This window comes from Notolepis coatsorum (assembly GCF_963971535.1).
Source record: "Notolepis coatsorum genome assembly, contig: SCAFFOLD_93, whole genome shotgun sequence".
NCBI classification, from domain to species: domain Eukaryota; kingdom Metazoa; phylum Chordata; class Actinopteri; order Aulopiformes; family Paralepididae; genus Notolepis; species Notolepis coatsorum.
In genome coordinates, this window is record NW_028173116.1 from 67,533 (window position 1) to 211,711 (window position 144,179).

The following is a 144,179-nucleotide window of genomic DNA, read 5'->3' on the forward strand; positions in this document are numbered from 1 at the left end:
ATATAGGATTTGACGAATTTCTCAAACGGGTTATTATTAAAAATGTGGTCAGACTCATACTTGGACATGTACAGATTGGCTAGGTTCACAGCGGCTGGGGAGCCCATGCTGAGGCCTCTGTTTTGCAAGTAGTATTTATCTTGGAATCTAAAATAATTCCGAGTTAGTACTAGGTCGGCTAGATTAACTAGCGCTTCTGTGGAGGGGAGTAATTCCTCTCTCGAGTTTAGATAAAAACTCAGTGCGTCCAGCGCGTCAGCATGTGGAATGCTGGGGTATAAACTGACTACGTCTATGGTAACTAATAAGTCCAAGGGACTAATATTACAGGTCGAAAGTTTGTTCAAAAATGTAGTAGTGTCTTTCAAATAACCACGCTGAGAAGAGGCCAAATCCTTAATATGCGAGTCAACAAATTGCGAGATTTTTTCTGTAGCGGAACCTATACCAGAGACGATCGGTCGACCAGGAGGGTTAACCAGATCCTTATGGATCTTCGGTAAAGTGTAAATAATAGGCGTAACTGGGTACTCTACGAACATAAACTTAAATTCATTTTCTGTAATCACCTCTGCCAATCTAAGGCTTTTAAGGGTAGTCTTAATTTCCGCGGAAAATTTAAATACTGGGTCTGTATTTAAAAGGGTATAAACCTCAATATCGTTCAATTGTCTATTGATCTCGGATACATACAAACTCTTATTTTGGAGCACGATTCCGGAACCTTTATCGGCTTTCCTAAAAATTAAATCATCGTTCTTAATAAGATCCTTGAGAGCTGCTGACTCTGATTCTAATAAATTAGGGTAAAGGTGGGCTTTGTGACTGGTTTCACATAATTTAAGGACATCAAGTTGTACCAATCTGCAGAATGTCTCCACTGAGGGTGGGTTGAGATGAGGGGTAAACACGCTGCGTGGTTTAAATACCTTTCTTTTGGAGCAAATGGTATCCGGCTCTGTTTCTGGCCTTTCATCAACATCATCACATATAGGCACATTTTCATTAGTAACATATTGAGTTCTCTTATCCAAACCTCTGGCATAAAATGCTCTTAACTTAATGTTTCTAAAAAACTTAAATAACTCAACTTTGGTGGTAAAGGAGTCCGCTTTCCGAGCCGGGACAAACGATAAACCTTTAGAGAGGATATTGTGATGTGGGTCGCTCAAATGTGCGTCAGAAATGTTTACTATATTAGAATCAATGTTAGAATCAATGTTTATCACCGGAACCGTGGATTCCTTTCTTTGGCTCCTCCTCGTCTTCCTACGGGATCCCTCGCCGGTCTGGGAGGGAGAGGAGCGTCCTGCTCTCCGCGAAAATTCGACTGGCTTCGAAGAGGGTATCTGCCTTGAGAGGGCGTCTCGTCTGAGCTCGCCGCTGTGGAGGAAGAATCAGAATGCCGTTGTTGGTCTCTAGGCTGCCAATTCTGCCTACGGTTCCTGGAGTGGGGATGATGGAGCCATGGATACACCATTTGCGTTGCGTAATCTTGCTCATCTCTTCTCCTCTTAGCTCTCTTGTGCAGTTCGATGTCCAATTTGTACTTGTCGAGCTTCTGGTGTACTGACTCGAGCATTTCGGTCAGCTGGTCAGGCGTTAAAACCGTTTTGATTTCAGCCTCTAACGAGGAAAGTTCAGCTCTGACCTTGGCTAATTTGGAGCCTTCGTTATCAATAATCAAGAGCATTAGATCCATGGAGCACTTGTCAAGGATCGAACACCACTTGTCACAAAATTCAGGAGATTCTCTTCCTAGTGTGGGTTCCTTGGAGATACGCAGGCCCCTCGGAATGATGTCATCCTGCCAGTATTTGGTAAGGGTCGTACCATGGAGCAGGGTACGAGTCTCTCTCTGCCGTAGTCTGGAAAGAGACAAGGCCAGTGCCTCTCTTCCTTTGGGTGGGGGTGCCGAACTCTCTGGCACTGGAAATAAGCGACATATTCTGTCACTATCCACTTTGGAATAAGCGTAGCCTTTGTTCTCCATTTTTCAGCGTAAGCTGCTAAATATGTAAAAAAAGAGAAAAAACTAAGGATTGGAGCCGCTGGTCTCAAAAGCTACCAGGGTAGCTATGAATCAAATGTCAAGTTAGACCGCGCTCTCAAGATACGACACTGGGTGCTGAAATCCCATTAAGTATTATAAAAGAAGCAGTGAAGCCAGACCAGCACTCTCAGGTTAAAAATTTAATGGCAGCCTGAAACAAACATGTTTCGGAAATATGTATTCCTTCTTCAGTGTTATAGCTTGCAATGGACTTGCAGTCAAGATAATGGTTATATACACACAGGTGGTTAATTGGCAGGAAATGACATCACAGCGCAGGTGTGCCTGAGTCTATTGGTCCTCAATGACAAAAGAAAAGACCTATCAAAATAGAGTCTGTTAGTAAATACAAATTATACAAATATACCATGTATAAAAGACATATAAAAAGGCATAAAAAACACAAAAGCAAAAGCAAAAATTGCATTACATTACCATACCAGAAACTTGCTATGTAACATGCCCGTAGTTTATAGGGCTAATTTAGCCCCTATACTTTTTTCTTTTTTCTTTTAAGCATCAAAGGATAAACATACCTCTTGCAGGAAACAACCACTTGGATTAAACCATATAGATAAAAGGTACTTAAAGGAAACAGGTTAAAACGTTCTCTTCATTCATTCCTCTAGGTTCTATGCAATCAAACAGGTGGATATAATAACATTCCCGTTGTAACAGTAACTTATGTCTGTCTCCCCCTCTCGTGGGCCTGTTGACTAACTCAAGTCCCATGTATCTGAGATCGTTAACGGTATGTTTACACCTGGAAAAGTGTCTAGCTACTGACGACTTTATATCTGAATTTCTCACTGAACACTTATGTTCACTGATTCTTGTTTTAAAGGCTCTGGTTGTCTTCCCCACATAAGAAAAATCACACGGGCATTTTAGTAGATACACAAGATTGGCTGAATTACACGTGATACGCCCTTTAACAGGTATTTTTTTGTTCGTTTTCGGGTGCGTGTAAAATTTCTCTTTGATCATGCCTTGACACTGTACACAGGCTTGACATGGAAAATTTCCATCAGGGATATTAGACAAAAAATGTGTAGGTTTCCTTACGGGCAAGTCGGTTTTAACTAATAGGTTGGATAAATTCGCTTGTCTTTTATAAAAGTAATTAGGCGAATGTTGAAACGCTGTCCCTATTATTGGATCCGACTGTAGAATATGCCAATATTTATTGACAATGCTCCGTATGCCTTTCGTAATGGGGCTAAAAGTGGACACGAAAGATACTTTGTCTGTGTTTTCTTTTTTCTTTTTGGGGATAAACAACGAGGCCCTATCAATCAGCTTGGTTTTATTCAGGGCTTTACGTGTCAAATCGACACTATAGCCTCTGTCATGAAAACTGCTTCTTAGAACTTCTGCTTGTGCAGTAAATCTATCTTCAGTGTCGCAAATTCTCCTATAACGGAGTATTTGGCTGAAAGGTAGACTATTTTTCAAGGCAGGAGTGTGGTAACTGGAATAATGTAAGAACGAGTTACGGTCTGTCTCCTTTTTGAAGACCTCTGTATGTAAAGAAATACCATCCGGGGCTTTCTTGATCAAAACATCTAGGAAAGGTAAAGTATGTATATCAGACTTTAATGTAAACTTTATAGTTTCTCTGCAGGTGTTCAAGTACTCAAGGAAGGCTTCAAGATCAGACGATGTACCAGACCAAATAAAGAACATATCATCGATATATCTCATATAGGATTTGACGAATTTCTCAAACGGGTTATTATTAAAAATGTGGTCAGACTCATACTTGGACATGTACAGATTGGCTAGGTTCACAGCGGCTGGGGAGCCCATGCTGAGGCCTCTGTTTTGCAAGTAGTATTTATCTTGGAATCTAAAATAATTCCGAGTTAGTACTAGGTCGGCTAGATTAACTAGCGCTTCTGTGGAGGGGAGTAATTCCTCTCTCGAGTTTAGATAAAAACTCAGTGCGTCCAGCGCGTCAGCATGTGGAATGCTGGGGTATAAACTGACTACGTCTATGGTAACTAATAAGTCCAAGGGACTAATATTACAGGTCGAAAGTTTGTTCAAAAATGTAGTAGTGTCTTTCAAATAACCACGCTGAGAAGAGGCCAAAATCCTTAATATGCGAGTCAACAAATTGCGAGATTTTTTCTGTAGCGGAACCTATACCAGAGACGATCGGTCGACCAGGAGGGTTAACCAGATCCTTATGGATCTTCGGTAAAGTGTAAATAATAGGCGTAACTGGGTACTCTACGAACATAAACTTAAATTAATTTTCTGTAATCACCTCTGCCAATCTAAGGCTTTTAAGGGTAGTCTTAATTTCCGCGGAAAATTTAAATACTGGGTCTGTATTTAAAAGGGTATAAACCTCAATATCGTTCAATTGTCTATTGATCTCGGATACATACAAACTCTTATTTTGGAGCACGATTCCGGAACCTTTATCGGCTTTCCTAAAAATTAAATCATCGTTCTTAATAAGATCCTTGAGAGCTGCTGACTCTGATTCTAATAAATTAGGGTAAAGGTGGGCTTTGTGACTGGTTTCACATAATTTAAGGACATCAAGTTGTACCAATCTGCAGAATGTCTCCACTGAGGGTGGGTTGAGATGAGGGGTAAACACGCTGCATGGTTTAAATACCTTTCTTTTGGAGCAAATGGTATCCGGCTCTGTTTCTGGCCTTTCATCAACATCATCACATATAGGCACATTTTCATTAGTAACATATTGAGTTCTCTTATCCAAACCTCTGGCATAAAATGCTCTTAACTTAATGTTTCTAAAAAACTTAAATAACTCAACTTTGGTGGTAAAGGAGTCCGCTTTCCGAGCCGGGACAAACGATAAACCTTTAGAGAGGATATTGTGATGTGGGTCGCTCAAATGTGCGTCAGAAATGTTTACTATATTAGAATCAATGTTAGAATCAATGTTTATCACCGGAACCGTGGATTTCTTTCTTTGGCTCCTCCTCGTCTTCCTACGGGATCCCTCGCCGGTCTGGGAGGGAGAGGAGCGTCCTGCTCTCCGCGAAAATTCGACTGGCTTCGAAGAGGGTATCTGCCTTGAGAGGGCGTCTCGTCTGAGCTCGCCGCTGTGGAGGAAGAATCAGAATGCCGTTGTTGGTCTCTAGGCTGCCAATTCTGCCTACGGTTCCTGGAGTGGGGATGATGGAGCCATGGATACACCATTTGCGTTGCGTAATCTTGCTCATCTCTTCTCCTCTTAGCTCTCTTGTGCAGTTCGATGTCCAATTTGTACTTGTCGAGCTTCTGGTGTACTGACTCGAGCATTTCGGTCAGCTGGTCAGGCGTTAAAACCGTTTTGATTTCAGCCTCTAACGAGGAAAGTTCAGCTCTGACCTTGGCTAATTTGGAGCCTTCGTTATCAATAATCAAGAGCATTAGATCCATGGAGCACTTGTCAAGGATCGAACACCACTTGTCACAAAATTCAGGAGATTCTCTTCCTAGTGTGGGTTCCTTGGAGATACGCAGGCCCCTCGGAATGATGTCATCCTGCCAGTATTTGGTAAGGGTCGTACCATGGAGCAGGGTACGAGTCTCTCTCTGCCGTAGTCTGGAAAGAGACAAGGCCAGTGCCTCTCTTCCTTTGGGTGGGGGTGCCGAACTCTCTGGCACTGGAAATAAGCGACATATTCTGTCACTATCCACTTTGGAATAAGCGTAGCCTTTGTTCTCCATTTTTCAGCGTAAGCTGCTAAATATGTAAAAAAAGAGAAAAAACTAAGGATTGGAGCCGCTGGTCTCAAAAGCTACCAGGGTAGCTATGAATCAAATGTCAAGTTAGACCGCGCTCTCAAGATACGACACTGGGTGCTGAAATCCCATTAAGTATTATAAAAGAAGCAGTGAAGCCAGACCAGCACTCTCAGGTTCAAAATTTAATGGCAGCCTGAAACAAACATGTTTCGGAAATATGTATTCCTTCTTCAGTGTTATAGCTTGCAATGGACTTGCAGTCAAGATAATGGTTATATACACACAGGTGGTTAATTGGCAGGAAATGACATCACAGCGCAGGTGTGCCTGAGTCTATTGGTCCTCAATGACAAAAGAAAAGACCTATCAAAATAGAGTCTGTTAGTAAATACAAATTATACAAATATACCATGTATAAAAGACATATAAAAAGGCATAAAAAACACAAAAGCAAAAGCAAAAATTGCATTACATTACCATACCAGAAACTTGCTATGTAACATGCCCGTAGTTTATAGGGCTAATTTAGCCCCTATACTTTTAGGAAAGCCGATAAAGGTTCCGGAATCGTGCTCCAAAATAAGAGTTTGTATGTATCCGAGATCAATAGACAATTGAACGATATTGAGGTTTATACCCTTTTAAATACAGACCCAGTATTTAAATTTTCCGCGGAAATTAAGACTACCCTTAAAAGCCTTAGATTGGCAGAGGTGATTACAGAAAATGAATTTAAGTTTATGTTCGTAGAGTACCCAGTTACGCCTATTATTTACACTTTACCGAAGATCCATAAGGATCTGGTTAACCCTCCTGGTCGACCGATCGTCTCTGGTATAGGTTCCGCTACAGAAAAAATCTCGCAATTTGTTGACTCGCATATTAAGGATTTGGCCTCTTCTCAGCGTGGTTATTTGAAAGACACTACTACATTTTTGAACAAACTTTCGACCTGTAATATTAGTCCCTTGGACTTATTAGTTACCATAGACGTAGTCAGTTTATACCCCAGCATTCCACATGCTGACGCGCTGGACGCACTGAGTTTTTATCTAAACTCGAGAGAGGAATTACTCCCCTCCACAGAAGCGCTAGTTAATCTAGCCGACCTAGTACTAACTCGGAATTATTTTAGATTCCAAGATAAATACTACTTGCAAAACAGAGGCCTCAGCATGGGCTCCCCAGCCGCTGTGAACCTAGCCAATCTGTACATGTCCAAGTATGAGTCTGACCACATTTTTAATAATAACCCGTTTGAGAAATTCGTCAAATCCTATATGAGATATATCGATGATATGTTCTTTATTTGGTCTGGTACATCGTCTGATCTTGAAGCCTTCCTTGAGTACTTGAACACCTGCAGAGAAACTATAAAGTTTACATTAAAGTCTGATATACATACTTTACCTTTCCTAGATGTTTTGATCAAGAAAGCCCCGGATGGTATTTCTTTACATACAGAGGTCTTCAAAAAGGAGACAGACCGTAACTCATTCTTACATTATTCCAGTTACCACACTCCTGCCTTGAAAAATAGTCTACCTTTCAGCCAAATACTCCGTTATAGGAGAATTTGCGACACTGAAGATAGATTTACTGCACAAGCAGAAGTTCTAAGAAGCAGTTTTCATGACAGAGGCTATAGTGTCGATTTGACACGTAAAGCCCTGAATAAAACCAAGCTGATTGATAGGGCCTCGTTGTTTATCCCCAAAAAGAAAAAAGAAAACACAGACAAAGTATCTTTCGTGTCCACTTTTAGCCCCATTACGAAAGGCATACAGAGCATTGTCAATAAATATTGGCATATTCTACAGTCGGATCCAATAATAGGGACAGCGTTTCAACATTCGCCTAATTACTTTTATAAAAGACAAGCGAATTTATCCAACCTATTAGTTAAAACCGACTTGCCCGTAAGGAAACCTACACATTTTTTGTCTAATATCCCTGATGGAAATTTTCCATGTCAAGCCTGTGTACAGTGTCAAGGCATGATCAAAGAGAAATTTTACACGCACCCGAAAACGAACAAAAAAATACCTGTTAAAGGGCGTATCACGTGTAATTCAGCCAATCTTGTGTATCTACTAAAATGCCCGTGTGATTTTTCTTATGTGGGGAAGACAACCAGAGCCTTTAAAACAAGAATCAGTGAACATAAGTGTTCAGTGAGAAATTCAGATATAAAGTCGTCAGTAGCTAGACACTTTTCCAGGTGTAAACATACCGTTAACGATCTCAGATACATGGGACTTGAGTTAGTCAACAGGCCCACGAGAGGGGGAGACAGACATAAGTTACTGTTACAACGGGAATGTTATTATATCCACCTGTTTGATTGCATAGAACCTAGAGGAATGAATGAAGAGAACGTTTTAACCTGTTTCCTTTAAGTACCTTTTATCTATATGGTTTAATCCAAGTGGTTGTTTCCTGCAAGAGGTATGTTTATCCTTTGATGCTTAAAAGAAAAAAGAAAAAAGTATAGGGGCTAAATTAGCCATATAAACTACGGGCATGTTACATAGCAAGTTTCTGGTATGGTAATGTAATGCAATTTTTGCTTTTGCTTTTGTGTTTTTTATGCCTTTTTATATGTCTTTTATACATGGTATATTTGTATAATTTGTATTTACTAACAGACTCTATTTTGATAGGTCTTTTCTTTTGTCATTGAGGACCAATAGACTCAGGCACACCTGCGCTGTGATGTCATTTCCTGCCAATTAACCACCTGTGTGTATATAACCATTATCTTGACTGCAAGTCCATTGCAAGCTATAACACTGAAGAAGGAATACATATTTCCGAAACATGTTTGTTTCAGGCTGCCATTAAATTTTGAACCTGAGAGTGCTGGTCTGGCTTCACTGCTTCTTTTATAATACTTAATGGGATTTCAGCACCCAGTGTCGTATCTTGAGAGCGCGGTCTAACTTGACATTTGATTCATAGCTACCCTGGTAGCTTTTGAGACCAGCGGCTCCAATCCTTAGTTTTTTCTCTTTTTTTACATATTTAGCAGCTTACGCTGAAAAATGGAGAACAAAGGCTACGCTTATTCCAAAGTGGATAGTGACAGAATATGTCGCTTATTTCCAGTGCCAGAGAGTTCGGCACCCCCACCCAAAGGAAGAGAGGCACTGGCCTTGTCTCTTTCCAGACTACGGCAGAGAGAGACTCGTACCCTGCTCCATGGTACGACCCTTACCAAATACTGGCAGGATGACATCATTCCGAGGGGCCTGCGTATCTCCAAGGAACCCACACTAGGAAGAGAATCTCCTGAATTTTGTGACAAGTGGTGTTCGATCCTTGACAAGTGCTCCATGGATCTAATGCTCTTGATTATTGATAACGAAGGCTCCAAATTAGCCAAGGTCAGAGCTGAACTTTCCTCGTTAGAGGCTGAAATCAAAACGGTTTTAACGCCTGACCAGCTGACCGAAATGCTCGAGTCAGTACACCAGAAGCTCGACAAGTACAAATTGGACATCGAACTGCACAAGAGAGCTAAGAGGAGAAGAGATGAGCAAGATTACGCAACGCAAATGGTGTATCCATGGCTCCATCATCCCCACTCCAGGAACCGTAGGCAGAATTGGCAGCCTAGAGACCAACAACGGCATTCTGATTCTTCCTCCACAGCGGCGAGCTCAGACGAGACGCCCTCTCAAGGCAGATACCCTCTTCGAAGCCAGTCGAATTTTCGCGGAGAGCAGGACGCTCCTCTCCCTCCCAGACCGGCGAGGGATCCCGTAGGAAGACGAGGAGGAGCCAAAGAAAGAAATCCACGGTTCCGGTGATAAACATTGATTCTAACATTGATTCTAATATAGTAAACATTTCTGACGCACATTTGAGCGACCCACATCACAATATCCTCTCTAAAGGTTTATCGTTTGTCCCGGCTCGGAAAGCGGACTCCTTTACCACCAAAGTTGAGTTATTTAAGTTTTTTAGAAACATTAAGTTAAGAGCATTTTATGCCAGAGGTTTGGATAAGAGAACTCAATATGTTACTAATGAAAATGTGCCTATATGTGATGATGTTGATGAAAGGCCAGAAACAGAGCCGGATACCATTTGCTCCAAAAGAAAGGTATTTAAACCACGCAGCGTGTTTACCCCTCATCTCAACCCACCCTCAGTGGAGACATTCTGCAGATTGGTACAACTTGATGTCCTTAAATTATGTGAAACCAGTCACAAAGCCCACCTTTACCCTAATTTATTAGAATCAGAGTCAGCAGCTCTCAAGGATCTTATTAAGAACGATGATTTAATTTTTAGGAAAGCCGATAAAGGTTCCGGAATCGTGCTCCAAAATAAGAGTTTGTATGTATCCGAGATCAATAGACAATTGAACGATATTGAGGTTTATACCCTTTTAAATACAGACCCAGTATTTACATTTTTCGCGGAAATTAAGACTACCCTTAAAAGCCTTAGATTGGCAGAGGTGATTACAGAAAATGAATTTAAGTTTATGTTCGTAGAGTACCCAGTTACGCCTATTATTTACACTTTACCGAAGATCCATAAGGATCTGGTTAACCCTCCTGGTCGACCGATCGTCTCTGGTATAGGTTCCGCTACAGAAAAAATCTCGCAATTTGTTGACTCGCATATTAAGGATTTGGCCTCTTCTCAGCGTGGTTATTTGAAAGACACTACTACATTTTTGAACAAACTTTCGACCTGTAATATTAGTCCCTTGGACTTATTAGTTACCATAGACGTAGTCAGTTTATACCCCAGCATTCCACATGCTGACGCGCTGGACGCACTGAGTTTTTATCTAAACTCGAGAGAGGAATTACTCCCCTCCACAGAAGCGCTAGTTAATCTAGCCGACCTAGTACTAACTCGGAATTATTTTAGATTCCAAGATAAATACTACTTGCAAAACAGAGGCCTCAGCATGGGCTCCCCAGCCGCTGTGAACCTAGCCAATCTGTACATGTCCAAGTATGAGTCTGACCACATTTTTAATAATAACCCGTTTGAGAAATTCGTCAAATCCTATATGAGATATATCGATGATATGTTCTTTATTTGGTCTGGTACATCGTCTGATCTTGAAGCCTTCCTTGAGTACTTGAACACCTGCAGAGAAACTATAAAGTTTACATTAAAGTCTGATATACATACTTTACCTTTCCTAGATGTTTTGATCAAGAAAGCCCCGGATGGTATTTCTTTACATACAGAGGTCTTCAAAAAGGAGACAGACCGTAACTCATTCTTACATTATTCCAGTTACCACACTCCTGCCTTGAAAAATAGTCTACCTTTCAGCCAAATACTCCGTTATAGGAGAATTTGCGACACTGAAGATAGATTTACTGCACAAGCAGAAGTTCTAAGAAGCAGTTTTCATGACAGAGGCTATAGTGTCGATTTGACACGTAAAGCCCTGAATAAAACCAAGCTGATTGATAGGGCCTCGTTGTTTATCCCCAAAAAGAAAAAAGAAAACACAGACAAAGTATCTTTCGTGGCCACTTTTAGCCCCATTACGAAAGGCATACGGAGCATTGTCAATAAATATTGGCATATTCTACAGTCGGATCCAATAATAGGGACAGCGTTTCAACATTCGCCTAATTACTTTTATAAAAGACAAGCGAATTTATCCAACCTATTAGTTAAAACCGACTTGCCCGTAAGGAAACCTACACATTTTTTGTCTAATATCCCTGATGGAAATTTTCCATGTCAAGCCTGTGTACAGTGTCAAGGCATGATCAAAGAGAAATTTTACACGCACCCAAAAACGAACAAAAAAATACCTGTTAAAGGGCGTATCACGTGTAATTCAGCCAATCTTGTGTATCTACTAAAATGCCCGTGTGATTTTTCTTATGTGGGGAAGACAACCAGAGCCTTTAAAACAAGAATCAGTGAACATAAGTGTTCAGTGAGAAATTCAGATATAAAGTCGTCAGTAGCTAGACACTTTTCCAGGTGTAAACATACCGTTAACGATCTCAGATACATGGGACTTGAGTTAGTCAACAGGCCCACGAGAGGGGGAGACAGACATAAGTTACTGTTACAACGGGAATGTTATTATATCCACCTGTTTGATTGCATAGAACCTAGAGGAATGAATGAAGAGAACGTTTTAACCTGTTTCCTTTAAGTACCCTTTATCTATATGGTTTAATCCAAGTGGTTGTTTCCTGTATCCTTTGATGCTTAAAAGAAAAAAGAAAAAAGTATAGGGGCTAAATTAGCCCTATAAACTACGGGCATGTTACATAGCAAGTTTCTGGTATGGTAATGTAATGCAATTTTTGCTTTTGCTTTTGTGTTTTTTATGCCTTTTTATATGTCTTTTATACATGGTATATTTGTATAATTTGTATTTACTAACAGACTCTATTTTGATAGGTCTTTTCTTTTGTCATTGAGGACCAATAGACTCAGGCACACCTGCGCTGTGATGTCATTTCCTGCCAATTAACCACCTGTGTGTATATAACCATTATCTTGACTGCAAGTCCATTGCAAGCTATAACACTGAAGAAGGAATACATATTTCCGAAACATGTTTGTTTCAGGCTGCCATTAAATTTTGAACCTGAGAGTGCTGGTCTGGCTTCACTGCTTCTTTTATAATATATATCAATCAATAAATACATATATTCGGTTTAATCTGACCCTTTGTAACAGCCGCCTCCTAATTAGTCCCACCTAATTAGCTAAGCAGAGACAGATTAACCGCACTGTCCACTACTCAATGTCTGTTGTGAGGGGGTCGGGCAGTTCACAAAGTCATGGGGTCATGGTCGTCATTAAGCGAGTCGGGGAGCCTTGGCGACTCTATCAGCCTCGCCACGGGTCGGTTGTAGGTCCGCCCTTGGACGAGCAATTCTGCCACTCTGACCTTTCCGTCGGCACCAGTGGTCACTTTGCTTACGCGGCCGGCCGGCCACGCAGCTCGGGGTAGTGACTGGTCTATGGTCATGACGACTGGACGGGATGAAGGGGGGCTTAGGAGGAAGCGGGCCTGAGACTGCTTTGATCTGTGCTTGGCTGTGCCTCCTCCTCCTCCGTCTGTTTCTCTTGTTTGCTCTGTACTCCGTCTGAGGAGGGGCCGGTCCCGGCCGCCCCGTCAAGGAGTCGCTTGGGGTGCTGGGTTCGAGGTCAGCTACGTCTGAAGCGCAGCTGAGGGGGGTGGAGTTCCGAACTCCCTCTGGTGCCCACGGTTCTCTCACTGGCCTCTCGCTTAATGTCAATAGCCTCTGCTGTACGAGGGAGTGGCCGGTGTCGCTCGCCTTTGTGTGTAGGCAGCTTGTAGATGTGGGTTGACTGTCAAGTCCATAGAGGGGGCCCTGGAGCGTCCATCCCAGTCGGGTCTGAACCGCGACTGGGCATCCTTTGGGTCCGATGTGGGCCGCCTCAATTGGGAGAATGAGGTCCGCGTGGTCGGAGCCGATGAGCAGGGTCGGTGTGGCGCCGTCGATAAGCGGTATAGGTAGTTGACGTAGGTGCACATACTTAGCCATCAGCTGTGGGATGGGGTAGGTGTACTGAGACAAGCCTATGTCGTGGCTGGTGAAGACGTTGGTTATACTATACTGCTTCTCGGTCTGGTCCACTGCTGCTATCTTGAAGGAGACCTTTTCACCTTTTATGGTCTTCTGGTCCCTTCTGATGGTGCGTATGGTCATGGTATCTTTGACACCCCGCAGGCCCAACTGGGCTGCTGCGGAAGCGAGGAGGAGAGTCTTTTCAGACCCATCGTCCAGGACGGCGTAAGTGTCCAGGACCTTGTCCTCGTAGCTCAGGAGCACTCTGACCACTTTGAGGAGCACTCGGGGGGTCCCGCTATGCTGGTCAATGTGGAGCACTCCTGTTGGTCGGTTGCCTTGGATCTTCTGGTGGGCTCCGCACCGTGCTGCGCGGTAAGCGGTGCCCGCCTGGGCCGCCCCTGCGCGGTAAGCGGCGCCCGCCTGGGCCGCCTCACGCCACTGGTTAACTTGGACGGGGTTCAGTGTCTTATATTCGGCGCACTGTGCCAGCCAGTGTCCGCCGTCGCAGTAGGTACAGTAGGGAGCGGTCTGGTGGCTCTTCGGTACTGGTGCCACCGCCTCGGCATGGTACATTACCGCGACGGGCCCACTCTGTTGTCCTGGCTGACGCCTGTTGATGTCATGCAGGACCTCCAAGTGGGTGCCACCGCACCTGCTGCACTTCTTCTTCAAGCGGCACTCAGCTGCTAGGTGGCTGCGCGTGCAGCGGAAGCAGCGGCGGTGGTCCTTGATCCACTGACTCACCTCATCCGTGGTCAGCTTCCCGAAAGTGTCGCATTGGTACAGCCGATGTTCTCCCTCACAGTACTGGCACTCAATCTTCCACTGGTCCTCTTTCGTCGAGGGGGTGTGGTGGTTCTTGTGCTGCGGTACTGATTCGGCTTGGTGCATAACGGTCACCAACCGGCGGTTATCCGTTGATCCCCGTGGTCCGAGTCTTGGGCTTGGTCCACTCCATACGAACGTGTCGAGTCGTAGGCTACTGACCTCCCTGGCGAGGAACTCAGATAGGTCTAGGAGGGATGTCTCTGGACCGTTGGGGTCGCGGTAGTCTCTCTGCCGCCGAAAACGCTCTTGTCGGGCGGGAGGGAGCTTCTCTAGTATCCTCTCTACATTAGAGTTAGCGTACAGTTCATAGATCCCTTTTTCCTTTTGGGACCCCAGCATCCCTACCAGGGACTGTACCTTGATAGAGAGGTCATCTAATGCTCTGTTGTCTCTGGCTGGGGGGAGACGGTCAATGTCTCTTATCTCCTGTATCACATAGTCCCATATGCGTCCATAACGTTGGTCGAGGGCTACTAGAGCCGCGGTGTATGGGGTAGTAGAGCTGGAATATGCCAGCGCTATATTGTGCGCTCTGGGCACCTTCAGGTGCTTGAGTAGGATAGCATACTTGTACGGTTCATCTGGTACGTCGGACAGCATAGTCTCTAAGCACATTCGTAGCTCTGTGTACTGTGCTCTGTTCTCGTGTGTGAAGTCCGGGAACGTCGGTGTGCCAAGGTACGATGCCATGGATGACTGGCACATCGGTGAGCGTTGGGGGAGAGGCCTCCTAGGCGAGTCTCCTCTTGCGTGTCGTCTAGGGCTGGTGCTTGGTGGGTACCGAAGGTCGGGTACCCAGGTGCTGTTCCTCGGGGCTGGCGGTGCGTCAAACTCACCCGTGAGTTGAGTCGGGGGTTTGTAGCGCAGGGCCTCTGGGCTGACTTCTGGGCTGTACTGGACCTCCTGGTCCAGAGTACGTTGCTGCTGGTCGGGGCTGTACTGGGCCTCCTGGTCCAGAGTACGTTGCTGCTGGTCGGCTTGACATTCCTCCTCCTCCTCCTCCTCTTCCTCTGCTAGGTCCTGGAGTCTTCGGTTCAGTCTCTCGGCGTGGTCCGGTTCTTCCCGGTTGCTGGGTCTCGTATGGACCGGCCGGGGAGGGGGTTCGGAGACGTGGACAGGAGCCTCCTGTTGGCGGGGTCCCGGGTCGCTTGGTCGGGTAGGGGAATGCGTCCTTGACCCTTGTCGTGACGATCTCCGGGAGCTCCGTGCGGAGAGAGGGGGTGTCGCCATGGCAACCAGTTTGTCCATCAGCTCCGCCTGCAGCCGGTCGCGCTCTGCCTCGCGCTGGGCATGGGCTGCGTCGCGTGCTGCTTCGCGCTGGGCATTGGCGGCGTCGCGCTGCGCATTGGCGCTGGCCTGGGCAGCGTCGCGCTGTGCGTTGGCGGCGTCGCGCTGGGCATTGGCGCTGGCATGGGCGGCGTGGAGCTGTGCATTTGCGACGTCGCGCTGTGCATTGGCGGAGGCGCACTGTGCATCGGCGCGGCTTCTCTCAATGTTCTCTTCCGTCTGAAGGCGTCTGGTCTCCAGTCTTATGCGGTCGTCTTCACTCCTTTGTTGCGCCTGGAAGCGCTCTCGCTCGGTTGCAGAATGTTCGCGTTCACGGAGGGCTTGCGCTTGGAGTTGCGCGTGAAGGCGCTCTCGTTCGTCTGCAGCTTGTTCGCGCTCGCTCGTCTGTTGCGCTTGGAGTCGATCGCGTTCACCCTGAAGTCGATCGCGTTCGGTAGAGGCTGCCAGGGTGGCGATGCGTGCCTGTGCCAGCATCTTGTCCGCCTCGCTGGGGGAAGACGCCGGTCGAGGCGATTGGCTCCCGGCAGTACTCGTTGGAGATCCGTTCTCCTGTCGCGTACCGAGGAGATCCATCTCCTGGGTGCGCGTCTCTTCTTGTGGTGGGTCGGGTTCCGTCCCGGGAGGGCTTTCTTTATCCTGGAGCTCTCCGGGGACTGTCCCGTTGGCGTTGTCTGGGGGTAAAGTCATGTCATGTCCCTCCTGGTCCCCCCCGTGAGCTTGGTCAGTTACGTTAGAACCCACTAGGGTCTCTACTGGCGGGGTAGCCTGGTCGGTAGGGTTGGACATAATTTTACTATCCGCTTTAGTTACTTTATCCGTATTTAACTTCCTTTTAAAGCTAGGTATTGGACTGACAACGTAGTCCTCTAGGTGAAGAGGTGGCTGCCGTCTGCGCTCTGGGCGATCTAGCTTAGGAGAACCGTTTGTGGAGTGTTCATCATCGGCCATGTCAATATTAATATTATATTAATATTACGCTAATTCTCTCCGGCTCGAAGGACCAATTGTAACTGAGGGGTACAATTCCCTGACTGTATTAATCAAGTATGGTATCATTAAACCACTACCGTCTTATGTACATTATACTGGCCATACCGCACACTAGTATATGATGAGAACACTTCCCCACAATGAATCGGTTCTACACAAAGTTGTCTTTAAGTATTTATTAGCAGCAAGAATACATAATATACTTTAATTGAATGCACTTGTAAGGCAAAGGAATGTGCGTAGGCGAATCAATAATGAATGTCCATTCTCATATTACGCATGAGATAATAATACAACTTGAATATTAGGAATTATATCTAGGGGATACTGGTAGGGGGGTTCCACCGGTTGTAAGCCAGCAGGGGGAGGCAATGCTCTAATGCAAAGTCTGGGTCAGCGGGGACTCAATAGGCTCCCGGAGGCGGTATATTACTCCCTGCTCAGCAGACGAAAGGCAGCGACTGTAATCCCAGTATGCGTGCAGCACAGGTGGAAGCCGGTCAGCCTCTCCAATAGAGACGGGCTCGAGTGATGGTCCTCACGGGCAGGTCCCACAGCAGTGGGTGTAGACGATTCTTCTCCGCTCCAACAGCATGGTTAAAAGCAATAAGAATAATAATCCAGCCGGAGAGGGGGTCTGCATTCCCCGGTGTAGATCCTCCGGTGCGCGGTACTCCACACCAACCAAGTTGAACTTGACGTTACTCAACCAAGCTCTGATACTCCACTATCCTATTCGCACGCGGCTATAAGTGCTCTATTTAGACACACAATTGCTCACTTCACTTGGTCTTTGACTCGTGATGAAGGCTTTTACTAGTAAGGAGCGAACGATACGTTGAACAAACGTATTAGGATAAACAAGACTCTATCTTGGGGCAATACGAGCCCTACTTCACCGCACGTTGCATAGTGGGTGAGGCTTCACTTGTTACTAAGACTGAACTGAACGGACTGCGGACTGAACTACTTCTGTATTCACCTGCGCCATATTTATATGTTGGGCGAACAAACTAGTACCAGCCCCACCTCTGTCTCGTAGTCCTGGGCAGAACCGGGCATGTTGAGACAAGCCTTGACGGTAGCTTTGAACTCGACTCTGGGGGTAAGACACTGGCGCTGGTGGCACGCCATTCAATAAGAGAACGAAATATTATGGTCTGTAGTAGGTTAAAGGGATATTCCGTGTATATGTACAAAGAATACACAAGGGATATCAAACGATATACAAATATTATGCAATATATATCAATCAATAAATACATATATTCGGTTTAATCTGACCCTTTGTAACACCATCGATTGTACCTTGCGCCAGTGGTCTATTGGAGGGGGGAGGGGGAGCATTGAGCTAACAAAATGTATCCTAGGCAGGACGTTCATTTTGATTATGGAAGCCCGGGCTTGTAAGGAGTTAGGAAGGGACGACCATCTGTCTAGATCCTGGAGTATTTTATCATAAGTACCCGTGAAGTTGTACTTAGTAGTTTGACTCAGCGTGGGGAATATCTCTATGCCTAAGTATTTAAAATGTTCCACTATGGGGATATCAGCTGGTAGTCGCACCGCCTTGGCCAGCTCATTAAGAGGTAGGCAGGCTGATTTGTTCCAGTTAATCTTAAAGCCTGACAATTTACCAAAGTCGTCGATTATTCCCAATAATTTTGTGGCCGACCGGGAAGGGTCATACATAAAAATCAGTAGGCCATCCGCATAGAGAGCAATTTTGTGTGGTGTATTATTGATCATTATGGGGACGATGTCCTCCGATTGCCTAATAAATTGGGCCAATGGTTCGAGGGAAAGCGTGAATAGTCCTGGGCTCAGAGGACAACCCTGTCTAGAAGATCTGGAGACTAGGAAAAGTGTGGAACAGTTTTTGCCTGTCAGTATCATTGCCGACGGCGAGGCATACAGGACTTTAATCATATGAATAAAATTCTTTCCAAGACCCATAACCTCAAGTACCTTCCACAGGTATGACCATTCTAGTCTGTCAAACGCCTTCATGGCATCCAAACACAGAACTATGGACGGAGCTGTATTGTCTTTACTGTTATCGACTACATGCAACAGCCTCCTAAGATTATCTGCAGCCAGGCGCCCCGGGATAAAACCAGTTTGATCGCAGTGTACCAATACCGTCATAAATCTCTGCAGGCGGCGGGCCAGCACCTTGGCAAACACTTTTAAATCGGCCCCGAGAAGACTCAAGGGCCTATAGCTACCACAATCATTGGGATCTTTGTCCTTCTTGAGAAGTAAAGAAATCAACGCCATGTTGACATCTCTTGAGAACTCCCCTTGTTCGATAGCGTAATTGATCATATCAAGCATCAATGGACCCAGTTGGTCCCAGAAAGCTAAATATACCTCGGGTGGAATACCATCCCAGCCTGGTGCCTTACCCCTCTGCATTTCAGCAATCGTCTCCCTTAGTTCCATAAGAGTGATCGGTTTCCCCAGTTCCTTAGCCTCTTCCTCAGAAATGTGGGGTATCTCAAGCCCGCCAATGAACTATTCAAATTTAGAGTTGTCGAGATTAACCTCTGAGCTATATAACTGTGAGTAAAACTCTTTAAAAGTGTCGTTGATCTTTTTCGAATCAGTAGTGACTGTACCCTGTCGCGTCTTGATCGAGGGGATATCCGAGAAATGATCATTCGAGCGTATTTTCATTGCCAATAGATGGCTAGGCCTGGAGCCGTGAAAGTAGTAATTTTGCCTTGTCCTATGTATCAAGAACTCAGACTGTTGTTTAAGTATGGAGTTTATTTCTTTCTTGACTATCTTACGTTGTGTGTTTAGTCGTTCACTATAGTTAGTTTGCAAAGATGCGTATAGGTCCGCATATAATGTTTCCAGTCCTTCTAGTTTTTTTGACCGGGATTTACGCAAATTGGAGGCGAAAAGTGTGACATGATCCCTGATAAATCCTTTCAATGCGTTCCACAGGACCCTGGGGTCATCGACCGTGCCAACATTGATCTGCAAGAATTCAGCTAGTTTACTCCTGAACTCAGAACAGAAATCATCGTTCTTTAATAAGGTGGAGTTAAAACGCCACCTGGGAGCTCTCGTGGAGAGCCTGCCAAAGGTTGCCATAAGGAAGATCCCCTTGTGGTCCGAGAGAGCCAGGGGAACCAATGAGACGTCGAAACTATCAAACATATTAGGGGACGCGAATGCATAGTCTATTCGAGAGAAGGTTTTGTGTTTGGCTGACAGGTGAGAGTAATCCTTGAGGGTGGGATTGGATATGCGCCATAGGTCTGCGAGCCCCGTGTCCTGGGCCCACATCCTGAGGGCCTTAGAGGACCGTTTTTGGTCGCTTGTTTCAGAGGACCCGGACCTATCCATCTCCGCATCCCAGCACGCATTAAAATTGCCACCCACAATGAGAGCGTATCCAGTAAGTTCCAACATATTCTTCGTGATTGTATTATAGAACGCTGAATCAAATGTGTTAGGGGCATACAATGCTATTATTGCCATCTTCCTATGAGAGAACTCAACTTTTGCTATAGTAATCCTTCCCTCCGTGTCCGACCACACATCCAGGACTTTGATATCAAGGTTACGTCTTGTAACTATGACGACTCCTTTCATCTTATCATCGGCCGAGGATGAGGAGATAACGTGATATTGTCGATTTGCTAGCCTTGACACATCACCCACCAATAAATGCGTCTCACTAAGGAGAGCAATGTCAATATTTCTTCTCTTCAATAACCAAAGGACACTGGCCCGCTTGTGTGGGGCGTTAAGACCCCCTGCGTTCCAAATTAAAATATTCAATTTAGCCATGGTCGAATTTGTCTAAATGCGTAGAGAACATACCAGTGCAGCCAGGCTGAGGACAGAGGCGCTGATCCAGGCGGGCCCAGACGGTCAATCCCAGGAGTTCAGAGGAGGAACAATTACACACATATAAGACAACAGTACATAAAACACAGAAAAATACCACCCCAGTTACAACCCCCCCTCCTTCTACTCTAAACCCTAACCCACCCGTCCTATTATTAACCCTCCTATACCCACTCTCCAATCCCCTCCCTATGCCCCATCCACTAAGGATGGTCATCTTCCTATCATTTCCCACTGGAATCATGGATCCAATAAGACGCTCTCCACTCCGACCCCCTCTCTAGATAAACCCCTGATTAAACCCCCACTAGTCCAATAAACACAAATAAAAATATAAATTAAATTCAATAAAGATATCGGTCGAAAACCACCGTGAGCCTTGGCCCTAACATGAGACAACTATAAGGGAAAAAATAGCCATTATTATATAATAACTCAACATCATCCCTGTAACCATCTACCTCCGAATCTGCGTATTAATGTTGCAATGTTATAGCATAAATGGATAAAGGAAAATATAAAACAAAATTAAATTAAAGCATACCAGCAGATAGTCTAAGGCAGGACCGGATCACAGTTAAATTGCGCAAACAGACGTCATTTAAACAGCAACAATAAGAAGAAAAGGAAAAAAGGGTTTATGGTCAAGGTGCACGCATGTAACAGCCCCTCTGGTCAGGCACAAAGGCTGGAATGACATAACCTATATAAGAATAGAATTAAACACCTTCATTAACCCGGGGATAGTAATAAGCTATACCTGACACAACCTGTTATCATATATTGTATATATATATTCAACCGACCTTCTACTACTGGAGCCCAAAGCTCAAATCAGCCTGGATATAAAAATAAAAGCATACAAGAAGTTAGTTAAGGAACCGATCACTGTTGAATTGTGCAAACCGATGTCACTTAAACAGCAACAACAACCAAAATACGTAAACATTAACGGGTCTCGAATGTCTCGGCGCGGGCGATAGACACAGCCTGCTAGCTAGCCCGAGGCTAGCGCGTAAGCTAGTGGTGAATCCGGCTAGCACGCTAGAATCTGTTATGTACATTGTCCAGCTAGCTCGCTAGCTTTCATAGAGGCGACACACACGTACGACCATGAGGTCAGCATTAGCGAGTAACAGAAGTCATTGGGATGCCCCGCTAGCTTGGGTGGGCAGTGGACAGTTAGCCTGTCTGGGCATGACAACAAGCATTTGTGAGTAGTCCGCCCTATCAATGTATTCAGGCCCACATCGCCAAGTCACTCACCCGACATAGTTAACAAGCTACAGTCTCGGCTATCCTCCCGAGATATTCCTCCGCTTTAGCCAATGACCAAAATGAACGACGATCATCGCCCTTACCCAGCACAGATAATTTCGCGGGAGCGAATAGCGTAGGCCTCGGGCCTAGTTTCCATAGCCTGGTCATGACCGCTTTGTATTCGCCTCTCTGTGCTTGAACCTCCGGCGTAAAGTCTCCGAAAATGGCCACTTTGCGATCGTCGAGACTTAGTTTACCCCTTCTGGCACGGGCCGACCGCATGATGAGCTCTCTTTGTTGGAGCCTGTTTAGCTTGACAATGATGGGCCTCGGCTCTTTGTTCACTCCAGGACTGGTCTTGCCCGCTCTGTAGGCCGACTCACATACGGGAGGGCTGGGGAGGACATCTTTCCCCGGTATTTTCTGCAGCAATTCCGGCATGTTCTCCGAGAGACGGCCTCCCTCACTGCCCTCCGGTACACCAACAATCCTGATGTTGTAGCGTCTCTCCCGGGACTGCATTTCCACAATTACCGACTGTAGTTTGGCAACTTAAGCCTGCCTAGCCAGCAGGGAGGTCTCCAGACCCGCCAGCCTCTCGCCTTGTAGTGAGGCCTCTGTCGTTAGCGTGGCTAGTTCGTTAGCATTAGCCGAGGAGACAGCATGCAGCGACTCCATCTTTTCTCTCAACGGGTCGACCGCCAACCTAATTTCTTCTGACATCTCTTGATGAAGGGTATCAAAAAATTCCACCTGCACTTTTCTTTGTGTTTCAGCGAAGCGTATCTCAAAGTCTGCATGGAGTTTGGTCATGACTGAGAGAACAGCTTCACTTATCTCACTGATACCGGGTGACGGTGAGGGTAGATCCGGTGGCAGTTTGCCTGCTGGAGTGCTCATGGATCTGGTCTCCACCGACATCGCAGAAAGTTGAAAAAAGTCGACGAAAGTAGTTGAAACTCGACGACTCAACAAGCAGACAATTAACAAATAAAAATAAAATAAAGACTAATGGGGAGAAAAGTATATTTTGCACGATAGAAGGGAGCTCACGTGAAACACGTCTCACTCCATGAACGCCTAGCTCCGCCCCCGCTAGAAAACAATGCTAAACACTGGAAAAGGCCATTTATAAGATAGTTCCCCTTTAACCTTTAATTTGAGGGTACTGTATTTACATCCAAATCAGGTGAACAGTGTAGGAATTACAACAATTTATACACATGCACCCCCCTTTTTAAGGGACCAAAAGTAATTGGACAAACTAACAATCCATAAATAAAATGGTCACTTTTAATACTTGGTTGCAACTCCTTTGCAGTCGATAACAGCCTGAAGTCTGGAACCCATAAACTACATCACCAGACACTGGGTTTTGTCCCTGGTGATGCCCTGGTGACTGTCTTCAGTTTCTGCTGGTTCTTGGGGCATTTCCCCTTACATTTAGTCTTCAGCAAGTGAAATGCATGCTCAATTGGATTCAGGTCAGGTGATTGACTTGGCCATTGCATAACATTCCACTTCTTTGCCTAAAAAAACTTGTTGGTTGCTTTCACAGTATGCTTTGGGTCATTGTCCATCTGCACTATGAAGCACCATCCAATGAGTTCTGAAGCATTTGGCTGAATATGAGCAGATAATATTACCCGAAACACTTCAGAATTCATCCTGCTGCAATTGTCAGCAGTCACATCATCAATAAATACAAGGGAACCAGCTCCATTGGCAGCCATACATGCCCACGCCATAACACTACCACCACCATGCTTCACTGATGAGGTGGTATGCTTTCAATCATGAGCAGTTCCTTTCCTTCTCCATACTCTTCTCTTCCCATCATGCTGGTACAAGTTGATCCTTGTCTCAGCTGTCCCTAAAGTGTTGTTCCAGAACTGTACATGCTTTTTTTCTTTAGATACTTTATTATTATAATTTTCTTTTACTAACTCTACTTTGACACAGATACGTCTTTTGGTGTTGCTGAGCTCATCATTGGGTTCTTTCTTTTTGAGAATGTACCAAACAGTTGATTTGACCACACGTAATGTTTTTCTTATCTCTCTCGTGGGTTTTATTTAGTTTTTGGCTTGCTTCACTGATAGTACCGGATCTCCTCTCTGGTAAACAAGAATACCCTGAAGACTCTGGCAGGAGCACTCATTCAAGGGTACTATGACTATGCTTGCACCTCATGGTACCAAAGCACCTCAAAGGCCCTAAAAACAAGATTACAAACATCACAAAACAAACTGGTCAGACTACTGCTTGACCTTACTCCTAGAACCCACCTCACCCCTGCCCACTTTGACAACCTAGGATGGCTTAGAGTAGACGACAGAGTACAGCAACTTGAAATGGGCCTGATCTACAAGATACACTACACCACTAAGGTACCCATATACATGTCAAAATACTTCCCAAAGGTCAGTGAATACCATGAACACAACACCAGAGGGAGCTCCACAAATCATGTTAAACCCAGATTCGGCTCAAACAAGGGACTAAACACGTTTAGCAATTATGCAACAACAATGTAGAATGCCCTACCCACAGCTGTAAAGGAATGTGAATCACTACCCACCTTCAGAACCTCTCTAAAAGAGCACCTACGGGAGACTGCAATTCAAAACTGGCCAAACCCCACCCCCTTCAATGTACAGTTTCTTCCCCCTCAAATGTATATACTCTCAAATGTATATAATGTATATACTCTCTTTTTAGAAACTCTTGTCTATTAATCAGAGTTTCCAACTCCAGGGTATATATGACAGGCGTTGTACTCTTAAACAGTACTGTATATTTGTAGATCTGGTATGTCATAAATGTCTGGATGTAGCAGTACTGTCTATCTGTATGTCATATTATGTTATGATGAATTGAAAATGGGGGACCCTGATGTAAACAAGACGAAAGTCTTTCTCTGGTCTGCATCCCCTTTGTGTGTATTGAGCCGTACTGTATTGTACCCATTCTGCAATCTGTTTGATTGATTGAAAATCTACAATTTTCAATCAATCAATCAATCAATTGTCCAATTACTTTTGGTCCCTTAAAAAGGAGGAGGCATATATAGGCAAAACGTGATTTGGATGTAAATACTCTCAAATTAAAGCACTTAAAGCACATCTTGATTGTTTAATTTCAAATCCAGTTTTGTGGTGTAGCCTACCGAGCCAAAATTGAGAACAATTTCCAAATATTTATGGACTGTAATTAATGTGTCCAAAACCTTTTAGAATTTTTCATGCAAAATAAATCAGCAGTTTTTTTGGTGAAGTGCCCCTTTTAATGTTACCTTGCTGTGAAAGGACTACTACTTTGTGTTGTAATGTAATGATTAATGGTCTAGTTTTTCAACGTCTGTGGCATGATACTAGGCTGAGAGTTTTCATACGGAAGATGTCAGAACAGTGTCATAAGTTAAAGTTCAATGGGTTATCCAGATCTTTTTTTACATTTTTTACATTGAAATGTCCTGACCTCTCTGTGGTCTAATGCATGTCAGCAGGTAACAAACATGAGCCGTTATCAGCCTAGTATCGTGCCACAGAAGTTAATATTGTGGGGAAACTAGACCATTAATCATGAAATTACAACTGCCACAACGCTACAAAAAGTAGTAGTAATTTCACAGCAAGGTCATTGACCACTGAGTGATCAATCTATGGCCGCCATAACAAACCACAGTAGCTTGGGTACTGCGTCCGTCCAAATTCCAAAGCCACGATAGGGACTAGGTGCAGCTAGAACTAGTCTGTGGCGCGCTACCCCTTTGCTTTGGCACCACAATATTGCCCGTGTCCCATAGACCACTGCAACACTTCCGGTATTCTGAAATCATGGGAGAGAGCGAGCGGGGGGAGAAAATGAATGAATGTGGATGAGAGCCTTGCCATTAAGTGGTTGTAGCTACGGCTGTGGGGGTGCTGGAGACATGATCCAATAGACGTTTATACGCCTGAGTGTCCTGAACATGGAGAGACCAATCCCAAGTTGATCTGCACTTTCTCGGCTGAGCTATAGTCACTTTTCCACACCTATTCCCATACTCTGCATGCACAGATTGATAAACCTAGATCTCTGGACAATCCAGAGAGACTCCGTGGGCAATCTGTGCATGCAGAGTTCGGGAGTAGGTGCGGAAAAGTGACTATAGAATATACTATAGTGACTATTAGTCTTTGTTTAGGGAAGGAAATCGAGATCACTGAAAAGCCAATCAAGTTTATGCCATTTTGGAGCTAGAAAGTAACCACCGATGTACTATACATACTGTAGGAGCATCTCCTAGGTTCAACGTGGGCTCACTTTGCCTCACACAATTTGTAACGCAAGAAGCCAATTTAATGGTGGATTCTTGTACCGGATTTGAAAATGGGGGACCCTGATGTAAACAAGACGAAAGTCTTTCTCTGGTCTGCATCTGCATCTGGTCTGCACCCGCATTTCATTGTATACCTGTATGCCGTGACAATTAAAACTCTTGACTTGACTTGACTTAACAATTGTATGTATTGAGCTGTACTGTACTGTACCCATTCTGCAATCTGTTAATAAAGTTTTCAATCAATCAATCAATCTCTCTTCTCCTCAGTGTTAAAGGCAGCCGGTTCAGTATTGGCCATCGTCTGTGGTTTGACTACTGTGAACTATCATCGATATACTGAGGAGGAGGAGAAGAAGAAGAAGAAGAAGCAGGCGGTCTGTGAGTCGTTGGTCTACTTCCTCTGGAACCTGCTGCAGCTCACCCCCCGCATTGTCGCCCTCAGTCTTTTCGCCTCCGTCCTGCCCCGTGTCATCTTTGCCCACTTCCTGTGTTCCTGGATGATCCTGGTCTTCGTCGCCTGGAAGTCGCAGTTGCAGACAGAGTTAATAGGCGGGTGGAGAGCGTGGCTCTGGCGGGCCACCCTAGGCCTCATCTTGTATTTCAGATGTCACAACGCGGGGCAGACGAGGCTCTGGATTATACTGTACCACGCCTGGATGATGCTGGATCTGGTGCTGCTGTGTGGTCTGTGGTGTTGGCAGATCTACTGTGAACTGCCGCAGCCCCACTACACCTTTATAGTTAGTTCTGTAATCATTGCAGTCTATGGTATCGGTGTTGCATGTCAAGAAATGTATTACAGGATGATGATGAAAGATCCAAAGTGTGAATCGGTTAAGAGTTTGGACTCCTCCTCATGATCATGTCAGAGTATACTGAGATCATGTCAGAGTATACTGAGATCATGTCAGAGTATACTGAGATCATGTCAGAGTATACTGAGATCATGTCAATATATACTAGTATCAAGCGGTGGATGGATACTGATCTCGGGTCATTGGATACTGAGCATATGTCAATGGATACTGAGATGATGTCAATGGATACTCCCCCTCCTCCTCCTCCTCCCCCCCCTCCTCCTCCCCCTCCTCCTCCTCCTCCTCCTCCTCCTCCTCCTCCTCCTCCTGACCCGCATCACTTGCCAGTCGAACCGGATACTGAGATCATGTCAATGTATACTGAGATCATGTCAATGTATACTGAGATCATGTCAATGTATACTGAGATGATGTCAATGTATACTGAGATCATGTCAATGGATACTGAGATGATGTCAATGGATACTCCCCCAAGGATGGAGCCTTGTGGGACCCTGCAGGAGAGGCAGAGGGAGAGGAGCCATTTCCGATGTTGTTGGTGAACCGCACAGTTCCTACATTTGGTTTATTATTTGAAAATACAAAGTGGGGGAGTGCCACTCCCCCCCCCCCCCTTCACTATACACCCGCTGACAGAATTTTACAGGAGACTAATGCTAAGGAATGTATCGCAAAGAATTTTCTGACAAAACTGGTCAGATTGATGCAGTCAATTTCCATCGTCAAGAAATTGAGTCAGGGGAGCAGTTTATTATTTAGTCTGGTTTCAGTGTGGTTTCCCACCACCAGTTGACCAGTCAGTCCATCTTATTTTACTTATATTTTTACAAACCCTTCCGTTCATGAACTGGTTCTGTTCCGTTTACAGTAATGTATGAACATCTAAATGCATACTGTAGAGTCAGTAACTGTCATTTTCAAACGTTTTATTTATTTACATTGTCATGAGTGTTCTCAGCACAGGAAAACCTTTTACAGAACCATTGCTCAGGTCCCAGACAGCGAGTGTGGAGAAATAATACTAATTTAATTACATGATCACTGAATGTTCAGATAATGTGGACAGGATCACACTCAAGCCAGATACATATCTACCATGATGCTATGTGCCTTCAAAGGTCCTTGACAATGAGATGAAACATGAAAAAAAAAGCAAACAGCATTTTGAAAAACAACTCAGTTTTTGGCATTAAAAAAAGTTTAAATGAAAGCATACACTAAAATATTGCAAGATCATATTTTTTTGATAGCCATGGCGTACTTCAAAACAAACTGGCATGCAGACAAAAAACAATATAACAAAATCCAACACTAAACAGACAAGTACGTACAGAGAGAAAAATCTAGATAATATTGTATATGGTCTGACATTGACTATGCAAAGGAAATGGGAGTCGGTTCAGAATCCCATTTCGCTCTATTTAGGTAGCACAGCATGAAATGATTAACTAAAAGTATAATGTTACCTAGAGTAGGATTGCTTGCTATGTACATTTCAGTATAAGTAGATCTAAACAGCAGTCAGCGTACCATATGTTCCTGATTTGATTGTCTCTAAGCGATAGAAGCGTTTCACAGCAACAAAGGGGTGCCATGCGATAGAAGCATTTCACAGCAACAAAAGGATGCCATTTAATTTCCCAAAGGAGATTCGATTACTGGATACAGCTATGATTGTTGAGAGATGAGAGATTTCACTGGTAAATGTTAGAAAAAGTATTACAGTATAGACAGGACAGATGATGAATATGCCTGTCATTTAAGTTACTGAAGCGTTACACCAAGTCTCTGCAACAGACAAAGTAGTTAAAAAAAATAAGAAAAAGTAAAATAACACTTCAGATGAAGCATGTAACAATAATATGATAATGCATTAAACACATCTTAAGTATTTCCCTTAGAGATTATGTATACATATGACGGTTAAAAGGCACAATATAAATATGTACAGATACTCAAGAAAGACAAAACATAAACAAAGAAAACACATTCTTAATGGTCAAGCTGCATGTGTGTAAAATGCGATATCTTCAGGCTCAGTATTGTTCATCATCGTCGTAATCTCACACAGACCAGGGGAAGTCGACCCTCAAGCTTTGTTGGCCAGCTACATCAGGAAAAAAACTAAACAAATCCCTTTGAAATACAGTTAAAAAGAGCAAACCACTAACTCAATGTATTGCACAGTCATCCCTCATGTCCCCCCAGTATTACATAATGACAAGGGTGTGGATTGCAATGTGACAGACGGATGATGCTGGGTTTTAAGGAAAACCACAGGTGTGTATGTGTGTGTGCACGTGTGTGTCAGCTGCAGCTGACTTTGGGGCGGTAGTTGTCTCGCACAATAAAGAGGATCCCAAAGTGCCCCCCCCCCCCAGCTTTTAAACCAAAACGTATCATGCGATTCAAAAGCGGCCAATGTATCTCCATACATGATCTTCCTGATAATGAAGGCAATCATGCAAAATCATCCCTTTAAATGTTTTGAGTGTGTGCTTATTTGTCCAGGGATTAAAGCAAAAAAAATCTCCTGACTGAATTTTTTTTCAGGCCAAGTCATATTCTTATTTTAACATCCAGTTTATTTATTTTTTTAATAGCGTCAGCGTTTTAAGCCACCCACCCACCCCCTCCTAATGTACAGTCTCCTCCTCATCATATATATATATTTACTGTTAGGATCTCTGGGTAACAGTACTGTATATTACTGTAACTTTTCAGTGCACGTTTTAATTTACATTTTGACAACTGAACAAGCTTATGACTTGAATAAACAATAAACAAATCTACATACTGTAACTTTTCAGTGCACGTTTTTATTTACATTTTGACAACTGAACAAGCTTATGACGTGAACTATCTAAACTAAACAAGGGAAACAGTGCTTTAATAATACATAATGCGATTTTACAACAAAAAAAGTGCAGCTTACATACAGAGAACTCCCAATTCTGGGTTTTATGCACGCATAACATAAAATATAGATGTGAAATGTATGTGTCTTGTATTGTACAAATCTACATACTGTAACTTTTCAGTGCACGTTTTTATTTACATTTTGACAACTGAACAAGCTTATGGCTTGAACAACTATCTAAACTAAACAAGGGAAAGTGCTTTAATAATACATAATGCGATTTACAACAAAAAAAAGTGCAGCTTACATACAGAGAACTCCCAATTCTGGGTTTTATGCACGCATAACATAAAATATATAGTTGTGCAATGTATGTGTCTTGTACTTAATCGACAAGTCTTCTGCAGTCTTTCCTCTTAGTCTTTGGTGTCTGCAATCAGCCCGTTTCTGTGAAGTGCAGGTAAACGAAACAAATGTACAGTTAAGACTATGCAATGCTACTGTATGCATACTGACACCTTTGTCAGGTTAATAGTTAATAGTAAGACCCACCTTGAGATGGCAGCTGTCTGGTATAACACCAAACAAACAGTTTTTGTTTTGAAGTGAGCGATCACTGAAAAAGACCAAACCAGCATTAAATAACAATAAGTGTAATACTTACTTTAGTGCTTTTCACTTTTTCTGCTTTTTGCCTGAAGCTTGGCTACACCTGCTGTCCGCTTCAGGGTTTCTTCTGTGGGACCAGCTGCAGGTGCAGTGGCTCTGACTCCCCTCATGCATCAACGTGGACGTAGAACTTGACCTACTTCCACACGTAAGCACGGAATGTAGAACTAGCGCACGCACAGGGAAGTCGGCATTCATCACACTTGCGTACGCAGGCTCTACGCACACCTGTCATGATGAATACCACTTTGTTCTACCGTCAATGCTCGTGCATGATTATCCATATATGGTCATGAAAATGAGGAAACACCCCCCATGGGATGTGAAATAATGGACCGACCCGTTAGAAACTCCACGGAGAATTCACTGCTGTCGAACCAAGAAGACACTATCGCGTATTATGGGATAAATAATAAAAGGCGGACTTGTAAACGGTGATGTCAGATATCAACGGCTCCCTAAGACCATTGCTGCAATTCTGCCTGGACAGCTCAAAATACTAATAAAGACCGTTCGTTGACCACTGTTTGGCGTTGGTTGTGTGTTATTATAACCGTGCTGTAATATGAATGCCTTTATTAGTTGTGTTCGATTGGCTATATGATTTTTAGATGCATCTATTTCGTTGTCGGCTAATAAAGACCGCGCTGGAATATGACTGCCTTTTCCCGTGTTGTTTGATTAATACCCCAGGGATTAAAGTTCTCCTCAATTTTATTCCAAATCGCGATGGATCTCCCGTCAATTTTCTACCTGCTGCATATGATTTCTAGAGGCATACTACAATCTATTTTGATGTCAGTATTGGGTAGCCTATATAAACAATATAATACGAGAGCATATACAAGAACAATGAATCTCACTGCATGTATGATAGCCTGCCTTTCAATACATGAACTTGAATTCCATCATGTTTGTGTGCGGGACTCACAAGGCTGTAGTCACAATGGGTGGTACCGGTGTACAGTAATAATAACAGTCCACACAATATCACGATCCATGCCATAGCCTATGTTCTATTAGGACATGATCTGTGACGACAAATGTTCTAGAATGTTTGATTAAGATATCATACTCTGACAGCATGCCTATGAGCAACAAAAACGCGAACTTGAATCCCATCATATACATAGTCTGTCCACTATAGTGTCATTGCAATGCGTTTTCTATTCTTTCTTATACAGTAAAAATGGGGAAGAACACTATATTCATATGACTTGTATTCTGCTTACAGCTTCGAAGTTCCACTTGTTTCGTTTAACGTAAAGCCTTTTAAATATAATCAAAACGTTCCCGTGTTTCTGCGGTCTGCGGTTTCTGCGGTCTGCGCAGAATAATAACGAGTTGAGCTTTATGATTTATGATGAATTGAAAATGGGGGACCCTGATGTAAACAAGACGAAAGTTGGTCTGCATCCCCAATCAACAATTGTATGTACTGAGCTGTACTGTACTGTACCCATTCTGCAATCTGTTAATAAACTTTTCAATCAATCAATCAATCAAGCTACGCGGAGCGCAGTCAGTCAGTAGCCTACACCCCGTATATTCCGATAACGCTATATAAACCATGCTGCATTCATTCTGAGAGAAAGATCTATTATTCCAACTGCTATTTATAGGGTTTTGACCATAATTACACTACTGTTGCTATTTTACAATGAACTATAATGAACTACGGTTCGTACAGAACGTGCCAGTGTTATTATGCACAGAAGCTCATTTCCTTGTTGTAATAATATATTCTACCACTGGGCGCTAGGTACGCCAGGTCTGAACTGTGCGTAGATGTAAGCACGAAGTCAAGTTCAAGTTCAAATTGATGAATCCCACTCTTTGCTTAGAAATGATCGTACGCACAGGGTAAGCACAGATCTGTGCATAGAACACGTTGATGCATGAGGGCCCTGTGGAGGAGGAGGGAGAGGAGGAGGAGGAGGAGGAGGAGGAGGAGGAGGAGGAGGTGTAGTGGCTCTGACTCCAGGAGTGGAGGAGGAGGAGGAGGAGGAGGAGGAGGCTGTAGCAGGTGCAGTGGCTCTGACTCCAGGAGTGGAGGAGGAGGAGGAGGAGGAGGAGGAGGAGGAGGAGGAGGAGGAGGAGGAGGAGGAGGAGGAGGAGGAGGAGGAGGAGGAGGAGGAGGAGGAGGAGGAGGAGGAGAAGGAGGAGGAGGCTGTAGCAGGTGCAGTGGCTCTGACTCCAGGAGTGGAGGAGGAGGAGGAGGTGCAGTGGCTCTGACTCTAGGAGTGGAGGAGGAGGAGGAGGAGGAGGTGCAGTGGCTCTGACTCCAGGAGTGGAGGAGGAGGAGGAGGAGGAGGAGGAGGAGGAGGAGGAGGTGCAGTGGCTCTGACTCCAGGAGTGGAGGAGGAGGAGGAGGAGGAGGTGCAGTGGCTCTGACTCCAGGAGTGGAGGAGGAGGAGGAGGAGGAGGAGGAGGAGGAGGAGGAGGTGCAGTGGCTCTGATTCCAGGAGTGGAGGAGGAGGAGGCTCTTGCAGGAGCAGAAGAGGTGGAACCTTTCTTTAACCTTTCTGTTACTTTTCTTACCCTAACTGCTGAGAGGACTTTCACAGCTTCCATCAGTCTCCTTTCCTTTTGCTTTTCAATGTTCTCCTTCTTCTTCTTCAGATGCTGTTGGTATCTCTCATAAGAAGACAGGCACATGCGCCTCAGTGCAGGGCTGATTTCCATTTTGGAGGAGTTTTTCTCTGTTGCCTTCATGTGGGACTTCATAATGGCTAAGCCTTCATAAGTCTCAATGTTCAGCCTGGTCCTGTCCATTTCAATGATGTCATCCATGATATTAAATGATCCTTCAACAAGAGGGCCAGTGAACAATGACAGAAGGGCCTTTACCAACTTCCCTAAGATGGGGAATATCATCCCTCCTTTTGGCGTCTTCATGGCCAAGATTTTACTCCACCAGTCAACATCGATTCGCTGAGTATTCTCCTCAAAGTGTTTGGCCTGTGCTCCTAAATCTGTGTCAATCTGGTAGGCTCGCACCTCTTCATTTAGTTGACCAAGCTCCTCAGATTTCACGGCATTTGGCAAGGACATGGCTAAGGTGTTGAATGCACCTTGGACCGATTCGTGGAGAATCAATGATGGTGTCAGCGCAGACAAAGAGGTGATGATGCGGTTGTTGAGGGGAAGGTTTTTCAGGAGGAATGTTGCTGCATTAATGTAGCCTTCTCTGAGAGAGCTGTAGACGTTGTGCACCCAGGGCTTTTTCTCCACTCTACATTTACATTTACATTTACATTTAGTCATTTAGCTGACGCTTTTATCCAAAGCGACTTACAAGTTCTGTGCGACAAGACAGCAAGAAGGGTATAACTCTATCAGCTGAGTAACAATGTTCATCAAAGTGTTGCGTGTTACAGTGTAGGTTAGTTTATTAGGACAAGTGCATGACATTAAGGTTAGTCGGGGTTAGATTTTTTTTTTTTTTTTTTTTTTTTATCATTTCAGATAATGGTTGAAGAAGTGAGTCTTTAGTCGACGGCGAAAGATTGGACGGGATTCGGCTGTCCTAACTGGGATGGGTAGTTCATTCCACCATTGTGGGGCAAGGACTGAGAATAGGCGGCTTCTCTTTGATGACCCTCCGGGAGCTTGGATAGGAGTAGATCTGAGGCGGCCAGAAGACGCAGAGCGTAGGGGTCTTGAGGGTGTGTAGTTAGAGACCATTGACCGGAGGTAGGCGGGAGCGGTTCCCTTTGCCGCACGGTATGCTAGGTCGAGGGCCTTGAAGCGGATACGTGCAGCAATGGGGAGCCAGTGCAGGTCCCTAAGAAGTGGAGTGACATGGGCTGACTTCGGTAGGTTTGAGATCAGGCGGGCCGCTGCATTTTGAATGAGTTGAAGAGGCTTGGTGGCAGTGGCCGGGAGGCCAGCTAGCAGTGCGTTGCAGTAGTCGAGGCGGGAGATGACTGTTGATTGGACGAGGAGTTGGGTGGCTTCTTTTGTCAGGAAGGGGCGTATCCTTCTGACGTTGCTCAGGAGGAATCTGCAGGTTCTGGTTGTCGCTGCGATGTGAGCAGAGAAGTTCAACTGGTCGTCGAGGACAACACCAAGGTTCTTGGCGGTCGGCGACGCGGTCACAGCTGCATTCTCGACTGTGATGGAGAGGTCGGTCAGGGGGGAGGATTTGGCCGGCAGGTGGAGCAATTCTGTTTTGCTTAGGTTCAGTTTGAGGTGGTTGGTCGTCATCCAGGCGGAGATGTCGGACAGACAGGCCGAGATCCGCTCAGAGACGTGGATATCTGAGGGAGGGAAGGAGAGGAAGAGTTGAGTATCATCGGCATAACAATGATATGAGAAGCCATGAGATGTGATAATGTTACCCAGTGATTTAGTGTAGAGGGAGAAGAGAAGGGGTCCTAGGACCGAGCCCTGGGGGACACCCGTCCGGAGGGGGCGGGTGGCCGACAGAGTCCCTCTCCATGACACTTGGTAGGAGCGGTCATTGAGGTATGATGTCAGCCATGTCAGCGCAGATCCAGCCACTCCTTGTTCATGGTAGAGAAGCTGAATCTCCCCACAGACAACCTTTGGTCAGAGTACTGCAGGTCTCTATTCTGAACATCAAGCGTCAACAAGCCCTTCACACTCAGGGGGATGGAAACAGGCTTCATGAACTTGGAGAGAAGTTCCCTGACCAGTAGCATCATTTCCGCATGCAGTGAGTGGAGCATGGGCTTCTCATGCTGCAACTTCTTCAGGAACACCTGGAAAGTTGGAAGTACACCTGAAAATCACAATAAAGCCTGATTAGAATAGTGGCTGAATATCTTTTATTAACTATTCTTTCCTGATCACAAACATGTAACATACTCAGATTCCATTACAGAGGAAATATAATATATATAATAAATATAGTAGTTATTATTATTATTATAACAGGCCTATATATTGCAGAGAAAAAAATATTGCAATGTCAGCTTTTCCCAATATCACCCAGCCCGAGAACATACCTCTGTATAAATCAATCAAGGCTGTGAGCTTGTCGAACTCTGAGAAAAGCATACAGATGTGTGACTTCCGGTTATGGTTGACATCAGTTTCGGGTGCTGATTTTTCCATTTGCATTTGTAGAACCGTGATCCTTGCCTTCTCATCAGATGTAACTGCATGCTGATCAAGAACGTGGTTCAGGAGCCATCTGCATCACAAAGCAGGGTTCGAAATTAACGGGGGCTTCACATAAAAATGAATATTACAATTTATTTAAAAAACGCTCCATCTTGTCTTCCATCAAAGGCTGCTCGCACCATGCACGTTAATTTTTGCGTGAATGTAATGTTAGCTAATGTTAATGTTAGCGAGTTTTCTAGGTTTGATTGATTGAACACTTTAATTAACAGATTGCAGATAATAAAAAAAAAACTTTAATGCAAAATCTAATTAAATAAGTCAGAGCAAATATAGCATTCCTGTTCCCTATTATATATTATATGCTTTGTATCAAACTAACAAAGCATATAATTATACAGTTATGGAACAGGAATGCTATATTTGCTCTGACTTATTTAATTAGATTGAGCAAATTAGCCTGCTAGTACAGAGAAAACAGATGACATAAAAAGATAATGCTATTGTACCTGTATTTGTGTTGATCTTGAGGAGGCAGGAAGCTGTAGAAGTGCACAATCAATGGATCCATAAGCTCCCGTACTCTGTTGCACACATCCAACATTTGGAGGAATCTGCTGCTGATGGGACGGGTCAAGCTCTTCTTCTCCAAATGAAGCAAGGACTGAAACTCGCAAAAAAGCTCCTTCTGTTTGGGGAATTTTTCTATATCATAGTAGAGCAAAATTCTTCCACAAATCCCTGGAAAGGCTTCAAAAGGACCTTGGCTGCATTTGAGACCATGTGAACCGTGTCTCCACTGATGTCCAGGAGTGATGGATTTTCTTTTCTGATTCGTGTCTCCACTCCGGACCTTTTCCCTCTCATCACATTGCAGTTATCCAGCAGTATAGAAACAACCTGATTCCAGTTCAGGTTGTATGACTGGAGGATATCTGTTAGTGTGTGTGTGATGGTTGAGGCATCTGCAATGTTAACTTTCACTGAGGCCAGATGCTGGGTCAACACTTTACTCATATCCTCATCGAAGTACCTAACAAGAACATTAAGGATCCTGTCCATGTTACAATCTGTTGCCTCATCTCTGCATTTAAAGACAACATTTTTGTTTGCAGTCGAGTTGACAATTCATTTTTCTGATGAGCTGCAATTCCGTGTGTGCACAGGTAGGAGGCGTGAGAATTGGACATTGTCAATCTTGAAAGTGCACTCTGGTCTTTGGCAACCGTACTGATGAGGTCCACTAGTGGTTGCGAGATCGTGAAAGACAGATCATGCTCTGCTATGAATGAACATATGCGCACTTTATGATCCCATACACGGTCGGTCATAGATATATTTACCGCCGTTGTTGTCGCGCCAGGCAGGGAAGCTGTATGTTGGAGAGCGCCAACGCGAGTCTTGTGGCTAGCTTCAGATTGATGGCGAGCGAGCACCTTTTTCTATTACTGCCATATTGTATTTTTCTGTTGCATACTGTGCAAAAACACACACCTGGCTCTTTTAGTTTCTTGCACCATGAACTAAAAGGCTTGTTATCGTACCCCCTTTCGGAGAGCCAAGCCCATCTCCATTTATTTTTGACGGTTTTATCTATCTCCGACACATTGGAGCCTTCTTTTAGGAAGCCGTCCATGTTTATTCACAATTTACCTGCTAAACGGAAATAAAGTTTTCGCGCTATATATATATAGGACGCGCTCATCCGGTGACGCCTGACGTGAGAAATACGTTTTGTTTTTTAAGTAGGCATAATGGCTATGCGTTTTCTGACATGCGTCACGTCTATAGTTCAAATTCAGTATTGTGTAGTTCAAATTATGTATTGTGTATAGTTGAAATTATGTATTGTGTAGGGCAAATACAGTAAAACTGTCCTGTAACATTTACGACAATAGGAGCACTCGTTATTATTATTATTGACATTATTATTTTGCACACTATATTTTATGTTTGTATGCCAGTGGTGATGTTCCTAACTAAATTTCGTTGTACCAACAATGACAAATAAAGATCTATTCTATATTATGGAAATAATGTGTTTTCTGTTCATGGTCTATATTATTACGCTCAAGTCAAGTCAAGTCAAGAGTTTTATTTGTCAGGCATACAAGCATACAGTGAAAGTAGTACAAGTATTAAGAATAAGACATAACAGGTATAATGTACGTCATAAAGTTTACAAAAAGCATGGTAGAGACAGGCTAAGGTCCTGCGATAGCCTATAATATGATTTATGGTAAAATATATTCCCGCGGGGTGCGTCATTCCATCAAAACATCTCCTGACTGAACTTTTTTTTCAGGCAAAGTCCTTATTATTTTAACCCTCCACCGTATCTTTTTTATTTAATAGCGTTAGCTAAAAGGAAACAATTTAACATTGGATCAGTCCGTGACGGCACTAATTGAAGAATGCATGGACCCGGTGTAGCATCTCCTCCCACAGCCCACAGGTCTTCCTCCAGGTCCCCCAGGTCCTCCTCCCATCTCCTCTTGATGTTTTCTAATGAGGTAGGACGCAGTGAGGAAATTAAACCGTACAGAATAATACCCTTTGTGACAGGTCACATAGGCTTTAATAAATAAAAGTGTCAATAGGAGCACTCGTGTTTTCTCACATGCGTTTCTGCTACTGGATCTACTGCCTGTGGTATGCTGAAGGTCGGTCAGACCAAGTTTAAAAGAATAAAAGTGATTCAATCTATAACTTTTGTCCTGTAACATGTATATGTTTAAAGAGAATATATATCGTATATTAGCCCCTTTCGTGACTGTGATGCAAGCCCTGTATTCAAGCAGGGCTTGCATCACAGTCTGAGTCACGAAAGGCCCTTCGTGATCTAATCAGCCCCATCAAAACATGAATGAATGAATGAATGAAAACTTTATTTAACAGATTGCAGAATGGGTACAATACAGTACGGCTCAATACATACAATTGTTAAGGGGATGCAGACCTGAGAAAGACGTTTGTCTTGTTTCCATCAGGGTCCCCCATTTTCAATTCATATAGACATATATGACATACATGACATACAGATAGTCAGTACTGCTACATCTATACATTTATGACATACCAGATTTGCAAATACAGTACTGTTTGTGATACAGAAGGAGTCAAGAAAAGGGAGTATATACATTTGACGTAGTAACTGTACATTGGAGGTTGGGTGGGGGGGGTTGGGTACATTGGGATATTGACAACCATACTGGGTAATTTACATTGGAGGTGGTTGGGGGGGGGGGGGGGGGGGGCGGGGGGCATACTGTATAAACAAGTAACACTGTACATTGAGGGGGGGGGGGAGGAGACACTGTACAAACAAACACAATTGTACATTGAACTATTGACAAAACCATACTAGGTAAATGACTGTACATTGGAGGGGGTTGGAATGATTGGGTTAGGATATTTACAGGGGCCAGTGTTGAATTGCAGTCTCCCGTAGGTGTCCCTTGAGAGAGGTTTTGAAAGTGGGTAGTGATCCACATTCCTTTACAGCTTTGGGTAGGGCGTTCCACATTGATGTGGCATAATTGCGAAACGTGTTTAGTCCCTTATTTGAGCCGAATCTGGGTTTGACATGATTTGTGGAGCTCCCTCTGGTGTTGTGATCGTGGTATTCACTGACCTTTGGGAAGTATTTTGACATGTACATGGGTACCTTGGTCGTGTAGTGTATCTTGTAGACCAGGCCCATTGCAAGTTGTTGTACTCTGTCGTCTACTCTAAGCCATCCTAGGTTGTCGAAGTGGGCAGGGGTGAGGTGGGTTCTAGGAGTAAGGTCAAGCAGTAGTCTGACCAGTTTGTTTTGAGATGTTTGTAATTTTGTTTTTAGCGCCTTTGAGGTGCTTTGGTACCATGAGGTGCAAGCATAGTCGTAGTACCCCTGAATGAGTGCTCCTGCCAGAGTCTTCAGGGTGTTCTTGTTTACCAGAGAGGAGATCCGGTACAAGAATCGAGTTCGTTGGTTGACTTTTTTTATTACATTGGATGCCATTTTGTCACAGGAGAGATTAGCCTCTAGGATGGACCCCAGGTAGGTAATTTCATCTTTCCTTGTGACAATATTGTCACCCACTGTAACTGAGAAGCCGTCGGTCTTGCTGAGTTTGTTATTTGAACCGAAGAGAATGGACTCTGTTTTGCCCATGTGTAATGATAGTTTGTTATCAGCGAGCCATATGCAGATTCTGCCTAGTTCCGAGCTGAGGGTTTTTTCAACCTGTAACTTGTTCTTGTCAGAGACCAGCAGGGCTGAGTCGTCCGCAAACAGGAACAAGTTGCAGTCACAAGCTGACGACATGTCATTTGCATAAATTAGGAACAGTAGCGGTCCTAGTATGCTTCCTTGTGGAACACCACAGCTCACTGTGAGGGGGGGGGATAGGGTACCGTTTACCTCCACCATCTGTTCCCTCCCCTCAAGGTAGGATTGCATCCAGCTCACTGATAGACTATCAAAACCAATTGCTTTTAGCTTGTCAATCAGAATGGAGTGATTGACCGTGTCAAAGGCCTTTTGTAGGTCCAGCATGACCATGCCGCAGTATTTGCCTGCGTCCACCTCTTGTTTGATGTGGTCATTCAAATAGAGAAGGCATGTGTCAGTGGAGTGGGATGTTCTGAAGCCAGATTGGAATTCGTAGATTAGATTTTTTTCCGCTAGGTACTTTTCGACCTGTTCGTAGACTATTTTTTCCATGACTTTCGAGATGGAGGTGAGAATAGAAACAGGGCGGTAGTTGCCTGGGTCTAATTTGCTGCCCTTTTTGTGCAGAGGGGTCACCCTCGCAATTTTGAAGTCCTTGGGGACGTGTCCCTGTTTTATGGAGAGGTTTATTATGTGTGTGATGATTGGTGTGATGGCGGCTGCTGAGTCTCTGAGGAATTTGGAGGGGATGTTGTCATGGCCAGTGGCCTTGTTAGGTTGGAGGGCGCTCAGTTTATTGAGTACCTCATCTGTTGTTACCGTTTCCAGCTTGAAGTCGTCCTTGCGGACCCCTAGGTTTTTGTAGAAAGCTACTATGTGTTCTACCCCATAAAGCCCTGAGTGGGAGGGTAGTTTGTTTACCAGTGTTGTGGCTATGTTTGTGAAGAAAATGTTTAAGTAATTGGCTACATCCAGCTTGTCTGTGATGAGCGTGTTGTCAGTTTTTATGTTTATGTTTGAGAATCTGGTTTTAAGTTTTTTACTGCATCCTAGTTGATTATTGAGTAATTTCCAAAGTTCACGTGGTTTGTTTTTGTTTTCCTCAGTTTTGTCATTGATGAAATTCTTTTTTGCAGTTTTGATCATGGAGTTTACGTCGTTTCTTAGTCTGTTTCTTTCTAGTTTGAGTTCAGTCACGTGGGCTTGGAGTTCACTGCTCGTGCTTTTAGTAAGCTTTGACTGACTTTTACGAAACTCAGAGCATTTTTTGTCTCTGGTTTTCATAGCGGCCAGTATTTCGGAGTGCATCCACGGCTCAGCGCGAACATCTCCTACTAAACTATTATTTTTCAAGCAAAGTCACTTATTTTAACCTACACTGTATATTTATGGAGCGTTAGCTAAAAAGGAAAAGACAACCCGTATCGCGGTCTGACAGTCAGTGACAGGCAGCACAATTAAATTACATTTTCATATAACAGGTTGACGGCAACGCTCCGGTAGAGCCGGCCACTAACATTCAATACGCTTTGTGGCCCGGGCATAAATGTGTCCATAAATCCATGTATTTAGATCCAACACTGTCTGCGATTATTATACATTTCCGACGACGAACTATTAGCGTAATCCTGTCTCTCGGGTCGCTGTGTCCTGCCATTATATTGCTCGCTCCGCATCTCGCAAATGACTGGGGGCGGTGCCGCCGCGGATTTTTTCTTCTTCATTTCATGATATTTGACGCCTCTGATTGGCTACATTTTGTTTTCAATCTGTATGATCTACCAATTATATTATTATACCAGGTAGCCAATTCCGTCATTCACCAAATCAAATTGACGGAAAAAAAATAAAAAAGACGGAAATCCGTCTGGAGACGGAACGCTTTAATGGATGCTCTAAATATTACATGTATCACTGGGCCCATCTTATTACCCTCTAAATATTACATGTATCACTGGGCCCATCTTATTACCCTCTAAATATTACATGTATCACTGGGCCCATCTTATTACCCTCTAAATATTACATGTATCACTGGGCCCATCTTATTACCCTCTAAATATTACATGTATCACTGGGCCATCTTATTACCCTCTAAATATTACATGCATCACTGGGCCCATCTTATTACCCTCTAAATATTACATGTATCACTGGGCCCATCTTATTACCCTCTAAATATTACATGTATCACTGGGCCCATCTTATTACCCTCTAAATATTACATGCATCACTGGGCCCATCTTATTACCCTCTAAATATTACATGTATCACTGGGCCCATCTTATTACCCTCTAAATATTACATGTATCACTGGGCCCATCTTATTACCCTCTAAATATTACATGTATCACTGGGCCCATCTTATTACCCTCTAAATATTTTCCACAATAAAAAAGGACAGACAAATGTACATTGGGCATTTTTTTTTTTTGAAAAATAAATGATAAAAGGATCTCATAAAGGCGAAGAGATGCCACGGAAAACAAATTCCACTCAGCACATTGACACAACAGTCTGCTTTTATGCGTGATAAAAAGGCTAAGACACATACTATAGCATATTTGAACATATCAACTTTTATAAAACTGAGATCTCACCATGGTATTTTACAACAACCTCCATAAGAGACACTTACTACTGAGACAAAAAAAAATAAAAAAATTGAATAGGAATATTTAAAAATAAAATGGGGAAGCAGGTGTATGAAAGACACGAGTGCCTGGTATTCTACAGCTATTTATCAAAAAACAAAGAGACAGACGCAGGGTTAGGGATGTGGGGAATGTGAATGGAGGACAGGGGATACTTGGGGATAAGGGCTCATAACAGACGGTCGGTCCAAACTCAGGACTGGGATCGAGAACGGGAGCGGGACGGGGAGCGGGACGGGGAGCGGGACGGAGAGCGGGATTTGGAGCGGGATTTGGAGCGGGAGCGGGACGCGTCTTTCCTGCCGCTCCCCCTCTTCACCTCCTTCTTGCCCTTTTTGCTCTTGGGGCTCCGGCTCTTGGGGCTCCTGCTCTTGGGGCTCCTGCTGCGGCCCTCGTCACGACCGCGGGCCTCCTTGCCCTTGTGAGCGCCGTTGCTGCGCTCCTCGTCCTCCTTCTTGCCCTTTCCCTTGTTGTTCTTCTTGCTACGGGAGCGGGAACCCGCCCTAGGGAGAGGAGCAGATGGAAATAAATAAGGGGAAAATACAGTTTTTGAAAATAACTACCACCGCCCCCAAGCTAATGTCATACTATCTGTGAGGGATGGATACGGACAGGGCAGAAACAATGTTTGAGTAATGCTTTAATTATACAGTATATCACGTAGAAAGTTGAAATGTTGAGTTGTGCAATGATCTCGCCGAGTGCAACCCATTCTATGCATTCCATGAATTATACACACTGCATTTCCTCTTAAAAGGGCGTGGAAAAAGCTATTCTCAAGTGTTCATCTTCCGTTGAATGGGTACGTCATCCAACGAGTACGTGTAGAACAGAGCTGACAAGCCATCACCGGGCTTGGGGGGCTGCTTGCAGTCATTTCAAGTTTGGACGTGCATGACTGGCACACATTCCAAGGCTCACAATATGAAATGTAATCAGGGAATATTTATGATTTCCCTAACTGTCTGGATTAATATGAATAGTAGTGATAATATTTTGGCATCACAACTTGCTAAGCCTGCCCAGAGAAATAAATATAAATATTATTTATCTATGTACCATTCAGTATAAATATTCACATCAACTATCCATGTAATATTCAATATATATATATTCATAGTATTTATCCATGTACCAGTATTGGGACAGCGATGCCAAATAGTTCTTTACTTTTTTAGATGACTAGTTCAGAATTCTTTTTTGTGCACGTCTCAAATGGCCCAGGTGTTATACATGGCTACAATAATTTATTTAACCTCTTAACCCTTTCTGCACCAAACCAGAGATTGCTCGGGTTTCAAATCCAACCGTTGAGCGCCAAACCAGAGATTTCTCGGGTTTAGATGCCTTCTTTTTTTAGATTTCCCCCATTCTAAACACTCGTGTGGACCTTTGTGACTCATCAGAGACCTTGAAATTGCAATGATGATTGAATCCCACCAGGTGGCAGTATTGCCTACCTTATGAACATGCATATGGGCCAGCTTAGTGTGGGCGGCCCCAGCCCCCCCCCCCAGCCCCCAAACAACTAGGGACTCTACTAGTAGGTTAGTGTGGGCGGCCCCAGCCCCCAAACAACTAGGGACTCTACTAGTAGGTTAGTGTGGGCGGCCCCAGCCCCCAAACAACTAGGGACTCTACTAGTAGGTTAGTGTGGGCGGCCCCAGCCCCCAAACAACTAGGGACTCTACTAGTAGGTTAGTGTGGGCGGCCCCAGCCCCCAAACAACTAGGGACTCTACTAGTAGGTTAGTGTGGGCGGCCCCAGCCCCCAAACAACTAGGGACTCTACTAGTAGGTTAGTGTGGGCGGCCCCAGCCCCCAAACAACTAGGGACTCTACTAGTAGGTTAGTGTGGGCGGCCCCAGCTCCCAAACAACTAGGGACTCTACTAGTAGGTTGCAAGCAGCTGTGAGCAGGACCACAATGGCGATCGCCTCGAGCAAACTATTGGATATTATGAAAAAGACTAAATGGATTATATGGATGATTATGGACGATAAGGTGTTTCCTAACATTATATGTATTGATCCTGTTCCGATTCAAGACACTTGGGTCGCTTTCACATATAGTTCTGGTGGACTCTGTGCGGTTCTGGTGGTGAAGTTGCAACATTGTTGCATTCTTCATTTGGTTCGCCTGCGTTCACATAGCAATCTGTCAGGCGCACCGAACTTTCTGAACAATGTCACGCGGTCGAAAAGGGCACTCGTCTATTGGACTGTGGAAATGTGTGTGTGGTTGCGAGCCCGTGTGTGTGCGCGCGCGTGTGTCTGTGTGTGGACCAGGGCTTGAGACTAACGATGTCCCGTCGTCCCGGGGACGATCAAATATTGATTTGGGACGAACAGAAATCTTTGCTGGGACGCATCCGGGACGGAGAGGATTTTTTTTTCACAGGAAATGTCAATTGGCCGACTGTCAGTGCGCGCATATATTGCTGTCAAATGAAGTCTAAACGTAGCGTGATTTGCCAAATCCAATGACTATCTCCGCCTCCCAACGCAGCAATACGCTCATCCAGCATCAAGTTCCTACCCACCTCTCCTCCGGTACAGTACGCGCTGTGCACCGTACGATTGCAACGGTGCGGAACCTTTTTTTGCGGAACTTAAATCCCCACGTAATTTATCAACAACACTGCGGTCTGCTGTGAGCATTATAAAACAAACGTGTGTTTAACCGACCGTGAATTAAAGTGTCAATGCTGTTTGTCATTTTAACAGCAGATACTTTCTTAAATGCCATCCTCCCGACAGAGCAGTGTGACGGGGAGCTCTGATGGGTTCGATTGCTGGTGTTAGCATTAGCTGAAGAGCTAGTTTTAGCTTAACGTTACCTTGGCTAAAGTTGGGACTATTCATAATCCAGCAATAATGGCTGCAGACCTGCAAGCAAAGTACAGCAAGTTGGCAAAGGAGTATTCCAACGTAAATCACATTTTCACCAGTAAAGTTAGTCTTTCCATCTGCAGCTACATGCTAGCTAACCTAGCTCATGTTAGCGTCGTCACTGAACCACCTCGCGTACACAATTAATGACATGTTGCGGACAGCCATATCGGTGACAATGTTTAGCTTTTAGTGCCAAATGATAAGAGTCTGAGGCGGAGTCTCAAAAGAGAATGTTGAATATTTATTGTGCAAAAATCACAACAGATCCTCTCCAACGGAGCCTTGTAGCTGAGTAGGGTGGGTATATCTGCAGAGCCACTTGGTAACGAGTGCAACACCGTGTAATGTCCGTGGATCGTTGGAGTAGGGTATATCTGCAGTGCTGCAGCCCCATACTCAGTGTATAGATTTGTATTAGTATCAATACAATGACATTATGTAGTTTAAAGCTAAACTTGATTTGATCTTTATTTATCTCTAACATTTTCAACCATAAACACACATTTGTAATAACAAAAAAAAAAATCCTATGGAAGGAATAATCAACATGGCTCCAATTGGTTGACTATAACAGCACCGTGACCAAATATCCCTATACTAGCACCTTGTTAAACACTTTTTTTATATTTATTTTTAATCATAATTATTCTTGTGAAATCTTTCCACCATGGGAGCCTTTTGACTAAATCAATTTATTCTCCCCTTCTCTGAAAGGTGTTTCTTATGGCAATAACAACTATAGACAACAAAACCAAAGTAAAGAAACTACATTTGATTTTTGGGACGGTTACATTCACTTTGGGACGGTTAAAATTGTATTTCGGGACGGTTCTGGGACGGTGGTGAAAAAAAGTTAGTCTGGAGCCCTGGTGTGGACTGTCTGCGAGCCGTGGTCAGCGGAGGGGAGTTGTTCTATTGAAGCCGATTACCACCATCCTCTCGCTAAACAACTTGTACACCACGTTGTTATATATATATAATAATAACAATATAATAAGCCGCGTTTTTTCTTCCTTCTTCCCAAGATGCACAGTTAGATAGATAGATAGATAGATAGATAGATAGATAGATAGATAGATAGATAGATAGATAGATAGATAGATAGATAGATAGATAGAGAGATAGATGCAGTGTGCTTGTTTTGCATTGAATGCTGCGAGCAGTGGTAATAATAAGCACTTCCTATATTTGGTTCGTGTTTGGTCCGATGAAGCGAACCGAGACCTACGTTTTCAGGCGGACCAGAGTTCGCCTGTTTGGTCCGGCGGACCGAGTTCGACGCGCATTCACACAAACCCGAAAAACCGGACTATCGAATTCTGGTCCGATAATCCGGACCAAACAGCCCCTGTGTGAAAGCGACCTTGGACTCGAAGTGAGAAATGGAGTACCTCTAAAACAAAGGTAGCATCTATTTTACATCTACTTTACCGAACCCCCACCCTAAAACATGCGTTTGTATGATCGCAGCATCGGAAAACGACCCCCCGCCCCCGGCTTTGTGAAGAAACAAGGTCATGCGTTTACGTTTGACGTGGCAATAATATAGGTTTCAGGCGAGCAGTCGCGAGATTTGTGCATACGCTGCACAAAACACTCACAATCTAGAAAACTAGCATGGATTATTTTGAAACGGGGCGATGTTTACCGTGGTATAGCGCACAAACGAAGGGATGTAGAAATTAACTGTTTCGTCCCTATTGTACTATAAATAGTGCCTGTCAAATGAGCCATACTATTGTCTCCATAGCTATAATATAGAATATACGATGGGTCCACAAACATTGTGAAAATGGTCAATAACGCTGGCGCCAGGGAGTAAAGATGATAAAACAGTGTGGCAGTCAATGAGTTAAAGGGGAGATGAAGCATTGAACAATATGAGCCTAGTTTGTTTGATGATCACAACAAGGCTATTAACATTAGCTCCCCGCCGGAGTGGACTACCAGAGCTCCAGTCCACAGGTACTAAAACGAGGCATAATGATTTTACTGCAACGAATGTTATAATAAAAGCCCTTCGTTCTATACACTTGTCTGATTGAAAACTTTATTAACAGACCGCAGAATGTGCACAACTCAGCACGCTCTGAGCAAAGGAAGGAACGGAGATATGAATTGAGTAATGCTTGCCTTGCTATGGTCCGGTAAATACGCTGATGTTATTGAACGTGTAACTATATAACGTTAATGCCACAAAACGAATGCCGTTGTTAATCAAGTAGTAACTTTATAATAATAATAATAATATAAAGGGTCGGGGGGGTTAGGGGTAACCACCGGGCGCTACCAGCCTACCAGCCCTGCCCGCAACACCGAGTGAACCGGGCACGACCAGAGGAGGGACTTCGAATCAGTGTTTCACTTTCAATAATGAATGCGTGCTTGCCGAATCCCAAACAATATTCATGCTGCAAAGTCATCCTCTAAAGATAGACATTTAGACTAGAGGTAGGCTATATGCTATAGAGTAGACTACTAAAAATTTTTAAAATAAAATGCATTCCGACGGTTATATTGCGGCGGTATGAAATATTACGCAAATTTGTGCGGTAAGGAAAATATCAATACCGCGGCAGCTCACTAGGACTATATTCTGGGCTTGTTGATTATATTTTATTCAGCTTTTTTTCTCCCGCAAACCTCCTGCACGTCTTGCCATCTTTTCTCTACAAAGCTGTTCCCTCTCTTGATAAGAAGCAACTGAAAGTGTATTGCGGCACATGAAGTTTCCCAAGTTAATGGCTAAGTCCTGTTGTAATAAGCACATGTATAGCACAACTGGGGTGCTTTCTGTATCCCTGATGCATTTGCAATTTGAGAAGTACAGTTGGAAGATCAGCATGGCGGGAGTTTTAGAAATGGATAGGATCAAGCGAAAAGAAAAACGGATAGTAGGCTACATATACAGTACAAAGAAACATAGTAAATACTCATGTAGTATGGTAAGTAGGGCTGGGCGATTAATCGAAATAATATCGCAATCTCGATTCATAGACCTATGCAATCTCATTTCTAAATGATGATTTTTTTTATATAAAAAAATACGTTTTGACTTAACTTTTTTTAAATTATGACGATTCTGAGTTATTTTGTATGTTACAAGAGACTTAAGTTTTAGTCAAGCACTTTCATGTTATGTTTAAGTTTAAATCAAGCACTTTGATATGTTATGTTGTCTGTTTAAGAAAGAGTGCAATAAATGATTTTATTGAAAAAAATAATAGTATTTGTAACATTGTTCCTGAATTACCCACGTATATAAAGAGGTGCCGAAACTAAGCATTGGCCCTCCAAAGGGTTCCCAAAAATTATTCTGCTTGGTCTATTTTTATGCAATTGAACTACTTGACTTTTTAAACAATCACAATAGGCGAGTCAATCTATGAAATAAAAGCACTTAACCCAAAAAAAATTTATACAAAAGGTTTTTAGATGGATTCCGATAGTATTGGGCGTGCTAAATAACATACTAAAAGTCGACCAAAATCGACCCCCCCGAAAGCCGCCATTTCCAAGATGGCGTCCCAGATGGCGGTGGAGATATTAAAATGGCTATATCTCAAATTGAGAATATGGAGCAAAGGATTTCTCAACTGATTCTGGTACCTCTGGGCATGTTCACTAATCTAGGAAAATACACCTTCCAGAAAGGCTAAATTTTCAAGATGGCGTCCAAAATGGCGGCAGACCAAGCTTAAAATGGCTATATATATCTCAATAGAAAAAAATATATAACTCCACCTTGTGTTAAAAGCTTTGTTTGTCGGTAAAGAGACAGAGCCGAAAATTGCTAGCAGGGTATCTGCAGGTTTAGCCCAGTCAGATTTAAGGCTTTTTAAGACTTTTTAATGCCACTCAGAATTAAATTTAATACCAATTTCACGATAACAAAATGGCAAAAATCATGGGTACTCTCAGTACACTCATTCAAGGGTACTACGACTATGCCTGCACCTCATGGTACCAAAGCACCTCAAAGGCACTAAAAACAAGATTACAAACATCACAAAACAAACTGGTCAGACTACTGCTTAACCTCACTCCTAAAACCCACTTTACCCCTGCCCACATTCAAAACCGCTCTTAAAGAGCACCTACGGGGGGTGCTCCAGTAGCACACCATGTTACCGCGCTGCGTCGCGGGACTCCGTGCTGCGTCACGGATCTGGTTGACTCCGAGTTCGATTCCCGGACTCGCCGTCATTTGCCGAATGTCTCCCCCTGCTCTCTCTCCCGTTTCACCCTACAACTGTCGGTCATGCTTGACCAGAATAGCGATAAACGCTAAAAAATAAAGTAAAAAAAAAAAAAAAAAAAGAGCACCTACGGGAGGCTGCAATTCAAAACTGGCCACCGTAAATGTCCAACCCCCCCCCCCCCCTCCTCCTAATGTACAGTCTCATCCCCATCATATATATATAATATGTTCTGTTATGATCTCTGGGTAACAGAACAGTACTATGTCATGTATGTTTTTACTGTATTTATTTCTGTATATTTTATTTCATTTTTATTCTATTTTACTCTACTCTTATCCTAGGCAACTTGATTGATTTGTGTTATTATTCTAATTTGTGACCTGTCCTGTCTAAATGTTTAAATGTTGAGCGATTTGCAGTGTCAAATTTCCCACGGGATAATAAAAGTATTTCTATTCTATCTATTCTATGTTGTGTATGTCAATATGAATTGAAAATGGGGGACCCTGATGTAAACAAGACAAACGTCTTTCTCTGGTCTGCATCCCCTTATTATTGTGTGTATTGAGCTGTACTGTATTGTACACATTCTGCAATCTGTTAAATAAAGTTTTCATTCATCCAGTTGTTTTGTTTTTGTGGTTTGGTTGAATGAATACTTTATTTAACAGATTTCAGAATGGGTACAATACAGTACGGCTCAATACACACAATAATAAGGGGATGCAGACCAGAGAAAGACGTTTGTCTTGTTTACATCAGGGTCCCCCATTTTCAATTCATAGTGACATTTATGACATGCACAACATACATGACATTTATGGCATAGGGATATACATGACATACAGGTATATATTACCGTTACATTTGTGACATACATGATATGCAAATATACAGTACTGTTACGCATAGATCCTAACAGAGTCAGGGAACATCGCTTGAAACACCTCTCCTAGTCCCTCATTTCCATTGTAGGACTGATGCTTTGCGACCGTATTTAGAACCCACAGTACCTCAGCTTCAAGGGTTGGCGTGGAGCCGAACGTTACCCGGACAGGTGCAGATGTAATTGGTGGTAGACCTACCTGTCCCTGAGCAGTTGATGTGGACGGCGTCGAAAAGAAATTTGATATTGAAGTTGTCTGCAGGCGGGTTTTTGCAGATGTAACATGCTTAGCGCTGTGCATGTGTGACTCGACTGCTTTTATTCCCATCGTTCCCAGTTTAAAATCCTTTTTGCGGAGTTTGCAGCGGGCCTCGTACTTTCACTGGGACCAACCACGGTGCAAACAGAGGGTTTTCGAGCCAGTTCTCATTAAATTTGCACTTTCCCATGTTAAATTAACGAGTGCAAATAAATACAAATCAATTAAACGAAACTAAACGTCAGCGTTATCGCTACGGCTTGAATAACGTGTTACCTATGCTCCGGTGTTCTGAAATAGCTCCCGACGGCGACACACATTAAGGACCATAAATTGGTTCCGCCCCACTGCGTACCGTTTGCGTGAAAGAGAAAAAAAAGCCTGACTTTATCTCCCGTTAATAATAGTTAACCCCCAGATTTCACAATGAAACATAAGATGACATGGCATGTTTTTAAGACCTCCGAAAGTCGGATTTAAGACATTTTAAGACAAATTAAGGCCTTAATAGTTGATAGTTGAATTTAAGACTTTAAGACTTTTTAAGGTCCCACGGACACCCTGGCTAGTATTGGCCACGCAATCATACAGGCAGTCCGACCACGAGCTGTCCTTGCCCCTTTGCAAATTGGCCTAGCAGTGCAAATGCACCACTTAAACCGGTCTCGGTTCATTGTAGATATGCTGAATAAGATGGGATTCTGCTCTTCCTATTCTGAACTGCAGAGGTTTGAAATGAATGCTGCAAATTGTACTGCACCAAACATGCTTGGTAAGGATATTGATGTGTTGAACACGACCGTCTTATTTGCTGCAGACAATGTAGATCATAATATTCTAACAATTGATGGGAAAGGAACATTTCATGGGATGGGCATGATAGCTGCCTTGACACCAGGACAGAAGACAGACCAAAGGATTCCGAGGTTCAGAATTAATGAACTGAATCTTGTGCAGAGGTCAAAAGTTGTGATAATAGATTATCACTTTGCCAAACACTTTTGCAGAGACACCACATTTAAAGAACTTCCAAGACTCGCAGAATGTAACAAGATGGTTGATCTGCTTTGGGAGTTATCGTTCAATTTCAAACAGCCTGCACCTGGTTGGCAGGGGATGATGCACATTATTCACAAGGGAGATGAACATCCAGGGCAGTCTTCAGTGAGATACTTACCAATGATAGACATGTACTCCGGAGACAAAACATGCATTCTGTCAACACTGGAGTTCATTTGTGGTCTGGCATCCAAACACCACCTTGCCCCAGTAGTTACATTTGACCAACCCCTATATTGGAAAGCAGCAGAGATAATCCTAGATTCACCACAGTGCAGTCACCTCAAGTCCTTTGTCCTGCTCCTAGGAGGATTTCACACATTTATGAATTTGCTAGGAGCAATTGGTACACTGGTGGACAGTACAGGACTTAAGGACATTCTAGGGGTAGTCTATGGGGAGAACTCAGTAGCCCATATGATGACAGGCAAATCAGTTCAGAGAGCATTCCGTGGCCATCTTCTGGTTGACTAATGTCTTAACCGCATGATAATATCAGAAATGGTAGATGATAGTCATGAATTTGCAGCAATGGTTGAACAGTCTGAAGCAATGTACACCTGGAGACACAACCAGGTCCTAAGACAACTGGCAATCACCCTGGAAGGAAGGAGAACTACCAACAATGCCCTCCCTCCCCCAATGCCTAGACACTCAAACACCACTTCTTTTGTAAGAGCAGGACAGCTCCCAGCAAAGCCATCTGCAAGAGTGGAGGCAACCCTCCTGGACACTGCCCGGGACTGGAGAATGCAGGTGGACTTGGACCAGAAACTAATCTTTCCGCCTGAGATAATTACAACTAACCTCAGGCCGGACCTGGTCTTGTGGTCAACCTCCCAGAAGTCTGTATTCATTGTGGAACTAACTGTACCATGGGAGGCTGCAGTTGGTGAAGCATATGAACGTAAACGACTGAAGTACTCCGACATAGCAGCCGAGGCAGAACAACGCGGCTGGCGTGCCCAGGTGCTTCCGGTGGAGGTTGGTTCTAGAGGATTTGTTGCCATGTCCACAACCAAGCTTCTTAAGGGGATGGGAGTGCGAGGACAGGCATTCCGACAAGCTGTCAAAACACTGTCAGAGGCTGCCGAACGAAGCAGCAGATGGCTATGGATTAAGAGAAAGGACCCCAACTGGGCTGCAAAATGATCATCGAGGGGTAAAAGCAGAGGGGGGCACACCTGGGACGCCAGGTGTTGCCGTTGAGCCCTTCGGAGGTGTCGTGGGCCTGTCAACGAAACACCAATGAAGGAGGGTGCCCACCTGAAGACCCCAGTGAAGCTTTTACCACTACCCCATTCAAAAAAAAAAGTGCTGATTATCTAAGGGATTGTAATATCTAGTCCTATAAGCTCAACTGATAAGCTGGAGAAATCCAGTGACTGCTGTGAAAGTGCAGCTGACAACAAGGGAAAGACCATGTGACTGCTTGGAAAGACAGCTGACAGGAAGGAAAGACTCCAACGGGGCTGTCATGGACTAGCTATCCATGATGGCAGGCTCCGTCACTTAATTAAGTGCACAAAAGCCACCCCTCATTGCTACGAAAAGTTTAAAGAGAAAAACACCCCTAGAGTCTGCGAGAGCGGGGGCGGAAGATGACTCATCGGCTGACCACCCGGTAACTGACCCTGGAATGAAAATGACGACGAACCAGATAATCGGCACATCAACTGAAGGACAGGAGCACAGAGTATGTAGCTGTGGCTGGTCCAAGATAACATCCATCAGAGGCCTACGAATACATCAAGGCCGGATGAAGTGCTTGAAGAAAGTGAGGCCGGGACCTCGCATTGACCATTATCTTCTGAGAGAGAGGTCAAGTCAGGCGAGTGAAGCTCAGCGGCAGGATTTAACCCACAGTCCACCGAGCATCAGTACCCCAGTGGCTGAAAGTAATTCAAGCACATCAGAGAACTTGGAACCAAGTCACTTGCAACCTTCTTTGGAGAAGAACATGCAAGGCCACAGACCTCATGTGAAGTGGCCAAAGTCCAGCAGCAAGAAAGAGTGGGCGACAATCGATGCAGACCTGATCAAAATCCTGGACGGAATCAAAGGAACAGTGGAAAAGAAACTGGATAAAATGGGCGATCTGATCTACTTCTATGGAGCAGAAAGGTTCGGAACAAAAGAGACAGGAAAGAAGGACATGACACCAACAACTCCTCCCAAGTCCAGAAGGCAGCAAGAAATCCAGCGCCTTGTCAAAGAGAGAAGGGACTTGAGGAAGCAATGGAAGAGAGCCTCATTGGAGGAAAGAGTGGGCATCGACCTCCTGCAAACAGACCTGAAGGGACGCCTGGGAAGACTGCGGAGAGCTGAAAACCTCAGGACTCGACGCAAGAGGAAGGAAAGAGCGAGAACATCCTTCTACAAGGATCCCTTCAGATTTGTGAAAGGACTCTTCACAAAGGAAAAGAGCGGGTCACTTAAGGTGCCAAAGAGGGAGTTTGAGGACCATCTGAAAACAACTCACACAGACAGCAAAAGATATGAACAGAGGGAACTACCACCAGACATGCCACCAATTCCTCAACCAGAACACCAGCTGGATGACTGTCCTCCAAGGTGGAGGGAGGTTGAGGAAGCAGTGAGGAAGGCAAGGGCAGCTTCAGCTCCAGGACCAAATGGAGTTCCATACCGGCTGTATAAAAACTCCCCAAATATCTTACGCTATCTGTGGAGGAAAATGAAGGTGATGTGGACAAAGCAAACCATCCCAAAAGCGTGGCGAAGAGCAGGGGGAGTAGTAATCCCCAAGGAGAAGGATGCCTCAAACATCGATCAATTCCGGCAGATCAACCTGTTGAATGTTGAAGGGAAGGTCTTCTTTAGCATTGTTGCTAAAAGGATGACAACATACCTAAAGCAAAACAACTTGATTGACACATCTGTGCAGAAGGCCGGCATTCCTGGTTTCTCAGGATGCTTGGAACATACAAGCATGATATGGCACCAAATTCAATCTGCCAAAAGGGAAGGAAGAGACCTGCACGTCTTATTCCTGGACCTAGCCAACGCTTTTGGATCCGTCCCCCATTCTCTCATCTGGACAGCCTTCAACTTCTTCCACATCTCAAATACCATCACAAACCTGGTGAGAAATTACTTCCAAGATCTGCAATTCTGTATCAAAACAACAGAATACACAACATCATGGCAATCTTTGGAAGTGGGAATAATGGCTGGATGTACCATCTCCCCACTAGCCTTCACCATGGCAATGGAGGTGGTCATTCGAGCTTCCAAGTGGGTTGTGGGAGGAGAACGTCTGCAATCTGGACAGCGTCTATCTCCTATTCGCGCCTACATGGATGACATGACCACCTTGACCTCAACCATAGCATGCACCAAACGTCTACTGGGAAAGCTTCATGCCAACATTACATGGGCACGGATGAAGTTCAAACCCAGCAAATCCAGGAGCATATCCATCGTCAAAGGAAAACTCGTGGACCAGAGGTTCCACATTAAGGATACACCCATTCCTTTGGTGTCGGAACTGCCAGTCAAGAGCCTAGGGCGATGGTACAATGCGAGCCTCAAAGACTCAGACCAGAGTGATCAGCTGAGGGAAGAAACCATCAAAGGCCTTGTCAGCATAGACAAGACCTTGCTCCCTGGAAAGCTGAAACTCTGGTGCCTGCAGTTTGGATTGCTCCCCCGCCTGATGTGGCCTCTAACGGTCTACGAGATCCCCATGACCAAAGTCGAGAAGCTGGAGAGGACAGTCAGTTCATACATCAAGAAGTGGCTTGGCCTCCCGCGTTGCCTCAGCAACATCGGCTTGTATGGACACGGGGCCCTGGAATTGCCTGTCTTTAGCCTCATAGGAGTTTAAATGCACCAAAGTGAGGCTGAACATGACCCTGACCGAGTCTCAAGATGAAGTGATCCGAGCGGCTGCTCCCAGACTGGCAACTGGGAGGAAATGGATCCCATCTGAGGCCGTACAGCAAGCAAAATCTGCTCTCAGGCATGGAGACATTGTAGGACAGGTGCAGCATGGAAAAGGTGGGTTTGGACTTGGGACAAGTCGACCCACATGGCACAAGGCAACATCAACCCAGAGGAGAAAGCTGGTGGTGGCTCAGGTTCGGCAACAAGAGGAGGCAGACAGATGCGCAAAGGCAGTCTCACAGTCCAAACAGGGCCAATGGACTAGCTGGGAAAACCTGGAGCATCGTAAGCTCACATGGAAGGATCTTTGGGAGATGGAAGGAAGCCAAATCAGCTTCATCATCAGAGCCACCTATGATGTTCTCCCCACGCCCAAGAACCTAAACCAGTGGTATGGAGAAGATCCTTCTTGTGCGCTTTGCCAAACCCCCGCAACACTGAGGCACATCCTCACCGGCTGCAAAACCAGTTTGTCCCAAGGGCGCTACACCTGGAGACACAACCAGGTCCTAAGACAACTGGCAATCACCCTGGAAGGAAGGAGAACTACCAACAATGCCCTCCCTCCCCCAATGCCTAGACACTCAAACACCACTTCTTTTGTAAGAGCAGGACAGCTCCCAGCAAAGCCATCTGCAAGAGTGGAGGCAACCCTCCTGGACACTGCCCGGGACTGGAGAATGCAGGTGGACTTGGACCAGAAACTAATCTTTCCGCCTGAGATAATTACAACTAACCTCAGGCCGGACCTGGTCTTGTGGTCAACCTCCCAGAAGTCTGTATTCATTGTGGAACTAACTGTACCATGGGAGGCTGCAGTTGGTGAAGCATATGAACGTAAACGACTGAAGTACTCCGACATAGCAGCCGAGGCAGAACAACGCGGCTGGCGTGCCCAGGTGCTTCCGGTGGAGGTTGGTTCTAGAGGATTTGTTGCCATGTCCACAACCAAGCTTCTTAAGGGGATGGGAGTGCGAGGACAGGCATTCCGACAAGCTGTCAAAACACTGTCAGAGGCTGCCGAACGAAGCAGCAGATGGCTATGGATTAAGAGAAAGGACCCCAACTGGGCTGCAAAATGATCATCGAGGGGTAAAAGCAGAGGGGGGCACACCTGGGACGCCAGGTGTTGCCGTTGAGCCCTTCGGAGGTGTCGTGGGCCTGTCAACGAAACACCAATGAAGGAGGGTGCCCACCTGAAGACCCCAGTGAAGCTTTTACCACTACCCCATTCAAAAAAAAAGTGCTGATTATCTAAGGGATTGTAATATCTAGTCCTATAAGCTCAACTCAATAGTTAAGGGTGAAATGCCATTGGAAACAGTGTTCACATCAGAGACCCTCATTACAATAAATGAAGAGCTGGGAAAAAGGAAGATGGAACTGTGTGCTAGATCCAAAACTAGTCAGTTGTGGCTAAATTACCAACACATGTTAGAAGTTGCTAGGTCACTGATAACAGCAGATCGCACAGGTTCCTGGCTTTTGCACCTACGCGCTGTTTCTGAATGCATGCCGATATTCACTGCGGCTGGGCATTACAATTACTTGAAATCGGCACACTTTTATGTCCAAGAGATGAGTCAGCTTCACATCAACCACCCAGATGTCTTCAGACAATTTGAAAAGGGTTTTCATGTTATCCGTCGCAGCAGCCAATCATGGGCAGGCCTCAGCTCAGATCTTGTAATCGAAACAACATTGATGAGGTCATTGAAGACTACAGGAGGGATGACACATGGAAGTGGAATGACCGACAATCAGAGATCCCTTTGGACAATGTCAAAGGGCATAACATCAGAGTATAACACCGCAATGCAGGAGTTCTCAAACCAGACATACACAACATCAGAACAGCACAAGGATTCAACAGAGGCAAGGATGAAAAGGGATGCTGCTGACCTGGAGAAGATCACTTCAAAACTTGCTATATGTTCACCTTTCTCTCCAGACTCTTCTTTAAGGAATGTTGTTACAGGTGTTGTCGCTGAGGATGGAGTGAACGTGCATGATTATGACTCTGTTGGACGCAACATCATGCACAAAATGATCGGACAGCCGGCATTCACATTTTCATTTAGTAGAAAGGATAAAGCCATAACCCTTGGACAAAAATCGTTGATTCTGCACTTCTTTTTCAACGTTTCCTTATTGTCTCCCAAACTGGAGAGCTGTCATTGGAGGAGGCTATGCGTTACGAACTCAGTCCTTTCCCTCCTGCCCTCTTTGAAGCCGGAAACGTCTTCCGCAAAGCTGATAAACCACAACTAGCGCACGCAATCTGTGATCATGCAAGTGATGCAATCCTAGATTCTGTACCAGAAACGGAGCATTATGTTCTTGATGGTGGTTCACTCCTTCACCGAATACAATGGAAGCACGGACAAAGCTATGGTAAAATTGCACAGTCATATGCAGACTTCACCATCCAACATTATGGCTCAGCTACAACCATTGTGTTTGATGGCTATGAGGATGGGCCATCCATTAAAGACAACACACATCAAAGAAGAGGAAACAATATTCATCCCATTGTCAACTTCACTGCTGAGACAGAGTTCTCAGGTAAGAAGGAGGAGTTCCTGTCAAGAGATCTGAATAAACAGAAACTGATCCACATGATAAGTGATGAACTGAAAGAACGGGATTGCACTGTGGTCAATTCACTTGGAGATGCTGATGTAGACATAGTAAGGGCCGCAGTGGGATCATCTCTTCTTCACACCACGACGCTGATTGGAGAAGATACTGATCTCCTCGTCTTACTTCTTTACTAGGCACAGAGAGATAGCAAGGGCCTTTATTTCAGATCAGACAAGTCGAAAGCTGATGGCAGTTTTAAAGTGTACGCCATAAACCATTTGAAAGAAGTACTCGGACAGGATGTGTGTTCTCAGTTGCTGTTCATCCATGCTGTGACTGGCTGTGACACAACTTCCCGGATCTTCGGAGTTGGCAAAAAGACAGCATTCCAAAAACTTGTAAAAGGGGATCCTGTCCTTCAGGCTTGTGCCAATGCATTCACTGTACCAAACCAGACAACAGATGTGATCGATGACCTTGGGTGCCAAGCAATGGCTGTCTTTTTTGGTGGAAAGTGCACAGATTCGCTTGCAAAAATGAGATATAACATTTTCAGCAAGAAGGTTGTCTCAGCTTCATCAATGGTAACGCCTGAACGTCTACCACCAACTGAATCTGCTACCAAATTCCACTGTCGTAGAGCATACTACCAGGTCATGGTCTGGATGGGAACAGATGATGGTATAGATGCTCTAGACTGGGGCTGGAACCTGCAGGACAATAGATTTGTCCCACTCATGTCAACAATGAATGCTGCTCCAGACAGTCTCTTGAAGGTCATTCATTGTAACTGTACCACTGCCTGCAAGACACTTCGCTGCTCATGCAGAAAATATGGACTACCTTGTACTACTGTCGGTGGACCATGTCAACTTCATGAATGTGACAATCCACATAACAAGTTTCTCCCAGAGGATCCTGAAGATGATGATGAGTAGGCCTAAAGACCACAATAAGTGGGTCATTTATTTTGTGTTCAACACCAAAGCCAGCTTTCTAGGTTGAATATAATAACCAATTTTAATTTTAGCCAAAATAAGCTACAGGCAGCCATTTTGATGATGCAAATGATGCATTCCTAGCAGATATATTTAGCTAGATATTTTGCTCGTTATTAATGTATAGAGGTGCCAGAATCAGTTTATAAATCCTTTAGAAATGTTTTCCCATTTGAGATACAGGCATTCTAAGCTCCCAGTCATTTTGGACACCATTTTGAAAATTAAGCCTCTTCGGAAGGTGTATTTCCCTAAAACTTTAGTATGTTCCTAAGTATGTCTAGGGGTACCCGAATCAAATGACAAAATCATTTATATAATTTTTATATTGACATATATATAGCCATTTTAAGCTTGGCCAGCCGCAATTTTGGACGCCATCTTGAAAATGAAGCCTTTCTGGAAGGTGTATTTTCCTAGATTTTTAGTATGTTAGTGAGCATGCCCAGAGGTACCAGAATCAGTTGAGAACTCCTTTGCACCATTTTCTTAATTTGAGATATAGCCATTTTAATCGCCCCGGCGCCATCTGGGATGCCATCTTGGAAATGACGGCTTTCGGAGGGGTCGATTTTGGTCGACTTTTAGTATGTTATTTAGCACGCCCAATACTACCAGAATCCATTGAAAAACCTTTTGTATCAATTTTTTTGGGGTTAAACCATATATTGACTCGCCTACAAGGTATAAACACTGACATTAGACTTAAGATGACCTACTACTATTAAATTATCCATGTCCAGTCCACGACCCGCGTTACATTTTGTCCCTTCACGTCAAAAGGTTTCCACCCCTGATAAATAACATCTCTGCTAAACTGGTATGTCTGGTCAGCATAGGTATGAATGCAATCTTTATATTCTGCTGCTACTGGACTATACTGCATTGCTTACATTCCAAAATAAAATGATTTACACACTGCTGGTAAGCTATATAGCCTAGTGCAGGATTGACAGTTTCCTGACCTGGAGCGGGAGCGGCTGCGACTGCTGCTTTCACTGCGGCTGCGGCTCTTGCGAGATCTGCGGCTCCTGGAGAGAGACCTGGATATAGACAGGAGGGTGTCAGAAACACACAATAACGATCCATCTGTGGTAAAAAAATTATGTCAGGCAAAATAAACTGTTGCTGACAATATGTGCCCATATAATAAGTCGACCGGTCACAGTAGGCGCAGGCAATGAGGTAACGAAACAAGGTAGGAAGAACCTACACTCCACTAAACGTGCAACTAGCAACACAAGGCAAAAGAAGGAAAAATCTCTACAAGGCATTTATTAGCTGAACATATGCTTGGCTAGAAGGTACAATCTGTGTCTTACTAACAAGTATCTTAAACCCACAGCCTGCTTGACGAAGTGATTTGGGAACACACTGGCATGGACCATTTGGTAGGATTGCGTCACCTGGAGCGGCTGCGAGAGTAGGAACGGCGGCTCCGTCTGGCACCGGGACGATCCTCGATGAGACGGATCTTCCTGCCGTTGACCTCTGTGCCGTCCAGCTTCTCCAGGGCTCTCTTCATGTCAGAGTACAGCCGGAACTCTATCACCCCCTCATTCCTACGGCCCTTGTTGGTGTCGGCGTACGTCACCTCGCCCGCCTGCCTCATGTAGTCCTGGAAAGTAAAAGTCAGAAAGATTGGCTCACTTTTCAAATAAAAAAAAGGGTAGGTGAAAGAGTTGACTAAGCTAAATTTTGTTTCCCCGTTTGTACCAAATATACAGTAAGACAGGGTTTTCTGAAAAAGATTATTTTCTGGGTCTAGACTAAAGAAAAATTTAAAAAACAATATATATATCACACCAAACAAGTGTTTCCCAAGAGAGCTGTGCGAGTTAAGTAACCGAGCGCTGATAAGAATGATTGAGAGGGGACTTCCGGTTTGACGAGGAGCGGGTGAGCAGCTGCAGAACAGAGCTCCCGGTCCAAAATTCAAGAAAGGTAATAAAAAGTTATAAAACACGATAAAAAGTTAACAACTCGAAGATAAAAGAAAGATGACAAGACCCAGTGCACAAAACTCGAGGAGAAGTGAGAGAAGAGTGACCCCCGACAAAGAAAATACGACAAAGGGCCCGGACCCGCCTAGAGGGGCCGAGGTTCACCCACCACAGTCTCATAAAATCCTGTGGGAAACACTGCCACCCCTACTCTGCAGTGACGTTTCATCCTCAAGACTTCACGACTCATAAGTGTAACTGCATACCTTCAAGTCTTGCCAACTGCATCGGCTGGAAAGATTCTCAACAATGAGTCGAGAGGTACAACACGAGGAGATGACGCAGCAAGTATAACGTTAGACCACAGCGAGGTCTGGCTGGAGACGGAGCTACAAGCTAACACGATGAATATGCAAGTTAGCATTCGGATCAGGCTAGAAGCAATACAGAATGCTAACGATGCTAACATGCAAATCAACACGCAGGCTGGACTCGATGCAATACAGAATATTCAGAGGAGCATGGAGGCTAGTTCGGGAGAAGTGGAACAGACGACCCCCAAAAGAGGGACAAAGAGACGCTGGATACAACCGGACCAACCAGGACTCTGGCACCGAGGTCGGACGGACCGCGTCTCTACTTTCCGTAGCTCCATTTCTGCAGACCCCTCTCTGATTGGTTGAGCCCATTTCTGCAGACCCCTCTCTGATTGGTTGAGCCCATTTCTGCAGACCCCTCTCTGATTGGCTTAGCCCCTCTCTGATTGGTTGATATGATTTTTTTAATGATTCGTTATGGCGTAATCAATACTTCCATGCGTATAAATTGCGTTCGCGACCTCCATGTTTTGGGGGTATTCATCAGAAAACTCTGATCAGGGATTCGGCTCCCATCCGTCGGGCAAGAACTGTGGGTTTTCAGCCTCTCTCTCTGGAGCTTAACACTTTGATCGCCATGGTTAAATTCATAATTTACCATCCCTCGCCATCTCTATTTGTCTATGGAGAAGTTCCCCTTCTTTGCAGGGCTATAACTTTTTAAATTGTATTGCTAAATTGACATTATTATGGCCCATTCAATGTCCTATATCTATTGTTCAGGGTGTAGCAACGTTATACCTTTTCATTCACATATTCATACTAAAATACGGTCTAAAGTATGTTTTTATCGTTTTCTGCAGCTTTCTCCAGAACTTGATTAATAGCCCCAAATGCATTATATTGATGATCAAATACAGTTTGATAGCGATCGGTGCCAGATAAAAAATGTCAACTGGAGGTACTTCTAGAAGTTACTACGTATGATCTGATGTTGACCGGATGGGCGGGGGGTCGTTTATAATTCCGTGGGCAACGTTATATCATTCATCTAGTGTGGGTCATATGATCATCAGAGCAGTTAGTATAGAAGACATTAGAAAATAACGCTGAAACTCACCATACCTTCCTCGCGGCGTTGGGAGATGAGCGTGGAACAGAATTTGTTCTATTATGGGATGTCGAAATATCCGATCCATTTCCAGGTTGTATAATAGTATATACGTCCAAATCATGTTGTTTATAGAGTTATTTGCATCGATCGGTGTTCACTGTGTCAAGATGGAGTCCTGCTAACGATTGCGAGTGCCCGGACGAAATATGGGTGAGCACTTCCTGTTTGGCGCGTCACTTCCTGTTGGGCGATCTGCCGATCGGCCACCAGATGGCGCTCTTGAACCGTTAAGAGAGTTGAGTGGAGCTCAGCAGTATATCTCAGGTCCCCGGGGGAGAAATATGATTTCGATCACAGATTTTTGAAATATTGATATCAAAGACGTGTTACGGCGTCTTCGGCAGAATGAGCATGGCGGGCAATGGCGAGTTTCGGCGTCTCCGGCGATTAAAGTGTTAACGGAGTTTCGATTCCTGGCTAGAGGAGCTTGTCGCGGCTCATGCGCATGCTCGGCCAATCAGAGAAGGGTCTGCAGAAATGGGCTCAACCAATCAGAGAGGGGTCTGCAGAAATGGAGCTACGGTTAAGTAGAGACGCGGACGGACCGTCCAGGATGCAAGCATTGAGGCCACACACCAACCGGGAGCCGAGCGCCGAGATCAACCAGACCAGCCAGGATTCAAATAACAAGATCTCACACCAAACAGGACCCGAGCACTGAGGTCACACACAATGACCAAGATTCAATACCATATATACATATTATTTGATAGTGGATGGACTGTAGTAATTGGCCGTGGTAGTAGTTGTAATAGTAATCCAGTATATTTTTTTATTTTCTAAAAAATAAACCAGTTCAACACAAGGCCTAACAAAAATAATGGTTTGGTTCCGGTTGCCGAATAAAAAAAAATAAAAAATTATAAAAAGGTTTCATAAAAATCTTAGTCAAACCTTTAGTATTATGGATATTAAACATGCTGGCAGAGTACATGCATTCATGTTGTCGTGCACATTTTAATTACATAAAGAAATTCCCTATCCATAGTCGCCATGGGAAGAGATCAAATAAAAAAAAATAAAAAGATTCACTACCTACTCATGGCCTTAACTGACAACCAAGGAACCAAACAATATTATTTTGTATGCCCAGGTAACCACTTTTGCTTCATTTCTTTGATGGCTCAAATGTCTGCTCTAGTCCAGTGGTTCCCAAACCTCTCCTCGAGACACCCCAGCCGTTCCATGTATTTGTTAAATTCCACCACCAGCACACCTGATTCAACTAATAAAGGGCTAGTTAAGTTGAATCAGGTGTTCTGGTGGTGGAATTTAACAAATACATTGAACGGCTGGGGTGCTTCGAGAGGAGTGGGAAGCACTAGTCTAGTCGATTTTGTGTTTTGAGCACAAAGTTCATCATAGATCTAGGCTAGCCTCTTTATTTTGCTCTCAAAGTGCACCAGATTGATGCATTTAACTGTAAAATGTACAAAAAAGTTTCGGTGGGGGCATGCCCCCGGACCCGCCTAGAGGGGCCGAGGTTCACCCACCACAGTCTCATAAAATCCTGTGGGAAACACTGCCACCCCTACTCTGCAGTGACGTTTCATCCTCAAGACTTCACGACTCATAAGTGTAACTGCATACCTTCAAGTCTTGCCAACTGCATCGGCTGGAAAGATTCTCAACAATGAGTCGACAATCTGTGCGCGCAGGTGGGCCATATCGATCTCTTCCGCCACGCCCATATCCACCTTTCAAGGCAATAAGCAAAGAGCAGATAACGGTGAGGACAGGAGCCCGACTGAGATAAATCCATTAATGCTAAACTCCAAGCTGCACATTACAATGTCCATATAAATCTGGGAGAAAGGAAACAAAAACGGGGGAAAGCAAGAATGACAAAAAGCTACATAAAAAAATGTAATAATCTAAATGAAAAACTAATTACTCTTTAAAACGAACTCATCTTGCCTAAGACAGCGATGCCGTGCCTCTTTATGGAGAACATCTAGGCCTATACAACACAATCCTAACTGATTTAAATCAATGTAGTAAAATGTTACATGAATAGACCCATGCTTCTCAAAAACATAAATCAAATACAAATAAAAAAAACATAAAAATCTGACTGAGAAGTACTTACTGTGAACTAAAGCAAGTTTCTAAACTATCACATCTAAACATTTCACTTTTAATAAAAACATGTTTTGTTTCAGGCACCTATAAGAGCTCAACCCACATCTGTTCCTAACCCCATGGCATCCTCACCACCCGGCCTGGGCCTAATGGGAAAAGCGGTCTTCATTCACAATGGCTCCCTTTTTTGGTCTGCCCAGGGGCCCAGAATGGTCAAACCACACTCTTGGAAAGGGACACCATGGCCAGCAATAGGGGCAGGCAGTCAGCAAAGGACTCTTGTGTCCCACTTGCATGCTGAGCAGACCATCAGTGTCTGAGTGAGAACAATGGCAACCACTTATTCCAAAACAAGATGGAAGTATAGTGTAGGTTGTGTGTTTCATATAAAAAAACGATTAATTGTGTATTGTGATTCTTCGCCCATGCCGATTCGATATCCATCAGTAGATTGTCATCGCAAAGTAGCCAGGCAATGGCATAACACAATGTTTGTTCTGTTATCCGTGGTGTGCAGATCGTTATAGGTCCGATAGATCATGCAAGGGGCAAAGGGCCACATTTGGCATGTAGCTCTTAGAAGAAAAGGGGCAAGTAACATTTGAGACTAGATGCAGACGTTTTCAGGCTAAATGTAGCTTGCTAACCTAGTTATTTCGGTTTCCTGCAACACAGTGGCATTGTTGAGGGTGTCCAATATACATCTAGATAACCAGGTGTGTTTGTACAATATCAACTCAAATCTGACTCATAGTATATCGTCTCTGGTTATAATTTATAATTATTGTGTTAAATCCAGGCAACAAAAATCGCAGTACATATTGAAATGGCACCCCAGTGTCGTGATAGTATTGAATCGTCCCAGCCTTAAATGAAACATACAAATCTCACCTAAACGAATGGATGGCTAATGTAGTCAACTCAAACATCAGTAATGAGATTATAAATGCACCAGCAAATCTTCCATCAGACACCCCGCTTCCTCCAGGATCAAATCAATGTGTTCATGGGAACAGAAATGTAATGCACATCAGCCACCAAGGACGAGTTAGAAAAAATATATATACTATATCATTTTTTATTTTGCAATGAACGAAAGCCCCCCCCCCCACCCAATTACATATCACCAATGCATAGTAACAATAATGTATTGGATACTTACTCCTTCCGCCGCCGCCACCACCACCACCACCGCCTCCATAGCTGCCATCCCTGCGAGGGCCCTTGGTGTGCTCCACAATAACTCTCTCCCCACACAGGTCTTTCCCATTCAGGTCATACACCGCATCATCGGCATCACGCGGGTCATCAAACTCAACAAACCCATACCTTCAGAGGGACACAATGAGTTAGAACAGAGCTATAGCAATATATGTACGTGGGGGGGGGGCACTGTAACCTGGCGCAATGTTATTTTTTAAAATCGTACACAATTGTCAACTGAACACGTTGTGACCAAGCAAGCAGAAGTTAACTTTACGATGACGCGCCGACAGAAAAGTTACCTTTGTACAACACGTTCCAATCTAGCAGTAGGTCGGCCTCATTTATTTGACGGTTAAGAACACAATGTGAAACTTTTGATGGATTAATGTATGTATGTTGGGGCTTACGTTGATTAACGTTTAACTGTTAATAAGGTTACCAAACTGGTAATCCAGTCCAAACAGCTTGGCTGCAACAACTCCTGATGCATTGAAAATGGGGGACCCTGATGTAAACAAGACGAAAGTCTTTCTCTGGTCTGCATCCCCTTAACAATTGTGTGTATTGAGCTGTACTGTATTGTACCCATTCTGCAATCTGTTAATAAAGTTTTCAATCAATCAATCAAACTGATTGGATTTCAAACGCACCCGTCGGCTGGTAGGCAGCTCTCCGGCTACAACATGGCCACGTAACGTTTGTGAACGCGGCTAATGAATGAATGAAAACTTTATTAACAGATTGCAGAATGGGTACAGTGCAGTACAGCTCAATACATACAATTGTTAAGGGGATGCAGACCAGAGAAAGACTTTCGTCTTGTTTACACCAGGGTCCCCCATTTCCAATTCATCGTAACATATATGACATACATGACATACAGATAGACAGTACTGCTACATCTATACATTTATGACATACCAGATTTGCAATTACAGTACTGTATTTGTGATACAAAAAGAGTCCAGAAAGAAAAGAGTATATACATTAGGCGTAGAAACTGTACATTGGATTGGGTAGGTGGGGGGGGGGGGTTGGATACATTGGTGGTTGGGGGGGGGACACTGTATAAGCAAGCAAAACTGTACATTGGGGGGGGGGGGGAGACACTGTACAAACAAGCACAATTGGATACATTGGACTATTGACAACCATACTAGGTAAATGACTGTACATTGGAGGGGGTTGGGTTAGGATATTTACAGACGGACCTTAGCATTGTGCGCTATGTTACCGAGGCTATAACCTTTTCAATGTAACGTTACTTCCCAAACACAAGTTGCACACATTAATACACATAAAAGCAACGTTGAAATAATCGAATAATTAAATAGCTGGCAGGCAAATAACGCTAACGTTCGGTCGGTTCGCTAGCTAATGTAGCTCCTAGCTAGCGTCTATGTGTTCAGGCCAAAACATACAATGCGGCCCGGCGTCCATTGCAGAAGACAACGACCAGGTTTATCGTTAAAGTTACCCATTTTCAGGTCAACTTCGAGTATCTTCCCGTAACCCTTGAAGAACTTCTCGACGTCCTTTTCTCTAGCTCGATAGCTCAATCTTCCAATATATACCCGTAACCCGCGACATATCCCTGGCTTGTGTGTTAGGGTTTGAAGCGAGGCTCCGGAGCTTGTGTCGAGCAATCCAGCTTTTTTTAAGTGGAGCCTGTATCGAAGCGCGTATCGGGTGACGTACTGATGACGTCCGAAGCCTCGGTCCGGGGGGTACCGCCCCCGACGAGTAGGGGGTATCTGCAGAGCCGCAGAGCCAGGCTGGACGGGTTGGAGGCGGTCTGGACAAGTATAAGTGGTCTGGACAAGTAGTTGCGGATGGGGGGGGGGGCGGGAGGGCGGGGTTCGTCTCGTTTACATAGGTACATTATACATAGACAGTAATGTTACATCTAGACATGTAATAATAGAGTAAACTTGTACCCATACAGTGTTACATCTAGACATACCAGATCTAGTAATAATAGAGTAAACTTAACTTTCGTCTCAATAACAATGTTCATAAAGTGTTGAGTGCTACAGTGTAGGTTAGTTTATTAGGACAAGTGCATGACAGTAAGGTTAGTTAGGGTTAGATTTTTTTTATTTAGATAATGGTTGAAGTAGTAATAATAGAGTAAACTTAACTTTCGTCTCAGTAACAATGTTCATAAAGTGTACATCTAGACATGTGTACATAGACAGTAATGTTACATCTAGACATACCAGATCTAGTAATAATAGAGTAAACTTAACTTTCGTCTCAGTAACAATGTTCATAAAGTGTACATCTCCGGTTTGTATGGCGCAATAAACGCAGAAATCATATCAATTATTGCGTTATGGAAGCGATCCAAATGCACGCCAGTGTTTATCTGTAGTCCCGTAGCAAGATATTACTGCCGGAGGGATTTCCTCGACGCACCGATCACAACTTCCGGTTTTGAGAGTGTAACTCGCCCGACCATCCACCAGGCGGCGGTATTGAGGCGTTGCAATCTCATTCAGGGTCCCGCTGCAGCTCCGGAGGTTGGCTGGATGAATTATGAATGCCATGGCAAAAAAATTAAATATTGATTTCAAAAACGGCGTACGACGTTGTTGGCGTTCAACGCATGGCGGGCAAACACGTCGTAAGCCGTTTTTGGCGACCAACGTGTTAATATGTTGCAACAGACTATTGACGGAGAGAGACTCTAAATTATCACATTAGCATACACGCAAAAGCAGCTTAAGTGACTTACACACACCACACAAGCACACTTATTACACGCACACACTGCTGCTACTTACACTGTAGAATAATTGATTTACCTTGTAAAAAAACATATACCTTGTATTGTATAGGCTTTATAGACCGTTGTTGTTTACAAATCTACAGCGGTTGAGGAGCTGGTGCAAACGAGCATCTCACGTTTTTCTAAATGTATGTATTAAAAAAATATATATATTTAAAAGCTGTGACGGTAAAGGAATCTGAATCAATTTGACATTCGAGTAGGATTTAGGGAGATGCAGAGAAAGGCATCGCTTAGTGTGGCATAGCCAGACCTTTCTCCACACTACATTAGTGGTGTGCAGGAGAAAGCCGCTAGAAGCGCTGTACTTGGGTTGCCGCGCTGATGTGAAATAACCCATGAATATTACCGGTAATGCCAGAAATTTTACAAAATTACGCTCAATATCTGTAGAGCGCTTACTTTGATCTTTAACGCCATGCGACTACATTGATCCGCTGTGTCTGTCCGTAGAAGAGTTGATGTTAGGTTCAAATTTTTTAATAAACCATCAGTTCATTGATTGATAAATGTATATTTAGCTCATCACGCAAACATAATTTGCTGGTCTGGACAGGTCCTCTGAGCTTCTGTCCAGTCGAGCGGCTGTGGCGTTTAAATCTTATATTGATCCTGTGTGTATAGGGTTAGGGTTAGGGTTATAGGGTGTGTATAGGGGGGGGGGGGGGGTTATTATTATTATTATTATTATTATTATTATTATTATTATTATTATTATTATTATTATTATTATTATTATTATTATTATTATTATTATTATTATTATTATTATTATTTGTTTGTTAGTGCTGTCAATGGATTAAAGGAAATTAACTAATTGATCTCATGGTTTTCTGTAGTTGGTCTAGATTAATCTAGATTAAGGATGGCATTTTTCTGCTTGAGACCGGAGCTTGTAACGGATATTTACTTGAGTAAAATCATGGAGTTAGTGTAGAATCAACACAAAGAGAGTATATTTAGCTTCAAAGACTATTTTGGTGGCTTTCTTTGAATACAGTTTCTCTCCTGTGAAATACAGGTGTTCAACAAAACCATGAACATTGACTCAGCTAGACCTCTTTCTTATGTCCGTGGCGCTAACAGAAATGGGAAACAACCCAGGCCTAATTTGGGGTGCAGATTGGCTTGGAGGACGATGGTGTCTTGTATGAACTACCAGTAATGTAAATCATATTGACAACAAGGATGTGTTCCATCTTCATGTCAGATGATTTTATGAGTCAGTGCAGAAAAGGAACAAGCAAATATACTGCTGAAAGTTCAGAACGTTGAGGATTTTTCACTCCATAGATTAATCTAGATACATTTATTTTAATGCTTTAAATAATTCCAATTAATCCAATAATTCCAGTTAAAGCATTAATTTTGACAGCCCAAATTTGTTGTTATTGTTTTTTTTTGTTTTTATTCATGTTTCGATGTCTGTCTTTCAATTTCAATGTCTTTTTGTGGTTTGTGTAAAAAGGGGGGGAAAAACAATAAAAAGATATTTATATATATATTGCCAAATCCTCCGCCATCGTTGTGTCATTTCATCTCGTCTCTAGCCTTTTTTCTCTGCTTCACGTGAAATTAAATACTCTAGAAGTGAAACTTAAGCTACTCTAGTCTGTACGCGCAGACACTTTCAGTTTATAATGTTGTCTGACTAAGTATTGATGGCACACTTAGTATTTTACTTTTTAATTTTTTTATTTGACCAACGTGGGCACTGATATGTGAGAGTGAGCGGTGGGGGGGGCAAGGAATATACTCGGATGCCTGAACACAGAGCACCTGTATCACCGGGTAAGCAAGCCTACGTTCTACATGATCTGCGCATGCGTTTGACTAAATGTCCCTCATGGAACATCCGTGGGTGAGTGACCACAGTTTGCCATGCATGGCCCACATGTAGAACGTAGGCTTGCCGGCGGTCCTGTGCACCGTGGGGGAAAATGGAATGGCTTTTCTTTCTCCAGCAAAACATGTTTTTAACAGTACAGCTAAACCTTCCATGTCTTAAAAAAAAGACAAATCAATTTATTACAATTTCAAAGTCGATCATAAGGCTCTTGATCGAATAATGTTTTATTCAGACACATCCCTGATTTATGTGTGTGTGTGTGTGTGTGTGTGTGTGTGTGTGTGTGCTGGAGGCCAAAAGAGACGCTTTAAGGACTACACCAGGGACCTCCTAAAGTGTGCAAATATCACGCAGCTTGAAACTCTGGCACTCGACAGATCAGCCTGGCAAGTCACTTGTGCCACTGCAGTTTCCCAAATACACCAAACGAACCAAGACCGAAGATCTGAGAGGCGCACGCAACGACACCAGCGGGCGGCTGGCATCCCCCAGGTATCTGGCTTCCCTTGCGCCATCTGTGGACGGGTGTGCGGCTCAAGGATCGGACTCAACGCCCACGAGAAGTGGCACCAGCGGCAGCGTCGCTAACTCCCCCCCCCCACCCCCCCCTCTCCCCATCCCTGGAGCAAGCGTCATCATCGAACACGATGGACAGCTAAGAGGGTGTGTGTGTGTGTGTGTGTGTGTGTGTGTGTGTGTGTGTGTGTGTGTGTGTGTGTGTGTGTGTGTGTGTGTGTGTGTGTGTGTGTGTGTGTGTGTGTGTGTGTGTGTGTGTGTGTGTGTGTAAGTGTAAAAGACATCGGAGTCTAACCATACCTGAATTCCCCCTCAGGAGACACGGAGAAGAAACACAGCATTGATGTGAGCCCCATGTGTGACCGTCAATCAAACACCATGGCCAATATACAGATAGGTGAGAACAAACTACACCACAGTCACAAACAATATGGCCAATATACAGATAGGTGAGAACAAACTACACCACAGTCAATCAAACACCATTGATTGATTGACAATTGTATTAACAGATTGCAGAATGGGTACGGTACAGTACAGCTCAATACACACAATTGTTAAGGGGATGCAGACCAGAGAGACTTTCGTCTTGTTTACATCAGGGTCCCCCATTTTCAATTCATCATAACATACAGGTAGACAGTACTGTTACATCTAGACATTTATGACATACCAGATCTATGGCCAATATACAGATCACAGAGAACAGTCATCACACACATAATAAACCTCTCCATAAAACAGGGACACGTCCCCAAGGACTTCAAAATTGCGAGAGTGACCCCCCTGCACAAAAAGGGCAGCAAATTAGACCCAGGCAACTACTGCCCTGTTTCTATTCTTACCTCCATCTCGAAAGTCATGGAAAAAATAGTCTACGAACAGGTCGAAAAGTACCTAGCGGAAACTACCGGTAATCTAATCTACAAATTCCAATCTGGCTTCAGAACATCCCACTCCACTGACGCATGCCTTCTCTATTTGAACGACCACATCAAACAAGAGGTGGACGCGGGCAAATACTGCGGCATGGTCATGCTGGACCTACAAAAGGCCTTCGACACTGTCAATCACTCCATTCTGATTGACAAGCTAAAACCAATTGCTTTTAGCTTGTCAATCAGTGAGCTGGATGCAATCCTACCTTGAGGGGAAAGAACAGATGGTGGAGGTAAATGGTACCCTATCCCCCCCCTCACAGTGAGCTGTGGTGTTCCACAAGGAAGCATACTAGGACTGCTACTGTTCCTAATTTATGCAAATGACATGTCGTCAGCTTGTGACTGCAACTTGTTCTTGTTCGCGGACGACTCAGCCCTGCTGGTCTCTGACAAGAACAAGTTACAGGTTGAAAAAACCCTCAGCTCAGAACTCGGCAGAATCTGCACCTGGCTCACTGATAACAAACTATCATTACACCTGGGTAAAACAGAGTCCATTCTCTTCGGATCAAATAACAAACTCAGCAAGACCGACGGCTTCTCAGTTACAGTGGGTGACAATATTGTCACAAGGAAAGATGAAATTACATACCTAGGTTCCATCCTAGAGGCAAATCTTTCCTGTGACAAAATGGCATCCAATGTAATCAAAAAAAGTCAACCAACGAACTAGATTACCGGTATTGTACCGGATCTCCTCTCTGGTAAACAAGAATACCCTGAAGACTCTGGCAGGAGCACTCATTCAAGGGTACTATGACTATGCTTGCACCTCATGGTACCAAAGCACCTCAAAGGTGCTAAAAACAAGATTACAAACATCACAAAACAAACCGGTCAGACTACCGTACTACTTGACCTTACTTCTAGTACCCACCTCACCCCTGCCCACTTTGACTACCTAGGATGGCTTAGAGTAGACGACAGAGTACAGCAACTTGCAATGGGCCTGGTCTACAAGATACACTACACGACTAAGGTACCCATGTACATGTAAAAATACTTCCCAAAGGTCAGTGAATACCACAACCACAACACCAGAGGGAGCTCCACAAATCATGTTAAACCCAGATTCAGCTCAAACAAGGGACTAAACACGTTTCGCAATTATGCCACATCAATGTGGAACGCCCTACCCAAAGCTGTAAAGGAATGTGAATCACTACCCACTTTCAAAACCACTCTCAAAGAGCACCTACGGGAGACTGCAATTCGAAACTAGCCCCTGTAAATGTACAGTAAATGTCCTAACCCAATAATACACGAGACCCTCTTCTTGGGACCAAGTAAGGTTTCGTCGATATTCCAATGTACAGTTTTGCTTGTACAGTTGTACAGTTTCCCCCACCCCGCCTACCCAACCCCCCACCCCACCCACCCAACCACCTCCAATGTACAGTTCCCCCCACCCCACCTACCCAACCTCCTCCAATGTACAGTTTCTACGTCAAATGTATATACTCTCTTTTTTAGACTCTTTTTGTATCACAAACAGTACTGTATTTGTAAATCTGGTATGTCATAAATGTATAGATGTAGCAGTACTGTCTATCTGTATATCGTGTATGTCATATATGATGAATATATATATGATTAATTGAAAATGGGGGACCCTGATGTAAACAAGACGAAAGTCTTTCTCTGGTCTGCATCCCCTTAACAATTGTGTGTATTGAGCTGTACTGTATTGTACCCTTTCTGCAATCTGTTAATAAAGTTTTCAATCAATCAATCAAACAAACTACACCACACGTAGGGCTGCACGATTTTGGGAAATAATCTAATTGCGATTTATCTGACGGATATTGCGATTGTGATTACATTTGCGATTATAATAAAATAAAAAAATAAGCAACCCTACAAAGGTTTATTGTAAAATGCGGCTTGCATCTGGCCTACGCGGTGGGTCTTTTCGGGACACCGAGCCTGAAAATGTTTATTTTTACCTGGGAATCGATACCGGTACCCAACAGTACCTTTTTTTCTGTACTTTACTCTCCCTCTCTGAAGTCTAAACTTCACAACACACAATCTAAAACCCCTTACCTCCCTCTCCCAAACCGATCTTGTATCTCAATGGGACTGCCTGGTTAAAAAAAATTAAAAATTGCGATATATATATATATTTTTTTTGCGATTTGATAATTGCATCATTCCAAATCGCGATATCGATTTATCGTGCAGCCCTACACCACAGTCACAAAAAATATGGCCAATATACAGATGGGTGAGAACAAACTATACCACAGTCACAAACACTATGGCCAATATACAGATAGGTGAGAACAAACTCTACACCAGTCACAAATACAAATTAATTCAGAATGTCTTGTCAAAATTGTGATTTTTTTTTAAATTTTATTTAAAGTCTGTTACAATGGGTTTGTTGCCATCTTGTTCTTCCAGCCTTCAGATTTCACAGAAGCTAAAGGCATAAATATACTATTAGGCTGGGAATCACCAGAGGCCCCACGATACCATGTTATCACGATACTAGTCACGATAATAATATCACGATATATTGTGATTTATTACCTTTTTTCAACTGCAAATTATGTCCCCAACATAAAACATATATACTGTATATATATAAATCATCAGTTTTATCTGATAAGATAATGTTTTGTCTGTTCATCTCACTCCAATTTAAAATGATTATTATTTGATTTTTTTTTAAATATCGCCGTCAGTGTATCAATATAATATCTGCACACAAAATATTGCTATGCATCGCTGTATTGATTTCCCCCCCCCCATCCCTACATACTATTCACTATTTATACAGATGGAGAGAAAGAGAAATGAATTAAATCTGATTTAGTTAACAAGGAACGAACCATTGACTGATATTATTGTCGTCCCTTTTGTAGGTTTCATAACATACGTGGTGGAGCCTCTGTTCAGCGAGTGGTCGCGCTTCTCAGACACGCGTCTCTCTGAGGCCATGATGAGCCACCTGGGCGTGAACAAGGCGGGCTGGGAGGGCTCTCCGCCAGAGGACAGCGACACAGAGGAGTTCCCCTCTTCCTCTTAGGACTCTTCACTCCAAAGTATTACCTCAGGGAAGCAAAGAAAAGAAAAAAGCTCTTTGACACGCCAAGCGTGCCCGGCGACAGGTGTTGGACACAGGTGCGAGAGTGCGCTGCGGTCAGCAGGGGACGCATCCTCATTGGACAGAAAAGAGAGGGAGAGAGAGAAGAGAGAGAAACGTTAACTTAACCATCGCCCTGGGCGTTTGCAAACACCTCAGCCTCACACTCCCTCTTTCTATATCTATACCACTGATTACTTGTTTCCTAATTTAACTTAATTTATTGAATTTGGAGCCGTTTTCCTTTTTAACATAGAGCAATACGTTAGATACCTCATGTTGCTTCTGCTGTATTTTTGTTTTTATCTGGTGTTATTTATTGTTTTCTGTCTGTCGCTCCGCTCCGGCACCATGACTCATCTGAACACAGCTGACACCATTTTAGCTATTTTCTTTTTTTAGTAAAAAAGAAAGAAAGAAAGAAAGAAAGAAAGAAAGAAAGAAAGAAAGAAAGAAAGAAAGAAAGAAAGAAAGAAAGAAAGAAAGAAAGAAAGAAAGAAAGAAAGAAAGAAAGAAAGAAAGAAAGAAAGAAAGAAAGAAAGAAAGAAAGAAAGAAGAAGAAGAAAAAAACATTTGAAGGGAAAGTTTTTGCAAAAAGGAAGGGCCCCTTCTAAAGAAAGTGCCATTTGTAAAGGTTTAGTTTTAATGCTTTTTTGAAAGAAAAAAGAAGACTTAGTATTCACTATTCAGAAAGACGGGCAGTAATTTTTTGACGGGAGCTTACAGGACATGGGTCGCTGCGTTTTTTAAATAGTAATCCTCGTCTACTGTACACAAATGTGAAGAGCCCACTTCACCTGCTGCCTCTGCACACCGTTTACAAGCCAATATTTTGTGTTGTATTATTTACAAATTAAACATTGGTTTTGTACGACAACAAAAAAAGCACATATTGTACGTGAATAACCACTCGCATGAATACTTGTCCTGTTGTTGACACTGAACAAACACCTAGCTAGACTGCAAATACCTAAACACTCCAAATGCCATGAAAGGACTTTTTATTTTTTTTATTTGTTTTCTAATTTTGGATCCGTTTGGTCGCTCCTTGCACTGTGAAAAAAATTTGACATGTCATTCAAGTCTTCTTTAAAAAGAAATTGGTAATAAAATGTTTGTTGATATTGTTGTAGGGGGTTAGGACTTCAACCCTAACATGCAAATGGTAATTGTTTTGTAAAAGGGGTGGGGAAGGGGAAGGGGGCACTTAATGTGGCCTTAACAGCATTTCAACACTTGAATAACCACTTACTCACACTGGTATCAGGGTGACCCGAGGAACGGGTTTGAGGTATATTGACAAGGACCCTGGAGTCGTTCCCGTGATCTGATCACAACATACAGGGAAGAAGTGCCAAGTCCCGCAGGTCAGACGGGTCAGCTGGACTACGGCGTCAATGGTCTGGTTTCACAGATAGTACAGGCGGTGTTAAAGGAGAATACCACTTCATTTAAGAAGTTGCATGATGTTCTTATGGCCGAAAACTGTTAGAGTTCATATTTGTGGATATATGACTAACTCTCCTGAAGCTAAAGAAACAAACATGAAAACTGTTTAGTTAATATTTGTGGATATGACTAACTCCTGAAGCTAAAGAAACATTTTGATTTATAGCCTGGAGCTGCTCTGTTGACGATGAAAGGAAGACAGAATTTGTGGACTTTTATAATTGTGTTTTGTTTGTATGCATATATGAGCTCTAACACAAATGAGCTTAATTTTGTAATAGTGTGAACCGGTAGTACCCAGAAAGTCAACCCAGACCCCAGATTATCACCAGAAAGTCAAACCCAGACCCCAGATTATCACCAGAAAGTCTATTCAGACCCCAGATTATCACCAGAAAATCAAACCCAGACCCCATATTATCACTAGAAAGTCTCGGACCCCAGATGATCACCAGAAAATCTACTCAGACCCCAGATTATCACCAGAAAATCTACTCAGACCCCAGATTATCACCAGAAAATCTACTCAGACCCCAGATTAACACCAAAAGGTCTGCCCAGACCCCAGATTATCACTGTCACTTTTTTTTTTTTTTTTTTTTTTTAATATATATATGTACAGTATATACATATTTTTTATTCCTATAGCTAAATTCAGTGGTACAAACCTTTTCTTACCTTAGATTACCTTCAACCCACAACCTACAGTCACAATACAAACCTCTCCTTACCTTAGATGATTACCTTCAAACCACAACCTACAGTACAAACCTTTTCTTACTTTAGATTACCTTCAACCCACAATCTACATTCATAATACAAACCTCTCCATACCTTAGATGATTACCTTCAAACCACAACCTACAGTGCAAACCTTTCCTTACCTTATAATTACCTTCACACCACAACCTACAGTACAAACCTTTCCTTACCTTATAATTACCTTCACACCACAACCTACAGTACAAACCTTTCCTTACCTTATAATTACCTTCACACCACAACCTACAGTACAAACCTTTCCTTACCTTAGATAATTACCTTCACACCACAACCTACAGTACAAACCTTTCCTTACCTTAGATGATTACCTTCACACCACAACCTACAGTACAAACCTTTCCTTACCTTAGATGATTACCTTCACACCACAACCTACAGTACAAACCTTGTCTTACCTTAGATGATTACCTTCACACCACAACCTACAGTACAAACCTTTCCTTACCTTAGATAATTACCTTCACACCACAACCTACAGTACAAACCTTTCCTTACCTTAGATGATTACCTTCACACCACAACCTACAGTACAAACCTTTCCTTACCTTAGATGATTACCTTCACACCACAACCTACAGTACAAACCTTTCCTTACCTTAGATGATTACCTTCACACCACAACCTACAGTACAAACCTTGTCTTACCTTAGATGATTACCTTCACACCACAACCTACAGTACAAACCTTTCCTTACCTTAGATAATTACCTTCACACCACAACCTACAGTACAAACCTTTCCTTACCTTAGATGATTACCTTCACACCACAACCTACAGTACAAACCTTTCCTTACCTTAGATGATTACCTTCACACCACAACCTACAGTACAAACCTTGTCTTACCTTAGATGATTACCTTCACACCACAACCTACAGTACAAACCCTTCCTTACCTGAAATGTAGGACTAGGCTTAATCCACATCTGTGAAATTAACTAGGACCCAAGATATATATTTTTACAGTGGTGCAGATTCCCATTAAGAAGGCCACAGTATTGTTCAAGAATAAACATTAAAAAAAAGGTTAAAGATGGCAATTGTTGCCTTACAGCTATGCACAAAATGTAAGTGACCAAACCAGTCTTTTTATTTGGTGAATTGTCTTCTCATTTAATTGTCCAACTGTTTGCCCTCTGTGTGATCTTTAAGAATGATTTGGTCAATTGGACAGCGATTCATACCATAAAACATTCCATATTAAGTAATTTTTTTGGGTGTCACTTTGAATCTGTACAACTTTGAGTTGTGTCTTTGGTTGGACTTAAGTCATAGAATGGACACCGGTGCTTTTCATATCAGAGGCAAATTTGTACTTTCTGGAAAATATTGCAAGACTGTTTGATATTACTGTTTACCATTTTGATGTAAGTAATTTTTGGGGAAAAACTTAAGTGGCAAGCTATTTTGTGAAAGCTCTGACAAAAAAATGATATTTTGATACATGCCAGTTACGATTACATTTTCATTAATAAAACAAGTTGTCACGTGGGTTGTCTTGTTCTCTAAACCTTAAAAAAACAGCTAAAAACTACAATGCATTCCATTTCATATAAAAACATTTTTTAAACAAATTAAAATAAACCTCGTTTTTTTAGGCCTACTGCTATCAGTGTCTGAAACGTTCTGATCAAAACATCACAGAGACAATGGAAATGTGATTTAACCATTTCACTGCCGTACTACAAAACGGTTAACCCTTTCACTGCGACAATACACAGAAACCGTCTCCAATGTAGATTACCCAGTATGGTTGTCAATATCCCAGTGTACCCAACCCCCCCCACCCAACCTCCTCCAATGTACAGTTTCTACGTCAAATGTATATACTCCCTTTTCCTGACTCCTTCTGTATCACAAACAGTACTGTATTTGCAAATCTGGTATGTCATAAATGTATAGATGTAGCAGTACTGACTATCTGTATGTCATGTATGTCATATATGTCCTGATGAATTGAAAATGGGGGACCCTGATGTAAACAAGACGAAAGTCTTTCTCTGGTCTGCATCCCCTTAACAATCATGTTAAACCCAGATTCGGCTCAAATAAGGGACTAAACACGTTTCGCAATAATATATAACCATCAAGTGTCGTCCTTTCTTCCTCCCGAGGGAGTTAACGGCGATCGTCCTGATCGGAGTGTATATCCCACCGCAAGCCAACAACAAGGTTGCGCTCTCCAGACTACACGACGAGGTAAATAAAATACAAGTGGCGAACGTTAACGCCGCCATTTTAGTGCTGGGAGATTTCAATAGCGCCAATCTGAGAAAGGTATTGCCTGACTTCTATCAGCATGTGACTTGCAACACCAGAGGCGGTAACATCCTAGATCACTGTTACACGCAATTTAAAGGTGGCTACAAGGCTCATTCTGATAGTGGCTTTGGTAAATCAGATCACGCGTCCATTTTTCTTTCACCAAAGTACAAACAGAGAATAAAAAGTACTCCCGTAGTCTCGCGAGAGGTGCAGAAATGGGATTTGACGTCAGAGGAGACGATCCGGTCAGTGTTTCACTACACAGACTGGAATGTGTTCCGCGACACAGATAACATTAATGTCTACACGGAGACAGTGCTGGACTATGTTTGTACTAGGGTGAAAGAAACAATCCCCACTACCAAAATGAAAGTTTACCCAAATCAAAAACCCTGGGTAGACAAATCCGTCCGTGAAGCTCTGAGAGAGCGCACCAAAGCATACAACGACGGCCTAGTGGCAGGCAACATGAATGACCACAAGGTGGCGCGATACAACGTAAGGAGGACAGTGTCAGAGGCCAAACGGCGCTACAGGGATAAAATTGAACTCCAGTTTGAACAAGCTGACTCTAGAGCTATGTGGCAGGGGCTCAAAACGATGACAGACTACAAAGGCGCCTCCCTCAAACTGAACAGTGACATCTCCTTATGACCTCAATACCTTCTATGCGAGGTTTGATGCTGGTAATAACAACACCAGCTCACAAGCCTCGGCAATGGGGGGGGGGGGGGTCGGCTGCTGATGGAGGCGCAGTGTTCAGGGTAACAGAGCATGAGGTGAGGCGGACCTTTAAAAAAGTGAATATCAGGAAGGCAGCAGGTCCGGACGGCATCCCCGGCCGCGTCCTAAAAGTCTGTGCCGACCAACTGGCCCCAGTATTCACTGACATATTTAACCTGTCCTTAGAACAGGCTGTCATCCCCACCTGCCTGAAGAAGTCCACTATTATCCCTGTACCCAAAAAATCCAAGCCTGCTTGCCTCAACGACTACCGCCCTGTAGCTCTCACCTCCATAGCCATGAAGTGCTTTGAGAAGCTAGTAAAGGGCTACATCTGCTCCTCCCTCCCCATCAACATGGACCCCCTGCAATTTGCATACCGCCCCAACAGGTCCACGGAGGACGCCATATCCCATGTGCTGCACACAGCAGCATCACACCTGGACAAGAGGCAGGGGAACTATGTGAGAATGCTATTCATCGACTACAGCTCAGCATTCAATACCATAGTCCCCTCCATACTCATAGCCAAGCTCAGGGACCTGGGCTTGGGCTATGACCTCTGCCAGTGGGTCTTGGACTTCCTGACTGGCAGACCCCAGGTGGTGAGAGCAGGCAACTGCACCTCCTCATCCATCACCCTCAACATAGGGGCCCCCCAGGGCTGTGTTCTGAGTCCCCTCCTCTACTCCCTGTACACACACGACTGTGTGGCTCAGCGGAGTAGCAATACAATCGTCAAATTTGCTGACGACACAGTGGTGGTGGGCCTGATCTCTGCCAACGACGAGAGGGCCTACCTGGAAGAGGTCAAGGTCCTGGCGGGATGGTGCCAGGAAAACAGCCTCTCCCTGAACGTCAGCAAAACAAAGGAGATGATTGTGGACTTCAGGAGGTCGGGGGTCAAGGACTACAGCCCCCTCAGCATCGACGGGGCACCGGTTGAGAGAGTCAACAGCTTTAAGTACCTCGGAGCCTACATATCCGAGGACTTGACATGGACCACACACATTGACAGTGTTGTGAAGGAAGTTCCAAGGAAGTTCCAAGTCAGCCAGAAGATCCTTAAGAACTTCTACTCATGTACAATAGAGAGCATCTTGACCGGCAACATCACCTCCTGGTTTGGGAATAGCACTGCACAAGACCGAAGCAGACTACAAAGAGTGACACGTTCAGCCGAACGCACAATTGGAGGGGGGCTCCCCACCCTCCAGAACATTTACTACAAGCGTTGCAAGGGCAAGGCTAAGAGAATCATTAAAGACTCCAGTCACCCGAACAACTGCCTCTTTGAACTGCTGCGGTCAGGCAAGCGATACCGGAGTCTCAAGGCGAGCACAGAAAGACTCAGAAGAAGCTTCTATCCCCAGGCCATCAGGCTGCTAAACGAACAATGAATGAACACTACACAACAACAACCACCAAACGCACATAGCACACACATCCACACGCACACACTCACTTTAAACAAACACTGTAGCACCCACTCCACACACTTTATAGCACACACCCACTTTAAACAAACACACTGTAGCACCCACTCCCCACACTTTATATTTATGGATGAAGGATTGCACTACAACTCGTACACCTTACTGTAAATTGTAACTAAAATTGTACCTCATCCCATTTCTGCTTTGCACTAGATAGTACTGTACATTAGTACACTGCATAGTATTGTGTATTGTATATTATATGGTAACTCAGAACATTGTACATATGTCTATACCGAACACTGTGACCTCATTTTCTTCTTCTAAATTCATGCTATATTATGTTATTATGTTATTTGATACTATCTTGTCTAGCACAGTCTCTGGAGCGTAACAGTAAGAAGCATTTTGTATGAAAGTATTCTGTACTTCTGTATGACAACTATTAAAAAACTTGAACTTGAACTTGAACATCAATGTGGAACGCCCTACCCAAAGCTGTAAAGGAATGTGGATCACTACCCACTTTCAAAACCTCTCTCAAGGGACACCTACGGGAGACTGCAATTCAACACTGGCCCCTGTAAATATCCTAACCCAACCCCCTCCAATGTACAGTCATTTACCTAGTATGGTTTTGTCAATAGTCCAATGTACAATTTTGTTTGTTTGTACAGTGTCTTTACTTGATAGAGTAAACTTAACTTGGAATGGTGGAATGAACTACCCACCCCAGTTAGGACAGCCGAATCCCGTCTAATCTTTCGCCGTCGACTAAAGACTCACTACTTCAACCATTTATCTAAATAAAAAAAATCTAACCCTAACTAACCTTACTGTCATGCACTTGTCCTAATAAACTAACCTACACTGTAGCACTCAACACTTTACTCTATTATTACTAGATCTGGTATGTCATAAATGTCTAGATGTACACTTTATGAACATTGTTACTGAGACCAAAGTTAAGTTTACTCTATTATTACTAGATCTGGTATGTCTAGATGTAACATTACTGTCTATGTACACATGTCTAGATGTACACTTTATGAACATTGTTATTGAGACGAAAGTTAAGTTTACTCTATTATTACTACTTCAACCATTATCTAAATAAAAAAAATCTAACCCTAACAAACCTTACTGTCATGCACTTGTCCTAATAAACTAACCTACACTGTAGCACTCAACACTTTACTCTATTATTACTAGATCTGGTATGTCATAAATGTCTAGATGTACACTTTATGAACATTGTTACTGAGACTAAAGTTAAGTTTACTCTATTATTACTAGATCTGGTATGTCTAGATGTAACATTACTGTCTATGTACAATGAATGAATGAAATGAATGAATTAATGAATGAAAACTTTATTTAACAGATTGCAGAATGGGTACAATACAGTACGGCTCAATACATACAATTGTTAAGGGGATGCAGACCTGAGAAAGACGTTTGTCTTGTTTCCATCAGGGTCCCCCATTTTCAATTCATATAGACATATATGACATACATGACATACAGATAGTCAGTACTGCTACATCTATACATTTATGACATACCAGATTTGCAAATACAGTACTGTTTGTGATACAGAAGGAGTCAAGAAAAGGGAGTATATACATTTGACGTAGAAAACTGTACATTGGAGGAGGTTGGGTGGGGGGGGTTGGGTACATTGGGATATTGACAACCATACTGGGTAATTTACATTGGAGGTGGTTGGGGGGGGGGGGGGGGGCCGGGGGGCACACTGTATAAACAAGTAACACTGTACATTGAGGGGGGGGGGGGAGGAAACACTGTACAAACAAACACAATTGTACATTGAACTATTGACAAAACCATACTAGGTAAATGACTGTACATTGGAGGGGGTTGGGTTAGGATATTTACAGGGGCCAGTGTTGAATTGCAGTCTCCCGTAGGTGTCCCTTGAGAGAGGTTTTGAAAGTGGGTAGTGATCCACATTCCTTTACAGCTTTGGGTAGGGCGTTCCACATTGATGTGGCATAATTGCGAAACGTGTTTAGTCCCTTATTTGAGCCGAATCTGGGTTTAACATGATTTGTGGAGCTCCCTCTGGTGTTGTCTAGATGTACACTTTATGAACATTGTTACTGAGACGAAAGTTAAGTTTACTCTATTATTACTACTTCAACCATTATCTAAATAAAAAAAATCTAACCCTAACTAACCTTACTGTCATGCACTTGTCCTAATAAACTAACCTACACTGTAGCACTCAACACTTTATGAACATTGTTACTGAGACTAAAGTTAAGTTTACTCTATTATTACTAGATCTGGTATGTCTAGATGTAACACTGTATGGGTACAAGTTTACTCTATTATTACATGTCTAGATGTAACATTACTGTCTATGTATAATGTACCTATGTAAACGAGACGAACCCCGCCCTCCCGCCCCCCCCCCCCCCCCCCCCCCCCCATCCGCAACTACTTGTCCATGTTTCAATGTGTTCCGTCTGTGTCCCGACTGTACACAATGAAGAGTTAAAGCAGACTTGCTTACTTGTACTTTATTCACAGTTGTTATGGTTACAACATAAGCTTGGTTCCACCCTAAGCGAACCCTCGGTGTCACCTCTAAAAGCGTCCTACGTGCAACAGCACTTAAATAGAACAATCCTATTGTTACATCTTTCTTTTTCTTTTTCCAAGTACAGATATATACACAATCTCGATAATTAATTTACAGCTACTTAACCTGTGTTCTACTTACTTACTTACACCAGATCTAAACAACAACCCTGTGTAAATGGCTCATTAGTACCCCTCCATACTCAACCGCTCAAAACATGATTGTGCACACATAACCCATTTCACTATTTTTTTTTTCTTTTTTTTTTTTCTCTCTCCCCAGTCCATTCTCTAATCACGAAGTATAGTCCTTCAGGTATTGCGGCCTGACAACCTGTCGACCAGACCTGGTAGTGACCGTACCTTGGCTCCCTACCGGGTTGACTGGCGGGCCGGCCTTCTCAGTCACTGGTGACGCAGGTGTGATTGTACCTGGTGTGTCTATAGTGGTGTGATCGTGTCTGAGGTGGCGACGATTTCTTCTCAGAACACCTCCCGATTCTAACTCCACCTCATATGATCTGTGGCTCACTGGTTGGATCACCTTTGCCACTCTCCAAGCCCTGTGTGTGTCACCAGGCTGTACTCTCACACTGTCTCCTCTTTTCAGAGTGTCCATGTCCTTTGCTGTGCGATTGTAGTATTTTTCCTGTCTCTGTCTGTTGCGTTTCAGTCCCTGGTCATTGTCCGTTACCTCTGGCTCCAGCAGAGTGTCTTTTGTAGGAAGCAGGGTTCTGGTCCTCCTGCTTAGGAGTCTCTGTGCTGGACTTGTGTTGAGGCCCTGGCTCGGCGTGTTACGATGGTCCAACATAGCCAGGTACGGATCCTCTCTCGCCGCTGCAGCCTTCAGCATCAGGCCCTTGGCTGTCTTTACCGCCGACTCCGCCTTCCCGTTACTCTGTGGGTATCCCGGCGAAGATGTCCTGTGTTCAAACCCCCACTTCTGACTGAAGTGTTGAAACTCTTGTGATGCATACTGTGGCCCGTTATCAGACATAACGACATCAGGTATCCCTTGCCTGGCAAAGTGGGCCTTGAGTTTTCTGATTACTGTGTTGCTCTTAGTGTCAGACAGATAGTCAACCTCCCAAAAGTTAGAGAAGTAGTCTACAGTGATCAGGTAGTCTTTGTTGTGGAACGAGAAAAGGTCTGTCCCTACCTTGGCCCAGGGTCTGCTGGCCATGTCATGTGGGTGTAGTGTCTCCCTCTGTTGCCTTGGGTCCACTGACCTGCATATACCACATTTAGCGATGAAGGTCTTTAGCTCCTCGTTCATCCCCTGCCAGTATACACACTCCCTCGCTCGCCTCAGACATCCTTCTACTCCCAGATGCGAGGAGTGGATCCTGTACGTGATGTCACCCCTGAGTGCATCTGGTATCACGGCTCTTTCTCCTCGGAAAACGATGCCGTCCTGGAAACTCATTTCCTCCTGGAACGAATAGTAGTGCCTGATGTCACTTGGCAAGTCTCTTTTCCTCTTGGGCCACCCTGACAGTATTCTATTTGCCACACTCTGTAACTTTAGGTCATCCTTTGTTGCAGCTCTGATAGCGCTCAGCCTCTCTGCTGAGATGGGTAAATAGCTAACCATGTTTACCGTCTCTACCTCTGTCTCACTGTCTCCCTTAGTGCTCTCTGGTAAGTATGCTCTACTCAACGTGTCTGCAAGCAACATATCCCTTCCTGGCACATATGTCACACTAATATCATAGTGCTGCAGTCTGAGTAGCATCCTTTGTAATCTCTTCGGTGCACTAAGCAGTGGCTTGCAGTGGATATTTTCTAGAGGCTTGTGGTCGCTTTGCACGGTCACCGGTCTACCATATGTATATTGATGGAACTTTTCCATACCAAACACTATGGCTAAACACTCTTTCTCTATTTGGGCATAGCCCTTTTCAGTTGGCGTGAGCGCCCTACTACTAAATGCTACAGGCTTACCTTTCTGTGTCAGGGCGGCCCCCAGTCCTGTGTCGGACGCATCACATTGTAGCGTCAACTCCTCTTCTCTGTTGTAATACTGTAGGACTGGTGCTTTGGCTATCTTGTCTTTCAGCCTTTGAAACGCTTCCTCTTGGACATCTGCCCATTCCCACATGTTTTCCTTCCGTGTGAGTTGTCTAAGAATCTCGCAGTCATCTGACAGGTGGTCAAAGAACTTCGCCAGGTAGTTGACCATCCCAACCAGTCTTTGTACTCCTTTTACATCTGTTGGCTTCGGCATCTCTCTGACCGCCCGTACTTTCTCCGGGTCAATTCTCAGCCCCTTAGCCGTGAGCAGATGACCTATGTAGGGCACCTCTTTTTGTCGAAGCTTGAACTTATCCGCGTTCAGCTTGATGTTGCGCTCCCTGCATCTGGTTAGAAAGCCTCGGAGTTTCTTGTCGTGGTCCTTTTCTGCCTCCTCCTGCGTTGCTCCTTCCCCTGTGATTAACATATCATCTGCTATGACGTAGACTCCTGGTAGGCCCTCTAGGGCCTGCATGAGCTTTCTTTGGAACACCTCCGGTGCTGGGCTTATTCCCATCGGCATCCGGAGCCAACGGTAGCGACCAAATGGAGTGGCGAATGTGGTCAGGTAGCTTGACTCCTCTTCTAGCTTGACGTGCCAGAAACCGTGCTTCACGTCGCAGACTGTGAATACTTTTGCCTTTGACATCTCCGGCAGGATGTCATCTATAGTCGGGAGTGGATAGTGACTTCTCTTTAGTGCCCGATTCAGAGGTTTTGGGTCTATGCACAGCCTTAGTTTCCAATTCGGCTTCCTTAATGAGATCATGCTGCTGATCCAGTCAGTGCTGCGTTCCACTGGTGTGATAATCCCTCTTCTCTCCAGATCCTTGAGTTCCTCCTGTATCGGTATGATCATCGCTACAGGCACTCTGCGCTTTGGCAGTTTCACTGGCGGCACTCTGTCATCTATCTCTATTTTATACTCCCCCTCCATGCATCCATCTCCGGTGAACACATCCCCAAACTCAGCATTTATTCTGTCCCTTGTCATGTGACTGTCACTTTCTCCCCCTGTCCCTGGACTCTGCTCTTTCCTCACTATGCTGTCTATAGCTAGGATATTTTCGTACTGTACCTTTATCAACTTCATAGCCTCACTGTCTTTCCTGCCCAGTAAAGGGATTCTGCTACTCTGGTCTACCACCTGAAACTCTAGCCTGTAACGCTTGTTGTTTCTGGGGTTTCTGATCCTAACCTTACATGTACCCAGAGGAATCACCCTAGTCTTATTGTACATCACCAGCACTTTCTCAGTGTGTTCTAGCTGTGTGTCAGGGTTTAACAAATGTATAGGGATGACATTACAGGTGGCCCCACAGTCTATTTGGAAGTTAACTAGCGTTTCCCCCAACATCATCCCTGCAAAAAGCTGTTGGCCCTGCCTGTGGCCGTCTTTTACCTGATTAACATTTTCATCCTCTCTATTTACTTCTGTTATGCAGCAGAGGTCTTCCTCATAAGAATCACTATCACTGTGCTGTTCTGCTACTGCATGCACTTTCCTAGTTTTCTTGCTGCTCTCCTGTTTTGACTTGCATTTAGCCGCAAAGTGATTTTCTCTCCCACACTTTTTACACTTTTTTCCAAAAGCTGGGCATTTCTTCTTGTTCCTCTCATGTGTTTTCCCACAAAACATGCAGTCAACCTCGCTGTCTTTTTTCCACTCTTCTGACTGTTTTAGCGCATGTACCTCTTCCACTGCCTGCCCTTGTTGCAGTGTCCTGCTATTACACCTTGACAGCTCATACGCTCTACATATTTTTAGGCATGTTTCCAGAGTCAGCCTATCCTCCCTGAGCAGTCTCTCTCTCAGTTCTGAGCTATTTGTACCACATACAATTCGATCTCTGATCAGGGAATCTCTAATGTCCTCAAAGTTGCAACTACTAGCAAGCATTCTTAAGTCTGTTACATAGCTGTCCATGTTTTCATCCAATCCTTGGTTCCTGATAAAGAATCTGTATCTTTCCACTGTTTCATTTACCTTTGGATTGCAGTACTCGTCAAACTGCTTGATAATAGTCGTCACTGTTGTCTTCGCCGACGGACTCGGCAGAGTTGTCCATAGTTCTCTGCCCTTTTCTCCGACGAGATATTTAAATAGCTTGACTTTTGTTGTCTCTTCGGCGTCGGGCATGGTAAGGTCTGTATACAATGTGAACTCCTCCTTCCAACTTTTCCATGCCTTCGCCAAGTTGCTGGAGTCCAAAAGTAGTAGACCAGGAGGTCTCAGCGCATTTAGCCCTTCCATCGCCGATAGCTAGTAAGAGTTTTCTCCCCGAAGTCCGTGTTAGCCACTGACAGCTCGCCACTGACAGCTTGCTAGCTCAACTCTTTACTTCTCCCGCTACCGCGCGAATTACTTTCCCGATCTGTACCCAGCTGTCACCATGTTTCAATGTGTTCTGTCTGTGTCCCGACTGTACACAATGAAGGGTTAAAGCAGACTTGCTTACTTGTACTTTATTCACAGTTGTTATGGTTACAACATAAGCTTGGTTCCACCCTAAGCGAACCCTCGGTGTCACCTCTAAAAGCGTCCTACGTGCAACAGCACTTAAATAGAACAATCCTATTGTTACAGTGTTGTGGCTATGTTTGTGAAGAAAGTGTTTAAGTAATTGGCTACATCCAGCTTGTCTGTGATGAGCGTGTTGTCCGTTTTTATGTTTATGTTTGAGAACCTGGTTTTAAGTTTTTTACTGCAGCCTAGTTGATTGTTGAGTAATTTCCAAAGTTCATGTGGTTTATTTTTGTTTTCCTCGGTTTTGTCATTGATGAAATTTTTTTTAGCAGTTTTGATCATGGAGTTTACGTCATTTCTTAGTCTGTTTCTTTCTAGTTTGAGTTCAGTCACGTGGTCTTGGAGTTCACTGCTCGTGCTTTTGGTAAGCTTTGACTGGCTTTTACGAAACTCAGAGCATTTTTTGTCTCTGGCTTTCATAGCGGTCAGTATTTCAGTGTGCATCCATGGCTCAGCGCGATTTTTTACTCTGGTGGTTCTTAGGGGGGCCATGTTGTTTAGTATTGATGAAAATTTGGTTTTGAAGCCAAGCCAAGTTTCTTCAACCAGTGTACCATTGAGTTCATCTGACCAGTCCAGACTCTCCAGTTCAAGGTTAAAGGCCTCGCTAGAGTAGGTTTTGAGGTCTCTAGATGTGACTGTTTTGTGACAGCCAGCCTTTAGTTTTAGCTTTTTGCGGGTACAGAATATCATATAATGATCACTTAACCCACATGCTATAACCCCTTTATTGGAGATCTTGGACTTGTCAGAGGTCAGTATGAGGTCAATGGTAGTCTGAGTTGATTCACATATCCTTGTGGGTTGGGTGATTAGTTGGCTGAGGCCGTGCAGATCACAAAACCTATTGAAGGATTTGAAGACGGGTACATCTTTTTGTTGCATATCCGTGTTCCAATCCCCAATAAGAATTTTTTCCGCATCCTCAGCTCCAGCTAAGCACACATCCAGAGTATCATAAAAGCCAGTTTGATCTGGCGGTCTGTATATTGTGCCGACTAGAACAGATTTTGCCCTTTCAAATAAAATTTCCACCCATACGGTTTCAATTGTCTCATGATGAAGGTCAGTACGGGTAATGAATTTGGTGTCCTTATGCATGTACATACAAACACCACCTCCATACTGGTTTCTGTCATTACGGACTATAGTATAGTTCTCTAACTCTATTTCAGGGTCTGTTACAGATTGGTCAAGTTTAGTTTCAGTAAAGCATATGAGAGTCCATGTGTTGTGAATGTCTCTCCCTTTTTCTCCGCTCCACAGTAGCAGGTAGCTACATTTCTCGTCCTCTCCTTTCTTCTTGAGTGGGCCCGAAAACATTAGCTCCTCGTGCTGCCTGAACTTCTTCCATTCTCCCGGTAAGTCCAGAGAATCCCAATTCATCCGTGGCGACGGGACTCCGTTGATATCCATGTTCATCCCGCTTCTGACACCATGTCGTATTTGATTTAAAGAGAATAATCTTCAGGACGAGGAGATTGCATTTAGATATTTATTCAAAGGTAAGCATTAGTTAAGCATGAGTGTAACTCCATCCACGGCTGGCAGCCAACTGACTGTCAGGACCCCTTGTGCAGGTATTCATAATAGGAAGGTGCGCCTGGCGCGCCTGTCGTAAAATGAGATATTCAAAGCATGAATATTACAGATGAAACTCTTAAGTCACCTAGTTAATTTGAAACGGTTAGAATCTTAAAGCTGCTATAGATAAAATGTGTACAGTATGTAGACTATTCTTTTTTTCTTTAATAATACATCCACAAAGCTTTTATAAAATATCGCTTTCCCCCCCCTCAAATAATGATTGATTCGTGAATTTGTATCATTTAACTGGAAAATCCATGTTTTAATATAAAAATTAAAAAAAAAGATCCCGTCCTCAGAGACGTTCTGGAGACAGAGAAGAACTTTAGTATTATTCCCGAATGATGTTTTAACCACCGAGTGTCTCTGATCAGATAGAAGTCTCGTTTATACTGGAGCTCAAACAAAACAACAACACACATCAATATGGCCACAAGGTGGCGCCAAAAGACTGAACAAGCTGCAGTTTGGTGTCACCAGTGAACCTCTGCACGGCATCAGAGACACGCGGCCTGCCTGCCTGCCGCTCTGTAGAAACTACACCTACTGAGAAACACAAGAGTTCTCATAATATATACTACAGAGGAAATGATTAAAAAAAAATAAGAATAGAGACAAGGGGGGGGGGGGGGGGGTTCTAACTGGAGGGTCATTCAGTTCAATACTGTAGTAATAATGTACAACTGCATTTCCCTATCCCCCCCCTCACAGTGAGCTGTGGTGTTCCACAAGGAAGCATACTAGGACCGCTACTGTTCCTAATTTATGCAAATGACATGTCGTCAGCTTGTGACTGCAACTTGTTCCTGTTTGCGGACGACTCAGCCCTGCTGGTCTCTGACAAGAACAAGTTACAGGTTGAAAAAACCCTCAGCTCGGAACTAGGCAGAATCTGCATATGGCTCGCTGATAACAAACTATCATTACACATGGGCAAAACAGAGTCCATTCTCTTCGGTTCAAATAACAAACTCAGCAAGACCGACGGCTTCTCAGTTACAGTGGGTGACAATATTGTCACAAGGAAAGATGAAATTACCTACCTGGGTTCCATCCTAGAGGCTAATCTCTCCTGTGACAAAATGGCATCCAATGTAATAAAAAAAAGTCAACCAACGAACTCGATTCCTGTACCGGATCTCCTCTCTGGTAAACAAGAATACCCTGAAGACTCTAGCAGGAGCACTCATTCAAGGGTACTACGACTATGCTTGCACCTCATGGTACCAAAGCACCTCAAAGGCGCTAAAAACTAAATTACAAACATCTCAAAACAAACTGGTCAGACTACTGCTTGACCTTACTCCTAGAACCCACCTCACCCCTGCCCACTTTGACAACCTAGGATGGCTTAGAGTAGACGACAGAGTACAGCAACTTGCAATGGACCTGGTCTACAAGATACACTACACGACCAAGGTACCCATGTACATGGCAAAATACTTCCCAAAGGTCAGTGAATACCACGATCACAACACCAGAGGGAGCTCCACAAATCATGTTAAACCCAGATTCGGCTCAAATAAGGGACTAAACACGTTTCGCAATTATGCCACATCAATGTGGAACGCCCTACCCAAAGCTGTAAAGGAATGTGGATCACTACCCACTTTCAAAACCTCTCTCAAGGGACACCTACGGGAGACTGCAATTCAACACTGGCCCCTGTAAATATCCTAACCCAACCCCCTCCAATGTACAGTCATTTACCTAGTATGGTTTTGTCAATAGTCCAATGTACAATTTTGTTTGGTTGTACAGTGTCTCCCCCCCCCCCTCAATGTACAGTTTTGCTTGTTTATACAGTGTGCCCCCGCCCCCCCCCCCAACCACCTCTAATGTAAATTACTCAGTATGGTTGTCAATATCCCAATGTACCCAACCCCCCCCACCCAACCTCCTCCAATGTACAGTTTCTACGTCAAATGTATATACACCCTTTTCTTGACTCCTTCTGTATCACAAACAGTACTGTATTTGCAAATCTGGTATGTCATAAATGTATAGATGTAGCAGTACTGACTATCTGTATGTCATGTATGTCATATATGTCCTGATGAATTGAAAATGGGGGACCCTGACGAAAGACGAAAGTCTTTCTCTGGTCTGCATCCCCTTAACAATTGTGTGTATTGAGCTGTACTGTATTGTACCCATACTGCAATCTGTTAATAAAGTTTTCAATCAATCAATCAATCAATCCCATGGATTCGTTGTAGCTTCATATTCATATTTCATACACATCCCGTTACACACACACACACACACGCTCTCACAGACACCAGTGTTTCCACTGCATGTACCCCCCCCCCCCCCCGCCCCCCAACACGTGGGGGTCAAGCGGTGCGTCTCAACTCTGACCTCTGACCAGTGGTGCGTTCCTGAAGTCAACTGGGATTGCACTCGCTATTTGCATATCAATAGCGCCGGTCGTCAGGTGTGTTAAATACGACCAGCGCTATTGATATGCAAATAGCGAGTACTTATCTGGGCTTGCACTTAGTGCACCCCCGTCCCATGAAGAACGCATGCCTGCCTCTGACCTCGATGGCGTCGATATCGCTCAGCCGTGGGGGGAAAAGGGCACATTTATGAACTCTTTCCGTAAAATCACAAGACAATCGCCTCCTCTGTCCTAAAACAAATAAGATACATCCTTGTTCGTAATGAGATAGTTACTGCTTCAAGTTTCAAGTTTCAAGTTTCTTTAATAGTTGTCATACAGAAGTACAGAATACTTTCATACAAAATGCTTCTTACTGCTTAAAGGGACATTTCACTTTAGTAGAACCTCAAGTCGTCTTCTGTCAACAGCACCGTTCCTGGAGGTGTGGAGGTAAGACCGATGAAACTAGTGGAACTAAAGTGAAATATCTCTTTAAGGTAAGTAATACCTTACTTAATCTCTTTAAGGTAAGTAATACCTTACTTAATCTCTTTAAGGTAATACCTGCCAGGCGGTAGAGCCAGAGGAAGGGAAGTGAAGTGGGATCGGTCCCGAACACACACACACACACACACACACACACACACACACACACACACACACACACACACACACACACACACACACACACACACACACACACACACACACACACACACACACACACACACACACACACACACACACACACACACACACACACACACACACACACACACACACACACACACACACACACACACACACACACCTCACTGTCATGACTATATCACAGAGAGAGACACCTCTGATGGCTGAAGCTTAGCTTAAGGAACACAAGCCATCGACGAAGCTCCTCCATCCTCTTCGGTCTTGTGCCGCTCCAGATCTTGCCTCTGATGGGCAGATGTTTATATCAGGGTGTTTGGCATCACCAGCCGGTCCTATACTGAAGTATGGGTAGAGTTTCTCAGTGAAGGTGTGTTGATGAGTGTAGATGTGAGTCATGTCTTCAGGGTCGTAGAAGGACAGCTTCCCCCCGTCATAGTCCAGCTGTACTCTGATCCTCTGGAGGCTCTTCTTCACTGTGAGGATCTCACCCAGAACATTACAGTACTTACCTCTCACATAACATAGAGCCCAGATACCATGTTGTGGTGATGCCTCTAGCCCCTCTCTCTTCCTGTCAAATGACTCTTTAGCTACACCTATAATCCAGTGAGGATGGTCTCCCACCTCCACCTCCCAGCTGTGTTGTCCTGAGCTGAAGCTCTCAGAACCCAGAACATCGTTATACACCATGTTCCTCTCTGGGTTGTCAGGGAGCTGCTGCTCTGTGTCTGTGTGTCTCACACTGGTCAGATCATCAGATATAGAGAACCAGGGTGTTGCAGTGTTTGGGTCCAGAGTGACAGGAGTGAACTTGACCCTCTCCTTCATCTCCTCCCAGACTCTGAAGGTCAGGTTGCCCAGGTGTTTGGCCTCGTCTATCAGCGCTCCTGAGACCAGCTGTGGACCAGGCAGGTTGCACTGAGCTCTGGAAGAACATTCAAGAGTCAGTCCTGCTGTGGGCTTAGCTTCAGAGCCGCAGAGAAGAGAGAGATATTGATTTCCATAAAGATAACTGTATTCCATCTCTTCTCCATCATGTTTCTAATACAATCATTTCCACTCAATCAATAAATACACAATAAATACATACATACATTCCACTACCCTCTCAACTTCAGTCACATCATCCAGATCATCCAATTACAACAGCACCTTTAATCTGAGATGCAGATTTAAAAGGAGAGAGAGAGAGAGAGAGAGAGAGAGAGAGAGAGAGAGAGAGAGAGAGAGAGAGAGAGAGAGAGAGAGAGAGAGAGAGAGAGAGACAGCTCTCGTGGCCGTCCACTTCAGAGCAGAAGCGCACAGATTTACATTGGAACAGCTGTAAATGCCTATTATTTATTATTTATATACATATAGAACTGCTCCACATGGATTTTAATATATCATGCTTTAAGTACTGTAGTTTTAATGTAGTTGGTGTTTCTTTATAGTGGTGAGTGTCTATGTATTGTGACTGTATGTTTGTCTTTCAACCACTGAAGCACAAATGAAGTTCCGAAAGGAAAATAAAGTAATTTGAAGTTGAAGTTGAAGTTGAAGTCAGTCCCCGTTTGAAGATAAAAAAATAAAAATAAAAGATTTCCAGTTCCAGTGTCCATTTTGCATGTATAACCCGTTATTATCTCATTAATTAGAATGTTAGAATGAATTTTAGAATGATGATCAGTGTGATGTACTCCTGAAAAAGTACAGTAATATGGTTTATTTGTATTGGGAAAGATACAGACACATTAGCTGGTTGAACAACATCTATGTGGTAATAATGCAGATATTGAGTGTGTTTCTGTGAAAATGCGCGTGGCGCACGCCTCTGAATCCAACCGGAGCGGAAAAAGAACTTTGCTTCCCGCCCGCGAGTCACGCACCCACCCACGGCCGTGGTGAACAGCGACGCCCGTTAACCCTTTCACTGCCACACGACAGAAGGTTAACCCTTTACTATCACACAACCGACGGTTGCCGGGTTAACCTTCTGTCGTGTGGCAGTGAAAGGGTTAACAGGCTGTCGTGTGGCAGTGAAAGGGTTAACCTTCTGTGTATTGTTGCAGTGAAAGGGTTAACCGTTTTGGTAGTGCGGCGGTGAAAGGGTTAACATGGGAGCAGTCAGGGAAAGAGAGTCAGAGAAAGGAGAGAGAGAGAGAAAGGAGAGAAAGATAGAAAGAAAGAGAGAGAAATTGAGAAAAAGAGAGATAGAAAGAGATAGAGATGAGAGAGAAAGAGAGCGACAAAAAGAGAGATAAATCACTTACTTTTTCAGTGTGATCTTGTAGTTCTATGGAGGTAAAGACAGATCAAGTTAAACACGACACTGTAAAAACTGAGTGTCATCTGGTCAATTTTTTTTTTTATTATTGATCTTTTTCCCCCTCCATTTTCCTCCGATTTTCTCCCATCCCAATGTTAGTCGTTATGCCAATTCCCAGTCCCTTCCTGGTCGCTGCGCACTTACCCCCCACAGTCAGATCATCTGGGAGAGTGGAGGCTACCACGTGCTTCCTCCGACACACGTCCAGCCAATCACCGCTTCTTTTCACCTGGCAGCGCGGATTCTCATCGAGAGGGCGTAGCGTGTGGGAGGACCACACTATCCCCCTCAAGTCCTATCCGCGCTTAGCAGGCGCCCCGACCGAACTGTAGGAGTCGCTGTTTACAACGACCCGGACCCACCCCGCCAGCTTCTCCCACCCTCTAATACAGCCAATTGTATTAGTGCAGACGGCCAGCCAAGCTGGTGACAACCTCCGGGGTTGGTGACGAACGCAATCTCCGCTCGGCCACCTAACCGCCCCGTCATCTGGTCACTTTTAAACTATCAGCTAATTGTATTAAACTAAAACTGTGTAAAATGCAATTCATAAATGGTTCAAATGCATTGAATTCAGCTCATTTCTATTTCAAACGGCACATAGTCTTTTTTATTATGTATAGGTTACTAATACTTATTTAATAAATATGAATGAACTCCAATCCCAGTTTTTACAGTGTACTAAACATCCTCAGCATCTTTCCCTATGAACTGAAGAGAGACCAGTCCTGACCTGCAGGAAGGAGACGTGTTCAGCGTTCAGCTCCTGCTCTATGGCTCTGATTGTGTCTGAAAGGGTTGACATCTCTCTGTCCAGCCCCTCAATCTTCTCCTTCATCGTCTGGCTCTTCTGCTCCTCTTCCTCCTTCAGTGCAGCTACCCTGGCCTCCTTTTCCTCGTGGAGAACCTGGAGAAGCTTCTTAAACTCCTTCTCAATCTGCTTCTCTGTGTGCAGGGCCTGGACCTGGAGATTATAAGATAAGATATTCCTTTATTGATCACCTTGGGGAAATTCAGGCATCATAGCAGCATGGGGGATGGGGGGGGGGGGGCAAGGGCATCATTTTGTTTTCAATGGTGGAGGGGACACATTTGTGGGGCGTGATCAGTGGCTGTAAGGTCGTAGATTTAAAAAAAAAAAATCAGTTGTGCAAGTAAATTTTGGTGAGTTGTTTCTATATACAATTCACTTATGACAAGTCATAACGCCACACGAGTCTCGGAACGTGAGAGTACGTGAGAGAGAGAGAGAGAGAGAGAGAGAGAGAGAGAGAGAGAGAGAGAGATCGTGCTATTTATTATCTACAATGTATAAAACAACAGCCTAGAGCAGGGGTGGGCAATTATTTTTCCAGGGGGCCAAATGAGCAACTGAAAATATTTTGGAGGGCCGGGCCAAAATTCCGAACTAAATTATGCATAATATATTTTATTTCTATATAAAAAGCAGTATAGTCAAGTTAGACCGCGCTCACAAGTACTCACACTGGGTGCTGTAATCCCATAAAGTTCAGTATATCAAAGCAGGGTAGCCGGACCAGCACTCACAGGTTCAATGTTTTTTTATTGGCAGCCTGAATCAAAGCAGACATGTTTCGGACAATGTCCTTCATCAGTGGTATGGCTAGCACTGGAAATGCATTCAAGGTGATGATTAAATACACCTGGCAGGTAAATGACACGGCAGGAAATGACATCACAACGCAGGTGTGCCTATGCAATATGACTAAATGAATGACCTATCAAATAGAGTCCAATCATAATTTATACATATGTATAGATATATCTATATCTATCATCAATAAATATTTATAAACAATACAATACAAAACGAAACAAAACAAAATTACCAGAAACTTGATAACATATAGCATGCCCTTTAATTTATAGGGCTAATTGAGCTACTTTACTTAATTGAATTAATTAATTTCAAATTATCCATAGGGCATCTTTGTGAATCATGCCTCTAGTTTGGCAACAAACAACATCTTTAATCAGACCAGAAATAACAATGTGGGGGTAAGGAGGTTAAAGGAAACAGGTTAAGACGTTTTCTTCATTCATACCCTTAGGTTCGATACAATTAAACAGGTGGATATAATAACATTCACGTTGCAGCAGCAGCTTGTGTCTGTCTCCACCTCGCGCTGGCCTGAGTACTAACTCTAGTCCCATATATTTGAGGTCGTTGACTGTATGCTTACACTTAGAGAAATGTCGAGCTACAGATGACTTGACATCTAAATTCCTCACTGCACATTTGTGTTCACTTATTCTTGATTTAAAGGCTCTCGTTGTTTTGCCCACATAGGAAAAATTACAAGGACATTTTAGCAAATACACCAGATTGGACGAATTACACGTAATCCGTCCTTTGACTCGGATATTTTTCCCCGTTTTTGGATGTACGAAACATTTATCTTTAATCATACCCTGGCACTGAACACAGGATTGGCAGGGAAAATTTCCGTCTGGGATGTTGGACATAAAATGAGAAGGTTTCTTTAAGGGCAAATCAGTTTTGACTAGGAGATTAGATAAATTCGCTTTCCTGCCGTGTCATTTACCTGCCAGGTGTATTTAATCATCACCTTGAATGCATTTCCAGTGCTAGCCATACCACTGATGAAGGACATTGTCCGAAACATGTCTGCTTTGATTCAGGCTGCCAATAAAAAAACATTGAACCTGTGAGTGCTGGTCCGGCTACCCTGCTTTGATATACTATATAAAAAGCAGTAAATGGCATTGTTTTGACCGCTGGTAAGAGTGTGTTATTATTTGGCAATTAAAAGGTGAGGTTAGCTTTCAAAAATATAATTTATTCAAATAGAATTTCCAAAATGATAAATAATAATAATGATAAACAAAATGTGAAACATTTAACTCATTTTCAGTCACATTAATAACAAGGGGCATTTTGAGTTTCATATACTATTGAAACAAGGATTTTCTTAGATTTCTAAAGACATCACATCATCTTTGTAGCTAAAATAAACAAGACATGTCACTGAACTGTGTAACTGTGTAAAGAAAAGTGTCCCAGTTTTGTAGCCTTTTTGACTTTACATTTAATGTTTTCAGAACTGTGCAAAAAAAAATATCATGTGTCCCATTTCACTTGTTATATTTCCACATTTTAGTGTTCTTCCGTTCTTTTTTTTACTGTGCAGAAAAAAGAAAAGGATCAAGTGTCCCATTTCACTTGTTATATTCCCACATTTTAGTGTTCTTCAGTTCTTTTTTTTCATTCAGTGTGAGAAATCCAGTCTCTTTTGAGCTTTAACAAGTCCATCAAAGTCAGGTTGAATGTCTGAGGTGGAGATGTGAAGCACAGCTGACATGTTCATCAGTGAGAGAGGATCTGTACCTGGATTTGGTAAACTTCATGACTGAGAATGTCTGTTCACATATGTAGGTGGATCCAAAGATAACCAACATCTTCTGAGCATGTCTCCTCATGTTTGGAAAGTTCTCCTCCTTGAGAGCAGAGTAGAACTCTAGCAGTGATGCTGACTTAAAGTGCTCTTTCAGTAGTGAATCAGACTGCAGGTCAATGAGGTCAAGCTGAACATCAGTGGGTGCACTATCAACACTGCAGGTAAAGGGAGAGGAAACCAGCTGCATTTCATCCTCAACCTTTTTAAAATCTTGAAAACGCCTTGAAAATTCATCATGCAGTGCTCCCAACATGGATGAGTACCTGTGCCGGTGATCATCTGATGGTTTGACTTCTTTCAGGGTTTTCATGTGTTCGAGATTGTTGCTGCCTAGTTGCCTTGAAATTAATTGCAACTTTGTCATATTTTTTCACATGGCTATGCATTTCATGAGCAAAAATGCCCTTGCCCTGCAGTTGTGTGCTCAGTAGGGATGGGTACCGTTCACATTTGAACCAATACGGTACCGGTACCTGTGAATCGATACCGGTACCCAACGGTACTTTTTTCAGTACTTTAGTCTCTAAAAATGTAATATACCTACTTCAGTTGTAAAAAAAAAAAAAAAAAAAAAAAAGTTAAAAGAAAAAGTTTAAAAGTTTAAAAAAAATAAGATTTTTTTAAATTTTCTATTATGATGTAATCTTTTGCAGGCCGGTCAGAATCAACAATGCCCAGGTCTGGCCTAGAGGCTTTTAAATACAACAAGGTCATAGACAGATATTTCACACAGACCATCGTTCAGCTTCACACCAAACTTTCAGGGGAGGGGTGCTCTGTATCTGAGCACACCTGACGACATGGCTGTTGTTGTTGTTATGCAAAGACAGCTGTGCTCGGTACTTAGCGTGTGCACACAGACATGCGACTCTCCCTCGCATGACAATGGCTCAGGTCGTCAGAGACCTGAGCTCAGAGATGGAACAAGCAGCCGTTTTCCGTGTGGTCCAAGTGCCGCGTCGCGGCTCCGTTTATGATCTTGTAACATTGTTTTGGACGGTAAAAAAGTGCAGGGGACAATAACTGCCTTCTGAAAACATGCAGGGGACATGTCCCCTGTGTGTGTCCCCCCATAATTACACCCCTGGGGGGGGGTACAGGTAGTAAAAACAACACACGCAGTGTAAACAAATAAGTTTAAGGAAATAAGTCAATATAATTTACTATCTAACTAACTATAGAGCATTCACAGTGTCACATAAGGTGCAGTATGCATAAGGTAGTGTTATAATTTACTATCTAACTAACTGAAATATACAGTAGGGGGGTTAAAAATCATGTCTCTCCCACAATGGACTACAAATGTACAATAGGGCACTTATTTTTTTACTGTGTGCAGGTTGAGTGCAGCTGCAACCTTACAGTAAATCATTTATCATTAATACAGAATATTTGTACCTTTACGTGTTCTGCTGTGCGGACGCATGTTTGTTTGATTTCTTTAAAGGCCTGTAGCTTGTCACGTAAGGTCTTCAGTGGAGCCTGGAGCTGCTTCTGCAATGGAATTCATTAATTAATTAATTCATGATGTATTTCACTTGAAAGATGCAAGTGTGAGGACTCTGTGCTGCAGCACCGGTTTCAACTCACGGACTGGAGTACGTTTGCCACCCAGGCCACCATGGACTCCCACACTGACATTGACTCCCACACTGACATGGACTCCCACACTGACATTGACTCCCACACTGACATGGACTCCCACACTGACATTGACTCCCACACTGACATTGACTCCCACACTGACATGGACTCCCACACTGACATTGACTCCCACACTGACATGGACTCTCACACTGACATTGACTCCCACACTGACATTGACTCCCACACTGACATTGACTCCCACACTGACATTGACTCCCACACTGACATGGACTCCCACACTGACATTGACTTCCACACTGACATTGACCCCCATGCTGACATTGACTCCCATGCTGACATTGACTTCCACACTGACATTGACTCCCATGCTGACATTGACTCCCACACTGACATTGAATCCCACACTGACATTGACTCTCACACCTCCTACATTGTGGACAAAAATAAATAAACTCCAACATCAGTGTCTGAATCTAATCCTATCTAATTGTTCTGATTGTCTAATGTTTCTGTATTCATTAACAACGTGACAACAATGTTTACTCTGTGTATTTATTGAGTATAATTAAAGATTGAATAAATTAATATAATAATGATTTTGCCATACCTTGTGATCCTCCGAAGCTTCCTCTATGGGGCAGCAGTTGTGGCTCTTGTGTTTTCTGGAGGACTGATACACCACATCAATGAGCTGGAGCAGGTCATCCAGACAGAAGAGCTTGAGTTCTTCTCTGTGCAGACTGCAGAGCACCTCAGGACCTGCTGGAGCTCCCTGGCTTCTCTCCCTGAAGGCCTCACACAGGTTCTTCAAAGCCAAGTTACGAGGAGGATCTAACATTGAAGAGACTTCCCTACAAAGTGGACAGTTCTTGTCTTCTCTGTCTCTCCAGTATTGTTGCAGACAGGCTTTACAGAAGCTGTGGCTACACAACAAGAGGACAGGATCTGTGTAGATGTCATGGCACACGGGACAAGACAGATCCTCTTCACAATGAGACGAAGCCATTTTGTCTCTCAGTAACACTCCCTCCTCTGGAAATCTCCCTGAAGTTTACTTTAACTTTAGTTATAAACTTACTTAGATTCAGTCAGCAGCTGGTTGAAGTCACTGTTTGATCACTAGTTATGAGGGCCGACGTTCCACTCTACTGGTTAAAGTTGCTTACTCGTGAGTAGTACGTTCGTTGATAAAGACAAATAATGTCCACAGCCGCTCCAGTGTAAAACAAAGATATCCAAATGGTTTATTTCTCTTCCACAGCGAAGTCTTTCTTTACAGAAGCGGTCCCAAAGCTTTTTTCCTAAATATTCACGTTACTACTACAAGGTAAGAAAACTGTATTTTCCCAGTCTCCAAATCACCGCCGACTCGACACATGAAGATTCCTCCACACTGGAAAGCCGAAAATCTATGCTGTTTAGTCTATCGGTTCAGTACCGCTCAGCAGTTTCAAGATGCACACTGACCTGGCAGAGAGAATTGCTGAATATATATAGACTGTAGTGCTGAGAGACGGGAGTCTGAGGCGATGTCCTGAAGTGGAAGGTGTTGTTCCTGAGAAGAGGAGGTCTCTAGGACTCTGTGTTGTTCCTGAGAAGAGGAGGTCTCTAGGACTCTGTGTTGTTCCTGAGAAGAGGAGGTCTCTAGGACTCTGTGTTGTTCCTGAGAAGAGGAGGTCTCTAGGACTCTGTGTTGTTCCTGAGAAGAGGAGGTCTCTAGGACTCTGTGTTGTTCCTGAGAAGAGGAGGTCTCTAGGACTCTGTGTTGTTCCAGAGAAGAGGAGGTCTCTAGGACTCTGTGTTGACAGAGAAGAGGAGGTCTCTAGGACTCTGTGTTGTTCCTGAGAAGAGGAGGTCTCTAGGACTCTGTGTTGTTCCTGAGAAGAGGAGGTCTCTAGGACTCTGTGTTGTTCCAGAGAAGAGGAGGTCTCTAGGACTCTGTGTTGTTCCAGAGAAGAGGAGGTCTCTAGGACTCTGTGTTGTTCCTGAGAAGAGGAGGTCTCTAGGACTCTGTGTTGTTCCTGAGAAGAGGAGGTCTCTAGGACTCTGTGTTGTTCCAGAGAAGAGGAGGTCTCTAGGACTCTGTGTTGTTCCTGAGAAGAGGAGGTCTCTAGGACTCTGTGTTGTTCCTGAGAAGAGGAGGTCTCTAGGACTCTGTGTTGTTCCTGAGAAGAGGAGGTCTCTAGGACTCTGTGTTGTTCCTGAGAAGAGGAGGTCTCTAGGACTCTGTGTTGTTCCTGAGAAGAGGAGGTCTCTAGGACTCTGTGTTGTTCCAGAGAAGAGGAGGTCTCTAGGACTCTGTGTTGTTCCTGAGAAGAGGAGGTCTCTAGGACTCTGTGTTATTCCAGAGAAGAGGAGGTCTCTAGGACTCTGTGTTGTTCCAGAGAAGAGGAGGTCTCTAGGACTCTGTGTTGTTCCTGAGAAGAGGAGGTCTCTAGGACTCTGTGTTGTTCCAGAGAAGAGGAGGTCTCTAGGACTCTGTGTTGTTCCTGAGAAGAGGAGGTCTCTAGGACTCTGTGTTGTTCCTGAGAAGAGGAGGTCTCTAGGACTCTGTATTGACAGAGAAGAGGAGGTCTCTAGGACTCTGTGTTGTTCCTGAGAAGAGGAGGTCTCTAGGACTCTGTGTTGTTCCTGAGAAGAGGAGGTCTCTAGGACTCTGTGTTGTTCCTGAGAAGAGGAGGTCTCTAGGACTCTGTGTTGACAGAGAAGAGGAGGTCTCTAGGACTCTGTGTTGACAGAGAAGAGGAGGTCTCTAGGACTCTGTGTTGTTCCTGAGAAGAGGAGGTCTCTAGGACTCTGTGTTGTTCCAGAGAAGAGGAGGTCTCTAGGACTCTGTATTGTTCCAGAGAAGAGGAGGTCTCTAGGACTCTGTGTTGTTCCTGAGAAGAGGAGGTCTCTAGGACTCTGTGTTGTTCCAGAGAAGAGGAGGTCTCTAGGACTCTGTATTGTTCCAGAGAAGAGGAGGTCTCTAGGACTCTGTGTTGTTCCTGAGAAGAGGAGGTCTCTAGGACTCTGTGTTGTTCCTGAGAAGAGGAGGTCTCTAGGACTCTGTGTTGTTCCTGAGAAGAGGAGGTCTCTAGGACTCTGTGTTGTTCCTGAGAAGAGGAGGTCTCTAGGACTCTGTATTGACAGAGAAGAGGAGGTCTCTAGGACTCTGTGTTGTTCCTGAGAAGAGGAGGTCTCTAGGACTCTGTGTTGTTCCTGAGAAGAGGAGGTCTCTAGGACTCTGTGTTGTTCCAGAGAAGAGGAGGTCTCTAGGACTCTGTGTTGACAGAGAAGAGGAGGTCTCTAGGACTCTGTGTTGTTCCTGAGAAGAGGAGGTATCTAGGACTCTGTGTTGTTCCAGAGAAGAGGAGGTCTCTAGGACTCTGTGTTGTTCCTGAGAAGAGGAGGTCTCTAGGACTCTGTATTGTTCCTGAGAAGAGGAGGTCTCTAGGACTCTGTGTTGTTCCAGAGAAGAGGAGGTCTCTAGGACTCTGTGTTGTTCGAGAGAAGAGGAGGTCTCTAGGACTCTGTGTTGTTCCTGAGAAGAGGAGGTCTCTAGGACTCTGTATTGACAGAGAAGAGGAGGTCTCTAGGACTCTGTGTTGTTCCAGAGAAGAGGAGGTCTCTAGGACTCTGTGTTGTTCCAGAGAAGAGGAGGTCTCTAGGACTCTGTGTTGTTCGAGAGAAGAGGAGGTCTCTAGGACTCTGTGTTGTTCCTGAGAAGAGGAGGTCTCTAGGACTCTGTGTTGTTCCTGAGAAGAGGAGGTCTCTAGGACTCTGTATTGTTCCAGAGAAGAGGAGGTCTCTAGGACTCTGTATTGTTCCAGAGAAGAGGAGGTCTCTAGGACTCTGTGTTGACAGAGAAGAGGAGGTCTCTAGGACTCTGTGTTGTTCCAGAGAAGAGGAGGTCTCTAGGACTCTGTGTTGTTCCTGAGAAGAGGAGGTCTCTAGGACTCTGTATTGTTCCTGAGAAGAGGAGGTCTCTAGGACTCTGTGTTGTTCCAGAGAAGAGGAGGTCTCTAGGACTCTGTGTTGTTCGAGAGAAGAGGAGGTCTCTAGGACTCTGTATTGTTCCAGAGAAGAGGAGGTCTCTAGGACTCTGTGTTGTTCCTGAGAAGAGGAGGTCTCTAGGACTCTGTGTTGTTCCAGAGAAGAGGAGGTCTCTAGGACTCTGTGTTGTTCCAGAGAAGAGGAGGTCTCTAGGACTCTGTGTTGTTCCTGAGAAGAGGAGGTCTCTAGGACTCTGTATTGTTCCAGAGAAGAGGAGGTCTCTAGGACTCTGTGTTGTTCCTGAGAATAGGAGGTCTCTAGGACTCTGTGTTGTTCCTGAGAAGAGGAGGTCTCTAGGACTCTGTGTTGACAGAGAAGAGGAGGTCTCTAGGACTCTGTGTTGTTCCTGAGAAGAGGAGGTCTCTAGGACTCTGTGTTGTTCCTGAGAAGAGGAGGTCTCTAGGACTCTGTGTTGTTCCTGAGAAGAGGAGGTCTCTAGGACTCTGTGTTGTTCCTGAGAAGAGGAGGTCTCTAGGACTCTGTGTTGTTCCTGAGAAGAGGAGGTCTCTAGGACTCTGTGTTGTTCCTGAGAAGAGGAGGTCTCTAGGACTCTGTGTTGTTCCAGAGAAGAGGAGGTCTCTAGGACTCTGTGTTGTTCCAGAGAAGAGGAGGTCTCTAGGACTCTGTGTTGTTCCTGAGAAGAGGAGGTCTCTAGGACTCTGTGTTGTTCCTGAGAAGAGGAGGTCTCTAGGACTCTGTGTTGTTCCAGAGAAGAGGAGGTCTCTAGGACTCTGTGTTGTTCCTGAGAAGAGGAGGTCTCTAGGACTCTGTGTTGTTCCTGAGAAGAGGAGGTCTCTAGGACTCTGTGTTGTTCCTGAGAAGAGGAGGTCTCTAGGACTCTGTGTTGTTCCTGAGAAGAGGAGGTCTCTAGGACTCTGTGTTGTTCCTGAGAAGAGGAGGTCTCTAGGACTCTGTGTTGTTCCAGAGAAGAGGAGGTCTCTAGGACTCTGTGTTGTTCCTGAGAAGAGGAGGTCTCTAGGACTCTGTGTTATTCCAGAGAAGAGGAGGTCTCTAGGACTCTGTGTTGTTCCAGAGAAGAGGAGGTCTCTAGGACTCTGTGTTGTTCCTGAGAAGAGGAGGTCTCTAGGACTCTGTGTTGTTCCAGAGAAGAGGAGGTCTCTAGGACTCTGTGTTGACAGAGAAGAGGAGGTCTCTAGGACTCTGTGTTGTTCCTGAGAAGAGGAGGTCTCTAGGACTCTGTGTTGTTCCAGAGAAGAGGAGGTCTCTAGGACTCTGTGTTGTTCCTGAGAAGAGGAGGTCTCTAGGACTCTGTGTTGTTCCTGAGAAGAGGAGGTCTCTAGGACTCTGTATTGACAGAGAAGAGGAGGTCTCTAGGACTCTGTGTTGTTCCTGAGAAGAGGAGGTCTCTAGGACTCTGTGTTGTTCCTGAGAAGAGGAGGTCTCTAGGACTCTGTGTTGTTCCTGAGAAGAGGAGGTCTCTAGGACTCTGTGTTGACAGAGAAGAGGAGGTCTCTAGGACTCTGTGTTGACAGAGAAGAGGAGGTCTCTAGGACTCTGTGTTGTTCCTGAGAAGAGGAGGTCTCTAGGACTCTGTGTTGTTCCAGAGAAGAGGAGGTCTCTAGGACTCTGTATTGTTCCAGAGAAGAGGAGGTCTCTAGGACTCTGTGTTGTTCCTGAGAAGAGGAGGTCTCTAGGACTCTGTGTTGTTCCAGAGAAGAGGAGGTCTCTAGGACTCTGTATTGTTCCAGAGAAGAGGAGGTCTCTAGGACTCTGTGTTGTTCCTGAGAAGAGGAGGTCTCTAGGACTCTGTGTTGTTCCTGAGAAGAGGAGGTCTCTAGGACTCTGTGTTGTTCCTGAGAAGAGGAGGTCTCTAGGACTCTGTGTTGTTCCTGAGAAGAGGAGGTCTCTAGGACTCTGTATTGACAGAGAAGAGGAGGTCTCTAGGACTCTGTGTTGTTCCTGAGAAGAGGAGGTCTCTAGGACTCTGTGTTGTTCCTGAGAAGAGGAGGTCTCTAGGACTCTGTGTTGTTCCAGAGAAGAGGAGGTCTCTAGGACTCTGTGTTGACAGAGAAGAGGAGGTCTCTAGGACTCTGTGTTGTTCCTGAGAAGAGGAGGTATCTAGGACTCTGTGTTGTTCCAGAGAAGAGGAGGTCTCTAGGACTCTGTGTTGTTCCTGAGAAGAGGAGGTCTCTAGGACTCTGTATTGTTCCTGAGAAGAGGAGGTCTCTAGGACTCTGTGTTGTTCCAGAGAAGAGGAGGTCTCTAGGACTCTGTGTTGTTCGAGAGAAGAGGAGGTCTCTAGGACTCTGTGTTGTTCCTGAGAAGAGGAGGTCTCTAGGACTCTGTATTGACAGAGAAGAGGAGGTCTCTAGGACTCTGTGTTGTTCCAGAGAAGAGGAGGTCTCTAGGACTCTGTGTTGTTCCAGAGAAGAGGAGGTCTCTAGGACTCTGTGTTGTTCGAGAGAAGAGGAGGTCTCTAGGACTCTGTGTTGTTCCTGAGAAGAGGAGGTCTCTAGGACTCTGTGTTGTTCCTGAGAAGAGGAGGTCTCTAGGACTCTGTATTGTTCCAGAGAAGAGGAGGTCTCTAGGACTCTGTATTGTTCCAGAGAAGAGGAGGTCTCTAGGACTCTGTGTTGACAGAGAAGAGGAGGTCTCTAGGACTCTGTGTTGTTCCTGAGAAGAGGAGGTCTCTAGGACTCTGTATTGTTCCAGAGAAGAGGAGGTCTCTAGGACTCTGTGTTGTTCCTGAGAAGAGGAGGTCTCTAGGACTCTGTGTTGTTCCAGAGAAGAGGAGGTCTCTAGGACTCTGTGTTGTTCCAGAGAAGAGGAGGTCTCTAGGACTCTGTGTTGTTCCTGAGAAGAGGAGGTCTCTAGGACTCTGTATTGTTCCAGAGAAGAGGAGGTCTCTAGGACTCTGTGTTGTTCCTGAGAATAGGAGGTCTCTAGGACTCTGTGTTGTTCCTGAGAAGAGGAGGTCTCTAGGACTCTGTGTTGACAGAGAAGAGGAGGTCTCTAGGACTCTGTGTTGTTCCTGAGAAGAGGAGGTCTCTAGGACTCTGTGTTGTTCCTGAGAAGAGGAGGTCTCTAGGACTCTGTGTTGTTCCTGAGAAGAGGAGGTCTCTAGGACTCTGTGTTGTTCCTGAGAAGAGGAGGTCTCTAGGACTCTGTGTTGTTCCTGAGAAGAGGAGGTCTCTAGGACTCTGTGTTGTTCCTGAGAAGAGGAGGTCTCTAGGACTCTGTGTTGTTCCTGAGAAGAGGAGGTCTCTAGGACTCTGTGTTGTTCCAGAGAAGAGGAGGTCTCTAGGACTCTGTGTTGTTCCTGAGAAGAGGAGGTCTCTAGGACTCTGTGTTGTTCCTGAGAAGAGGAGGTCTCTAGGACTCTGTGTTGTTCCTGAGAAGAGGAGGTCTCTAGGACTCTGTGTTGTTCCTGAGAAGAGGAGGTCTCTAGGACTCTGTGTTGACAGAGAAGAGGAGGTCTCTAGGACTCTGTGTTGACAGAGAAGAGGAGGTCTCTAGGACTCTGTGTTGTTCCAGAGAAGAGGAGGTCTCTAGGACTCTGTGTTGTTCCTGAGAAGAGGAGGTCTCTAGGACTCTGTGTTGTTCCTGAGAAGAGGAGGTCTCTAGGACTCTGTATTGACAGAGAAGAGGAGGTCTCTAGGACTCTGTGTTGTTCCTGAGAAGAGGAGGTCTCTAGGACTCTGTATTGACAGAGAAGAGGAGGTCTCTAGGACTCTGTGTTGTTCCAGAGAAGAGGAGGTCTCTAGGACTCTGTGTTGTTCCTGAGAAGAGGAGGTCTCTAGGACTCTGTGTTGTTCCAGAGAAGAGGAGGTCTCTAGGACTCTGTGTTGTTCCTGAGAAGAGGAGGTCTCTAGGACTCTGTGTTGTTCCTGAGAAGAGGAGGTCTCTAGGACTCTGTGTTGTTCCAGAGAAGAGGAGGTCTCTAGGACTCTGTGTTGTTCCTGAGAAGAGGAGGTCTCTAGGACTCTGTGTTGTTCCTGAGAAGAGGAGGTCTCTAGGACTCTGTGTTGTTCCTGAGAAGAGGAGGTCTCTAGGACTCTGTGTTGACAGAGAAGAGGAGGTCTCTAGGACTCTGTGTTGTTCCTGAGAAGAGGAGGTCTCTAGGACTCTGTGTTGTTCCTGAGAAGAGGAGGTCTCTAGGACTCTGTGTTGTTCCTGAGAAGAGGAGGTCTCTAGGACTCTGTGTTGTTCCTGAGAAGAGGAGGTCTCTAGGACTCTGTGTTGTTCCAGAGAAGAGGAGGTCTCTAGGACTCTGTGTTGACAGAGAAGAGGAGGTCTCTAGGACTCTGTGTTGTTCCTGAGAAGAGGAGGTCTCTAGGACTCTGTGTTGTTCCTGAGAAGAGGAGGTCTCTAGGACTCTGTGTTGTTCCTGAGAAGAGGAGGTCTCTAGGACTCTGTGTTGTTCCAGAGAAGAGGAGGTCTCTAGGACTCTGTGTTGTTCCTGAGAAGAGGAGGTCTCTAGGACTCTGTGTTGTTCCAGAGAAGAGGAGGTCTCTAGGACTCTGTGTTGTTCCTGAGAAGAGGAGGTCTCTAGGACTCTGTGTTGTTCCTGAGAAGAGGAGGTCTCTAGGACTCTGTGTTGTTCCTGAGAAGAGGAGGTCTCTAGGACTCTGTGTTGTTCCTGAGAAGAGGAGGTCTCTAGGACTCTGTGTTGTTCCTGAGAAGAGGAGGTCTCTAGGACTCTGTATTGTTCCTGAGAAGATGAGGTCTCTAGGACTCTGTGTTGTTCCTGAGAAGAGGAGGTCTCTAGGACTCTGTGTTGTTCCTGAGAAGAGGAGGTCTCTAGGACTCTGTGTTGTTCCTGAGAAGAGGAGGTCTCTAGGACTCTGTATTGACAGAGAAGAGGAGGTCTCTAGGACTCTGTGTTGTTCCTGAGAAGAGGAGGTCTCTAGGACTCTGTGTTGTTCCAGAGAAGAGGAGGTCTCTAGGAGGCGCGTTGGCTGACCGCGGACCAGGGGGTCGTCGCGTCCGGAATAAAATCCCCTGGGACGCGCAATGTCTGGCCATATACTAGTTCCGCTGACGAGGACTGCAGGTCTTCCTTGGGGCACTCCTAAGCCCGAGCATGACCCACAGCAGTTTGTCCACCCAATTGCTGTCCGTCAGGCCTGCGCGCAGCGCTGTCTTCATGGACCGGTGGAAGCGTTTGCATAGCCCGTTGGCCTGAGGGTGGTACGCAGTGGTACGGTGCAGCTTAACCCCCAGGCTGCTGGCGACCGCGTTCCAGAGCTCCGAGGTAAATTGTGAGCCCCGGTCGGAGGAGAGGTCGGACGGGGTCCCGAAATGTGCGACCCACGTGCTGATAAAGGCGCGGGCCACGTCGGAAGAAGATGTCGAGGCGAGGGGAACGGCTTCCGGCCATCGGGTGGTCCTGTCCACCATAGTAAACAGGTAGGTAAACCCGTGAGAGGAGGGAAGCGGGCCCACGAGGTCAACGTTGACATGATCGAATCTTCTCTCTGGGACTTCGAATGCCGCCAGCGGGGCCTTAGTATGTTGGTGCACTTTAGCCCGTTGGCAGGCCACACATGCGTCGACTCAGGTCGTCACGTCTTTCTTGAGCCCTCGCCACACGAATTTCTGTGAAACCAACCTGCTCGAAGCCTTCCTACCGGGGTGAGACAGGCCGTGCACCGCCTCAAAGGCCCGTCTACGCCAGCTTTTAGGGACTAGCGGGCGGGGGTGTCCGGTGGAGAGGTCACAGAGCAGGGACGCACCTGAGACGCCAATCGTGACGTCCCTGAGGCGCAGACTGGTATCCGCTGTCTTGAGGGCTTGGATGTCGTGGTCGGAAGTTTGTTCCGAGCTCATGCTGACGTAGTCGAGGCCCAGTTGCACAGCTCCGATGACGACCCTGGATAGGCAGTCTGCGACCACATTGGCCTTCCCGGCGATATGTCGTATATCCGTGGTGTACTCGGAAATATATGCGAGTTGGCGCTGCTGCCGCGCGGACCACGGCTCGGCCACCTTGGACATGGAGAATGTGAGGGGTTTGTGGTCCACGAAGGCCGTAAACTCCCGGCCCTCCAGCATGAACCGGAAATGGCGCACCGCCAACCAGAGGCCTAGGAGTTCTCTGTCAAATGTGCTGTACTTGCGCTCCCTAGGGGTCAGTTGACGGCTGAAAAACGCCAGCGGTTGCCAGGAGGCGTCCACATACTGTTCATGTATGGCTCCCACCGCGTAGTCTGACGCGTCAGTGGTAATGGCGACCGGGGCCCCAAGCGCCGGGTGAGCCAACATAGCGGCATCACCCAGGGCCGTCTTGGTGGCCGTGAAGGCAGTCATCCTCTCGGTCGTCCAGTCGACAGGCTGGTTGGGGGACTTGCCCTTCAGTGGCCGCATGATGTGGGCTGCCTGGGGGATGAACCGGTGATAAAACGTCACCATCCCGAGGAACTCCCTGAGTGCTCGGGCCGTCGGGGGTCGGGGGAAAGCGGAAATGGCAGCCACCTTCGCCGGGAGGGGGGCGGCCCCCCTCTTGTCAATGAGGTGTCAGAGGAATTGTATGGCGGTCAACCCAAACTGGCACTTAGCCGGGTTGAGGATTAGGCCGTGTTGGCCAAGCCTCGTAAAGAGCTGGCCACGAGGATGTCGTCCAGGTAAACAAAAATAAACGGCATGTCCCTGAGTGTCGAGACCATTAGCCTCTGAAAAGACTGTGCCGCGTTCTTAAGTCCGAACGGCATCCGCAGGAATTCGAATAGTCCGAAGGGTGTTACCACCGCCGTCTTCGGGACGTCCGAGGGGTGTACCGGCACCTGGTGGTAACCACGTACCAGGTCCACCTTTGAAAAGACCAGCTTACCCGCCAGGTGCACTGAGAAGTCCTGGATGTGGGGGACTGGGTAGCGTCGTAGCGTCGTTGAGGCGTCTGTAGTCGCCGCACGGCCTCCATCCGCCATCCGGCTTAGGAACGATGTGCAGCGGTGAGGCCCAGGGACTGTCCGAGCGCCGGATAATCCCCAACCTCTCCATGTTGGCGAACTCTGACCTAGCAACTGCTAATCTGTCAGGATTGAGCCGGCGGACCCTTGCGTACACGGGAGCGCCTTCGGTCTCGATGTGGTGCTCGACCCTGTGTTTGGTGGTCGCGGCTGAGAACGTAGGCTGTGTTAAGCTGGGAAACTCCCGTAGTAGGCGTTGGTACACGTCCCCTTCTGCGAGCGAGCTGGCTAGCCTGCGGTATACCACTTCATCGCGCATGCATGTCAAAGAAGCATATGTCTGGGCGTCTACCAGGCGGCCGTGCCTCACGTCCACGAGGAGCCCATGTGCACAAAGGAAATCCGCCCGAGTAGCGGGAACTCAATGTCGGCAGTGACGAAGTCCCACGTGAACCGCTGGCCCCCAAAACACAATTCCACAGTCCTCGTACCGTAGGTGCGGATAGGGCTACCGTTGGCGGTCGTCAGTCGCGGACCTCCCTCCCTGCCGGCGGTGTCCCCCACCGTCGCGGGTAGGACGCTCCTCTGCGCCCCGGTGTTGCAGAGAAATTTCCGCCCGGAGAGTGTGTCCTTGATAAACAGCAGCCTGTTTGACGTGCCCGCGCTCACAGCCGCTACTGGGCGCGGGTGTTGGCGTTTCCCGCTCTGATGAAAGTGCAAGGTGGGCGGCAATTTGTTGCCCTCGCGCCGAAACGAAAAATCATGTCTCTCCCACAATGGACTACAAATGTACAATAGGGCACTTATTTTTACTGTGTGCAGGTTGAGTGCAGCTGCAACCTTACAGTAAATAATTTATCATTAATACAGAATATTTGTACCTTTACGTGTTCTGCTGTGCGGACGCATGTTCGTTTGATTTCTTTAAAGGCCTGTAGCTTGTCACATAAGGTCTTCAGTGGAGCCTGGAGCTGCTTCTGCAATGGAATTCATTCATTCATTCATTCATAATGTATTTCACTTGAAAGATGCAAGTCTGAGGACTCTGTGCTGCAGCACCGGTTTCAACTCACGGACTGGAGTACGTTTGCCACCCAGGCCACCCTGGACTCCCACACTGACATTGACTCCCACACTGACATTGACTCCCACACTGACATTGACTCCCACACTGACATTGACTCCCACAGACATTGACTCCCACACTGACATGGACTCCCAGTGTCCGCTTGGTCAGCTGTCCGCTTGCCCCCCCCCCCCCTTCACCCCCCCCGCGCCCACCCAAATGTAGTTCACACCGGCCGCCACTGGGCTACAGTCTATACTCTGCGCAAGGCTGTAAAACTTGCAAAACGGACATATGCTGATAAACTGGAGACACAAATGGCACAAAACGACACAAGAGGCTTATGGCGGGGACTGAGGACAATAACTGACTACAAAGTCAGCGCCCCCTCAATGGGGAGCGACAACGCCTCTCTCGCGGACAAACTCAACTTTCTACGCTCGGTTTGGGGCAGACAGTGGCGCCGCTAGCTCAACGGCTAGTGACGTCACTGGCGCGCCGGCTGTTGTGGAGGGGGGGGCAACCACGGGGGGGCGGGGACGCTCTCTCGTTGTCGGAACACAGTGTGAGAAGAGCATTTATGCAGGTAACCACAAGAAAAGATGCTGGCCCAGATGGTATAACAGGACGCATACTTAAGTCCTGTGCCAACCAGCTAGCCCCTGTGTTCACCACCATATTTAATCAATCCCTGGCGGAGTCAGTGGTCCCTGCCTGCTTCAAGATGTCTACCATCTTGAGGCTTATAAGGCAACTTGTAGGGGCTGGATTATAAGCTACTCAACAGCTAAGGGAAAAAATGGCAAGGAAACATGGTCTGATTACTGAACTTAAGTCCTTGGAATCTAGTCATATGTTGGACCCTGACAATTTAGAACTGAAAAACACAGTGTTGGTTATAAAAACAGAATTACAAGCAATTCTACATGAGGAAAATGCATTTGCCTTCTTTCAGTTGCGTCGAAAATATTATGAATCTGGTGATAAGGCTGGTCAAATGCTTGCTCTCAGACTGAAGCAGCAAGAAAATCGTCAATCAATCTCTAGCATATATGATGAAGATGGTTCTTTGATTTGTGATCAACTTCAAATCAATCAAGCATTCACTAAATTTTATAGCACACTGTATAAATCAGAATGTTGTACGAGTGAAGAGGAAATGGAAAACATTTTCAGAGATATAAATCTCCCAACCCTCTCTGAAGAAGAAAGGGAATCACTGGATGCACCTATCATGGAAAATGAAATTAAATCAGCTATCAAATCCCTCTCGACCGGTAAAACACCGGGTGATGATGGCTATACAAGTGAATTTCTTAAGTGTTTCCAAGTCACTCTTACACCACTTCTAATATTGCTGTTTAATGATATAGTGGCCAATCAATCCATGCCGCCAACCATGCGGCAAGCTACTATTTCATTGATTCCAAAACCTGGCAAGGATCACTTGCAAATGTGTAATTTCAGACCTTTGAGTATTTTAAATAATGATTATAAGTTGTTTGCGAAGGTCCTTTCAGGGCGATTGGAAAATGTTATAGCCTCATTGATTCATATTGATCAGGCTGGCTTTGTACATGGTCGTCTAGCTTCAAATAACATGAGGAGGCTAATGCATGTTATGTCAAGGGCGGGGGCCTCCCATCATCCAGCGATGGCAATATCGCTGGATGCTGAGAAAGCCTTTGATCGAGTGGAGTGGAAATATCTGTTTTATGTACTTCCTAAATACGGATTTGGACCGGTTCTCATGAACTGGATAAAGGCACTTTACCATGAACCGGTTACGTCAGTCAGAACAAATGGTATAAGGTCTGATCCATTCCATCTCTATCGATCTACCCGCCAAGGATGTCCGGTTTCACCGCACATTTTTATTCTTTCCCTCGAACCACTTGCCTGTGCTATACGTGCTCATAAGGAAATCAGTGGTATTCGTATTGGTAGTTGTGAGTATAAGGCCAGCCTGTTTGCTGATGACATATTATTAACACTAACAAATCCACACTAACAAATCCTAGCCATTCCATCTCTCAAGTGCTAAAGCTTATAGATACATTTGGAAAATATTCGGGCTATAAAGTGAATTATAGTAAAAGTGAAGCTATTCCACTTAACAACCTAACTTTTCAATCACATCTGGGTTCTGCTCCTTTCAATTGGAAGCCAAAAGGAATTAAATACCTGGGAATTAAAATCCGATCTCCCATTGAAAAAATGGTTGAGGTAAATACATCTGACCTTTTAAAGAATATAAAGGAGGACAGGTCTGATATTATAAAAATGAATTTGTTACCAAGGCTAGCTTTTTTGATGTCCTCTATACCGTTAAAGTTCCCTCCTAGTTGGTTCAAAGAAATAAACAAATTATTTTCTGGCTTCCTATGGAACAACAGAAAACCTAGAATCAGTCATAAAAAACTTATAAAACCAAGAAGTAGTGGAGGAATAGGACTACCAGATATCCACCAGTATTACATAGCATATAACTCAAGATACCCCTTGCAGTGGGCTTACATTTACATTTACATTTACATTTAGTCATTTAGCTGACGCTTTTATCCAAAGCGACTTACAAGTTCTGTACGACAAGCCATCAGGAAGGAAGGTACAACTCTATCAGCTGAGCAACAATGTTCATCAAAGTGTTGAGTGCTACAGTGTAGGTTAGTTTATTAGGACAAGTGCATGACAGTATGGTTAGTTAGGGTTAGATGTTTTTCTTTTCTTTTTTTTTAAATTCAGATAATGGTTGAAGAAGTGCGTCTTTAGTCGACGGCGAGAGATTGGACGTGTTTCGGCTGTCCTAACTGGGGTAGTTCATTCCACCATTGTGGGGCAAGGACTGAGAATAGGCGACTTCTCTTTGATGACCCTTCCGGAGCTTGGATAGGAGTAGGTCTGAGGCGGCCAGAAGATGCAGAGCGTAGGGGTCTTGAGGGTGTGTAGTTAGAGACCATTGACCGGAGGTAGGCGGGAGCGGTTCCCTTTGTTGCACGGTATGCTAGGTCGAGGGCCTTGAAGCAGATTCGTGCAGCAATGGGGAGCCAGTGCAGGTCCCTAAGAAGTGGGGTGACATGGGCCGTCTTCTGTAGGTTTGAGATCAGGTGGGCCGCTGCGTTCTGAATGAGTTGAAGAGGCTTAGTGGCAGTGGCCGGGAGGCCAGCCAGCAGTGCGTTGCAGTAGTCGAGGCGGGAGATGACTGTTGATTGGACGAGGAGTTGGGTGGCTTCTTTTGTCAGGAAGGGGCGGATCCTTCTGACGTTGCTCAGGAGGAATCGGCAGGTTCTGGTTGTCGCTGCGATGTGAGCAGAAAAGTTCAACTGGTCGTCGAGGACACCACCAAGGTTCTTGGCGGTCGGGGACGCGGTCACAGCTGCATTCTCGACTGTGATGGAAAGGTCGGTCAGGGGGGAGGATTTGGCCGGCAGGTGGAGCAATTCTGTTCAATCTTCAGGACGAGGAGATTGCATTAGGAGGTTTATTCAAAGGTAAGCATTAAGTAAGCATGAGTGTAACTGACTGTCAGGACCCCTTGTGCAGGTATACATAATAGGAAGGCGCGCCTGTCGTAAAATGAGATATTCAAAGCATGAATATTACAGCTGCTTTCTCTAGTCGGGTCCCAGCTGCAAAACTGCAGAGTTACTGTATTGCCCTGTATTTTACTGTTGTACACTTTTACTGTTATGTAGACTGTTCTGTTTTGTGTTTTTATATTTACGTGTGATGTATTGTGTATTGTGTACATGCACTTTTATTATGTTCTTGTGTGATGTACCGCACATTTTATTGCTGTCTGATGTTTGCGGGTGTTATTGCTGTCATCTTGGCCAGGTCTCCCTTGCAAAAGAGATCTTGTATCTCAATGGGACTTCCTGGTTAAATAAAGGTTAAATAAAAAATAAAATTGTACCCATTCATACAATTTTCATTCAATCAATCACCTGGACAAAGGTGATGGTCACTCTGTTTAGTTCACTTTCACGTGCACATAGGACGGGGGAGGGGAGGTCTTGTGTTCTGTTCAGGCCTCAGCTGTACTGCTATAACTATCAGCCTCAGCTTTAATCTTTGTTTCAACGTATTCTCCACATGTGCACACACACACACACAAACATAGGGGTGACAGTGGCTCAGGAGGTAGAGCAGTCGTCTGGTAATCCGGAGGTTCCCGGTTCGATTCCCGCTCCTCCCGGGCAGCGTGTCGAAGTGTCCTTGAGTAAGACACTTGCATGGTCGCCTCCGCCATCGGTGTGTGAATGTGTGAGTGAATGGGTAAAATGTGAGGAACAAATTGTAAAGTGCTTTATAAATGCAAAATACACAGATATACAATATACAATACCCTAATTTTCAGACCTGGGCAATGGGCATGTCATATCACTGGCTATATGACCATAATGTCCTGGCTTTCCCCTTCACTCATTGATAGGGGTTACTAAAGAGATGACTTACCTAGCTCTAACCTCCACACACACACACACACACACACACACACACACACACACACACACCAACAATATATCACTTCCAACCCCCAACATTACCCTTCATTGGGCAAAGTGCTCAGACTGATGGAAGGACACTTCAGAGCCTATAGGAGAGATTGAGCCAAGGCCTATTGCTCTTATAAAGGTTAAGTCTGCCCCCTAGTGATATAAATGATGTACAACACCGGTATCCTTAGAGAAATGGGCTACATGTTTAAAACTCTTTTTTTGGCACATTGGCACGCCTCTTTGTTTGGAGTTGATCATCCGCAATCTTTCATTGAACAATTCACTGCAGCCATTCAACGGTGCAGTATGTTGAATGTCAATGCATGCTAAATACATTAATCAGTGGTGGGAAGTAACTAAGTATTTCTACTCAAGTACTGTACTTGAGTACAATTTCAAGCTACTTGTAGTTGACGTGACTATTTTCATTTTAGGGAACTTTATACTTTTACTCCACTACATTTCAAAGGAAATATATAAGATTTTGCATAGAAAACATGGCATAATGTTTGAAGCCTGACAACTTCAAGAGGACATAATCAGAGCATCATAACTCGACCACATACCGCTTTACAATAAATATACAGAGTAGTAAGGCTGAAATCCAAAGTATAGTCAAACTAAAGGTTAAGGAAAAATGGAAAGCCATGTGGGATAATTAATGAGAGGTCAGGGAGATGGTTTTATGGGGTGCAAAAAGGGTGATTGATTGAAAAGTTTATTAACAGATTGCAGAATGGGTGAATGAATGAATGAATGAATGAATGAATGAATGAATGAATGAAAACTTTATTAACAGATTGCAGAATGGGTACAGTACAGTACAGCTCAATACATACAATTGTTAAGGGGATGCAGACCAGAGAAAGACTTTCGTCTTGTTTACATCAGGGTCCCCCATTTTCAATTCATTGTAACATATATGACATACATGACATACAGATAGACAGTACTGCTACATCTATACATTTATGACATACCAGATTTGCAATTACAGTACTGTTTGTGATACAAAAAGAGTCCAGAAAGAAAAGAGTATATACATTAGGCGTAGAAACTGTACATTGGATTGGGTAGGTGGGGGTGGGGGGGACTGTACATTGGAGGTGGTTGGGGGGGGGGGGGGGGGGGTTGGGGGGGGACTGTACATTGGAGGTGGTTGGGTGGGGGGGGTTGGGTAGGAGTGGGGGGGGGGGGGGGGTTGGGTAGGAGTGGGGGGGGGGGGGGTTGGGTAGGAGTGGGGGGGGGGGGGGTTGGGTAGGAGGGGTGGGTGGGGGACACTGTACAACTGTACAAACAACACTGTACATTGGATTATTGACAAGACCATACTTGGTAATTTACTGTACATTGGAGGGGGTTGTGTTCGGACATTTACAGGGGCCAGTTTCGAGTTGCAGTCTCCCTTAGGTGTTTTTTGAGAGTGTTTTTGAAAGTGGGTAGTGATTCACATTCCTTTACAGCTTTGGGTAGGGCGTTCCACATTGATGTGGCATAATTGCGAAACGTGTTTAGTCCCTTGTTTGAGCCGAATCTGGGTTTAACATGATTTGTGGAGCTCCCTCTGGTGTTGTGATCGTGGTATTCACTGACCTTTGGGAAGTATTTAGTCATGTACATGGGTACCTTGGTTGTGTAGTGTATCTTGTAGACCAGGCCCATTGCAAGTTGCTGTACTCTGTCGTCTACTCTAAGCCATCCTAGGTTGTCAAAGTGGGCAGGGGTGAGGTGGGTTCTAGGAGTAAGGTCAAGCAGTAGTCTGACCAGTTTGTTTTGAGATGTTTGTAATTTTGTTTTTAGCGCCTTTGAGGTGCTTTGGTACCATGAGGTGCAAGCATAGTCGTAGTACCCTTGAATGAGTGCTCCTGCTAGAGTCTTCAGGGTACAGTACAGTACAGCTCAATACATACAATTGTTAAGGGGATGCAGACCAGAGAAAGACTTTCGTCTTGTTTACATCAGGGTCCCCCATTTTCAATTCATCATAACATATATGACATACATGACATACAGATAGACAGTACTGCTACATCTATACATTTATGACATACCAGATTTGCAAATACAGTACTGTTTGTGATACAAAAAGTGTCCAGAAAAAGAGTGTATATACATTTTATGTAGAAACTGTACATTGGAGGAGGTTGGGTAGGTGAGGGGGGGGGGGGACTGTACATAGGAGGTGGGGGGGGGGGGGAAGGGGGGTTGGGTAGGGGACACTGTACACTGTACATTGGAATACTGACAAAGCTATACTTGGTAATTTACTGTACAACTGGGTTAGGACATTTGTAGGGGCCAGTTTCGAATTGCGAAACGAGTTTAGTCCCTTGTTTGAGCCGAATCTGGGTTTAACATGATTTGTGGAGCTCCCTCTGGTGTTGTGATCGTGGGTTGGAGTAGGGCTACTAGTAGAAACAAGCAAGAAGAGGACGTGTTTACAAGAATAAGGTTGGGACATACAGGGTTGAACAGTACGTTAGTAAAGTTAAAAAAGCATACTAATGGACAATGTGAGTGTGGTGTTAGTCAAGAAACTGTAGAACATGTCGTAGAACAGTGTCCATTATATCAACGGCAAAGAACAGTTCTTATCAGGAAATTGCAGAGTGAAAAGATTGCACTTAAAATAACTGACATATTGCAAAGAAACTCTGGAGAAGTTTGTATGAAGAGTTTATTTTATTTTCTGAGAACAACAGGTTTATTTGATAGGATTTAGAACATCCAGATCCACTCCTTATCAGTAGGTGGCGGTAATGCTCATCGAAAGTGATTGCCAACTGCCAATAAAATAGAAAAGAAGAAGAAGTCCCCCGGCTGCACTCGGCTACTTTCGAGGCCGAAATCATAGATATCTATAGAACATATCTATAGCCGAAATCATCAACACGCCTCATGTCGAGCCTGCAAACGGAACTAAAGGCCCAGTCCTGAGTCCTCAAGAGAACGGTGACCTGGTTTACTGTCGCCACCTTCCAGAGGTCCGGCTGGTTCTAACAAGCACGTTACGTGACCTGCAGTGTTAGGAGAACGCTGCCTGTACTCTACCACCTTCACAACAACACAGGACAAGGTAAACAAAGGTGGGTTCATGTCGACCACTCTGTTTTGTTACAGTAACATCTACTGACCGCACATCTGATCTGTTGGGCGTTTCTGCCACTTCTCCATCCAGACTGGGCCTTGACCAGACAGAGGTAGCTGGAGCAGCTAACAAGCTAAGCTGCTATGCTAATGCTAATGCTTCTGCTAATGCTAATGCTACTGCTACTACTAATGCTACTGCTACTACTAATTGATTGATTGATTGATTGAAAACTTTATTAACAGATTGCAGAATGGATACAATACAGTACAGCTCAATACACACAATTGTTAAGGGGATGCAGACCAGAGAAAGACTTTCGTCTTGTTTACATCAGGGTCCCCCATTTTCAATTCATCAGGATGCTACTGCTAATGCTACTGCTACTGCTAATGCTACTGCTAATGCTAATGCTAATGCTACTGCTAATGCTAATGCTACTGCTAATGATTGATTGATTGATTGAAAACTTTATTAACAGATTGCAGAATGGGTGCAGAGTAGACCAGAGAAAGACTTTCGTCTTGTTTACATCAGGGTCCCCCATTTTCAATTCATCAGGACATATATGACATACATGTCATACAGATAGACAGTACGGCTACATCTATACATTTATGACGTACCAGATTTGCAAATACAGTACTGTTTGTGATACAAAAAGAGTCCAGAAAAGGGAGTATACATTTAACGTAAAAACTGTGCATAGGAGGAGGTTGGGTGGGGTTGTGTGGGGGGGGGGTTGGGTAGGGAGCGGTTGGGGGGGGGAACACTGTACAACTGTACAAGCAAAACTGTACATTGGGATATTGACAACCATACTAGGTAATTTACATTGGAGGGGGTTGGGGGGAAACACTGTACAAACAAGCAAGACTGTACATTGGAATATTGACAACCATACTAGGTAAATTACTGTACATTGGAGGGGGTTGGGTTATGACATTTACAGGGGCCAGTTTCGAATTGCAGTCTCCCGTAGGTGTTCCTTGAGACTAGTGTTTTTGAAAGTGGGTAGTGATTCACATTCCTTTACAGCTTTGGGTAGGGCGTTCCACATTGATGTGGCATAATTGCGAAACGTGTTTAGTCCCTTGTTTGAGCCGAATCTGGGTTTAAAGGGGCTATGCGTTATAAATGTCATTTTTCAGTCTCTAGCATTGTATTATAGTAATAGAAGTTCGTATCAATGTGTTTTTGGGCCTAAATACTATATTGACGAATTCCTCAGCTACAGCCCATCCCCTGTTTGCCTCTAGTAAATCAGGTCATGTTGATTTGACGACCTGGTGCACGTCACAGGGCGCTGTTTATAGCGCACAGTGATGTGATTGGCTCTGTGGTTTTAGTAATGCCCGCCTCCATTCTTCGACAGACAGACCGGCGTTAGCTCTCGGGACTCGGGAGCGATCGCTAGCTAGTTAGCACCAGCCGGGGCCGGCGTTAGCAACCGGGGGCGTCGCGGAGCATTCAGCCTGCTGGCTACCTAGATCCACTTCAACCAGCGTCGCGGAGCATTCAGCCTGCTGGCTACACAGCTTGTCGGTGTGCTAATAGCCTCTGCAAGCTAACGGTAGCTGGCTCCAGGCTATTAGCACATCGACAAGCTGCTGGAGCTCCCGACGCTCGGCTGGTTGAAGTGGATCTAGGAATGCTCCGCGACGCTCCCGGTTGCTATCATGTGCAGGTCCTCTTCTCAGACCTGTGTACTGCACACGCATCATGCAAGCTACACATCGCTGCATGTTGATCAATGGTGGCCCACTCGGTGCATCACAGTGGGCTACTATTGTGCTAACAACAACCGCGGTGTCCGGCTTGTCGGCCGGCATGAGTGCTCGATTTAAAATGGTTCTCTCCTCTTTGTATACCTTTGTCCTCACAAGTATTCTGCCAGGGAACTTATGGACACGACAATAGTAGTAGTTATAAGGTGTTTGAGCTTGTAACGTTAGTTAGCTCATAGCTATCGTTTGAGCTTGTAACGTTAGTTAGCTCATAGCTCTCGTGTACCACGATAGCTATGAGCTAACTAACGTTACAAGCTCAAACACCTTATAACTACTACTATTGTCGTGTCCATAAGTTCCCTGGCAGAATACTTGTGAGGACAAAGGTATACAAAGAGGAGAGAACCATTTTAAATCGGGTATTCATGCCGGCTAACAAGCTAGACATCGCAGCATGTTGTTAGCACAATAGTAGCCCACTGTGATGCACCGAGTGGGCTACTATTGATCAACATGCAGCGACATGTAGCTTGCATGGTGCAGTGCTTTGCCCCACAGGTCTGAGAAGAGGACCTGTGGTACCCTTGACTGAGATTTCATAATCAAAACTGTTAGATCAACCCTGAAAACTGAAAATATCTGTGGTAATAGTTCATAACATGGACTCTCAGAGTGATGGAACCTATGTTAGCTTCTAACGGTGTATACACAATATGTACAACGACACAATGATTTACATTATTACAAATATGGTAACGTGGTTGTGGCTTTTACAAATAGTGGTAACATATATATATATAGATAGACAGTACTGCTACTAGGGGTGGGAATCACCAGTTTCATCATGATATGATACGATATCGATTCTTTGGACAACGATACGATATTTGCCGATATCACAAAGTCTCTCACGATACAATACGATTAGATTAGATTCAGGTGCCTGCAATCGATATGAGATGATATCATATGCCCATTTAACACAATCAGTAACATTTAGATCAACTAAAAAAAGGTAACGAAAATATCATTTGACATTTGTATTTTTGAGCTCTTCCAGACATTTAAAGGAAAATCAATCTATTGTTTTTAATACAAATAGACCTCCTGTTCACTGTAAAGTGCCACGTTTTGATATATTGAGCTTTAAACTTTAAGCTCCATTTTTTGGAACTCAAAACTCAACCTAAAACCCCTCCCTACCTCCCTCTCCCAAACCGTTCCTACAACAATTTGTTGATGTTGCATGATCATGTATAGGCCTACATTTATTATGTATTATATTGTTTATGTTTAAATAACATTTAAACATCAAACTCCTCTGACCTCATCTGCTCTTTCCAAAGACGCGCGCACACACACACACAGAAAGGGAGAATGCTATGCTGTAACGTCTACACACACGGAGCTACTGCTGTTGTTCTTGGGCGGATATGAGACTCGCCACAGGATTTTCAAATAAGAGTATCGATATGAATCGATCTTATTACATTGCATCGATCCGATTCGATCGTTGATAATTACATCGATGTATCGATCTGGATCGATGTATCGTCCCACCCCTAACTGCTACATCTCTATATTTATGACATACCATATTTGTATGTAACCTGAAACCTAAGGGGGGACCCTGATGTAAACAAGACGAAAGTCTTTCTCTGGTCTGCATCCCCTTAACAATTGTGTGTATTGAGCTGTACTGTATTGTACCCATTCTACAATCTGTTAATAAAGTTTTCAATCAATCAATCAATCAATCAATAAGACCTCCACCTGGATGGAATGACGGGGAGATGGGCGGAGCTATTTGGTGGGTGGCTGTCACTCAAAGTGTGGGTGGAGCCAAGCCAATAATAGCCTGCTTTCATGAGGCTGAAAAATGCTGGTTTTGAGTACAAGATTAGAAATATAAAACAATGATTATTTTTGGAATAAAAATTACACATGTGTTACATAGACTCACAGGAAGTGTGTAAAGTTGCCCAAATAGTGCTAGGAATAGCACTGCATGACACCTTTAACATGATTTGTGGAGCTCCCTCTGGTGTTGTGATCGTGGTATTCACTGACCTTTGGGAAGTATTTTGACATGTACATGGGTACCTTGGTCGTGTAGTGTATCTTGTAGACCAGGCCCATTGCAAGTTGCTGTACTCTGTCGTCTACTCTAAGCCATCCTAAGTTGTCAAAGTGGGCAGGGGTGAGGTGGGTTCTAGGAGTAAGGTCAAGCAGTAGTCTGACCAGTTTGTTTTGAGATGTTTGTAATTTTGTTTTTAGCGCCTTTGAGGTGCTTTGGTACCATGAGGTGCAAGCATAGTCGTAGTACCCTTGAATGAGTGCTCCTGCCAGAGTCTTCAGGGTATTCTTGTTTACCAGAGAGGCAGGGTTCCCACGGACCTGGAAAACATGGAAAACATGGGATTCATGGGATTCATTTTCCAGGTATGGAAAGGCATGGAAACTGAGCAAATGTGACCAATTACATGGAAATAGAAACAGTTGTCCTGGAAAATTTTATTGGATGATGTGTAATAAAATTTAACTATTGAGCACAGAATTAACATGAGTTTATAAAAACCCTTTACACGTGAACAGCTTTTACTGTAGATAGAAATGGATGATCCCATGTTGTAGAGCATGCTCTTGGCATCCTATATGGTATATTGGATGTTGGAATTTGATGCAGGCAGCTTGGTGAGCCAATGGAGCCTTGGCATCTACAGTGAAACTTGAGTGAAACTTCTTATGCAAGTTTATCCTCAAATGTAAGTAGCTGTGTTTTAACTGTGTGGTAAACCTGGGTTTATCAACGTTAGTTAGTAAGCAGTGCAATCTTGCTAACTAGCTAGCCAACGTTAGCTCTCATAACGAGCCAGTTAGCCAGCGCCAGGTACAGTAGCTAGCCAACGTTAGCTCTCATAACGAGCCAGTTAGCCAGCGCCAGGTACAGTAGCTAGCCAACGTTAGCTCTCATAACGAGCCAGTTAGCCAGCGCCAGGTACAGTAGCTACCAACGTTAGCTCTCATAACGAGGCAGTTAGCCAGCTCCAGGTACAGTAGCTAGCCAACGTTAGCTCTCATAACGAGCCAGTTAGCCAGCGCCAGGTACAGTAGCTAGCCAACGTTAGCTCTCATAACGAGCCAGTTAGCCAGCACCAGGTACAGTAGCTAGCCAACGTTAGCTCCAGGGGCGGGGCTAGGGGGTGGATACTTGGGCTCAAGCCCTGAATGTTTTCTGAAAAGCCCAGAATCTTTTTTTTTTTTTTTTTTTTGACCATTCATCATTGTTACATGAAAATATGTTTGCACCAGATTTAGCAGAAGCTAATTTCCATCTGTGGTCTATCCAGCTGCTAACTGTATTTGAGTGAGTTAAGTCTTGGTGTCATGGTAGACTCAGACCTAAGCTTTAAATCACAATCAACAAGTTGACAAAAACTTAATTCTTCCACCTTAGAAACATAGCATTTATAAATCAAAAGGACGCTGAAAACCAGATAAATGCCTTTATTTCAAGCCAACTCGACTACTGTAATGCACTCCTTACCGGCCTCCCGAAAAAATACGATAACTATTTTATTGCAATGCACTATTGCATTATTTTATTCTATTTTACTGACTATTTTATTGCACTGCACTATTTTACTTTGTATCAGTGAATCATAGACGCCTGGCCATAAGAGCATTCGGAGCATCTCTGCTCTCCCACTATTGAACTTGGGGGAGCAAAGGTATGCTCTTGCTCCACCACTTTTTGATCATATGAAAAATATGATATACCCCCCCCCCCCCAATATATAAATCTAACCATAACTACGTTATGGTTAACTGAGTTTTATAGTGAAAAGAGCAGCTTTATTGGTCACGTACAGGTTAATTAAATTCAAACAAAATCTGCCGCTTGCCTGCAAAAAAAAAATTAAAAAAAAAAAAAAAAAAAAAAGGCGGGCACCTATCTGGGCTAAGCCCCGGATCTCCTATAATCCTAAATCCGCCCCTGGTTAGCTCTCATAACGATAACCAGTTTGATTTACAAAAGCTTTTACAAACGCTTTTACAGAGTAAGAGTAGTAGGGGTGAAACGATGCAACCTCACAACGATTAATTTCGATTATGATTACGATGAGTTGAGAAGAGTAGGAAAAGAAGACGGGAGCGGACACGAGGGGAGGTGTGGAGAGGAGGACAGGATGAGATAGGAGAGGAGTGGAAGAGAGAACATATATCAATCCCAGTGCTCATGTGTTCCAGTTCAATAAATTGTTGTTCATCTACAGCTTGTTGCATTATTTCATGCATTGATATTATCAATAAGACATAATCTCTAAGCATTTACAATGTAGACTTGACTGGTACATCTTTTAAATCAAGTAAGTAGTCAGGTGTCCTAGGGGGTTGTGTGTGTGAGGGGAGGGGGGGCGCGGATGGGGGCGGAAAACTTCAGGGGCCTATAGATCATCACTTAATATGGTACCTGGAAAATCAGGAGGTAGTATGGAAAAAGAATTCAAGGCAAGCGTGGGAACCCTGAGAGGAGATCCGGTACAAAAATCGAGTTCGTTGGTTGACTTTTTTTATTACATTGGATGCCATTTTGTCACAGGAAAGATTTGCCTCTAGGATGGAACCCAGGTAGGTAATTTCATCTTTCCTTGTGACAATATTGTCACCCACTGTAACTGAGAAGCCGTCGGTCTTGCTGAGTTTGTTATTTGAACCGAAGAGAATGGACTCTGTTTTGCCCATGTGTAATGATAGTTTGTTATCAGCGAGCCATATGCAGATTCTGCCTAGTTCCGAGCTGAGGGTGTTTTCAACCTGTAACTTGTTCTTGTCAGAGACCAGCAGGGCTGAGTCGTCCGCAAACAGGAACAAGTTGCAGTCACAAGCTGACGACATGTCATTTGCATAAATTAGGAACAGTAGCGGACCTAGTATGCTTCCTTGTGGAACACCACAGCTCACTGTGAAGGGGGGGGGGGGGGGGGGGGGGGGGTGCGTCTATGCCAAATACAACGCAGTTCGGTTTCCGGGTTCCTCTGATTGGCCACTAAGCCCACGTGACCGCGGCTAGCACGCCCCCCTTATCGCCCGCTGCCGCGCTGTGAAGCAGAAGAGCCAGCGAGGCGACGCGAGGCGGTGGTTTCAGCAGCAGCGGCCGTCTTCTTCCGAGGCGGCTCGTTCTTATTAATCCCTAATGTCATGTACGTTGTGTATGTCATAAATGTCGATATGAATTGAAAATGGGGGACCCTGATGTAAACGAGACTAAAGTCTTTCTCTGGTCTGCATCCCCTTAACAATTTTCATTAATTAATTTCTCCCCCACTACTCCCAAAAGTAACACTAAATAGATAAAGTACAACAACGCCAGACTCAGAAACTGTGTTCCCATTGGATGTGTTCTCATAAACAATGTTTGTTTACACTGCACATGACACTCGAGGCTGCATGGGTGTAATCTCTCCTCTATCGACGTTGTGATGTCCTACGGATCTTCCTCTAAAAGCCCCACGCAATACAGCATGTCTTGAATGTTCAGGCAGGAATTCACCGCAAGAAGATGTGTTGCTAATCTTTGTTCAGTACAATATGATTGGAAGAATAAGCTACATCTGGAATGAATAAAGTGATTTATTTTTTTAACTGTAAAGGGTACCAGCGTCTTTTTATCCAGTAGCGCGACTAATATCCATATCAGTTACATCATCCAAGGTATTGTTACTCAATGTTTGTGAGCGTGGTTTGGAGATATTCACAGTAATAGTTAATTCAGTAAAGTAGTCAGATCTACTCTTTATTGAAGGTACTGATATGATATGATTCTACGATTAATACTACAAATGTAATGGTCCTCAATGAGTATAACAATTACACAAAACATTAGCTTTATATCAGCCTTTCTGAAAGAAGAAATGGTTTCTTTATACATAGTCCTATATATATAATTTGAAATAAAAAAATACCATGTTCCTTAGTCCTGTATTATGATCAAACAATTACACAAAAATGCATCCTATATAGACTCATATGCCAAAACATTCAGAAATACCCAAATGATGCGAGTTTGTTTTTTTATGACATGCACAACTACAAGCTTTTAAGAACACTGACATAACCGCTGAATATCACTGAAATCCAAGTTAATGTATATCTTAGAAGTTCTTTGTTTCATCGTACAAACAGCCAAAGCTGTCATGTATGTTGTGTATGTCTATGAATTGAAAATGGGGGACCCTGATGTAAACAAGACAAACGTCTTTCTCTGGTCTGCATCCTCTTAACAATTGTGTGTATTGCGCCAAAGGGAACACAGTTTCTTGAGTCTGGCGTTGTTGTACTTTATCTATTTAGTGTTACTTTTGAGAGTAGTGGGGGAGAAATGAATGAATGAATGAGAACTTTATTTAACAGATTGCAGAATGGGTACAATACAGTACAGCGCAATACACACAATTGTTAAGGGGATGCAGACCAGAGAAAGACTTTTGTCTTTTTTACATCAGGGTCCCCCATTTTCAATTCATATCGACATTTATGACATACACACAACATACATGACATTAGGGATTAATAAGAACGAGCCGCCTCGGAAGAAGACGGCCGCGGCTCCTGAAACCACCGCCTCGCCTCGCTGGCTCTTCCGCTTCACAGCGCGGCAGCGGGCGATAAGGGGGGCGTGCTAGCCGCGGTCACGTTGGCTTAGTGGCCAATCAGAGGAACCCGGAAACCGAACTGCGTTGTATTTGGCATAGACGCGGGGGGGATAGGGTACCGTTTACCTCCACTATCTGTTCCCTCCCCTCAAGGTAATGCTACTGCTACTGCTACTGCTAATGCTACTGCTAATGCTACTACTACGCCACGTTATGAGTCTGGGAGGACATGTGACATTAGGTCAGAAACTGGTGCGCCTCTGTGTATAGAGAGAGAAATGTGCGTTTATTCAGCTTGTTACTAATAATGACCGAACATCTCAACTGTTGAGCATTTCAGCCACTGTGTCGGCTTTACTTGAGAGGCTATGTTAATGCTGGATGAATGAATGAATGAATGAAAACTTTATTTAACAGATTGCAGAATGGGTACAATACAGTATGGCTCAATATACACAATTGTTAAGGGGATGCAGACCATTGATTGATTGATTGAAAACTTTATTAACAGATTGCAGAATGGGTACAATACAGTACAGCTCAATACACACAATTGTTAACACTTTCCCCGCCAATCACGTTGTACGACGTGTTTCAAGTTCATGCGTATCATTATTATAATACAATCCGGAAATGGATCTACTCGATCCCCATCAAATAACTGGGATATTTTTGCTCCAGTCTCATCGCCCAACGGTAAGAGGAGGCTGACGTCATTTTCAGCGTGAGTGTTTATTATTATCCATACAAACTGCTCTGATCTATATATCACCCATGCTACATAAAGCATTTAACGACGATCACGGAATTATAAACGACCCCCCCCCCCCCGTTCACCCGCGCATGATCATTCATAACATTTAGGACCATGTACAGTTGACATTTTTTATATAGCGTGGATCGGTAACAAATGGCATTTGATAATCTATATATGCATTTATGCCTATATCTCACGTTCTAGGAATTACTGCAGAAAACGATAACATATTTATATTCTAGACGGTATTTTCGTATGAATGTGAATGAAAAAGTAAAACGTTCCTACATCCTGAACGATAGATAATCGATGTTGAATGGGCCATAGTAATGTCAATTTAGCAATACAATTTAAAAAGTTATAGCCCTGCGATATCATCATCGGGGGGGGCGTGGTGAGCAGCAACATGTAACACACGTCCGTTTTGAGCTCTGCACAAAAACAATTATTTCGTTAAATTTCAGCCTTTAGACTAATACTATAACTTGTTCAAATAGAGTATAACCACTCAACAACATAAGAAAAACAGTTTTTTCGCAAATATTCTGTTGCACTTGAACGACAATCGACCCTCAGATGGCTGGCAAGCAAGAGCAGGCTAGCAAGAGCAGGCCTAAATCAACCCCGAAAGCCTCGGGCACTGTTGGAACCGGAACACCCAAAATGGATGCACCAGATATGCATTTCACCTCCATCATGCAAGCCATCAAAGACTCGGAACAACGGGTGATGTCAAAGATAGAAAGCACGGTTGCTATAATAACCACGGAACTGTACGCTAAGATGGGAGACCTCTCCGACGAGCTACGAAGAGAAATAGCTACCGTGCGTTCGGAGCAACATGAGGCTATAGATCGGGCTAACCAAGATATCAAGCTACAGGCCACAGCCGTACAAGCGTTGGAAGAGGGAGCTAATCACTACTCCGATAGAGTCGTCGAGCTAGAAACGGAGGTGAAATCGATGAAATCTGATATCAAACAACTAACGGCCAAAGCAAATGATCTTGAGTCCAGACAACGCAGAGACAATTGTCGGATAATTGGAGTAGATGAGCGTTTTGGAGGTGCACGTATGGAAGAAACGGTGGCGAAGCTGCTCCAGGATTCACTCAACCTAGACTACACTCCGACGATCGACCGGGCACACAGGAGTCTGCAACCCAAGCCAAAGGATGGGGATCCCCCGCGACAGATTGTGATCAAGTTCCACTACTTCCAGGAGAAGGTGGACATCCTGAGGAAGGCATCGACTCGACGACCCATCCTCCACAACAAGAAGCAGATCTACATCTTCCCAGATTACACGATGGCAGTAAGAAAACAATGTGCAGCCTTCAAGGTGGCTAGAGAGATGCTACACAACTGCCCGAATGTCAGGTTTGGTCTGTTGTTCCCAGCGACGTTGAAAATCACATCTCCTAAAGGGGAGCAGAAATCATTCGACGACCCATCCGAGGCGGAGGATTATATAACCAGACATCTGAAAACGAGGGATTCGAACGAACAAGGTGATAGTATCGGCTAGCCTCGTTAGCCAGCTATAGCAATTTCGCAGCTATCCCCACTGCCGGCCGAAGCCAGTCAAGCTAAACGTTATTATTGTGACAACAGTTAACAGAGGTTGTTACAATGAATGTTTGTGTATATTGGGATTGTGCTATGGACTTGATATAGACATTAATTTGCAGTAGCCACTGCTAGCTGCTAACTTGGGTCCGGAGCGAACTGTGTGTATATGATATATCTGGGACAGACTGATGACGTCAGACTGATGACGGCGTATCTGTGCGACCAATGCTCTTGGCATCTCGACTATTCAGTGGTGATGGAGGCTAAAAGAAGGTAGAGGGCGCTGAATGTCCAAATATAATTTCACCTACCATATTAATACCCTCTTATGTGTGTGTGTATATATATATATGAGTGCATGGTTGTGTGGGGATGTGTGTGTGCTCAATATTCCACTTACCCTTGCCTTACATAGATAAATGTTGGGGGATGCATGCATTGCGTGAATCTACCTTTTTTCTTTACTACACTGCTGCGGTATATGTGTGTGTGTTTACGGGTGCACGCACACATGCATGGTGGTTGCGCATATATGCGTGCAATTATTTTTTCTTTATTATTATTATTATTATTATTATTATTATTATTGTTTTAATAGGAGGGAGAGGGCACACATTGTTTAGTCAAATATGGGCTGAAGGGGCCAATATAATTTCACTTGCCGTATTAACACTCTTATAGGTATGTGTGTGTGTATATGTATGTATGGTTGTATAGATGGGAGTATGTATGTGTAAGTGCTCACTCACTATTTCATTTATCCTGTTCTACCACTCAGGACATAGTTGTCGGTGGATACATACGTTGTGTGGAGCTACCCTATTTTGGTACTACATTTCCAGCGTGGGTGAGTGAGTGGGTGTGTGTGTATATATATGTATAGGTGCATTTATTATCTCTATATTATTTAATTTTTTGAGACCTAACAAGCACAGCCTGAATGCAAACATATGACTACTGTTGAGAGGTTATACCAGGAATTAAAAGTCTAGAGGACTGTTGTATTTGTTATTATGCCTTAATTGTTCTATTTCGTGCACAGCTCTTATACGGAGCGAGTTGGGTACTTAGTGTTTTTGTTAGATGGTATGCTCAATCCGGGTTAGAGCAACCCACTTAATGGGGCATGGTGCCTCTGGGGAGGGGTATCGAGGGCTGTCTGATCGGTACTGGACAAGTATTCTGGGGAGGGGGGAGGGAATGGGGGATTGTGTCGTTTTTTGTTTTTCTTTCCAGTCGGCTCGCTCTGTTTTATTTTTATTTTTTTCATGCTCACGCTCGGAACTCACTGGGACCGTAACAAGTGGATATATATATGTTATGGTGTTCTACTCCAAACTGATTACATTCGGTCATACTGCAGGCTTTTTAGACTATGGCTAATTTGAACGTCTTGATCTGGAATTCAGGGGGGCTTAATATCCATCATAAGCGTACAAGTGTACTTACATGGATGAAAAGGCAGGAGGTCGATGTGGCTTTGCTGAGTGAAACGCATTTATTAAAGGCTGACAGTGCAAGACTTGCAAACAAATTTTATCACAACATAAGCTCCTCTTCTTTTAGCACTAAGTCTCGTGGAGTAGCCATAGTAGCTAAGCGAAAGCTGAATATTAAATTATTAGACGTTTGGTCTGATGCAGAAGGACGAATCACTATAGCAAAATTGGAATACACTAACAGGAAAATTGCTCTTATAGCTGCATACGCCCCTAATGTATATGACGCACAATTTTATACTGCACTCACCACAGAGATGCTGAAACTACCTGAGTACTCGTTCATAGTGGGTGCTGACTTCAATGCCATGTGGGATACAATGGTTGATAAGTCCGGAGCTGCAGTAACCCACGATCAAAAGCAGGCGTCTGCGGCCCTACGTGGCTGGTCTAAAGATACAGGGGTTATGGATATGTGGCGGGTACTCAACCCAACCTCGCGGGACTACTCTTTCTTCTCCGCGAGACATAAGACTTTCTCCAGAATCGATTATGTTTTCTCCTCCCCTAGGCTATTCGAGAGTTTTGACGTTGTCTTGAAGCCAATTGCACTGTCAGACCACAAATACATCCTCCTTAAGGGTTCACTCAGTAAAATAACATCCCGTGCCCCTAGATGGCGCTTTAACTCATCACTGCTGAAGAACGAGGAATTTAACCTACAGTTTAAGGAGAAGCTCACTGAATTCTTGCAATTTAATGCTGGGTCGGTACAGGACCCCAGAATATTGTGGAATTCCGTTAAGGGGTTCATTAGAAGTAACACCACGCTATTTGCTTCCAATCTTCGCAAGGGTCGTCTCTCCAAGTTAGTGGAATTAGAAGAGCTTCATAAAACAATGATGTCTTCTATGCAGCACAGCTATTCTAACCGACTGGAGCTCCAAATTAGGGTGGTGAAAAAGGAGATTAACTCTATTTTAAGACAACAATCAGAGTTTAAAATGCACAGAACAAGACAAAACTACTACTTTCATGGCTCTAGACCTAGTCACCTACTGGCTATGAAGATACGGGCCAGTGAACAATTTGCAGATATCCCTGCCATTAAGAACCAACAGGGGGAGATAACCACCAACCCCAACAAAATCAACGATACATTTCGCTCGTTTTATTCCAACCTGTACGAGTCAGAAGTGGTCTATGATCATACCAAGCTGGAAGACTATCTTAGTCAAATTAACTTACCACGAATCTCAGAGGAGGACGCTAAACGGTTAGCTGAACCTATCACACTGGATGAGCTCAGGGAGGCAATTGCTGACATGCAGCGGGGCAAGGCTCCTGGTTGGGACGGCATTCCACCGGAACTCTATACTGCGTTCTGGGATGTACTCGGTCCCTTATTACTGTCAATGATTTTATACTCAGTCGAAGAGGGCAATTTTTCCAGGGATGTCAATATGGCACTTATATCTGTCCTACTCAAGAAAGATAAGGATCCCACCGAATGTGGCAGCTATAGGCCCTTGAGTCTCCTCGGAGCCGATCTCAAGCTATATGCTAAGGTGCTGGCCATCCGACTCCAAAAGCATATGACATCTCTGGTTAACCCCGATCAGACTGGCTTTATAAGAGGCAGACTGGTCACGGATAATATCAGACGATTACTGCACGTGATTGATGCCAGCAAGGATGTCGCAACCCCTACGGCTGTCATGTCCTTAGACGCGATGAAGGCCTTTGATAGATTGGAGTGGTCATATTTGTGGGCAGTCCTCAGGAGGATGGGGTTAGGTGAGGGGTTCATTCACATGATCAAGGTTCTCTACACAGGGCCTTCGGCCATGATCTTAACAGGGAAACTCTGCTCACCACTCTTTCCTGTGTCGCGCTCTTCTAGACAGGGTTGTCCTCTTAGTCCCGGACTCTTTGCTTTATCACTCGAACCTCTAGCTCAGTACATAAGACAATCCCAGATTATATCCCCTGTGTCAATTAAGGGCACAGATCACCATATCAGTTTATACGCGGATGATGTACTCCTATTTATGCAGAACCCCGCCATCTCTCTACCTCATCTTCTCCAGGTAATAGATGATTTTGGCAGTCTATCTGGATTTAAGATTAACTGGCCAAAATCAGCCTTTCTTCCACTCAATGAGACTGCGAAGGCAACCATCCTCCCAGCAAACATAGTCATGGTAGAGCACTTTAAGTGTCTTGGGATTGAAATTTTCCCCACTATTAACCAGACAGTAAAGTATAACTACTCCAGCTTGGGTGACAGGATTACGAATGATTTTAACAGGTGGTCCAAATTAAAAAACTCATTACAGGCCCGAGCCTCAATAATTAAGATGAATGTTTTACCCAGGATTAACTTTATCAGCTCCATTTTGCCGTTATCTCCTCCTGTTGGTTACTGGCAAAAACTGCACTCTGCTGCATATAAATTCGTCTGGAACAACAAACGCCCACGCTTAAAGAGATCCACTGCACAGAGGAGTAAACTCGACGGGGGTTTAGCATTTCCAGACTTCAAATATTATTTTCAAGCTTACTCTTTGAGACCTCATCACTTGGTTTGACGCTCAAGCAGCCGTGTCCTGGCGACCATTGGAGGAGCAGATAGTGACCCCTTATAGACTTCAGGATATTGTGTATACCAACATTTCAATTAAGCAATGCAAATTACGATTTGGCCCTCTTATCACACATGTGATCCAGATTTGGCGTGACACCCAGAAAGCGTGCACTAACCGCCATAAATGGCACACGCACTCCCCTATATTTAATAACAATTTACTTCTTATTGGACGGCAACCTATTAGGTACCCTAGATGGGAAAATAAAGGCATCCATACATTGGGGGATATCTTCGATAACTCTGGTCTCCGCTCTTTCCAGGATCTATCCGACGGATATGATCTCCCCAGAACCTCATTTTTCTTTTATTTACAAATGAGAGCAGCTCTGAAGGCTCATGGCGTTCCATGGGACGTCCCACTAGAGCGACACCGATTTCACAAATTCTTTTATGACAGGGAGACATCGAGAGGCTTCGTCTCTGACTTTTATCGGCATTTACTTATGTCCTCATATAAGGACCTGCCCCTAGACACGATTTGGAGAAAGGATATCCCTGAGTTGGATATAGATTTTGATTGGGATGCAGTCTGGGAAAATGTTAGGCTATCATCACGCAACCCAGATCACCAACAGATTCATCTAAATTTTGTTCATAGGACTTATTTGACCCCCAGGCGATTGAACCTAATGGGCCTCAGACCTGACTCTCGATGTACCTTGTGTCCAAACGGTGCCATTGGAACATATATGCATATGTACTGGGAGTGCCCTCCTGTTGAGGTCTTCTGGGAAAACGTTACCTCTCAGCTATCAGAGATTTTCGCTTTGACCATACCAACCTTGCCTTCTGTATTATTGTTAAATGATGTTTCTCAATTGCCGACGTCGGTACATGTAAAGAGACTCATTTTGGCCGGCCTTACGGCTGCCAAAAAGTTGATTGCTTCACGCTGGATACAACCAGATAAGTTATGTCCGAAGGTATGGATTCTCACCTATCTTGATGTGTTATATCTGGAGATATCCACTGCACGAGTTTTAGGGGTTAACGAAGCCAATATTGCTATCTGGTTGGCAGCGGTTACAAAGCTTAAAGAACGCATATAACGTTCATTTGCTAGATAATCTATTGTATATAATGTATTTAACCCACGTTGAGGTCCGGGGGTGAGTGTGGGGGGGGGGGGGGGGGGGAGCAGGGCGAGCGAGAGCCATTGTCTACTTGTGTTTTTTATTTTTTATTTATTTTTTGTTATTATTATTGTTATTATTTTTTCTCTTCTCTTGTAATTTTAATGATGTATATTTTCGGGACCCCCTTTGGCTGTGGGTCTGGTGGCCGTGGGCTCTGACTGGGGGGGGCCGTGGTTGGGGGGTCTCTGCGGGTTGAAGCATTAAAGTGGCGTGGTGCTTTGGCCCGTGGGGGCGCCGGACTCCGGGTCCTTCGGGGTTGGGGTTCGCAGCTGCCGGGCCTGGGGATGGAGGGGGCTCAGGAAGCCTTATACTTTGTGACAGCTTATTTGAACTAGATATGTAGGCAAATGTATATTCTGTCTAATTTATTGTCTGATCATTTTGGTTAGTTTATGTTTTGGATGTCTTTTACGTATTATTGTTATTATTGTGTTGTGAGTTGTGATGTTTCATGTTTGAAAAATGGAAAATAAAAAAATTTGATCACAAAAAAAAAAAGTTATAGCCCTGCAAAGAAGGTGAACATCTCCATAGGCTTAGAGTGGTGGAATGTGGGCAATGTGTTAATGTCTGAAGGAGTCGACTGAAGGCTTCTTCTCCTCTGCAAAAGCATGCAATTGGTCCACTGATGGATACATCTTGATATTTGTCTAGTCTAGTGTGTTCATTAGATGGGTGAAATCCTCTTTCAGTGCCTCTGTGCCTGTTTTCGTAGGCAGTTAGCCTCTGGTATGCGTGCCATTAGCGTTAGCCACACTTCTAGGCCTCTTTTCTTTTGGAAAGAATGATAAAAAAAAAATATAAATATATATATATATTTTTTATTCGACTAAGAGGTTGGCCAGTCGACTACGGCTCCTTTCGACCGATTAGTCGACTAATCGACTAATAGGGGTCAGCCCTAATATATATACTGTAGGGATGTAACGAATCATCAGCTTAAAAACTTTAACCGATAGGCTACTGCTTATGACCGCAAGTTTTATTTTCTTTATATAAAAAAAAACTTAAATGTAATTAAACCGTGGCATTAAAAGGTCTTAATCTGAATTGACTAATACCTGTAGACACCCTGCTCCAACTGATGATTAAGAACTGCTGCGGTCAGGCAAGCGATACCGGAGTCTCAAGGCGAGCACAGAAAGACTCAGAAGAAGCTTCTATCCCCAGGCCATCAGGCTGCTAAACGAACAATGAATGAACACTACACAACAACAACCACCAAACGCACATAGCACACACATCCACACGCACACACTCACTTTAAACAAACACACTGTAGCACCCACTCCACACACTTTATAGCACACACCCACTTTAAACAAACACACTGTAGCACCCACTCCCCACACTTTATATTTATTGATGAAGGATTGCACTACAACTCGTACACCTTACTGTAAATTGTACCTAAATTGTACCTCATCCCATTTCTGCTTTGCACTAGATAGTACTGTACATTAGTACACTGCATAGTATTGTATATTATATGGTAACTCAGAACATTGTACATATGTCTATACCGAACACTGTGACCTCATTTTCTTCTTCTAAATTACATGCTATACTATGTTATTTGATACTATCTTGTCTAGCACAGTCTCTGGAGCGTAACAGTAAGAAGCATTTTGTATGAAAGTATTCTGTACTTCTGTATGACAACTATTAAAGAAACTTGAAACTTGAGAAGAAGAGGCTCAGGACACGCTAGGATACTTCCTTTGAGATGAAGGAGGAGCCCACAGACCACCAGGATATCAGTATGTTACCTTTCTTTCTCTTATCTTGATTCTGTCTTCTTTAGGGGTGCACCGATGTATCGGTCGGGTATCGGTATCGGCCGATAAGTGCCTTGTTGACTGCAATCGGCCTATCGGCCGATAAGCTTGAATGTGCCGATGGCAGCAGCCGATAAGTTCAGTCGCGTCCTGCACAACGCCGCCCCCAGTCCCCCACACACACACAAGCTACTGCATCAAAGTTACTACTAAATATTCAACATTCTCTTTTGAGACTCCGCTTCAGATTCTTATCATTTGGCACTAAAAGCTAAACATTGTCACCGATATGGCTGTCCGCAACATGTCATTAATTGTGTACACGAGGTGGTCGCTCAGTGACGACGCTAACGTGAGCTAGGTTAGCTAGCATGAGCTACCGGTGGATGGAAAGACTAACGTTACTGGTGAAAATGTTATTTATGTTGGAATACTCCTTTGCCAACTTGCTGTACTTTGCTTGCAGGTCTGCAGCCATTATTGCTGGATTATGAATAGCCCCAACTTTAGCCAAGGTAACGTTATGGCTAAACCTTTAACGTTAGTTAACGCTAGCTTTCGGTTAGCTGTTCAATGCTAATAAGTATAACACAACCAAGCGAACCCATCACAGCTCCCCGTCAACACCCCTCTCTCGGGAAGATGGCATTTAAGAAAGTATCTGCTGTTAAAATGACACAAACATTCGTTTTGTGGCATTAACGTTATATAGTTAGTAGGGATGGGTACCTTTCACATTTGAACCGGTACCTGTGAATCGATACCGGTACCCAACGGTACCTTTTTTCGGTACTTTAGTCTCAAGAAATTTAATTTACCTACCTCAGTCGCAAAAAAAAAATCCAAACTTCAAATAACTACAATTTCGACAGTTTTCAGCTTGTCATTGCTCCGACTGCTTTGTTGTTGAATCAAGTCAAATCCTAGGTAAGCATATATTGTGCGTGTGAACGTTGACATGAAAAGAAAAAAGTAAAAAAAAAGTAAATTTTTTTTTTTTTTTTTTTTTTTTTTGGTTTCTCACTTGATTCAATACTCGGTAGTACCGACGTGTTTCGGTTCGGTACCTCAAAAGTACCGAATTCGGTACCCATCCCTAATAGTTAGTGTTACACGTTCAATAACATAAGCATAGTATTTACCCGAACTACTAGCTCAGTTCCTTCCGTTGCTCATAGAGCCCAATCCATTCTGCAATCTGTTAATAACGTTTTCAATCAGACAAATGTATAGAAAGGCTTTGTTTTATTATAACATTCGTTGCAGTAAAATCAGTATGCCTCGTTTGGTCATCCTGTGGAGTGCTGGTCGGCGGGCAGCTAACGTATTAGCTACGGTAAGCTTGTTGTGGTAACTGTGGTTCTCGCAAGCAGATCAATGGCGGCATGCCCGGAAGTAGAAAATGAATAAACGCTTGCCGATTGGTGGTAAGAACAGCAGGAGGTGGGTGCTAGCGGTGTGACGTAATTGGCCGAATCGACTGTCAATCAAAATTGTTCTATTGCATTGGTTGAGAGCTCTGGTTGAGACAATAGTATCCAGCTTCCAATAGTATTAACCTCTCCCTGGACCTAGGCAAGGTACCCACCGACTTCAAGAATGCCAAAGTCATCCCTATATATAAAAAAGGGAGCAAATCTGACCCCAGCAATTATAGACCAGTCTCAATTTTAAGTGTGTTATCCAAAGTCCTAGAGAAGATAGTCCATGAACAAGTCCAGGAATATGCAAGCAGCCATGACCTCCTGTACGACCTCCAATCCGGCTTTAGGAAGTCTTACTCTACTGAAACATGTCTTCTTTATCTTACAGACAGTATCAGGAGGGAGATAGATTCAGGTAAGCTGTGTGGGCTAGTTCTTCTAGACCTACAGAAGGCTTTCGACACAGTGAACCATGACATACTGCTCTCCAAGCTTAAGGCCTTGGGTATGTCTGAGACAGTGGTCAGATGGTTCTCTTCCTACCTTGCTGATAGGGTGCAGCGGGTTGAGGTCAGTGGCACTATGTCAGAGGCCAAGCCCATTGTATGTGGGGTCCCACAAGGAAGCGTGCTAGGACCTCTCCTTTTTTTACTGTACATAAATGACATGTCAGCAGCATGCTCATTTAACTAGTTTTTATTTGCAGACGACTCAGCCCTGCTAGTCTCACACAAGGATCAGAACACACTAGAACAGATGCTAGGTGAAGAACTTGCAGGGGTCAGCAGGTGGCTTTCGGACAACAGGCTTTCTCTTCACCTAGGTAAAACAGAGGCAGTACTATTAGCCCCCAAGCTCAGGAAAGCACGGGAGTTTAATATCCAGCTAGGAGCTGTAACCCTAAAACAGCAAAAAAAAGCGAAGTATCTAGGCTGTATGATAGACGGGAGCCTAGATGGGGAGGCTATGGCCTCCCAAGTACTGGGCAAAGTCAACGCCCGCACCAGGTACCTAGCTAGGAAAACCTCCTTGGCAGAGATAGCCTCAGGCTACTAGCAAATAGCCTAGTACTCTGCCACTTTGACTATGGTAGCGTATCGTGGTTCGAGGGCCTGACAGTGAACATAAAAAAGAAGCTTCAGGTTTCCCAAAATAAGCTAGTAAGGGTGGTAATGGGTCTTGGCCCTCGCACCCACATAGGGAGGAGTCACTTCCAGGAGCTAAACTGGCTTCCTATAGAGGCCAGAGTTACCCAGCTCAGACTGAACATAGTGCACAATATTATAAACCAAAGGTCCCCTCGATACCTCCAAAACTACTTCACCCCGGTCAACGAATCCCACAACCACAGAACTAGAGCAAGCATAGCAAACCTGAAGCCTGCTTCTTTCCGATCGAAACTGGGCCAATGCTCCCTTACTTTCTCTGGAGCCCAGGATTGGAACAAGCTGCCTCTCCCCATCAAGCAGAGCTCGAGCCTCCACAGCTTCAAGAGAAGCGTCAGGAAGTGGCTCATGGTCAGAATAGAAGAATAGCCCCCTATAGTTTGAATGGGTTTCCAATCAGTTTTTAGTTATTGTGGGGTATACAATTTTAGCGATAGGTTAGTCTTATAATGTTTTAAATGTATGAGTGTTGTGTTATTGTCGTGTTTTTTGTTGTGGCCTAACAGCCCTGGGACCATGACGGAAATAAGGGTTTTACTCTTTCTCATGTTATCCTTTGGATCCTTGTGTGTTTTTAATCCATCAATAAAATCAAAATCAGCTGCAGGCTGCCGGACCATACTGGGAGAGGGATAGTGCTACATGGCATGGTGGAATTAATACCATAAACATATTTCTTGATGTTTCCTTTTTTTAAGTAAGTAAAGAGGCCTACAAATACAAACATACACATACAAATATACAGTAGTTTCATTAAAAAAATTAAAAATTACAAAAAAATATATATATATATATAAAAAAAAAAAATTACAAATATTATTTTTTTGCCACAAATATCGGTATCGGCCAATTGTGTTAGTTGAACAATCGGTATCGGTGGCAAATTTTCATATCGGTGCATCCCTAGTCTTCTCCTTCCTCTGCTCTATCATATTTGTATGTCTTTGTCTCCATAGCTTTGTCTCTCATTCTTTCATTTCATCAAACTCTGTTCACATGTAGCCTAACGATTTGATGCACTTTATTTTGCTGTCTGCCTCTTCCCCAGATCTACCCTCTGAAATTCCTATCTGCTACCAAGAAACATGTGTAACGTGCCAGAAATTAAAGCAAAGTGACTTGATTTGCTGCATTTCTCACACGTAAACATTTATTATATTGCTAACGACTCCAAAATGATGGTCCCTGTCTATACTGTGGAGACCGAAATAGAATCAAACCAGCAACCTTCTGATTACCAGACGACCGCTCTACCTCCCGAGCCCCTGAGCGCTTGCTGTTTCCCTTTGCGTTGTGCATGCGCCGCCATCTTGGGTCAATTGGAAGGAGGATGTAATTACAGAGGAAATCAGAAAGTAGCCAAATACTTTTCCATGCTACTGTAAGTACTTAGTTGCTGTCTCCCTCTGCTCCAGATCCACCCAGCGACCTACTGATGATTAAGAAAGAAGAGGCTCAGGACACACTAGACCCAACCATGGATATTTCCACTGGGCTGAAGGAGGAGCCCACAGACCAGCAGGATACCAGTATGTTACTTTTCTTTTTATTGTCTTTATTTTCTCTTGTTGTCTTTCCTCTGTTGCAGCACAGTTGTCTGTCTCCATAGCTTTCCCTCCTCTCATTCTTTCCATTAAGCCCCAATCTGTGATTTTAAAAGTGAGGTATTTTAACACTTTGGACGCCAGCAGGTCTAGCCATCTTTGTACCTACTGCGCCACCACTCTAAGAGATAGGGATTTTGATCGATTACTCGTGGAGGAAAATATATTTTTAGAACGCATCTTTAAAAGCATGGCAACAACAGCAATAATATACTTGATGCTTTATGCGTATTGTCAATCAAAACAGTCACGGTTACCATTTGATATTAAGAGTTTATTCATAACTAACAAACAAGTTGCGCCCACACACACACATGCTCTGTGGTATTGCTGCTAGTAGCAATAACTTTAGTTAAGCTGCGTTACTTATGGTATAACTTAGCCACCTAGTGATACCTAACGTTAGCTAAGACAGTGTCTACGGGAGCTGCTGTGGTACAGCCATGCCTATGATCGGACTAACCAACACCATACACCAGGGGTCGGAAATAGGCGGCCCGCGGGCCGACATTGGCCCGCCAGCAATAATTTCTGGCCTGTCAGATTATTTTGAGAATATGATATTTATTTTACGCGCGGGAAATATTCACTCGGGACGCCAGAGTGAAGCTGTATCTATCTACCGGTAGTCATCAAAAGCATGTCTGTCACTATAGCCAATGGACCTATCTCAAACCCTGCCATCTTTTCTTGATCCTCCAATCACAGCTGTCGCTTACCTCGGACTTCCTCGAGGTAAGCGACAGCTGTGATTGGAGGATCAAGAAAAGGGGCAGGGTTTGAGATAGGTCTATTAGAAATGGTCACGTGGACTGGGAGAACCAATGGAATAGTCCCACCGGGCCGTGTGTATATTTCCCTAACGCACTTTCACTTCCGCGTTCGAGATGCGAGCGAGTAACAAAATGTGTTAAAAAAAAAAAAAAAAACATCTTTGGATAGCTTCTTTCTAGCAACGGGGAAATATAACGCTTCTTTTAATAAACAGGAGTCATACTTAAAATACGGGTTTATTGCAACAGGTCGGTGATTCTTGCGTGCTGAGCCGACGTCCTCTCTGCATAATATGTGGCGACAACAACAACAACAACAACAACGAGGCAATGATGACAACTGTGTTCAAGTTGGCAGATAAAGTAGCTGCATTCAACGCCAATCTGGAATTGGAGGGCGGCGAGTGGATATTTGACATGTTTCAAACATTAGCAGGGATTTTGGAGGACTGAACAACAAACAAGGTATGGTGAGTCGTGTTTTCATGCATTCTGATCTGCTGTTCATCACTCGCCACGGTGATCTGCAACAGCTGATCTGCTGTTCATGAATGAATGAATGAATGAAAACTTTATTTAACAGATTGCAGAATGGGTACAATACAGTACGGCGCAATACACACAATTGTTAAGGGGATGCAGACCAGAGAAAAACGTTTGTCTTGTTTACATCAGGGTCCCCCATTTGCGAGTGCTCGCTTATGCCTGTGTTTTTTACTGTTGTGAAGCACTGTGAACTGCAACCTCTGTATTAAAAGTGCTATACAAATAAAGTTATTATTATTAAGTGTATGCACCCGCCGCGGTGCTGCATTGTTCACTATCAGTATATTAAACTAGCCATTGTTTTTGGTCCTGGGACTCCTGGCCCGCCAATCAAAGGCTTGGGGAACATCTGGCCCGTGGCCAGACCTAATTGCCGACCCCTGCCATACACTGTTTTAGCTAACGTTAGCTAGACAAATGTTAGCTAGCTAGTAGAAAAGCGTCTTTTCACTTTGAGCTAACGTTAGTTCTCTCTCATGCGCACACAGCTCCAAGGACATAAACTCACAAATCACAACTAATGATAGCTTGCACTAGGTGGCTAAGTTGTACCAAAAGTCAAACACAGCTTAACTAACGTTATTGCTACTAGCAGTAGCAACTAACGTTAGCCATCAACCATACACTCTTTATAGCCTCTATAGCCACAAGTTTGGTAGCTAGCTAGCTACTTAACGTTAGTATGGATATACTGATAAAACATAGCATAGCATTATGTTACCTGGTCTCTGGTCCACGGTTCGTGCTGTGGTGCCATGCCAGCTCAACTCTACAATACAAACACAAT

General features: G+C 44.2%; 2 protein-coding genes across 2 annotated transcripts; both read right to left on the reverse strand.

Annotated features, from left to right (window-relative positions):
* Positions 1-41,883: 41,883 nt before the first annotated feature.
* Positions 41,884-75,241, reverse strand: LOC311247873 (putative splicing factor, arginine/serine-rich 1). Its single transcript, XM_084338857.1, has 6 exons — positions 74,614-75,241; positions 65,589-65,755; positions 63,935-64,041; positions 60,317-60,528; positions 59,876-59,953; positions 41,884-42,627 (listed from the first exon to the last, which is right to left on the reverse strand). Exons 1-6 carry the CDS (start codon positions 74,673-74,675, stop codon positions 42,318-42,320), a joined length of 936 nt encoding a protein of 311 aa, XP_084194983.1. The 5' UTR covers positions 74,676-75,241; the 3' UTR covers positions 41,884-42,317.
* An 18,215-nt stretch (positions 75,242-93,456) lies between these two features.
* On the reverse strand, positions 93,457-101,608 carry LOC311247875 (zinc-binding protein A33-like; the record flags this gene model as incomplete). The annotated part of the gene is made up of 4 exons (XM_084338858.1): positions 93,457-94,171; positions 95,499-95,521; positions 96,288-96,518; positions 101,210-101,608. 4 exons carry the CDS (start codon positions 101,606-101,608, stop codon positions 93,457-93,459), a joined length of 1,368 nt encoding a protein of 455 aa, XP_084194984.1.
* Positions 101,609-144,179: the final 42,571 nt, after the last annotated feature.

What these genes read in the sequence shown, in the direction of transcription:
- LOC311247873 (XM_084338857.1), bottom strand. Translation starts at nt 74,675, where the DNA reads ATGGCCTCAGAGAGACGCGTGTCTGAGAAGCGCGACCACTCGCTGAAC. An exon ending in GCAGTTGGCAAGACTTGAAG is followed by an intron (nt 60,529 to 63,934) that starts GTATGCAGTTAC and finishes TTTACTTTCCAG; the next exon opens with GACTACATGAGGCAGGCGGG. An exon ending in TACTCTCGCAGCCGCTCCAG is followed by an intron (nt 59,954 to 60,316) that starts GTGACGCAATCC and finishes GTCTATATCCAG; the next exon opens with GTCTCTCTCCAGGAGCCGCA.